The sequence below is a fragment of the Platalea leucorodia genome (genome assembly GCF_965183815.1).
Source record: "Platalea leucorodia genome assembly, chromosome: 9".
Taxonomy (NCBI): Eukaryota; Metazoa; Chordata; class Aves; order Pelecaniformes; family Threskiornithidae; genus Platalea; species Platalea leucorodia.
The window spans coordinates 2,027,888-2,166,949 of NC_138831.1; the positions used below are offsets into that span (position 1 = coordinate 2,027,888).

The 139,062-nt window shown below is 52.0% G+C and overlaps 3 protein-coding genes across 9 annotated transcripts; 2 read left to right on the forward strand and 1 right to left on the reverse strand.

Moving 5' to 3' along the window:
- Nucleotides 1-19,967: 19,967 nt before the first annotated feature.
- On the forward strand, nt 19,968-92,614 carry FLNB (filamin B; the record flags this gene model as incomplete). 4 transcript variants are annotated; one of them, XM_082321857.1, is made up of 47 exons in its annotated part: nt 19,968-20,331; nt 43,700-43,948; nt 44,909-45,006; nt 45,899-46,046; nt 49,178-49,296; nt 50,046-50,123; nt 50,922-51,084; nt 52,369-52,566; nt 54,292-54,429; nt 55,643-55,769; nt 56,327-56,463; nt 56,823-57,016; nt 57,373-57,486; nt 58,016-58,159; nt 58,507-58,630; nt 58,883-59,043; nt 59,590-59,680; nt 59,933-60,102; nt 62,270-62,387; nt 63,099-63,361; nt 63,975-64,572; nt 64,795-64,968; nt 65,377-65,539; nt 65,926-66,086; nt 67,208-67,375; nt 67,985-68,074; nt 68,904-69,027; nt 69,278-69,434; nt 71,159-71,348; nt 73,073-73,320; nt 75,081-75,155; nt 75,878-75,980; nt 76,851-76,991; nt 78,594-78,722; nt 79,220-79,393; nt 79,555-79,713; nt 80,105-80,308; nt 80,867-81,019; nt 81,343-81,465; nt 82,051-82,317; nt 82,774-82,911; nt 83,002-83,117; nt 84,978-85,110; nt 86,135-86,311; nt 88,765-88,983; nt 89,925-90,128; nt 90,845-92,614. In XM_082321857.1, the coding sequence occupies 47 exons, from the start codon at nt 19,983-19,985 to the stop codon at nt 91,030-91,032; spliced, it is 7,959 nt and encodes a 2,652-aa protein (XP_082177983.1). In that variant the 3' UTR covers nt 91,033-92,614. The 4 variants fall into 4 exon arrangements, with proteins under 4 accessions (XP_082177983.1, XP_082177980.1, XP_082177981.1 ...); XM_082321854.1 differs by lacking the exon at nt 67,985-68,074 and having other exon boundaries at nt 19,983-20,331; XM_082321855.1 differs by lacking the exons at nt 67,985-68,074; nt 75,081-75,155 and having other exon boundaries at nt 19,983-20,331.
- Nucleotides 92,615-102,091: 9,477 nt separating this feature from the next.
- On the reverse strand, nt 102,092-109,687 carry DNASE1L3 (deoxyribonuclease 1L3). Its single transcript, XM_082321039.1, has 9 exons — nt 109,654-109,687; nt 108,122-108,461; nt 106,355-106,443; nt 105,660-105,752; nt 105,270-105,382; nt 104,642-104,754; nt 104,112-104,269; nt 103,122-103,218; nt 102,092-102,861 (listed from the first exon to the last, which is right to left on the reverse strand). Exons 2-9 carry the CDS (start codon nt 108,251-108,253, stop codon nt 102,733-102,735), a joined length of 924 nt encoding a protein of 307 aa, XP_082177165.1. The 5' UTR covers nt 108,254-108,461; nt 109,654-109,687; the 3' UTR covers nt 102,092-102,732.
- Nucleotides 109,688-115,869: 6,182 nt separating this feature from the next.
- Nucleotides 115,870-131,322, forward strand: ABHD6 (abhydrolase domain containing 6, acylglycerol lipase). Of its 4 annotated transcripts, none has more exons than XM_082322765.1 (10): nt 115,870-115,893; nt 119,469-119,538; nt 121,245-121,388; nt 124,749-124,905; nt 125,320-125,433; nt 125,667-125,799; nt 127,066-127,223; nt 128,060-128,114; nt 128,565-128,665; nt 129,431-131,322. In XM_082322765.1, exons 3-10 carry the CDS (start codon nt 121,270-121,272, stop codon nt 129,605-129,607), a joined length of 1,014 nt encoding a protein of 337 aa, XP_082178891.1. In that variant the 5' UTR covers nt 115,870-115,893; nt 119,469-119,538; nt 121,245-121,269; the 3' UTR covers nt 129,608-131,322. The 4 variants fall into 4 exon arrangements, with proteins under 4 accessions (XP_082178891.1, XP_082178890.1, XP_082178889.1 ...); XM_082322764.1 differs by lacking the exon at nt 115,870-115,893 and adding an exon at nt 119,085-119,318; XM_082322763.1 differs by lacking the exon at nt 115,870-115,893 and having other exon boundaries at nt 119,085-119,538.
- The last annotated feature ends 7,740 nt before the right edge of the window (nt 131,323-139,062 follow it).

Sequence of the window (139,062 nt, forward strand, 5' to 3'; positions counted from 1 at the left end):
GTAAGTTGTTAAGAGGAAGATGTCACCGTGGGCTTCTCTGCAGCAAACTCACCCCCAAGTCTCAGAGCACAACCCCCCACGCCGACCCCCCGCGTCCTGGTTTCGCTCAGGTGCGCGTCCTCCGCTTCGGCAGCCTGGCGCGAGGCTGCGCTCAGCGTCGCCGGCAAGGGACGAGCGTGGCGGGGCAGCCAGCCCTGCTGACCGTTCACCTTCCAGGGCGTGAAGGAGTTAAACTTTTCAGATGGAAAACGAACCGAAGATCAAACCAGCAGTCTGGTGACCTCCTGCTGCTGGGACAGCAGCAGCTCCCCAGCCCAAGCCCGGCAGTTCCAGCCATCGGCTCGGCGGGGCCGGCGCGGAGCAGCGGCCGGTAGGTGCGAGGGGCGGCGCGGCTGGGCACCGTGCGGGACCTGCCCGCGGCCCAGGCGGGACCCCCGGGGCTGGGGCTGCGGGGCGACGGCAGGGCGCGATGGTCCCCGGGATGGAGGGAGCGCCGGGAGGGTTGTCCCTGATCCGCCTTCAGAAAAGGGATCGCTGAAAGCCAGCTTGTCCTAACGCCGCCCGGGGAAGCGTGGTTTCTTGCCTGTCGCGATGCCCAGTCGTCGGCTCCTGAGGCTTCAGGAACACCCTGGGTTTGTGATTGAACTCCTTGCGTGCAGCGAGGGAGGACGTTGTGGGTTTATTTCTCCCTGATGAGGAAGGAATGATGGCCATATTCTTTAATCCTGTCCTCTGATAAGGGGCAGCTGTTTACCAATAAATGCAAAACGCACGGGATGTCGGTTTGCAGTTTCTAAACAATGAAAGATCTTCTCGGTGTAAATTGAAATTTTGGGTTTTTTCCCTCGAGCTGAAAACATTATGGTCTAATTCTAGGTAATATCAGGCATAGCCTGCTGTGCTAAGTCTGCATTGTCTCCCTGGCTCTTGGGTTTATCGACTGATAGCAAACGCTCACTGGTTCAAAGGCACTGTGTCACTGATTTGAATGTTTGTTTTGCAGTAATAAAGTGGTGTAGTCTTGCCTAAGAATTTGCATAAACATTTATCATATCATTTACATTGTAAAATGTAATCATTTTACATTACAGTAATAATTGCTCTTGTTTAGAAATCAAGGCTGAATCCAAAGTCATGATCATTTCTGGCGAAGAAACAAGGATTACACTTAGTTTAAAGAAAAACAAGTAGAACCACATCCCTATGAAATTAAAACTGAAGTAGCCTATCGTTCCCCTCGCCCCAAGAATACCCTCGACCCTTATGGTGTTACATGTTTTTCCTTAGAAAGAAACCAGAAAATACATTTCCCTAAAATCTGAGTCTCTTTTTTTTTTGAATTGGAACGATCTTGGGATGGTGTCTGAAGGAGGTTGCCAGGCAGATGGCTGCTAAGCGGCAGTTTCTGGCCAGGTGAATGGAATTGCAATCACCATGTTTCGAGTCAGAAAAGTTCAGATTGTGCTTTACTGGCCTCCCAGTTGCTACAACCCAATTCCCGCAAGGTACTTTCTGGCCAGAGATGAGGCTCTTGATTACAGAAATGCAGATCTTCTGGTAACTGTGCTTGATTTATTCTTTCACATCACGGAGAACAAGTCAGTGTTACTCTTTGGAAGCACAAACTCCTCCAAATACTAATGTGTGGGGGGAAAGAAAACAGCAATTTTTATTATTTTCTTAACAACAGCCCGCAGGCGTGTGCTTTGCAGCGAGCGCAGCCTGCGAGCCCTCCTGCCTTGGCCCCGGCACAGCCGGGGACCCCTCTGCCGACCGGCCGAAAGCCGAGCAGGGGAAGCGGTAATGCGGGCGGGGGGAAAGGGGGCTGTGGGATGCGTTAGGAGAGGAGCTCTGACAAGTCATTAGCAGAAATGCGGCAGGGAGCCCCGCTCCTGAAGGCAGCCCGGAGACAGCCTGCGGCTGCGCAGCGAGGCGGGTGGGGACGCGGGGCCGCCTCCTGGGGCCAGGCAGCGTGCGACGCAGGTGACAGCGGATGGGTCCCTGGTGTTCCGTCTCTTAGGACAGCCGGGAAGGGACGCTGGACGCTACGGCTTTCGCCACACGGCCCGTTGGCTCGGCGCCTTCCCACAAGGGTAGGGTTTGCCCTGCGGACATCCCCGTCTGGCCCGCGTTGTCCATAACCGAAGTCACAGGGGAAAACGCCTGTAGGCAGATGGTACTTCATCCAAGGGCAGCAGGACCTGCCCAGGCTGGTGGGGTTTCTTTGGCAGGGACTTGATGCTACTCCCATTCAAGTGGATAATACAACACCCATTGATGTTTTTCATTTATTTATGACTTTCTATGGACTCTCGATTACCACCACAACCGTGCCTGGAGCGTGCGAGGGCGCGGGGCGCGCGGTGCGGGAGCGCAGAGGAGTCTGCTGCATCCTGTTTTTGTAAAGGGCTTTTCCTCTTAGTAGTTGTAGTGAAAACAAACATGTGGGAGAACAATGGGATTTTTTTTTCTATTTCCCTCTACATTTTTAAATACAATAAAAAAGTCTATTAAAATGAAATAAAGCGTGTTAACGAAAAGAGGGATACCTATATGTTAGTGAGGAAAATAAGCGTAACGATGTGAACATGCGATCACAAGCACATAGGCCATTTGCCGCCTTGCTCTCAGCCTGTATGTTTGCAGTTGAAAGCCTGTGCGTTAAACACCTGGCGAAAACAGGGCCCTGGTAACGCAGAAGAACGCCTGTGCCACGGAGCTGTTATCTGTAACAAAGGAGGGTCAGCTTCACGCCCCAGCGAAACGCCCCGGCACCGGCACGCTGCGGCCGGACCTCGCAGCCTTCTGAGTCACCGTCTCGGCAGGGAGCAAAGGGGAGCCCGCAGAAAGGATTTCCTTCCTTCAGATAAACCTGCGGGAATTTGGTTTGTTTTGTCTAAAATATTTCGCAATAAGCAAATAAGAATAATCCTGGTTGCTGTAAAAATGGAAGTAATAGGAAGATATTAATTCCTTCTAGGAGTAAAACTTGAGATTGCTGTTCATAGGACAAATTACCCCCAAGGAAACAGGGACTGTGAAACCGGTGATGAGGTACAATATAACAGGGGCGACAACCACCTTAAATTGGTCCTATTTAAATTACGTGTGTTTTAGAGAAACATCTGACATTCATTTTTCCATATGGAATGGTGGGGGATCCACCATAATGGGTGGATAAGGGTACAGTTAGTTGTTCACAATGTCAAGTTGCTCTTGTTTGAAAATAAAATGTTTGCAGGGCTTTGGCAGCGGCTTTCTGTCAGTGAGGCCTTTCCCCCCCGGGGAGGGAGGACCCCTCGCCTCTGGCATTGCCCTTCCCCAGTCGGGCGCTGCGGCCCGTGGCCACGTCTGGCCTTGTGTGCTGGTTTGGGCTGGGCTAGAGTTAATTTTCTTCACACAGCTAATGTGGGGCTGTGTTTTGGAGTTGTGCTGGGAACAGCGTTGATAACGCAGGGATGTTTCAGTCCTTGCTGAGCAGCGCTTGCACAGAGTCAAGGCCTTTTCTGCCTCCCCCGCCCCAGCAGCGAGCAGGCTGGGGCACAGGGAGCTGGGAGGGGACACGGCCGGGACAGCTGCCCCCAGCTGCCCCAGGGATATTATATCCCACACCGCAGGGCGTCATGCGCAGCGTATAAAGCTGGGGGGAGGAGGAGGAAGGGGGGACGTTCGGAGGGATGGCGTTTGTCTTCCCAAGTCACCGTTACGCGTGATGGAGCCCTGCTTTCCCGGGGATGGCTGAGCACCTGCCTGCCCATGGGAAGCAGCAAACGAATTCCTTGGTTTGCTTTGCTTGTGTGTGAGGCTTTTGCTTTACCAATTAAGCTGTCTGTATCTCAACTTTCTCACTTCTACCCTTCCGATTCCCTCCCCCATCCCACCGGGGAAGCGAGCGAGCGGCTGCGTGGGGCTCAGTTGCCGGCTGGGGTTAAACCACGACGCCTTGACCTTCCCAGCAGCAGATTGGGCTCCCGAAGCCCTCTGCTACAAGGTGGGTTTCCCGTGCCGTAGCCATCCTCCTCGCTGCTCTCCCTTTTCTCGTTGCCTTTTCTGCATGGTGGCTACCACACCTGGATGCGGGCTTCCAGCAGGTTTCCAGTATGTTGACATGGGATGAGATTATTCACGCCACTAACACAGTCCGGTATTCTTCCGACAAACTTGCACTAGACCCAGAAAAATATAAGACAAACTTCTCTGTTAAAACAGATCACACCCAGGGCTCTCCAGATATTACAGACTGAGGTTTGTTTGCGTTTGGGCATCACCGGGTGATTAAATACCCGCGGCTGCGGCTGCTGCCCTGAGCGTGGCTGCGTGCGGGCACCCAGGTGGGGACGCCTCCCCGGCCCCCATCAGCGCGCGGGTGAGGAAGGCTGGGGACGGACTGGTGGGACCGGGCTTCACCCCAGCGCGTTTTGTTTCTGTTGAGATCGAAGTGCTTTGTGAAATCCATATGAATTTGAAGGGACTGTTTTAAGGGTGGGAGAAAGAAATAAGGTGCAATAATGTCAAAATATTGCAACTAACATTATTTGGGGTGTAACATTTCAGCTTTATTTTGAAACAATGTATCCTTTCAACGATTGTTTGCTTTTCTTCTGTTCTAACACATAATACAAAGTCGAAAAGAGCAGTTTTGAAGTGCCTGAAACTGAGGGGAGCAGCTTTTTCCCATCCTCCTCCTGAGAGCCGTACGCATCGGGGTTTTGGCTCAGACTCACGGTGACGCTAAATTTAAAAACTCTTTCAAAATAGGGCTCAACCTTTCTCACAGCTCTCTTCGTGAAAAGCTGAACATTGAAGCGATAATGTTCAGAACAAAGAACACTCAGTATAAACATTTAGTTTGTACTAAATAAATTGCACTGCGTCCTACAGTCACGTTATTGGTGACAGCTCACACAGCCTGCACCCTTCCCCGGTAATGCACCAGAACGCAGCAAATATACATTGTTGGGGAAAATTCCTCGTCTTCTGTCAAAAAGCCCAACTGCTGTCAGCAAACACATTGTGGGAATATGAATCTGGAAACAAACAGATCATTAGAGGGTGAGTTAAGGTTTTGTGATTTAATTCTAAACATGTTGAGTGAGGGAAGCAGAGATGTCCAATGCCAGGAAAACTCGGCACCAGAAGGGTTTTTTTTCTCTAATGAAAGCTGGTATTTTTATTGAATACAAAGTGCTTTGGGTGACAAAGATGGTTACATGTGGAAAATATGAAGTTCCGTTTGTTCTGGAGAATTATGAAGATCACTTGATTAGAAGTAATGTTGCGCCGATGCAAGTTTTACATTCTTTCCTTTGTGGAAATTATTCATCCATTTACAGAACTTTATTAACAAGGTGCAATAATTTTCCAATGTGAAAAAGGGAATGTATGCGGAGGACCGCTGCTTGCACGGAAGGTAGACACTTGGGCTTGTGCAGTTGCACCTCTGGTTGGATCACATCTGTGCTTTGCCCTGTTGCAGCTCTAGTGGGGCTGAGCAAACCCGCCGCCTTTCCCGTTCAGAGCGTGCTTGGCGGGGAGAGCCTGCGCCGGGCCGAGGCGCTGCCCAGCCCGCTCTGACTGCCGGAGCTGCTGCTTGGGCTGGGGACCGTCGGGAAGCCAGGGAGCCAGAGGAGCTCTTTGGAGGTCTCCTGAGAGGACTTGGAAATCATCTGTGGAGTCCTGAGAGGGCCCCACGGTTCCCAGCATTTTAGAGAAATGCAATCCGAGGTGTTGGGATGGTGGGAATGCCCCAGAGGGAGGGAGGGAGCCAGGCCCCGTCCCCCGGCGTGAGATGCTGCATCCCCTGGGGTGGACTGAGCGATGGCAACCAGGCTTGGGCCTCTTCTGGCCTTTCATTCTTCTGACGCATCCTAAAGGTCCCCCCCGTCTAGACACATCACTGCAGAACAGCTATCCCGATCTGCCCCGGCGCCTGCTCTGCAGGGACAGTCGCGAGGCAGGCTGTGTCCTTGTGTATTTTGGCAGATGCTAGAGCTTTGCTCTCTCAGGGAAAAACTGCTCCAGTCTCTCCCCTTCCCATAGGCAGACAGCTACTGTCTTGGCCCTATAGCTGTTCTAGTGGCAGCCTGCGCTGCTCCGTCGTGCTGAAGAGGAGAAGGTTAGGGCGAGGGAGCAGCAGGACATCTCCACCTCGAGCGCACCACCAAGCCCACACAGACCTGGAAGCCTTCAAGGGCTGCCTCTCTGCTCGGCACCCATCCCTGGAGCACTTCTTCAGGCAGCAGCAGCTCTGGATGCCTCTGCCGGGAATGGTTTCCTGCACGGTGCCAGGCTAATCAGAACCAAAAATCCCCTGAGATGGTCAACCTTGTCCACCTGCCGCTTCCCCTCCAGCACTGCCCAAGCACATCCTGGTTTTCCCCAAAATACAAGGATCTGCTTCCTGTGATGCTCCAAGGATCCCGCCTGCACCATTCACCCCGATGCAAATAGGATATGAGGATTGGGGGGAGAAAAAACATTCATTTCCCAAAGTCTTTGACAAGATAGCAAACCACTTTTCCTCAGGAGCAGAAAGATGCTTTTATTGGAGTAAACGCCCCTGCAAAGCTGGCTCGCAGCCCCCCAAGCTGCTGTGGCCAGGGGAGACCCGCGATGGAGCTCAAACCTGGAGGTGGCTTCAGCTGCCCCTGCTGCTCATGGCCGCTTCGCCGGGGGCTTTCCCCGTGCCGGGAGCACGTCTTCTCTTGCCCGGCCCTTCGGCTGTGCTGTCTGCGGTGCGGCCGGGCTTTCAGTTATTTAAATGCTGAATTTTATTTGCTGTTAATTTTATAGTGAGGCGGAGGCTGATCAATATTTTCTGCTATGTCCTGCCTTCTCTCACAAGGCTGGTTCAAATTGTTATTAACAAACAAAGCCCCCCCCAAAGCCCCAGCCAGCTCTGCGAGGCCAGCCCCGCGCTCAGGGTAGCGGTTGCGTGGGATACATGGGACGCACCGATGCTCGTCGCAGGGTGAAGGAGCAGCTGTTTGCCGCCCTTCTTTTCCGCCTCGGAGAGAGCGCCGATGCAGGAGCGGGCTGCGAGACACGGGAGCATCGCCCGGAGCTGTCGGGCTGCAGCGAGGAGATACCAGATGTCGGTGTCAGACAATCTGCCTGTCGGGATCGGAGGCTGCGTTCAGAAGTGGTAATGGCCGGGATAATGTGTTGTTTATTGCAAACAGGCTTCTGCAGTGGCCTCGAAGGTTTGGATGTCCGACCACCCTGCTACACGCATCAAAATGCCTTTTAAGAGTTTCGGCCCCCACTTCAGCCTCCAAAGCCAAACGGGGATGGTATCACATTCGTTTTTCATTTCTGCGTGGGCACTGTGCCTGTGCAGTTACAACACAGCTGATTCTGATTTTCATATAGTTCATTGTTTACTTATGACTTACTATAAAGTTGAGCTTGTCTTATTTACGAGCAGCCATGAAGATATGGGATTTCATCCACTGGGTGATGACTCATTCATTGGGTTGGACCCTTTAGCTCCTAATACGTGACATATTTTGGACTATTGGATGAACAGCATTTCTGCGTGAGCCCAAATTAAATGCAGTGAATGGAAATAATTAGTCATTTGTTTTTTAAATCATGTTTGTAGCTGGGTTTGTGCTGGTTCAGCTGCCGGCTCGTTCCACCGATGTGCAAGGGCAGGACGAGTGGCCGCACAGCTCCGGCAGAGCGGTGCCGAACAGCGTTTCAGGGTCAGGCGTCTAAACGTGTCAGGGGCGGCTTGGCTTTGCTTCTGTTGCACGAGGAAAAGCTTTGCAGCGCTGGAGCGTTTGATACTTTCTATGAACTTTGACAACTGCAACATTTCTTGTGCTGCTGCAAACAATTTGAGAAACTAATTTGTAAAATCACTCATAAAAATCTCATGTTCTTTCTGTAACAATAAAGCTCCTTGGCTGGAAGATGAAATACAAATCTTCAGAAAGAGCAGCTCAGCAGGAGAGTACTTGAGCTGCTCTCGTCTGGAGCGTGCTTTTACCTCCCGCGGGTGCGTCATGCCCAGTGAGTCCAGCAGGAAGGATTCACGCGCAGTCAGAAATATCACCCCCAGTAACGCTCAACTGCCTACGGAAAGTGAAAAGTTTTTTAAAAATCTTTTCCCGCAGCTCTCACGGACGGGACAGGTACATGGGAAATGTTGGAGTAACTTTGTCGCAGTGAGCGGTTGTTACGGCTTACAAGTTTTCACAGCCAGGAGCCCTGCCAGCAGGAATTTATGCCTCCTTTTCAGCGGTAACGACGCTTCCCAGAGGTTTCGGCTGGCGGATGGCTGGGAGGCAGTGGCAGGGCGTGTGGGGGACTCGCCATGACATAACCGCATTCCTGCGACATTAGGAGATATTCCCAGGCCGCGGCAGGGGCAGCACATCCCCTTCCCTGCCTCCCGCCCAGCCGCGCTGCCGCAGTTCTCCAGGCTCGGGGAGAGCGAGCGAACCCTTCGCCTGCGCCGGGTGCGGGAGATTTCCCCGCTGTGGGTTTGCGGGAATGTTCATCGTATCAAACTTCTGCCTCGTTTTGCGGGGGGCTGTCCCATGCTGGGAGCGTGAGAGCCGGCCGGTGCCCTGCGCCCGGCGGGGCGATGAGCAGCCGTAGGGGCAGGCTTGGTGCCGGCCGTGGCAGGGCCAGCCAGGGCCCTGCGGGAGCATCCCGCCGCCCCGGGCACGGCCGTGCGGCCGGCGGCGGTTGGTGGCAGCGTTGTGAAATGTTTGCGGGTGGGGATTGCCCACAGGCGTGGGGTGTGGGAGCCAGGCTGCCCGCAGGGACCCGGCCGCCCGCCCCTTCCCACCGCATGCGCCGAACGCCGGGACCCTGCCAGGCCCCTGCTCAGCCCCGCATCCTCAGGCTGGGTCCCGCGTGGGGCACCCACTCGTGGTGGCCATTGCCTCGCCGTGTCCCACCCAGCCGTGGTACACAGCAGAACTGCGGCGCACGCCTTCTTTTCTAATCCTCAGATAATTTACAGGCTCTTATCGAGCCCTGGGTTGAAGTGCCCTTCGTGGAGCCCCCTGGGGCAGTGATTGCCTTTACTGTACCCCTTCATCCTCCAAGGCCAGCAGCTAAACGGACTTTGTGCTAATTAGTGTTTCTAAGAGCGGTCAGAAGGGTCAGGATTTGCTGGGAAGGGAAACTGAACTGCAGCAGCCTCTGCTCTCCTGCCTCGAGCCTTCTAGGCTGGAGTACAAATGACGAAGCCATTTTCCAGTTGCACTTCACCAGTTTGCAACGGCTTCATCACGCCCCCCACTTTGCTACTGGAAACTTGCTGCTGTCAAGGAGCCAGGGAGAGGATTTTTGCTTTGCAGAAAGAAAATTCGCTGCTGCTGTGAGGACTACAGACAACACGGTGGGCCGGTGCCTCCCCGGGTTTGCATGGGGCTGGGCACACCACCACCGAGGCCGGCGAAGGAGCAGGAGGAAGGCTCCTGTGGGGCCAAGCCAGCCTGTCGCAGGGCAGGGCACGGCTCGTCTGTCTGTACGGGGCTCCCAGGCCCCGGGCTGCAGCTGCACCGCGGTACCCATGCCAGCCGGGCACCGGCAGCACCAGCGTGTTAACAGCCAGGTTTGTGGTTTTCTCACAGGAGCGAAGGCTCTCACTGCAGAATCTTCCCAGCTACTGCTCCCAGAGATGGAGATAACCCAGGTGTGCTGGCACGCGCCCCGCTCAGCCCGACGCTGTAAGACACAGTCATACCAGGAGCTTGCCAGCCAGCAAGGGCTGGTGCCTAAAGGACCAAAGTCCATGCAGAACGGAGGAAAAGTTTTATGTACAAAGTTAAAAAAAAAAAGAGATGTATCCAGAAGACCATTGCCGTGCGGAAAGCAGGAGAAGGGGGCTTCTCGTGCGTACGCCCGTCCCTGCTGGTGTGTTGCAAAGCCGGGTGGGGGGTTTCTGGTCCCCAGAGGAGCCGCTGCCACCTCCCTCCCCAGGCTTCAGCCTCAGAGAGGCCAAAAGCAAACAAGGGCCATGGGAGGCGCCTGGGCAGCCCCTGTGCTGTGCCCCTGCGAGCAGCCAGTGCCTCTGGGAGGGCAGCGACCATAACCCAGAGCTTTGCAAGGCTCCTGCAGCCCTGCGCCGGCACCGGTGGGGTCCCTGCTGCCAGGCCCCCACGGGGCTCCCATGTAGCACAACCGGCCCAGCCAAATTGTCTCCATCCTGCTGCAACCCGTGTTATCACCACGGCTGTAAAGATAAAACCGCTTACCTGAGGCTGCTGTATCCATGTCTCACTCTTCCCTCTCCCTTCTCTAACACCACCATTGCAGCAATGGGGCAGCCGGGACTAAGGCACGGTGACCACCTTCAAAAAAGGGTCTCAAGCCATGCCCCAGCCCTGTTCCCCTGTTACATTTTGCTTTTGCTCACTCCAATTAGCAGGACTGGGCTTGGTGGGGCTCCTTTCCCCTCTGTGTCATACCAGCCTCTCTGTTGGTGTTTTAACCCGTAGGGAAGCCACAATACGGCTTACAAAGACAAGGTTCCTCGCTGGGAGCGCTGTACCAGATGGCTGATGTGAAATGCAGTGCCAACTACTGCAGTGTGGCTGAATTGCCCTTGGAAATACACTGTTCTTTGATTGAAAAGGATCTATTTTTACTTTTTGGTCCTTTTCAATCAGACAGTGTGTGTTCGGGCTCATTCTTGATACCATCTCCTGTTTCAGGTCTCTGTCAGGCACACAAGGAGCGATCGATAGGCACCAGCTGCCCAGCTACCTCCACCAGTAACACCTTTCTGATGCCATCTTCTCCCAGCAGTGTACCTTCTATTGGTTTTTTTTTTAGCTGGTGATTTTGGAGCTGCTTCACAAAATCCAGGAATCACCATTGTGAGACAAGCAGGAACATGGGAATCACAGGTTTTGCCCTACAAGACAAGGGCAGAGCCAGAGCAGAGTGGGGGTCCCCAGAAGCGAATCTCACAGTTTTTGGGAAAACACACAGAAGACCTCCTGGGAATAGGGAAGGCACAGATTGTGCCGTGGGGATGGGTGATCTGCTCAGCTTTCTTCCTGCCCTGTTTTCTCCCGTCTGGGGGCTCCGGTGTCTCCAGACAAACCCCGCGGAGCCGTCCCGGGACACCCAGCCCCCCGGTTCCTGCTGCGGGCTGTGCCAGCACACACGGCCCAGGGCTTCCCGAGCTGCCGCCTTCCTCCCGCCCACCCCCGGGGTGGCGTCTCCCAGTATTTTCTGGGACAGCGGCAACACCCTGCCCTTTTCCCCCGGCTGGTGCTTCTTGCACCCGCGCACCCGCCTCCGCCTTTCCTCCTCGCAGGGTGTTGCTGGGCAGAGCTCAGCCGCGGGACATTGTTATGCCGCAATATATTAACAGCAGAACAGACTAACAGCTACGTGGGGGGAACGGTGGCTTAAGGCTGGTGACGGCCGGCAAGGTCCCAGTGCTTTTCTTCCACCCTTTATTATTCCTAATTCTCACCCAAATCAATGTGATGCTGCCCACAGAGGCTATTCCTTCTGTTTCTGCAACATGTTTAAAAGGTTAGCTCCCTTTCGAGCAGAGAAATGCCCCCAAATACACAGCCTTGTGCATACAAGCATTTATGGAGGAAGTTAAATTCTCTAATTGCTTGGCTGGATCGAGACCAGGCTGCCAGCGCCGCACCGGGCTGAGCAGCAGAACAATGCACAGCCCTTGCGTCCTAATGCGCCAGCCGAGGCTTATCAACCCATGTAGGGGCTAACAAAGCAGCTTTCAAAATGAGTCAGTAGATTTAAGGCTTCTTATGCAAGATTTCTGTCTGGGAATATTTTTGTGAGAAATGTTTAAAAGAAAAAAAAGGAGCATGACTTCAGCCTTTTGCAGAAAGCAAATCCACTTAAAGTGGTTTTTTTTTTTGGTTGATTATTCACCAGCATGAGGACAGCGCAGCAGGGACGGTAGATAGGAGCGCGGCGCAGCATCGTGCCTTTCTTCTGAAATAGCCGGGACGTGCGTGTTTTCGCTCACTCCGTGCACTGGCATTCCCATCCGCGCGGCTGCCGCATCCCGGGGCGCGCGCCAGGATTGCCGAACGACCTCCCCCTTTGGCTGCACGTAGGTCACCAGTTTTGTTTATGTCACACAGAAGGGCTTTGGTTTGTTTAAAAAATATACACTGTTCCCCTGGAAAGCGTTCCTTCCTCTGCTTCATCCAGCTGTCCCAAGGAGGAGCTTGGCCGCTCCTCTACAGGCGAATGCAACTATTCATCTGTACCCCAGGTTAAAACAACTCCTGAGGAGTAACCGGGGAACACCTGGAGTTTCGTGCAGTCCACGAGCTCTGGCAGCCGTGAGATGTTTTATTCTGATTTTACACCGTTACTCCTGCGAACTCCAACTGCGAAAAGCACAAGAAAAGAAGCCCAAAGCCTGAGAAAAATGGGCGTACCATCTGAGGAAGAGAGCCCCGGTCACTCTGAATGCAAACACAAGCAGTAGGTAAAGCTGGAAGTAAGTGGATGCACAGAAAACGTCTAACGAGGACGGTGCCAGCGGTATCTGATAGGGGCAGGAAGCTGTGATTAGCTGCACACTGGAGCATTGTGTGGTTTTGTATAGGCTCTGGCTTCCCAGGTCATGAAATCAGATCCTGAGTTATTTTAAAAATGAGTTGCTATTTCAATTTTTCAACTTCGTGTTTGATATGTCAAGTCACATTTATTTGGGTAAGCTATGCTTCGCTCGGACACCCACAGCCCAGCCACTGCTGCATTCCTGGAGCTCGGTGGGTGTTCTGGCTGAGGGCAGGCGCTGCCGGGGGGGTGTTGGCGCTGCCGGGGGGGTGTTTGCGCTGCCAGACATCGTCCTCGGGTACCAACACCACTGTTATGTGGATTTTGCAAAGAGAGAGATGCCTATCCATGGCTGTGAGTATACATTTTTTCACTTAAAACCATCTTCACAAATTAGAAGTAAAGTTAAACACCCCGCGGCAGTTTATCAATCAGAAAAACAGATGAACCTAGAAAAACAGATGAACTTTGCAGCATTTCCATAGGAACAAGCTGTGAGGGTATTTTGGACAAAGAAACAAGGTAAATTCCTGCATGAGACACACTCCCTGTCCTTGCTCTTCCAGTACGTGCTCAATGGATTCCAGTTTGGTTGTCTCCCCTGATTTCAGCTGCCACAGGATAGGAAAAAGCACGGGCAGCCTTGCTCTTGGGCCGCCTACAGCCCGTGTCAAAACCAGAGCTTTGCAGTCCAGCTGCGAGTCTCCCTGGGTCCAAAGCAAGAGCAGCACTGTAAGCTCTGGCAAAGCACTGCGGTTGCCAGATGGATGGCTGCTTTTGGCACCAGTTTCAGCTTCTGGATACGTATACAATGCAGCAAGACGTATATATACATATATAATGCAGCAAGACCTCTATGTACAGAAGAAAAATCATATTCTTCCAGACACAGAGATGAAAAAAATGCCCCAGACACAACTGCTACTACAAGCAACTGTTGCCTAAACAGACTCTCGAATGATAAATTTCAGTACAAATTCCAGAACGAGCCTTATATTTTTCAGCATATTTCTAGAGATTTCTCTGCCTAAAGACACCCCTCTGTGCGATTTGGACTGAACTGCTGCTGCATGCTCTCGTATTGCTGTCTTCCCTGGATAACAGCAGTAGGAGGAAAAAAAAGATGGAAAATCTCAGAACAAGTTGTATCAAATGTCCTAGCCAATACGTATCATGCAGAACTCCTTTGCCTTCCATAGAGCTGCTGAATAAGGAAAATGCAACCCATGACGCAATCCATTGAATTCATGCTTTGACTTGAATGACTTGTCTCGGTTTTGCTTCGCTTGGTAGCGATCACGGTAACAAAAGGAGAGGCTGACTACTTCATCAATCAAGAAGAAACACTTCTACTGCCTTTTAAAACTCAGTAAATAGCGTACCAGGAGAAGAAAATGCGCGGTGTGTTTGGAAACCTTTGACGTGGGAGGCCGGGTGCTGCTCCCGGGGCCCTGGCTGTGATTGCTGAGCCATGATCGGTGCCGCCGGCTGCACGGCAATGCCATTTATGGTCACTTAGTCAGGAAATCCCATCGAGTTACGGTGTCTGTGGCTTCTGAGAAACCAAACCTTTAGCTACTTTGAGCCTCAGCTTCTCTGCCTTTAATGTTGCTGGCTGAGTGCTGGATAGTGGACGGGTCTCCCCGTGGCGCTGCGAGGATTAGCATCTGCACCGTGTTTTGAATGTGCTATAATTTATTTTATGGCATTTGTTGCACACGGCTTTTGTTGCAGTGCACAATGCTGTCCTGTGTTTGGATAAGGCTATTACGTGCCAAAAACTCATAAATATTTAAAATCTCCTGATAAATTTCTAAAGCTGGGTGCTATAGCCCATGGCCCAGTTATTCCTTTTCCAAGCCATTGCCCTGACAACTCCCAAGCCTCGACGGCCCCAGGGTACAAACGCTCAGCGTGCTGCGGCTTTGACAGAAACCTTTGGAAAGGATGGAGGCATCTTGCTGGCTTTTCACCATGCGTTTCTGCTGAGATGTGATGCATCTTCAAAGTCGTTTGTGTGGGGTTAGCTGTAGTGTAGGAAAAAACGTCAGGGCGCCTCGTGGATTAGCAGCACCACTGAAATCTTTACAAGGTGATGTTTCTAGTTGCACAGATCCTCAGAGAGGCGATAACTGAACTACGATCTGCCGGTGGCAGAGAAAAGCCCTTCCACCTGTGAAGACTCAGCCCTGAATGCTCAGCCACGTCTGATTCCTGCTCTAAGCAAACTGCAGATGTTGGGTTAACATTTGATATTAATTCCGATTCTTGTCCTCTTACGATCAAAGCAAGCCGTTGCGGAATAATGCATCAAGCAGCGAACACGTACAGTGTCCCAAATGGCCGGGATCTCTCATAAATAGCCCATGATTTGGAGGAATCCAAGAAGATATCATCACATGAGACCGTGATAAAGTGATTACCCCGCAGCAGACCTCAGGCTTCATTAGTCACCCCATCATGCGCTGCCTGTCCACTGATGTCAGCGAGGGCCCGTGCCGCCGCTCCCCACACCCTTCTGCTTTTGCAAGCCAGGCTTAAACAGACCTTTCCCGAGTGAAACAGCCGGGGGCCGGAGCTGCTACTTCCCCCCACTATTAGGATGCTCCAAAAACCTAATGGCGAGGGTCCACTGCGGAGTCCCGCGGTACGCTTCCAGGGCCCCGAAAGATGTGGTAAATAATCTGTGCCGAGATTAGATTTCCATTAAGGATTATCACAGATTCCGGCAAGAGCAGCGGCAGACCTGTAAAGGCCAGCCAATCTTTATTTACCTTTACAGTTTAAACTATGCTCCTAATCTTTTTATTCCTGCCTACAAAGCAACTCCCTGTAAATTCACAGAGCCTAACGCCGTGTTCTGGTTTGAGAGACATTCTTCAATGTCTTTTTGCTAAAAATAGAGAAACCAAATGCCATTACAATTCATTCCATTTGTCAAGGCTGCATTTTCAAACACAAAATATTCTGAGCAGTTCAATGATAAAACAGTAAGTACGTGGCAGTGGAAGACCACCGCCGCTCAGTAAACAGGGTCTTTTTAAGTCCAGCCTTGCAGTGAATTATCATAAAGAGGGGAGGAAGAGTATTTTTAAAACAGTGGAAAAAATTCAATGCTGTGTTTTTGCAACTGCTTAAAGAGAACCAAAAAAGCAATGACAGTATTCTTCCTTCCTTATGTCTGCATCCAGTGAGCAAAGGAAGAGCCAGGATGGAAAGATCCTCATCATACAGGACAAATCAAAAGAAAAAAGTATCTGCCCCAGAGCACAGTGTTGAACTCTCCCTCCCTCTCTGCATATACACATATGTCCACACAAGCATCTACCCATATAAATATACACATAAGGTATTTCTGCAAGGCATACATGAGTTCATTTGTAATAATATACAGTTCCAGGACGGTATTCCAGCAAGTACAGCTTCGTGGGTTAGCTTGTTTTCACTTCTCTGCCTCCTGATGAAACTTGAAACACATGTTCACTTGTGTTAAAGTATCTTCCAACTTCATTTCAAAGGAAATCCAGTTTTTCAGGCCAAACATGGCCCAAGAAGAATCCGATCACGGAGCAGCACAGGGGGACTCCCTCATCGGCAGAGGAGGACAAGGCACCGATGCCAGAGGAGCTGCCCGGCGCAGCGGTCACTGCCACAGCTGGGTGCGACGCCTGTGGCCAGGCAGCTCCCAGACACGGGGCCTCTCCTGATCTCAAACACCCGTGCAGGCGATGGGGTGCACGCAGGGGCTCCCCCTCTCCACTGCCCGTCAACCAGAAACATTGCTCAGGCCACGGCTGGGAGGGTCATCTGTGAATGGGAAGGAAGGAAGGAAGGAAGGAAACAAGATCTGTTCCTCAGAGCAGAAATTATTTTGCTTTTTTCATTCTCTTCCCATAAAGCAGTCTTTGTTTCCCAATAATTGTGAAAGCAATGCGGATGCAAAAGGCCGAATTCTGTTCAAAAGCCCTGTGCTGTGCAGGGGAGGGCAGCTGCGACGCGGGCTGCTGCATCCAGACCACCAGCATCCCTCCGACCCCGCACGGTCCCAAGCAACAGCCCCAGCTGTGCCGCTGCCTGAGGCTGACGGGGTGAGCTGGGCTTACAGCTCCGCGCCAGCGCTTTGCTGAGCACTCCACATCTGTTTTCGTGCCTCAGTGCTTCTGGTGTGTTGGATGGATGGATGGAGGGATGGACGGACGGATGGACGGACGGATGGATGGACAGATGGATGAAGTGGTGCGAGACCACTCAGAGAAACCACTGTCCTTATGTGTGCAGAGCATGTCGTTGCACAGTACGTCGGTGGGATGAAAATTTTCTCTGCTGGGTCTATGGAAAAAATGACCTTTATTGAAAATTTTAGCTAAACATTTAAGTTAAAAGTTAAGGTCCTGATACTGATTTTGCCTTTTTCCTGTTTAATTTTTATTCACTTCGTTACAGAAAAAAATGGCTGAAGCTTCAACTTTCAGTGTGGCACAAAACAATATTAAGAGAGTGTGCATTACTGGGTGCGGGAGTGGAAAGGAACTGAAATTAAAATGTTATAAGCAATCAGCTAATCCGGATGTGGAAGGATTGCTAAGGAGTCCCAACCCAGGCCAAAGTCAATAAGCAATTAGCATCTATTAAAAGATGAGGTATAGGATGATGGGGGAAAAGCCCTTGAAAAAAAGGCTCAGCTCCGTGTTTCCAGGCTGCCTTCCCCGGGGCCGGGCCAGCCTGTGCCGGTGGCAGAGGGCTGCTCGCGGGGGCACAGCCTGCCCCGGCCGGGGCACCGCTGCGGCCTGTCGCCAGTTCTGCCCTGTAAATAAAATCCCTCAGCTAAAGTCAGTTTTTATTTGAATCCTTGCTGCTTGGCTCAATAATTTGAGGAAAGGGCAGTGGCTGCCGTGCCGTGAGATACACCTCACCGTTGCAGTATAGCAAATCCGATCTCTGATTTCTTTGACAGTTTTAAAACAGGAGGCAACGCTGCTTGGGGAGCAATGGAAGTTTAGGCATAACTCCCGCTTTACCTCACCTTCATCTTTGCTTCTTTCTTATTTTCTTGTGAACAAATTTATCTAATATAACTTAGACAGTCTGGGGGAAGGAGCTGTTAGGTCACTGGAGAGAAACCACAGTGCCACGGTTTAGTAAAGGCATTGGAATAAAACCTTTGAAAGAAAATAATTGGAAATCTGTATTCTAATTTTAGTGGCGCTACGGTCATTTAATTAAAATAGACTTTATTGATTGTGTTTTAATGGATTTTTTTTCTCTGACAGACTCCCGCACCTTTCGGTGTGACAGACTTGGTGTAAATCGACACGCACGCATACACTTCGCTTGAGGCTGGTGGAGCAGCTCCTGGCGGCAAAGCCAAGACCGTCCGTGTGCGCGGGATCGGCCCCGAGGGGAGAGCGAGGCGGTGGGCGCCGGCGGCACCTCGCTGCAGCTTCCTCTGAGCCGGTAAGTGTCGTGAGCCCTCTCGGCAACCCGCACAGGGTCAGCGTGTAGCAACTGCAGCTGGGGTAGCTCTGTTGACTCTGCTGTCATCAAATGAGTCAGCGGCAAGTCACAGTCTTGTATGTCGGCGGGGAGTGGCATGCCAGGAAATCAGTCACAAAAGCGGGAAAAAAGCAAGAGAGAAACCCTCGAGAATTCAAGCCTTACTTGATTGCTTTTTGAAGTCTCTATTTTCTTTAAATGGTTGATAAAACCGTGTATCAGTACGGAGGGTGCTATCCCTTAGCAGCGCGCTGCAGCATGCGTGAGCACAATCTGCTGACCGGGGCTGTACTTTGCACAGCGCTCCCGATGGCTGCAGTATTTTACGAACGTGCAGAACCGAATCCCTCCCGGCCCGGAGCTGTCGGGCTCTGCCAGCCTGTGCCGCACGCCCGCGCCGCACAGGCCTCACCGCTGGGTCGCCCACCCACGGCTGCATTTACCTCCAGCCGCTCCCTGGCTGGCGGCTTTGCCTTTGCTGTGTGCGGGGTGCTGTGCCGCACGAGGGGTGCCTTTACGGTGTGAGGGGTGCCTTTGCGGTGTGAGGGGTGCTGTGCGGTGTGAGGGGTGCTGTGCGGTGTGAGGGGTGCCTTTACGGTGTGAGGGGTGCCTTTGCGGTGTGAGGGGTGCTGTGCCGTGTGAGGGGTGCCTTTGCGGTGTGAGGGGTGCTGTGCGGTGTGAGGGGTGCTGTGCGGTGTGAGGGGTGCCTTTACGGTGTGAGGGGTGCCTTTGCGGTGTGAGGGGTGCTGTGCGGTGTGAGGGGTGCCGTGCCGTGTGAGGGGTGCTGTGCCGTGTGAGGGGTGCCTTTGCGGTGTGAGGGGTGCCGTGCCGTGTGAGGGGTGCCGTGCCGTGTGAGGGGTGCTGTGCCGCGTGAGGGGTGCTGTGCCGTGTGAGGGGTGCCTTTGCGGTGTGAGGGGTGCTGTGCCGTGTGAGGGGTGCTGTGCCGTGTGAGGGGTGCCTTTGCGGTGTGAGGGGTGCCTTTGCGGTGTGAGGGGTGCCGTGCCGTGTGAGGGGTGCTGTGCCGTGTGAGGGGTGCTGTGCCGTGTGAGGGGTGCCTTTGCAGTGTGAGGGGTGCTGTGCGGTGTGAGGGGTGCCGTGCCGTGTGAGGGGTGCCGTGCCGTGTGAGGGGTGCTGTGCCGTGTGAGGGGCGCCTTTGCGGTGTGAGGGGTGCTGTGCCGTGTGAGGGGTGCCTTTGCGGTGTGAGGGGTGCCTTTGCGGTGTGAGGGGTGCTGTGCCGTGTGAGGGGTGCTGTGCCGTGTGAGGGGCGCCTTTGCGGTGTGAGGGGTGCTGTGCCGTGTGAGGGGGGCCGTGCTGCCGGTTGTACTGGGGGTTTCGGCTGTGGTGCGCGGGGCCCTGCAGGCCCGGCCGTGGCCTAGCGCCAGGTGAGCGGCGCCCCCGCCCGCGCAGCGCTGCCACGGGGGCTGCGCCCCGGCGCACGCAGCGGGGCCCCGCCGCCGCCGCCCCCGCCGCCCCGCTGCTGCCCGGGCATCGCGCCCCCGGCCGCGCCCCGGCGCCCGCGGAGCCGCACTCCCCTGCCCGCAGCGGTGCCGCGGGGGGCCGCTCCCCGGCCCCGCCCCGCCCGGCGCCACGGCCAGGTGAGGGTCGGCCCGGCGGGGGCCCCGTCCCGGCCGGGGGAAGGAAGGAGGGCCGGGCCCTCCCAGCAGCGGCGGGGCCGGTCCGGCGGGGCGCGGGAGGCTGATGCAGCCGAGGGCGTGCCGCTCCCGGCGGATAAAGGCCGGGCGGCGGCGCGGGGGCCGCGCAGAGTCTGGGAGCGGAGGAGCGGCGCGGAGCGGGCGGGCCGGCTGAGGCAGCGGCGGGAGCAGGAGCGGGCCCAGGCGCAGGAGCGGGGCCGCCGCTGAGCGCCGCGCTCCCTCCCCGCAGGCGGGCGGGCGCGGCCGGGCGGGGCGCGGGCGGAGCGGATCGCGGAGGAGGCGGCGGCGGAGGAGGCGGAGCGGGGCCGCGCCATGAGCACGCAGGCGCGGGGCCAGGGCGGGCGCAGAGCGACCGATCCGGACGGCGAGATGCCGGCTACCGAGAAGGACCTGGCGGAGGACGCGCCCTGGAAGCGGATCCAGCAGAACACCTTCACCCGCTGGTGCAACGAGCACCTGCGCTGCGTCAACAAGCGGATCGGCAACCTGCAGCACGACCTGAGCGATGGGCTGCGCCTCATCGCCCTCCTGGAGGTGCTCAGCCAGAAGCGCATGTACCGCAAGTACCACCAGCGGCCCACCTTCCGCCAGATGCAGCTGGAGAACGTCTCGGTGGCCCTCGAGTTCCTGGAGCGGGAGAGCATCAAGCTGGTCTCCATCGGTGAGTGCATCCCCAGCGGGTGGGGTTTTTTTTTGTTTTTTCCTCATTTTACTCTGCGTTTTCTCCTGCGCCGGGGCTTTGCCTTGCGAGCGGGCGGCCGCGGGGTGCTGCCGGCCGGGCTCCCCGGGGCTGCGGGGGCAGAAGCGGAGGGGGTGCCGCTCTCTCTTTCTTTAAAGAGCAAGCTTCGGGGGTGCAGCCTAGTGCTGGTCTACAGCCGCGTGTGCGGTGGGTGCCGTGGGGCTGTCCCACAGCCCTGCTGTCGGGGCTGGCAAAGCTCTCCTATCCTCCCGAGCTTCTCTCTTAGTCACTTTTTCACAGGTGAGGCTTTGCTTTCAGGTCTTTTCCTGAAGAGACCCGGTGCCAGAGCGTGTTCCCTCCCTGTGCCCCTAGTTTCCCCAGGCGCTGACCCCTCCAACAGCCCCGGCAGGAGATGCAGCTGGGATGATGCTTGCCCTTGCCTGTGTCTGGCCGGGGGTTCCTGGGCTCTGGCAGGGTGCTGGAGCCTGGCTCTTGTGGGGCCGGTGAGCTGTGCAGAGATAGGTGCTACTATAGCTGCTACAGGAGAGTGAAGAGACTTTTCTTGCTTGCCAGAGCCAGTAGATGATGCCAGTGTTCGGGTTAGCGTGGATGCTTGCCTATGCGCAGTTGCAGCTTTTGAGCAGGGTTGCACTTTCTCCCTAATCTTTCTGCTGTGGTAGGTCATGGCTAGAAAATGTACAAGGGCCTGTGCTAACGCCAGGAGGTGGGTGGTTTGAGCCGATGCCCTACCTGGCACTGGGTTGGACTGTCCGTGCTGTACTGGAGGGTGCAATTGGTAGATAACTGGTGGTCTGCTCAGGAGGGTAAAGCTGTTGGCATGCATGTCAGATTGCAGATGATCCCTCAGGAATGCACGTGGTGACCGTTTTGGGAATAGCTCAGGTGTGGCTGCAACACAGTCTGTAAAGCAATAATTTGAATGCCTGAGAGATCTCTGGGAAGGAATGCGAATGCCTTTTCTAGCTCTTTGCCAGATAACTCTAATTACTGCCTCCTGATGACTCTGGCCTCAATGAATTGCACAGCTGAGTTTGGGTGAGTGCAGCTCTGCTCAGTTGTCTAAAACTCTTGGCCAAGGTGAAAGCTGTTTCCCTTCAGAGGCTTTAGCTGCAATAGCAAGAAAATAAAAACTTTGCTGGTCTGGGAGAGACCAGTTCCTCTCTGGAAACCTGTGGCTGGGTGGAGTAGGTGGGTACCCTGTTGTTCCTTTCTACTAATGTGTAAAAGCAGCTTTGGACAGATGGGGACTGTTGTGTCCCGAATGGCTGATTATCCTCCTAGGGCAAAGCAGCTAACCTACTTGCAGCTGGGAATGGAGCTGCTGCTAATTATTTACTTGGAGATGCATTCCCTTTGCACACAGTGGGGTTCGAGTTGCAGCTGCTGACTCCTGGGCTGAGCTTGCTTTTGCTAACATCAGAGCTCACCTTTCTGCTTCAGCCACTGGAATAGCTCCTTACCAGCCCCAACACTAATGCCAGGCCAGCGCTCCCCTCCTATTGTATTGTTTGCCCTAGCAAAATGTTGCTGCTCCAGCTGCCTTCCTATTTGTCTGTGGGACTTCCCAAGGGCTGCGGGGTTGGGAGATCAAGGTTAGTCCGGTCAGGCCTGGCTTCCAGCGGCTTCCTTCCTAGAAACGCTGCTGCAGCAGCATGGCTCCCTTACAGGATTAGACTGAGCTGCAGGGTGGCCATAATCATTTAAGACATGTCTAACTGTTTTGTAGCTTACTTGCATGGTGTTGGCTATTAAAAAAAACCTCAAAACACTGAAAAAACTTGTAGTTGAAGCTTTGGGAGAGTGGAGCGGCTATGGCTGCTAGTGCCTTTGCCATATCCCAGCCTCTGCATGAAGGGGTATACAGCTCCATGTGTGCTGTGCCACCAGAGCTGGAGCCAAGTGGTAGCACAGGAGCCCTACTGTACAGTGCTGGATAAACCGAGCCGCTCCTGAAAAAACATCCTGAACTTGCTTTCCAAAAAAGACGTTCAAAGCAAGCCTTGCGGTCCTCTACTTGGTTGAAGGGGCTGAAGCCCACAGCACCTCTCCTGCAGGCGCAGCGGCAGCTGGGATCCCTACCTATCCCTACTGTGTTTCTCCCTGCGGGTTCTGAAGAACTTGGGGCTTTCTTTTTGTTTCAAGTTTTTAGTCTCTTCTTTTGTGTCGCTGAACAAAACCGGGGCCATTACAGGGCCTGGAGCTATGTACCAGTAAAGGCTTTTAGGTGGAGAACTTCCATGACCAGGTTGGTCTTTAGGGCCTGGGGTGTTTAGGGCCAGCTCTGAGCCAAATCAGCTGGGAAAACCTGACAGCTGTGGCTGCTGGATTTCTGGCTTTAATAATGCCATCAGACCTCTGCGAAGTGGATGCAGTGCCTGTTCCAGTTATTATTTAACTTCCAGGAATGTTTTGGAAGCCATGTATTATGGCTCAGCTACTGCTGCTATACTACAACCACACTTTAAAACTTTTTCAGTAGTAAGCTTTTGGCATTCAAATTTTGTTCATTTAAAATAAGTCTGCCTATACAGAGAGAAATCAGTTAAATGTGTAGTGTTTGACCACAACCCTTTCTGGATGTACAGTTAGGAGTCCAACATCTCCTGCTGCCGTTACCCCTTGTTTAGTCTCTGCTCAGTCTTTTGGTAGCTTCAGGATGCTTTTCTTCTAGGCGTGAAGTGCCTTCGCTTCAGTGCAGATTTGACTGCATGTGTGGTCTATTGAAAAAATAGCCATAAAGCATATAGGTGCTTTGTGCCATCCAGCAAAGATGGGATTGAAAGCTCTGAAGAAGCTGCTGTGAGGGCAGGTAACTTCACGGAGTCTTCTGCTCAACATGAGGTAGCTGCTGTGCTACTCAAGTGTTAAGTCTAGCTTTTTTTTTGTCTGCTAGACTGAGATAATTGCAGATTCCTGGGTGCTGAGTGGCATGCGGCGTGACAGGCGCTGGGGAGTAGGACGGCAGGAATGCAGAGCACAAGGGCTTTGCTCTTGGCCGAAGGAGCTGATCGAGTCCGCAGATTACTTTGTACGGGAGCCACATCATGCCTTGATAAAAGCTGTAGCAAGTGGCAGAGAAGGGGAGGTTGAAGCTAATTTGGCACTGAGCGTGTCCTTAGAAACCCTGATACCAGGCAATAGGGGTCAACTGATTTAGCTTAGAAACAGAGGAGTTCAGTGTCTGAAGCCTGGCAGGCGATTTCAAGCTGTGACCTGCCAAGTTGCACCCGAGCTTGCAGCCAGCAGGTCCTAGGTGCGTGCTCCGGTGCTGTTCGGTGCCTCTTGGCGGTGTCCTCATGGCCAATGCTCGCCCAGTAGCCCTGTGTCACTGGCAGAGGCAGGATGGGTGCCGAGCGGCTGGCTGGCTTGTTTGGTAAAACTGCAGTCTTAGACTGCCACGGTCAGATTGATCAAACTGAAACGTGTGGTTTCTCTTTGCCGGGTCACGCTTTCACCAGATAAGTGAGCTGATCTGGCTTGCTTTGCAACTGCAGGATGCCAAGTGGCGATGCAAGTAAATGGATGGGCTGGGGCTGCATGGCACCTCTGCTGCCATGGCACTGGGAGCCGGTGCCAGCCTCAGCTACAGTTGTGTGGTGGGTTTTCAGGTTTGTCTTTGTGGTGGTCCTGAGTCCCACTGCAGTGCCTGGAGGGAGCTGAGCCATGCCAGGGGAGGATGGGGTTATAATCGTGGTCTGTTGGTACTTGCCCCGTGAAGTCTTTGGTGGTCTTGGCATGTCCCAACTGCAGGAGTACTTCTGGAAGGGCTACCTCTTTCTGACTGAGTCTAACCTGTCTGTCAGGTGGGGTTTTGGTTAATGACCGAGTACTTGATGCATGTGCTGCGCTCTAGAGCACAGACCTCCAGCATGAGCTAAAGGTGAAAGTACCTTGACCTGTGAGTCTGAGTACCCCATGGAAATCTCACTTTAGGAAAACAGTTGAAAACCAGCTTTCTTCCCTAGGCTGAAGGTGACAAAGCCAATCTTAAATTTCTAGAGGAAAACTCATCTCTTCTAAAACTTGGTAAATGTGTTGTCCTGTAATGCCTAGAGCTGATTGCTTGAAAACTGAAAAAAGTGTTTTAAGCCTGTATACACTTAGGGTCTCTCTCTGTCTCACTCCAGGTGCTATTAACACATTATAAGGAGGTAGTCAAAATACACTTGCATTTTGTCTGCCACTTACCTGTGACTCCCCTGGAGGCTCTTTTCTGGAAAATATCCAGTGTGTCTTGGAAGCAGGTTTCTGCTTCTTGGAAATGTGACACTTAATCCTTCCCCTCAAAAACTATTTTTGATAGACTGGCAGTGGGCCTCACCGCTGGAGACTGGAGGAGGCTTTGGTTTCTGAGGGTGGTTGGTCTCCTCAGGACCTTCTGTTTCAATAGTTGGATTGCTGGTCTAAAAAAAAAAACCATGGCTTAGCATGAGCTATTTGCTCCAAGTTACAGGAAACTTTAAGGTAGCTTACACAGACTGTTCTTGCATTCTTTTACATATGAGCGGAAACTTGTAAAGTGATCAAACTTCAGTAAAATTACTTGGGACCAGTTAGACTAATGTGCTAAACAGCTTTTTCACTTAAGGCACTGAATGCTATGCCAGCTATTCAAGAAGGACTGAAGTCTTAACTGCTCCATATTCTAATGCCATGTTCCGTATGACTTACATGGTGACTTTTAAATCTAAATGGGTCAGGATAACACTTTTCCTAGCCTACAGCTGTAATCTAAGAACGTGGTTAGCCTTGTGTGTGGCCACGCTTCTGCATTGCCAGTATTGTTCGGTGTCTGCTCCCAGCGATGGGAAGTAAAACAATGATCTCGGAATCCCCCAAGCTGCAGAGGAATTCTGTTTTCTCTCTGCCCCTCAGAAACAGACTTTGATGTGCAGCTAGTTTGGGACCTGAACAAGGGCCTGCCAAGTTTAGACCACTAATACGTGCTAAGCAAGCACACCAGAGCGAAACAGTGCATTGCAGATGATGCTGGTGTGAACAGACCGCTGCGGTACTGCAACACTCGGCAGGTCTCTGCCACCAGCATCAGGTGGCCCTGCCTGTGGACCTGTCTTCCGTTACTGCCTGGCATGGTACGCAGCTCACGGATACGGCACCTGACCTGTAAGTCATTACAGTATTGAAGATGCAAAGCTCAGTGACCCAGGGTTTGGCTCTGTTAGCGCTTGGTACTGGTGTGCCTGAAGAGCCCGTCCCAGCGGCTGTTCCTTCCAAAGCATCAAGCCTGACTTTGGCTCTTGGTGAGGTAGCTGGGCTTTCTGTAGAGGAACCTGTGGGTTCTGGTGAGATTTTCTCGCTTTTTGTGTGTGCGCGCTCTGATGGTACTGTGGGTCCTGTTCCAGAGCACCCACCCATGGGGAGGGGGAGTCACCTCTGTGCAGGTGCACCAGGGCAGTGATGGGCATGCATGGTAGGTGGAAGTACATGAGGATGCATTGCTGCAGTCTGCTTGGACTTGGCAAGAAAAGCAGAATCAGATGTTCCAAGTGTGTCCATGCTGGAGGAAGGAAATGCCGTGTAGCTGAGTGTTAACTGTTGGGGGAAGAATCCAAAACAAAATGTATGTAGAAAAGGCTAAGGGAAGGCACTGCCCATCCTTGTAAGCAGATCTGAGCAGTCATTGCTACAGCCTTCACCGTATGGCACTGCTCACAAGGCTGAGTTTGCTGCAGGCTGAATTTATGCTAACGGTGGGGGGGAACAGATATGTGCCCTCACGTTGCCCTTGGAGAAAAGAGAGTAGCAGTTTTCATGAAAATACTATGTCTGTGAAGCCTGTGCTAGCTGCTCCTGTATCTTTTCTTGATTTCTCTGGTAGTGTGTGGGTGGTAGAGGTGGATACTCACCCACCCTTCTTGCAACCGCTGCCTGGGTGGGGTGAGCGGAGCTACCCTTGCTCTTCCTGGGAACTTGACCTCGGGTGCAGAGTTGAGTCAGCCGAGATCTGAGGTTATCTCTTCAATGGGCTAAGCGAGCTCTGCCTGTTGATTTGGATTAATGCAATGAAGCTTGAGTGAGGTTTTTTCCTAGGTCTTGCTGCTGGGGACTTGGTGCAGATTTTCTCTCCCCACAAGGCAAAAGTTTCTGTAGCTAGTGCTCCTGCCTGTTTGTGTCCCTCCTGAGGAAGGACCAGTGCTCTGTAATCTAACATGGAAAACACTTTCTTCTAGGTCCTCATTAGAAGGTAAATCCTAGTTCCTGTACTCAAAAGCCTTGCAGCAAGTGTATGTTGTATCATAACCAGATGGTTCTCTGGGCTCTGACATGGCCTCTAACCTGCCTGTGAGCCTCCCTCAGCTTTCTGTCCCTCCTGCAACTAACCTTGAGCTTTGGCGGTGTCTACGTAATACCTGGTACGTCATAGTGAGGACTGGATCTGCTGTGGTGGGCTTTGGGTTCAGCTAATGGATTGCAATTCCTTGTGTAAACACTATTCTGCTGTAGGCAGTTGAAGTCTAACATCCGTAGCGAGATGTATGCAGTGTCTAGTTCCTACTGGGGTAGTACATGGCAACTGTAATATAACCACTGCAAGAATAAACTGCATTTTTTTTTGTGTAAGTGAAAACAAGCTAGGCCACTTCAAACAGCCACCAAACGAAGCTTTGCCCAAGTCCCCGGGGAAGCAAGGGTTGCCTTGCACGTCCTCCCTTGAGCTGAGTAACACAGCAGACACTGCCCTGGAGCTGCCTGGGGGTGGGCAGAGGATGGAGGAGCTGAATCCTGCCTCCCCTGGTGTGATGGGTTGGGGTTGTTTAGACCTCCTGCTGATCCTGCCCTTGGAAGAGAGCAGCAGTGGCTCTTTAATAAATAATAAATGGTCTGAGAAGAGCGGCCACACATACAGCTGCACCGTCTGGTTGCTAATGGGATATTTCCTCTGAGTCAGATAGGTGATGGTCCTCTGCTGTTCCTTACAACTTGCAGAAGTAGACAGCTAATCTAATGGGAAGGAACCCATAAATACTGAAGGCAGTCTCTAAAGCATAAATTCAGCTGATATTTCAGAGTTCTTTTCTTGGGTCACTGAAATATAGCAAGTTTTACTGATCAGGCTGGTAAGTTGGTGGTGGCAGAGCTTTGAACATCCAGGCTGGGATCTTTCTTGCAAAGGGACAAGCTGTTTTCATCTACCAGCAGCAGCAGGTTGCATGAACTCTCCTGCCAATGTTACCCAGTAATAGCACAAAAATGGCTGTGGAGTGCAATGACATCATGGGCTGTGGCTCCTTCTCCCTTGCTTCAGGGCACGCTGTAAATCATGACGCATTTCTTTGTCAGAGCGTTTCATTACTCCTGCATGAGCTGGCCAGGCTGTGTGGCAGCACAGCTCCCGAAAGCTGGGTCCTCTGAGGGTGAGGTGGGCACAGACAGACAGATTGCCACACTGACACCCAGCCTGCTTGCTGTGAGGGGAAAAAATTGGGCAATGGCTGTCGCAACAGCATGTCCCGGGCATCTCCCAGGCGCATGCTAGCAGGCAGTGCATTGCTGCAGACGGGGCTCGCATGGCGTGGATGCTGTGTTGAGCAACCAGCCAGAGGCTGTGAGCAACCCTCTGCTCTCTCCGTGCTCCTGGGGAGGCTCTTGCTGTCTTCTGCAAGCCTGGGTGGGGTGCGAGTGTCTGCAAGGCTGGCCACAGGCCCTCTGCGCTGCCGCTGTGCTGCGGAGCCGTAACTGAAAGCTGTGGAGCCACCCTTCCTGCTAGCCCACAGCTGGTGCGTTTCCACCCGCTTTTTGTGCTGAAATCTGGGGGAACTTCAAACTGTCTGCCTGTGAGATGAGCTCTGGGCTGAGCTAGGAAATGCTGCTCTGAAATGCCAACTCCTGTGCCTTGCATAGGTGCTGCGAGCACGCCCGGACCTGGGGGCTGCTCCAGCCTGACCTGGGGGTGGGATGCTGGCGGCCAGCTCTCCTCCATGGCTCGCAGCCCACGGCGACGTCGGGCTACCCTGCGCGCTTGCAGCTGCCTACTGGTTTTGATTAGTCTGTGGCTGCTCTTGCGAGGAGACAATGTATGTGTCTGTGTTTCTGAGCCTATATTAAAGGGCACTGTCGTGGTTGGTGGGCCTAAAAGGAGCCGTAGGTGGCCAGTGGTGAGCGGTGTTACATAAACAACCTTTGGCAGCCTCCTCTGCAGCCCTGCAGCAGAAGGCACCGTGCACGGAGCTGCTCTGAGCAAACACCCATGATATGTGCATTTGAAGGTTATTCAAACACAGAAGAGGAAATACTGTTCCCCTTGGCTAGATAGTAATGTGCTCTATCTATGCTTCCTTTAATTGGTATAATTAACTGTTTTACATTCCCTTTTCTCACAACAATTTGCAGCAGTAGGTGCAGCAGTTTTAGTGGACTTCCCATAGGCAAATACTGGCAAGCCAGGTCTCGGAGCTAGTTTCGGTTTCAAGGCTAAAACACTGATGAGCACATCTCGGAGGTGACCTTTATCTTTGTGCAGATCCTCCCTTTGTTGTAAGGTGAGTGGTAGCAGCAGGTCCCTCTGGGCTTGGACCCCAGGAGCAAAGAGCCCAAGCTGGGGGGTATGTCCAGGGTTCTACATCTGTCTCTGATGCATCTCCCTGGCTGGGAACTGGCAGTATAACAGATATATCTTGTATCTGTCATGGTGTGAGATACAAATCTTGGATTAGTCTGATTGCTTTTGATCCTCACTACAGAATGGGGAACGCTGGCTTGCTAAACAGAGTTGGTGTCTAACTGTCGTCTTGATGGTGCAAGATACCAAGGGTTACTTCACCTTCATAGCTAGACAGGGAATTTCTGTAGGGTTTCCTTCTCTCTGCAAGACTCTGAGTAATTCTGCTGGTCGGTCTCCCAAACAATCCAAAGCCCGGGCACCTTTGAGCCTTCTCCAACGCCTGGATGCTCCTGCAGAGCTGCTGTTGGCTGGTGTCACTGCTAGTCGCGGTGGCTCTCTGAGCAGTTGTCACTTGCTCAGACGTGGCTTGTTATCAAATTCCTCTGTGGGGGAAGAGTTGGTGTCTGAGCAGACTTAACATACTGACTGTGGGAAGACTTAGGATGCTAATTGTCTTGTTTCAGCTTTGATCCGGCTGTTGATTAACAGTGTGGCTGCATGCAAATATCTGATAGCTTATGTAACTGCTTGAACAAGATCAATGATCTAATTAAAAGTCAAACAGAAACAGCTTTAGTTGTCTCTGAGGATTATTTATTTTGGTAACTCTTAGGCTTGTGGTAAAAATGCAGCTATGAAGAAATAGAAAAACTAGGCTGGCGACTGCTAGGGAAATTTGTGGTGACTCTTGAAAGGGCAGTGACTTCCAGTGCCACAGCCCGAGCTCAGCAGTGCCGGACACTGCGGCTGTCGGATGTCAGGACAAAGACATGGGGGCTTTTAGACTGCGACCACAGGACCCTCTATAGTGGTGCCATCTTCATGCTTGCTTAATGCTTTGTGGTTATGTGGCCCCATGGTATCTAGTGCTGGCTGAAGTGAGTTTGACGCTCTTAGCAGAGGATGCCGCGTGTGTGCTGGACAACTGAACAGCTACATCAAATATGGGTGGCCAAAGGGAGGAGGGTGACTTCTACCACAACCCACTGCAGCTGCTATCAGAGGAGACCTGGCTGGCAGAGGTTGGCTGCATGGTGATAAGCCAGCTCCTGTACTTCCCTGACCTAACCTGAGTAGTGAGCAAGGGTGAGGAATGCCAGCTCAATCAAGCCTCCAAAGGCCGAGCGAGACGTCTACTTCAGGGGCCACAAAATCAGGCTACTGAGGAGTGCCTGCAGATCCCCGTGGCCCTGAGCTGCAGCGTGCCCCGGGGCTCCCCAGAGCTGTGCAGAAGCAGGTACGGCTCAGGTAGCCACTTACATTTTTTTGCATCCAAAAAAGTTGGAAAGGCCTGCGGTAGTCTTCCAGTAGTTCAGGTTCTCCCCCAGAATGTCAGAGGGAAGAAGCACTAGTCGTATTCAGCACGCTGCCACTCCGGATGATTAGTTGCTGCTAAGTGAGCATTACTGGGCACGCTAATGACTTGCAGACGTCTGCAGTTATAGAGACAGGAGCATGTGAGACTCCTGGACAAGGGTATTGCAAAGACCTTGTCCCAGAGAATTAACCACATTGCCGCTGGGATCATCGCTTGAGTGTATCCCAATATACCGCTTTCTGGGAGAAACCTGTTTGGAGTTACTCTGTGAGGGTCAGCTCATGGAGGTGGTTTGCTCTCCCTGAAAGCACCAGGAGCAGCAGCAGGGTCCGGTGAGGGGCTGCTAGTTCAGGCCCTGGAAACCACAGAGATGTCTGGGGTTTCCCGGGTGGAAAGCTCTGCCAAACAACCCTGACTCAACCAGGGAAGCCCCCTGAAGTTAGTGGCATAAAACCCTACTTCAACAAATCTACTTCAAATTTTACTGTGGTTTTATGGCCTAGCTCAGAGTTCAGTGTTTAAAGAAATACCTCTTCTGATATAGATAAATAACTGAAGAAAACTATGTACCTTTAACAGGTTTTTAATTGCAGGGAGGAAAAATGAACTGCTTCACATGAAGTGCTGCAACTATTGGTTGAAAACACTGCCTAAGGCAGAGGAAGCTTAAATATTTTAATTAACTAGCTTTATTACTTAAACATAGGCTTTAACAAGCTGCAGAATGTTTCTTACTCTACCTGTAAGAAAAGTAGCTCAGGCTGCTGAAGCGATATGTGAACAGCAAGAGTATTCAAGCTCAAATGTAGAAGCTGAAAGGAGCAGCCCAGTTTTCGTCTAGGAGTAGGACAAACACCTGCGGGGCTTCTGCTCTGTCTGGATGGAGGTAATAGCGTGTTACTAAACGTTTTTCATGGTGAAATGGAGGAATTGATAACAAACGACGTGGCCTAATGGTGTACCTAACCTGGTAGGTAACTGGGAGGGCTGAGATCAGGCAGAGCAGCATAGCTTGCAATGTTGCTGAAACTATTCCAGCTCTAGCAAAGTTGCCTGTAGAGCCAGCGCTTTGTTTTTTTGTGTTGTGTTAAAAATGTGGAATACAATAGGCTTGCAAAAGTGAACAATGTGAGACTGCAGATTAAAAATGAGATCTTGCAGCTGGTGAGGATTTGGGTAATTGCCTGCACCCTGCTCAGTCAGCATGTGTGTGGTGGAGAGCTGTCCCTGAAGACTAGGGAGAGAGCTGCGAGCTTGTCAAGTTTGGAAAGACTTGTGTAAAGCCTTTCATTGGAAGATTTGTAGTCCAGCCTGTGGAGAGGAAAGGTGGTATCCCTCTGAGCCCTGGCTAGCTCGGAAGTGCTGTTAGCAGCCAGAGCCTGTTACGTCCGCGCAGCTCCTGACAGGGTTGGATTGGGCTGATAGTGTCAAATGAGCAGAGCTGCTCCTGCCTCTTGCTAGGAGCAGCCCGCAGGGGGAAGAGCAGCGGGATGGCTCCTGAGCAGAGCCTGTGCATGGCACAGGATCCATGGGGTGGGAGGGCCGCTCCGTGGGCTGGGGCCAGCCAGCCCGTGTGAGCTGGGGTCCCGCGGGCTGCTCGGAGCAATGCAAAAGTAGCACATCTGAAGCAAAGCTTTGCTGTGTGGCGAGCAAGTTTGGGCGGGAGGAGCGGGTATGTGGTCTGCACAAGTGCGTGTCACACAGCTGTGGCTAATATGTGCTCAAACTGTACCATTAATCCCATATGGTCCTCTTTAAGGTGCTCAGAGACCACCCGTGCAGACAGTGCCTCTGCAGATTCACTGCTGTGCTCCTGCTTGTGAAGGCTCCTCTCAAAAGAGGTCTGTCTGATAGTGGCTGCCACTGTTGGATGAATTACCTGGGCCTCAAGCCAAGCGTCTATTCCTCATGTTAGCAGCTTGTAGCTGAAACCGTATAAACACAGTGCTATCCTGTGTGCGACGTTAAACACACAGGGCTTAAATCTCAACCGTGCAGGGGCGAACCTTGTGCTGTGTGCAGATGGAAGCGTCTTCACCACTGGGTTGCACAAGTATACAAAAATATGTTCAAACAACTTCACTGCTTTCTCCGGAAAGAGGGGGAAGCTTCTTCCTTCAAGAAGCAGCTGCACAACACTGAATATTTTTTATTTAAGGATTGACGTTCTGGGAAGAAAGTGGCCTTCTTCTTGAACAGGGATGGTCATGGTTTCCAGTGGAGGGGAGGATAGGTGTCTGTATGTAAAAGCTCAGGAAGAATTAACATCTAGCTGGCTTACACACAAAAGCATTAAGACATCTTCATAGTGGTCACGGACAAGCAGCAGTGCCTGGCAGGACTGCAGGGATGGACGGTGGGTGCGTGTGTTTGTAGCGACTGTGCAACTGCCCTGAGCATCCTCGCTTGGTGCGCGGCTGCTTGTGCGGGTGTGCCATCCCCCTCCCGGCGGGCACTCGCATGGCAGCGCTGTGGCAGCGGCTGGAGCCCGGAGGCAGGACGGTGGCTGGTTTCAGGCATTTCACAGCATGCCGGCGGTGCTGAACGGCAGCGGCCTGGTGAGACACGTTCTGGTGGCAGTGCGTGGGTGTAGGGCTGCTTTTGGTGCTGTGTGTTTATGTTAAGAGTGTGTACTTATGTCTGAATGTCAAAATGAACTGCTGAAATGGCTCAGGTGTTGGATTTCTAAAGCAGCTGTTCTATCTGCAGTGGGGGTACAATTGCATGTTAGAGATTAATTACCTTTCCTATTGCTTCTCTGGGAAATGGTAGGACAGAGAGAGCTGACCTGCTGCTAAATTCTGGAATAACTTTGTCACTGAGCTACAGAGGGCTATAGCACATCTGTAACAGGGTATCTGTGCTTCAGTGCTTCAAAACAAATGTGCACGGAGCAGTGCTGGTAGGTGCTCAGAATCAGAGACTGTCAAAACTGAGACAAACCACAAATCTCTTGCATAGCTAAAGTAACCGGCAGGGTGTTTTCTGATGTGTCGCCAACCCTGGACCACAAAGTATGCTCCAATCCTGAGCTCTTTGGTGTTGCAGCATGGGGTGGAGATGGGTTGAGCTGTGCAGGGCTGCATGAATGGGGAGTTCCTTCAAACAGCCCTGTGCACAGTGAATCACAGTCAGTACAGCAATTCTGGTTTCAGATGGAAAAACTGAATCTTGGTGTATGTTGTGGCCAAGGATTTCCCCAAACAGTAATCACTTCTGATAATTTCTAATGTGTTGGTTTTGGCTTCAGGAACTCCATCCATTGCAGCTTTTGTGCCTGGCGTCTGCCGCACAGAAGATGTTAGACAGCCCTATCTGAATGGGCTCATTTATCTCGGCAGGACTTTACATGCTGTTTCTTATAACTATCTTGACCTACCCCCAGTGTGAGTAAACACGCTCTTCAGTAACGCAGAGGTCACTCTAGCGTCTTGAAACCTCTGGATTACTCTTTGGCCTCGCCAAGGCTTTTTTTTTTTTTTTTTGCAGCCACATCTCTTGCACCTTTTCCATCTCCAGTGCATGCTGGTGCCTGGGGGTGGACCTTCCTGTCGGTCCCCTGCGCTGGAGCTTGGTAACCTTCCTCCAGTAACGTAAGACACAGCACAGTGCTAAAGACTTGTCACCTAACGCCTCTGCCAGCCCCTGGGAGGTCTTCGCAAACTAGCCAGGTTTTTAACCTTGATGCAACCTGGAGTGACCCGGTGAGATTTAGGATTACCTTAATCCTGCAGAGATGGTTACAGCACTCGCATGCTTCAGAGACAAGCCTTGGTTTTGTTGTGTTACGCTTGCAAAATTCTGACTCTACAGCTGTTTTTATCAGTTCAGCCTTGCTGATCAAGGCTCGGCTTTCTACTTGTGTAAGCACCTGATGTGTTAGGAGGAGGTGCTCTTTTTGTTTGCATGTGTGCATGAAATAACCTCAAGTTTATCAGACTTCTAGACAAGTGTTTTGTGCTAAGCTTAGGCAATTTTGCATTTGACTAAAATTTTAATGTCTTACTTAAAGTGAAACTTGTTTCCTGTGAATTGGGTGGCGGTGTTGCTGCCTTGGGTGTAGCTGCCCGCTCTGATGGGAAGGCGAAGCCTTGCTGTGCCGTGGCAATAGATGTACGGATTCGTGGGGAGTGGAGACCTGGCACGGGATCATTCCCCTTTCACTCCCATCCCATGCCCAGAGGAGGGAGCCGTAATTTGTTGTGTCACTTGGTTTCAAAAGGTGAGCCAAGCATTTCTCAGCAGAGCATGGCAAAGGCAGGAGGATTCCTTTCTTCCCTCCTCTCTTCGTCATTTAACAGAAATCCACTTTCCGGCATGCTCACTCCCCGCTGCAGGGACTTTCCTTCACCAGTCATCCCGAATGATTAATCAGCACTCGGGCAGCTTGCGTTGCCCTGTCCCCACGGCTCCCTGGTGCTTCCCTCCTCCGGTGTTTGACCCCGGAGCTGCGGGGGCGAGTGTGGCATGGGTGCAATTCTGCAGCCCTTCCCGCAGCCCGATCCCACGCTGCCCAGCCCTTTCCAGGGCCTTTCCCAGGCAGCCTGTTACCTGTGGGGTTGATGCAACCGCTCTTCGGGGTGCTGCCTGCCATGCTGTCCTGGAGGATGGGGGGCTGCTGTGTCACCCCAAACCGGTGGGGAGCAGGAACATCCCGAGCGGACTGGGGCTCCCTTTGCACGGTGAGGCATGAAAGGGCTGCAAGCCCGTTCCTGCCCCTGCCGCCCAGCTTCCACTCATTTCTTCCCCAAAACGCAGAGCTTTGCAATTGAGGGCGCTGAACCCCAGCCACTGTACCCAGCAGAGGCAAGCGGGAGCTGCGGTGTCCCGGCAGCTCCCGGGGCCGGCACCGGAGGGGCGGTGGGATGAGCTCAGCAGCGGGGAATGCGCTTTGCTGGGTGCGAGGGGGGCCGCGCTCACAGGGCCCATTGTCGGGGCGGTTTTGGCAATGATGTCATGGACGGCGGCGTGCCGCGGCAGGCCCCGCGCGCTCGGGAGGGCGGCCAGAGCCCGCTCCTCCACCGGCAGTACGCGGGCAGGGGAGCCGCCGGTGGGGCGCGGGGGCTTACAAGAGTGGGGAGCGTTACGGGGCCTCCCGCCGCTCGGCCCTGCCGGTTAACAAGCCGAGCCGGGGCCTCGGGGTCAGAGGGCGGCGGTGGCGGGATGGCGGGCTGCCCTGCGGAGCTGGCGCGGGGCTCGCTTGCTGCGAACAAAGCAGCACTCATGGAAACTTGCTGCTGTACAAAGGCTGAACATTCAGACGCCTTCCCTCCCCCTGCGAAAAGGATCTCAAATAATTAGCGCAGCGTTGCTGTGCGCAGCTCGGCTGGGTAGCTGCACCGCGGTCCTGCAGCTGCGAGAGGGGACTCGCTTGGCAGCGAGCAACCGAGTCTGAAATAGCCGGTGTGAACGGCAGCTCTTACGCTTCTGTGTTGCGTCCTTGCTCGCCGCTAGTCCCGTCCCAGCAGCGTGCAGGCGGCGTGGAGCCCTCCTGGTGCTCGTGGTGGAGATGCTCTCCAGGAGCACTCGCTGCAAGAGCTGGATGTGCACTAACACCCCTTGCCTGGGACTGTTCTTGGACATCAAATCAACATGTTTACCGTCTCATATCCATGACTTGATATATCGCTCTTAAGGCAACAGAAACCCTAGGTGTGTTCAGACTGAAAGTATTAAGGAATTTGATTACAAGCCACCCGCAGTTTGACTTTTTTCCCCACCCACCCTAACAATTCCTAATTTTGAAATTCTTGACTTCTCCTCCTTCCAGCCCCCTTGGGTGTTTTCAGTTTCTCTTGGACAAGCTGGGTTCGTTGCTGTTGCTGTTACACTGCTGGCTTAAGCTTGCTTCATGTTATGCCTTTCTCTTCTGGATGTGAGATGTAAGTGGTCTCTGGGTGCCCATTAAGAAGTTGGGCAGAGCTATTTTAATCTGTATTTCACTTCTGTAAGCTCCACTGCTTTGATTCTTTTTATTCTTTTCTGTATTAAAAGTCTGTATGATTTTTTTTTCTTCCCAAACCTACACTGAAAGGACTGGTTTTGACCTTATTTTTACAGTTGCCTCTTCAACCTCATGAGAGACCCTTTCCAGAGGCCCAACATGCACCAGTAGACAGTACAGGGCGATGGATGCAATAGTGGCCTGAAGTTCTCTGACTGATCTGAATGGTTTCAAATCCACTTAAAGTAAAAACTATTGAAAACCTCTGAATCATAATGTTTAATCTCTCAAATCCTAAGACGAGTCTCACAAAGGAATCTTCCTTTTTTTTTAATAACCAGACACCTTGGTAAGCATATAGGAAAATGGTTTCTGTCCCATTGGAAAAAACAAACAAACAAAAAAACCCCCAAGAAACCCAACATTTTTTCCATCCTTCTGTCTGTGCCCAGACCAGCACTCTGATCTCCAGTGAAATGGCATTCCTCCTCTGAAAAACTTGCCTTGTAAAAAGCTCAGTGGATCTGCTGTGTGCGTGGTGTATCACTTAGCTTCCCGAAGACGCGCTTCCTCAGGTGACGAGCACCCCGAGGCTCCTTGGTGAAGCTGGATGCCGAGGAGCAGCTCTCCGAAGGGTGACGGCACTGTTAGAGGTGCCGTTAGAGGCTAGCAGGTCACGGCCAGGAGTCCACGGAGCCGGCCGGAGTTCGGCTGCCCCGGTGCCAGCTCTGTGCCGTAAGCACAGCCCGTGCTGTCGGTGCGGCCAGGCGCCGAGCTATGCGCTGAGCCCCGAGAAGCTGCGAGGTGGACCTGGGCTTAAGGGTCACCGGAGGAAATGGTTGCAGTATGTTCTCAAAGCACAGAGGAACCAGTGTAATTGATTTAAAGACACATTATCCCTACAAAGGATGTCACTAATGTCTTTAGCAGGCACGGTAAGCCTGTGAACACATACTGTATGCTTCAGCAAAGAATTTCCTTAGGCAGCTTGCTCAGCTCTATCTCATCTGCATACTTGTTTAGCATGGCTTTTAAAGAGCTCAGTTCAATGGGGAGTTTTCATTGTTGCAGAAGATTAAACCCTAGCAAGTGCTTAATTTTTCTGTCCCCCAATTGCTGTAGCTGTTTAACGATAGGTGAAAATAATTAGAGGTGGGGAAATGCTCAGAAACTTAAAGACACCAGGATTTAAAATTCCTACAGTTTCTACATAACTGATCCATAACCGAGATGAACTTTGTGCACTATACAAAGTTCCTTCCACGTCTGGAAATAAGGAGGAAGGACTGTTTTTGAGACCTCTCCTTTGTTTTGTATTAAGGAGCATGCATCTTGGGTTCTTCCTCCATATAATGCATAGCACACAATTTTCAATAGGGAAGGCATCAAGATTGGAGAGGGTGGCTACTTTTTAGAGAAGCTGGATGCAAAGATCAGTGCTGGTTGTAGTGGAACTTCCACGCGTGCAGATCAACAGCAAAACTTGTGAGATGGCTTTGCCCAGATTGTGAACAAGCCTTGTTGACTGCAGCCTCAGGCAAGAAACCGGTTTTAAAAAAAAAAAAAAATATTCACTACTCAAAAGTTGCTTTTTCAGTCCTTCATTTGTTTCACAAGACTTTGCACAGTCTGTATTACTAGCTCGATGGGGTAAGGAAGCTGTCTGCTCTGCTTGCTTATCTTGTTTCCACTAATTGTCCCGACAGAAAATGCCTCGCAGCGCTGCTGTAGGGCAGAGTTCAAGGAGCGCTGCCGCGGTTTGGGTAGTACTTGTGTGCTGTAATCCGAGTGCGAAGCAGACTTGCACATGAGCAAAAGACACTGGGCGCAAACTTGTTTGTAACGCTGGCTTTTCTTTGAACTGTAGAATAATTCAGTTTTGAAGAGACCTAATGAAGGTCATAGAGTTCAAGCCATGTACTCCGGGTAGAGTTTAGGGATCCCTACTGGAGCAGATAAATTTGCAACTTCCAAGTCAGCGCCAGGTTTCAGTTCTGGTGCTTGCTCCTGGGGCAGCTGCAAGCACAAATAGAGAGGACCAAGCTCCGCAGCGTTGGCGGTTTTCCACTTGGTAGGTTGGGTTGGGAAGTTTTTTGTGGCCCAAGCTGTAAAAATGACAGACGTTTGTCTTGAGATTGTCACATTGCTGGCTGAAGGCTAGGCACTTTAATGGCTTTCTTTGTGCTTTAAGGAGTGTGATATTAACAGTCCAAGTGTAACATATCGTATTAATATTTAGTATAGAGCAACAATTGTAAATCAGCTTGAGCAGTTAAAACTTGGTTCCTTTTCAAGACTGAGACTGGTGGTGTGTACTGCTGGCCTATGGAATTGCCATAATCCATTTTTTGGGCCGGTTGCCACTTAGTTAATAGGATAATAAAAGGGTAAGAATTACAATCTAGACTCAGAGGTGTGATGGGGGAAGCAAACGAGCTCTGGTTCAGTCTGTTTTCCTCTTCACCCTACCAGGCAGCCACTTAAATCCTAACAGCTGACTAAGAAGCAGGATACTCCTACATAAAACTTAATGTTGTAGGCTATATATAGGCTTTTTTTACAGGAGAGTGAGCGCTCGCTTGTTCAATGCTGGTATTGATTCTGCAGAACAGCTTCAGTCTCGCTGGCAGGCTTTCCCCAGCAGTCAGCGCGCAGGTCCTGCCGAGCTGCATCCCGACGCCAGGAGCGCGCGGCCGCAGGCTGGCTGCAGCCCGTCCCCGCAGCCGGCGTCTGCTGCGTGCAGCTGAGCGAGGGCTGCATCTTGCCTCGCAGCTGTAGCTATTCTGTCGATGCTGGATTGCCTTCGGGTGCTTTTAGAGGAGGAAAGCAAGTTAGAGTTGGGGTAACTGAAATTAAAACGCACGTTGAACGGTGTAGGTGGGAGTGGAGGTTCCTGTTTAAGCCAAACTTGAATGTTTCTGCTTCTTGCTGGTTCTGGAGCGTGTGTCTAGCCATGATAACTTGCAGACTGTCCAACAAGTGGTCATCTCACAGCATTCACAAATTTGGAGTCTGCGGCTGAGTATCAGCATGACTTGCATGTAACAGCCCAAAAACTTGAGTTCTAATGAAGAAAAAAAACCCAAACCCACAAACCCCAAACTTTCACCCTTTGGCTGTTCTAGATGGCACCTCTAAAGCTGGTTGCTTGTGTTTCCAGCTGAGCTGAAGTCCTCCTACGTACTGCTCTGGGGCAGGTGAGAGGTCCTGTGGCACTCCAGCCGTGGATTCCTGCTTTATGCCTGGGCTCCCCATAAAAACGTGTCCTTTGAAAGTACAAAGCAAACGGCTGGCAGCAGGTATCGCGCTCCGCTGCCAGTGCAGTGGCGTGACTCAGCTGTGTAGGAACTTTAATCTCCAAAGCACGCATCTCCTACTGGGTACAGTGAGCCAGTGCGCTCTGGCATGCGTGTGAGTGCATCTTGCAGATGTTAACTTAGGTATTGTAACATGAATAAAGCAAATTACGCAGATGACCACGCTTTCTCCAAAAAAGATTACATTAAAGCTGTCTACAGCGGTGCTGTAAAGAATTTGTTCAGCCCTGCTAAATTATCCTGGCGGATGAGATACGACAGCTCGCTTCCTCCGTGCTGCAGGAAGGCAGGGATCGGCGGCTGTTGCCTGCGTGGAGAGGGCTCCTTTTATCTGCGGAAGCTCGCCTGGTGCCATGGGGTAAGCACACACTGTGTTTCAGCTGAAAGCAGACAATTTTTTTCCCATCTACCTGACTCATTGAAGCTGAAAGCCAAACACTGCTGATGGTGGAGGTGCATCCTTGAGGGGCCAGGCTGTTGCACTGTGGTTCTGAAGCACTGACCACAAGAAGTGTGCATCTCCAAGTTTTAGATTTACTATGAGCTCCAGAGGAGCAATTGAGAAATATGGCTTGAAAGGCTCTGTAAAGCTGCAAAGTATAGATCATGTGAGTAATAAGTACGCCTAAAAGTAATTTTTGTAGTAGAAAAGCAGTGTTGCAAGATCGGCTGTTCACGTAATCCGTTTTCCAGCCTGGCATGGCCAGAAGAAGTGTCGTGAAGCAGACCAGGGAATGGAGGGAATCCAGTGGAAAGCCAGCCGAGCTGGGGTACGCAGCAGCGCCTGCAGTAATGATTGTTGGTGCTTAAGTGTCATTGGAAACGCATTTTTTTCACTGTTCCAAAACCTTGGCAGTATTACACAGGCAGTGTGCACGCGGAGCTGGTGGGGGATGCCTGCAAATTTGGTTGTACTGAGAGGGTTTCAGGGTTCTCTGGGCCAGCTCTGTGCTCCTTGTGCAGGACCTGTTAACGGATGCTTGTCTTCCTGGGTGCCGCTTGCGTCTTAGTGCCTGAGAGACCTCGAGGAGAATGCACTGAGTGTTTTTAGTCAGTTAATTAAAAAGGCAGCACTAAAGTGGAGGCTTTTCTGGAGAGGCTGAACGCTCGGGTGGAGCCAAGCTTTACACCAGCACTTGGAAGCCAAGCCTGCTTTGGGCTGGACTCTGGTCTCTTCTTCAACCTGCAGGGTCCTTTTATATCGTGATAGAGATGGTGAGCCTAGGCTGGCCAGGGCTGAGCTGCCAGTGGGATCCCCTGTAGCTGGGAGCAGGGTGCCTGCGGGAAGGGCGCGCGGGCAGCTCTAGCTGGGTGCTGATAAGGTCTCCTGTCCTGCCCAGGAGTTCTCCTCCCTCCCTCCTCCCCACCCCAAATGAAAGCAGACAAGCCCTCCTGCAAGCAGGCTTGGAAAAAATTACATCATGAGATCCCAATGCCTGTCAGGAAGCCGGGAGGCTGTAAGAGCTTGCTCGCTTTGCTAACTAAGTGCAATCGCGGGGATGGCACCGGCCCCGGGGAGGAAGAGCCGTCCGGTTCATGTGGTCGCCTTTTCCTGTCATCGGGGCAGCGGCCCCACGCCTGGCCTCTCTGGACGAGGCTGATGAGAGCGGATATTCGTGCTCTCGATATGAAGCTGTCTTGTGCACGGGCTCTTTTTCCCCAGGTCAAGGACCGCTGCCCAGCCGTGCCCTCGGAGATGGCGATGGGGCGCTGGTGGAAGCTCTGAGCCTGCAGCCGGTTGCTGCAGTAACCGCAGCGCATCCACATATAGACATTATTTATGTGCTGTAAATATGAAACGGGCCATTCTTTATCTCTAGTAACATGTGTGTAACAGTGTGTTCGAGTTGACTCTGTCCCGCTGCCTTTCCTCCCTGGGAATGCTGGATGGCTTTCTGAAATGAGTTTACTTGTAGCATACTAAATCATCGCTGCGTCCACTCTGGTAAAAATGCCGATGTCAGTATAAATCTGAAATTGAAGCTCGGAGGTGTTTCTGGCACAGGGACGCGGTGCGCTCCAGCCCCACGGTGTGAGCGGGTGGTCCTGCCCGGGGGGCGCGGGTCGGAGGTGCCGCGGGCACGGGGGGCGGGCGGGCAGCGGGGGCTCGCACCGACAGTCTGGTTTGTGCACGCTGCAGCCCTTCATTCCGGCTTGAGGAGCTCAGGCACTGTGGTGAGCCTGCCAGCAGGGCTTTGGATCTCTCTCATGTAAAATGCAGCTCTTCCTTCTGCTCTGAGATGACTTCTGTCAAGAAAGCTTTCCCTAATCGGTTGTAAGGGAGCATCTTCCCTCCACTGGCCAGTTTGCAGGGAGGCAGAAAATGGGTAACAGCAGGGACTGTTTAGTTCTCGCCAGGAGACACACTGCTTACCTGATGTAGACTTTTACCTTGGAACCTGTAATTAAAACCCAGTGGGGCTTAATCACCTTGTAGCTATCTATTGTATATCTCGGACTGGATGTGAAATCAGCAGTGAGTAGTCAAGTGGCAGACACTTATCATAATCCTGTAAGATTAGTCAAAACTGATGTTAAAAAAAAATTCCAATACAAATAAAATCTGAGTAGAAACCAGACGTTAACTATTCAGGAAGGCCAAACGCCATTCAAGGTCTGAAGTTACAGTATTATCTGTTCAGGACATACCGCCCTGTTGTGAAACCATGTAAATATTAACCACTTTGCCTGAGCATTGGGTTAAAGGGAACACCCTGGTGCTTACTGTTCTTGGTCACTATTCTGTATAATCACTTGCTTTGAAAGGCAGGAGAGCTTTTTGTGTTGCTAAGACGGTATTGGATTGCTGCGGTGGTCTCTCTGTAGCTGAAGAGGAGCATGTAAGGCATGCCCAGTGGATGCTGGGCATGGTGAAGCTTGGCTTGGAGGACTCTACCTGTAAACACTCTGAATTTGAACTGGAGAAGGCCATTGAAGTACTGAACACTTTTCCCTTGCTAGCTAGGACTCATTAAGGTCCCTGTACAATTATTTCGGTGGCATGAAAGTGAGTTTATACCGCTGTAGTTGTCTTTACTCCAGCATCTGCTCTGGGAGCTGGAGAGCAGACAAAAGCTTCCAGGTCACTTGTAACTTCTGTTCACTAAAAAGGGGTTTCTTTAGTAGTAATGGAGGAAAGAACCGAAAAATGCTCTGCTGTAACACATTGCTGTGAATGAGAGGATCGGTCAGGCTGAGGGCATCCCGTAACGTTGCAGAACAACCCTGGTTTGGTTGAGCTTGGACGAAACGGAGCTGTTACAAGTACAATGCAACCTGAGTAGCGACTGCAAGCTCAAAGGGAGTGCATCTGACCTGTGACTCCCTACAACCAAAGTAAATTGCAAGAATATTCACAAAACTGTAAAGGTCGCTTCATAAGGCCAAACTGATGCAGAAAAATATCCTGCCCCTTCAGACAGCTTCTTACAACAATCTAATCTTCATGCCCAGCAGCCTTAAACTCAGCTGCATGGTGTGTCTTAAAATAGAGCTGCGGTGTGCCTGCTGTGGTGATAAGCTTTTCCTAGGCTAGAGTGTGACGTGGTTTTCCCAGGGCTGGCTTTTCCTTTTCTTCTAACTCTCAATTTGTAGTGTGAAGCGATGACTTTTTGTGCAGGCAGGAGCGTGATGGTGCAAAGGATGCCTGTCAGACCTCCGCTCCCCACTTTGTCGTTTGTACCCAGGTCATGGTATATCTGGACTTCTAATTCCAAACTCTGGCTTTGCTGGACTTCATCATATTTTGCCCCTGTTGGGATGCTGGTTTTGTGAACTCTGTCGCATGCTGTTTGGCCTCTTTCATAAGATACAAATGCCATTAAAAATACCAGGTGGCAATTATCGTCCAAATGCAAAATACTAGAGATCTTAAACTGCTGATTCTCCTAAGCTTAATGTTGTAAAGCTTCAAGGGTGAGCCACACTGCCCTTGAAGAGCACTGAGCTCCCAAGACAGCTGGAGAGCACCGAGTCCTTGGACTCCTCTCTTTCCTCCCGTCTAATGCAGGGCATGAAGAACGACGTCTCTGCCTGAGCAAGGGCATGAGTGCAGGCAGAGTATTTTAAAAACATGCCTCTTTCCTCTAGGGTGGGAAGTAATCAGATATATGTCTTTTGTCTTCCAGATAGTAAAGCCATAGTTGATGGAAACTTGAAGTTGATCCTTGGCCTGATATGGACCCTTATCCTCCACTACTCCATTTCCATGCCAGTGTGGGAGGATGAAGGTGATGATGATGCAAAGAAGCAGACCCCTAAGCAGAGGCTGCTGGGCTGGATCCAGAACAAAATTCCTTACTTGCCAATCACAAACTTCAATCAAAACTGGCAGGATGGCAAAGCACTGGGGGCTCTTGTTGACAGCTGTGCTCCAGGTAAGTCCTTAGCTCTGCTGGTCAGTGTTTCCTTGCTCACTGTTCCTATGGGAGGAGGTTTTCACTGCTGAGCTGGAGGTGGGAATGAGGCTTTCAAGAAAACCCAAGTCCAAAGAGGCCAGCTGTGGGAAACAGCAAGTTGTTAATGACTTGGCTGAGAGAAATACTGGCCTAAAGCAGAGTGTGCGATTGCATTATTGGAGGCGCCACGTCTAAGCTTTGTATTGGGTGCAAGGGACAAAGGCGCAAATGCTGGCTCCTAAATGCAAGAAAGACTTGTTCCCACAGCAAGTGCCAACAACCTTTCAACTTCAGGGCGCAGCAGGAGGCTTTGTGTGTTCTCCTGAAATAGGATTGCAGAGGGAGCACAGAGCAGCCAGAAGCTGCACACTACCTGAAACTTCAGTGTTCAGCAAGCTAAGGCTGTGCTCCTTAAGGCGAGTAGCGTGATGAAGTGTGAAAAAGACACGGTTTCCTCGCCTTCTTGTAAAACAGCCTTGCTAGTGCAATTGCTGGTGTTCATCTAATGCAGTCTGGGGTGCTGTGGCAAGCAGTTGAAATTTTCTTTTCCACATTTGCTGTAGGAGAGCCAACAGAACATGAAGGATTGCTAGATGTATTCGTGATCAGAGTGGTCTCTTGCACAGCTTAAATTTAAAGCAGTGCAGTTGCGTAGCTTTTCAGTTCGCCACATATCTTTTGTCGACAGGCTAGGTGGGTGGGAGTCCCTCTGAACGGCTTTAATGTCTGTGCCATAAGGGCCCCTGGAGATGATGGCTGATGTCTCAGAAGTGTTTCAGTGAGCAGCACGTCCTCATCTTGTTTTGGTTACTGCTGCAAAGCTCTGAATGTCTTTCTGTATAGCAGCATAATACGAGTGGCTGTGGAGTTTGTACTTGGTTTCCTCAGCTGAGGAAGCTCCTTTGCAGATAGTACCTAACAACTGAAACGTCCTTGCAGGCCTGTGCCCTGACTGGGAGACCTGGGACCCGAAGAAACCCGTTGACAACGCTCGGGAAGCCATGCAGCAGGCGGACGACTGGCTGGGCGTGCCGCAGGTGAGGCTGTGCAGGCTGCCTGCGGGAAGCACAGCAGTTTGCTTTGTCCTTGCAACTAGCTTGAATTTAGATTGAGGAAAGCAGGTGAAGTTGCTTGGACACTTCCGAAAGTTACAGTTCACTCGTGTGAAATTGCCTGAGAAAGGGCAAATTGTAGCGAAACACACTATTACATTTCAGAGCTCTGGTTGTAAGATTTTGTGTAGGTGTCTCTGAAGACAGCTGGTGTTGCAGCATGCAGGGTAGGGGAAAAAGTGCCTGTGTAGTGGTCCCTGCTCTGTTATTCCATGGAGTGAGTTTGTTTTGCTGCATTGAATTCCACAGAAGAAAAACTCACTGGCTTAAGAAATCACCTGCAAAGATGACTTTCAAACAGAGAACAATGTATTTGCAAAGCAGATTGTTTTCATGCTGATAAAGTTGGACAGAATTGCTGAAGTCTCTGAAGCTGTTGTGGGAGCTTGTATTGTGGGAGCAGGAGAAGAGACTGGTCACAAGTTTCACTTCACAAGCACTGCAGTTCAGAGCTGCAGCACACAGGATTATGAATTACTAATTCTTTCAGTTTCAATTATCCCCGTGTTGCTTTTCGAGGGGAATATAGCTACCGTTGTCTTGTCTTGCTACCATTTAATTTGTCACAGTCTCCTGAGAACGCCTAATAATCAAGGCACAAAAAGCCCCCAAACCACACTGGGACCATAATGAGCTTCTTGATTTTCTTGCCATGAGATAATAAATGATGTTGTGTGTATCAAAGGGAAAATAAATGTAAGAAATCACATTAGCATACGGGAGTTTTGAAATGTACGACTGTGTTATAGCTCCGTTTCTGTGTTGACAAATGGTAACCAAGCACAGGTACAATATACTTAATTGCGCTGTCTTTCAGGTTATTACCCCTGAAGAAATTATCCACCCCGATGTGGATGAGCACTCTGTAATGACTTACCTGTCCCAGTTCCCCAAAGCCAAGCTGAAACCAGGAGCTCCTTTAAAACCCAAACTGAATCCCAAGAAAGCAAGGGCTTATGGCAGAGGTAAGGACTCGGTGAGCTTAAGCTGCACAAAGCATTTAACTCTTTAGAAAACTGGGTGGGGTTTTTTGCTTGTGTTGAACTCCAGGCCTACTGTAACTGACTTCAAAGTTTCACTTGTACGCTCTTGGTGTGGTGCCTAGTTTCAGAAATACGTGGATATAGTCCAGAAGACACTCCTAGTTCTAACATGTAAATTCCCCTAAGTCTCTGAACCTGTTCTGCAAGCTGCCAGCCTTGCAGTCCGCAGCTGGAAGAAGTAGCGTGATACGGGGCTAAACTAACCTTGGTGTGAAACTTAAGCTAGCAGTATTGCTGCTGACAGTCGTTGATCTAGCAGCGCATGCTTCTCATGATAAAGCACTCCTTTAGAGAGGAAAAACTCCTTACATCTGTGTGTCTCTCCGAGGAGCTGCTCTATAGAGGCAGTCTCCAGTTTTCCAGGCTTGATGGCAGATGTGTGTTAGGGTAGGGTGATTCTAAACAAGCTGTTTGAATTGATCAGTAGGTGTGAATACTTTGCACAAAGGTGGGTTGGTAACCCTTCAAACACTAAATAGCGCTGAGCCTTTGTTGTAAAGGCTCTATTTGCTAATTGGCAGGACTTGTCCATAGATGTTTATGCAACTGTAGATCTACATAGGCGTTCTTATTTTTAACTTACCTTTTAAATGGATAATTTCCTGTAACTTCTGATGTGGTTCTGCTCTAGATTGTATTCCAATCACAACTAAATGAATAACAGAGTTTTACCTTTAATATGCTTGGTATGTAGCAAGACATCACTTAAGCATTATGCTTTGTTCTCCATTCCATCTTCTTTTTTTTTTTTTTTTTTAAGATCTGGGGGCTGCTATTGGTCCTTCAAGATTTTTAGAATTAGTGGGTTTCAGAATTGGGTGTACAAGAGTGAAATGGAAAGAAACAAAACTTTCCTTATTTTTTTTCTGGTTTTCTTGTTTTGTTTTTTTTTTAACTTGATTTTTCCATTGAAACTTAGCTAGTGGAATGAATGGACATGGACACTGTGCACTGAAGAGCAGTCACTATAGTCAGAAGTGGGTTTAGCACTTACCCTGCTTTGGGGTTTATGTCCTTCGTTGGTGCCTTCCACAGCAAACCATGATACATAGACACATTTGTCAGACCGCAAATGGGTAGACTACCTATACGCCACTTACTGTGTAAATGACTGATCAGCCTGCCTCAGTCTGCCAAGTCTGGCTTTAGTCATGTTCCTGTTCTTTCAAAAACTGGAATTATTTTGTTGTCTACTTTCATGCACACAGTGCTCTGAAGCCATTGTAATGGAAATTATAAAGGGTGAGCAGCTCTTCTTGAAAGATTGAAGTTAATTGCTGAAACAGAGTCACTCAATTGACAATTCCGACTGCTAACGTATGTCGGAACTGAAAGGTGGCTCCGGCAGCCAGGGGCTCACTGCCGGACTGCCAGGCTCATTGGACAGATGAATACCAGGTCTTCATGCTTCCAGAAAAAGGTGGCTGTCAAGTCTGAAGTGGGTCATTCTTAGCTTTTTTTATTATTGTTTTTCCATGTAAGTTGCTCATAACCTCCCAACGTGAGCCTTAGTTGCAGTGCACCACCCTGGACACGGCGGTGGTTTGCTCTGAGGGCAGCTGTGTGTAGATCTGATGTGAAATGGGCTTGCAGAGGTGCTGTGCAGGATCCTGCAGATCATCAGTGATGCGCTATGAGTTCTCATTTAACCAGCCAAAGCAGATCTCTGATAAGAGAGTAAAACCTAGAAGATGAAATGTAGGCTAAGAAAGTGCTGTGACTAATGCTGTCCTGGCTGAAGCTGTCTCCTGCGGATAAGCAATCCTTCTCGTTGTGCTTGCAGAAGGACGGATACTTAACTCGAATGCCATATCCTAATGCTTGTGTGGTGGACTGAAGATATGCAGAGCGAATTTATAGCTGTTTAAACTAGATGATAATCTAGGGCTTAGTTTGAAAGGATGAATATGTCAATTGTTAACACCTTATCAGAATGCTCAGATTTCCTAGTAAAAACATGATCTTCCTTGCATTGCTATCAAGTTATTGTTTTCTGAAGATAAACAAGTTCAGGAATTCTGTTGTTCACAACCACTTCCTTTATAATCTATCAGCCCTTGCACTTTCCACTAATTGTGCTATGGAGCAGTAGTGCCCACGGTTTTATGAATAAGCCGAGGAGTAATTCCTTTGGACGGAAGGGTATATATGTTTGGGCTAGTCTGGAACCAGCAACTTTGGGAAGTTCTTCCACCCACTCAGTCTGACACCACCATGGCAGGTGTCGTGGCCTGGGGCTACGTGTAGGGAGATGATGAAACCCTGCTGGTAAATGCATGCTGTAGCAGGCCCTGTGCTGAGGAATAAGGAAACTCCGATTAAAAGTGAAGTGGAAGTGGCACTGAATTGCAGGATTTTCATGGTTTAAAGAGGTTCCTGCGTGCCGTTTGTACATTGTTCACTCTGTCAAAGTAGTTTGAGCAGCTTTCAAAGAATAATAAATCTGAGCAGTATCTGTATAGCTGGGTTCTGAAAACGGAGTAAAATGGGGCAGTATAGGTAAGAACTGTCTTGCTTAAATAAGTCTTTCACCCTTGGCTCTAGGGTAATGCCTTTATCAAAAGGCTTCCCAGAGTTTCTCTCCTGCCTCCCTGGTTGCCCTTCCCGCGGCGCAGCACCAGTGCAGCATTTAGCTGCGTGAAGCAGAGCAGCTCCTAAAGAGCAACTGATGCGCGTACCCTGCTCGCTGTCAGCAGCGGCTGGGCGCTCACCAGCTGGCGGGGTGACCCTCAGTACGTTGCTCAGGCAAATGGGGTAACTTGCTTGCACCTGAAACCAGCTGCCAGCTGGGTTCCTGACTCAGCCAGAGATCCTGAGATGAGTTGAGCACCAGTGGTTCAACCAATTTTTAAAAATGCTTCTGCTGTAAGAGTAGGAGTTATTGTGAGCACGATGCTCTGGGCAGCTGGTGAAGAGGTGTCATGCAGCGGCATGGGGAAGCTGGTGCTGGGGCTCGTGTGGGAGGACGGGTTGGACAGCTTGTGGGTAGCCTCCAAGCTGCCAGCTGGGTTTTGTAGCAACAGCTAATGTGCCACTCTGCATCTGTCTCACAGGGATTGAGCCTCATGGGAACATGGTGAAGCAGCCTGCCATCTTCACGGTAGACACCATCAGCGCTGGACAGGGAGACCTGATGGTCTTCGTAGAGGATCCAGAAGGAAACAGAGAGGAGGTATGTATGTTAAATATTTGGTGTGGAAAAGTAAAGCTGGTCTGAATGCTGAAGTTTTTGCAGTAACCTTTCACAAGTGAGGTCTTAACAGATAAGTAACCTAAAAAGAAGTTGCAAAATACCATCTATCAGAAGTGCAAGCCTCAAGCTTTTCCTCATAATTGCCTTACTGGATGAACTAGAAAAAAACTTCACTGTCTGCAACTAAGCAACACAACTCCAATGTCCAGTAGTTGCAGTGCTTTAGCTTGACTGGCCAAGTACATTCTGACACGCTCCTAGATAACGCACATCTCTAAATCACTGTCTGCCCTTACTCATTCTGCAAGAATGGCTAAAGCAGCTATTTAGATGCCATGAATCATTTTGAGTTAAAATGCTGGTTTTAATGTTTATAGAAACTTCTCATCCAAGTGCTCCACTTGATCATGTTACAACATTCCAGAAAAATACAGCTGTACATTGGACTTAGCGTCTCCTCAGTTTTGGCCTGCCTTAGTAGAGCAATTAACAGCAAGGGAGAGGGCTGGGGTGGGGAGAAGGTAGCTTGCTTCATCTCATGTAAAGACAAAGCCAATGGGGTTTTTTCCATATGAGAAGAGGAGGTAGCAAGTGTCCTGGCTCCCACAGCAACACGTCTCTGACATTGCTGACTCTGGAAATAGTTTGCAGTATCAAGCGCTACCCAGAAAAGTCTTAGACTGGCGTGCGTAGGCACAGCTCAACGATGGATGTGTTTTCTCTCCTAGGCGAAGATAACGCCGTCCAGTGACAAAAACAAGACCTATTCAGTTCAGTACGTGCCAAGGGTTACTGGACCTCACAAGGTAGGTTGTGTGTCAATAACCCGCGTTCTCTTGCTAAATGAGCTGCTCTGCTGGTTAATGTGAGGGTTGCGTGTTTACTGATGGTGTAATAGCCACTCTGGGCATCCTGAAGGAAAAGTAACCTGGTGTGGCTTTAATTCTCAGTCTGGGCTACTGGGCTGCCCCCTTCTCAAGAGGAAAGGGGGTTTATTTGTTGGGAGAAAGTGTGTGGGTGTTTGGGTATCAAGTTGGCACTTGGCTCCCCTCTTACGTGGGGCCACTTCTTGCAGCTCATGAAGCCACTTCTGTGGGTTGTCACAGTCGCAGAGGAAAGTACCAGGTTGTTTCTATAAGGTGTTTCTTTGCTGATGATATCATCTGCCACAGGGGTTTTACAGAGAAGGTTTCCCCACCCAGCTCTGTCCCCAGGTGCCTGCAGAAGCAGGTTTGTGATGGATGATCCCATTGCTTGGCACTTGCCTGAATGGCTGGTCGCCACAGCCAGCCTGAAAAGATAAATGCAACTTCTGCTGCCACTGCATTGCTTGATGGTGATCTGCTTATTATTGGCACCTCCAGATTCAGGCATCCCCGCTGGTGTGGCTGGCCCCGTGTGATCAGTGGCACTTTGAGGAGGGGGCCAGCAGTTATGCTGCATGGACAGGGTGAAGGTTGTGGGATGGATGGCCTCCCTCGCCCCTGAGGCATAGACTCTCTGTGCTAGGAACGCAAGCGCTTGACCCCACGCTTGCCTACATGGCGGTGATACTGAGCTCTGCCTCTGCTTGGTGGGTCGGAGCTGACGCTGTTTGTCTTTAGGTTTCAGTCCTGTTTGCTGGGCAGCACATCTCAAAGAGCCCGTTTGAAGTGAACGTTGACAAAGCCCAGGGAGATGCGAGCAAAGTAACAGCAAAGGGACCGGGACTGGAGGCGGCAGGAAACATTGCCAACAAGGCTACCTACTTTGACCTCTACACAGCAGGTAAGCAGGATGAACGAGTGCCAAAATCCTGCAGCTTCCTCAAATGTGAGGAGAACCTAAGCCTTGGAGGAATAAACAAACCGAAAAGTGGATGAGGGATTTGCAGCCCCATCAAGTTCAGAGGTGAAATAATAGCCAGGCTGCTCTGGAGGCTTCAGCTGCGTATGAAGTGTTCAAAGTGTGGAGCTGAGCTGGGGCAGGAAGGTGCTAAGCATTACCCAGAAATTTGCCATGAACTTGCAGAATGGCAGCAGGCGAGTTCCTGGCTGATTTCTTCCCCCAACTCATTTTAAACAGGGATGTGAAATGCCCACCTCTGAAGGATGAACTGCGAGTAAACTGTAAATGCCTAATGTGTTCTGTATTTAGCTTTACAGAAAGAATCTGCCATAGTGCTACTTTGAGTTCATACTTCAATGACGAACTGGTTGCAACCTCTCTTGTAATTATTAGAGGGCTACTATCTTCATTAGGGCATCTCCATCACGCAGCTTGTTGCCTGCTATTAGGCCAATGCTGTAGCCTAGAGGAATGAGTCAATAAGATGCTACAAATGCTAATTCATTTAGAACAATGTGAAGCTACTTAGGGCAGTTACTTGAAGTATTTAAACACCAAAATATGCTGAGTAGCGTATTTTAAATTGCCTTCTGCCTGAGGGTGCTTAGAAATAAAATTAAATGTGGTTATAGTGAGGGGAAGTGTTATGTTCAGCCTCTAATTGGGAGAGGGGAGTGGTCTGAATCATGTAAAGACATGTCTGGCCTCTGACAGTGTCTGGAGAACTGTGTTTGTTGCATGATGAGTTGAATAAAATGTGAGAGGAGCCGGTGTCTGAACAAAAGTGAATATGTATAGTCCGGCAGAGAAGGATCCTTGTCCAGACCAGCATGCGTGCTGTCCGAACTCTTACTCTAAACTGCTTCAAAGCTTGAGAGATTGAACTGACTGGTGAAGTTGTGGGATAGTCTGTGATAGAGGTGCTACAGGGTGGTAGCAATAGGACAAGAGGCCTCTATGTATATTCAGTACTGTAATGCTGTTGGGAAACCCTGTGGATGGAGCGGCAGAGCCCTGTCAGTTTGACTTCATGGAGATGCCACCATCCTGTCTTGCCCCCTCCCCACTTGAATGTCTGGTTGCTGTCAGAAGCAGCTGAATATTTAGGCCGTGCCTAGGAATGATGGGAGAGGATGGCTGGCTGAGCCCAGCTGGCTGTGATCCTAAACACGTGCACGTTGCTGTGGGGAAGCCAAGGCTCAGCTGGGCTGGTTTCCTTTGCAGGTGCCGGTGTGGGTGACGTGAATGTGGAAGTGGAGGATCCTCAGGGGAGAAGCCTTGCTGAAGTTGCAGTAGAAGACAAAGGCAACCAAGTCTACCGTTGCACCTACAAGCCTGTTCAAGCTGGTCCTCACATTGTCAAAGTGACTTTTGCTGGGGAGGCAATTCCCAAAACTCCTTGCACTGTTCTCGTCGGAGAGGGTATGCTTTTTAAAAATGCACCTAAATGTTGATGGCCACTTTTCACCTTCAGATGTGATCACAGAATATGCTTGAATCTTGCCTTGGACATTCTCTGTAGCTTTCAACATCTTGGACCTGTTTCAGTGGGTCACCTGGGTATTCACAGGGTAAAACAGTGCTCTCTAACAGTAATATGGCTTTTGTTGCTGGAGTTCCCTTTCTGCCTAGACTTCCAAACGTTAAACTGCCCTTTGTATTTTTTTGAAGTGTTTTATGCAGCTATGCAGTGTCTTGCTGTTTTCCACCTTTGTTCCTCAAATGACTATATTTGCTGTTTTCCTCCTTAACTGACACCTAACTTGCTTTCTGTTCCATCCTTACGTGCTCCTATGCTTTTAGATCTCTGCTCATCTCTCCTGAGCTACCCTCCATTTGTGGAATTTTGGACTTCACTGCTAATGGCTTCGTAGTTGGTAAGAGGTGTGCAGGATGCTCTGTCATGTTTGCTTTTCGTAAGCTTCTAGCCTGCAGCTTGTCCCAGCCAAAAGGGTTTTTGATTTTTTTTTTTTTGGGGGGGGATTGGGGAGGAAAGTCGCAAGCGAACTGAAGCGGTGTGTGACCCAGTCGGTGAAACTGCCTTAACCCCAAGCTGCCTGACTCAGTTGTGTAAGGGCTCTGCGAGCCCTTCCCGCTCCACGTTGGGCACGCTCCTGTATGCTCCCACCGAGTTTTCAGAGCTAGCAGATGGCATGCGATCTTTGCTTACACCACCCGGTGTAGGATGCAGAGTGATGTTGGCTGCTGCAGGGGTGAGGGTAAAACTTGTAAGCTTTTGAAATGAGTGAAAACCTAACAAGCTGCTTGGCAGACTTGTGCTCCTGCTGTAAGCACAGTGTATTTTGGGGAAATGCATGTTGGGTTTACGCTGCTGGGAAGCCGTGATTGTTTGCAAGTCTCTTCAAACCCTTCAGGTCTCTGGAGTCGAAGACCATGTGATAGCTGGGATTGTGTAACGAAAACTGTTCATAAGTGTGTGTTACTTATTTACGTAGCCGCTCTGCAGGCCTGGGGAAGCACTTGGAGTAGAGGGGTCAAGCGTAAGCTTAAGCTCAGCCATAGGTAACCTACTGCCCCTACCTATGGCTGCTTCGGTCTGCAGGCTCGACGGCTTTCCTTCTGAAAGTGTGAACTGCAACAGGCAGGGGGTTTTGACGTGGCATCTCCTAACGAAGCGCGTGCAGAACTCTGCTTTGCTGATAGCAGTTATGCCAGTCGTGCTTCTGAAAGAACAGCACCATAATGCTGTCACTGGGGCTTGTCTGCAAAGGGAAGCTACACCCCAGGCTGCAGCCTGCCTCCCAAAGCAAAAGGCATCAAGAAGATTGTGCCTAGTACTGTGAATATCTGTGTGTGATAGCCGTGTAAAAGTTTTGTATTGATAACTGGCATCAAACTGGAAAGCAACAAGGCTTCAGCATTTGCTTTAATTCTAAAAAATGCCCCATGTAGGGGATCAGTGTTGCCTGGCTGCACCCAATGCTGCTGCCCAAAAGCCATGGGACATAGACAACGGCTGGGCAGACTCCTGTCTGTCTGCCTTAATGCTATAACGTTAAAACTTGTGCTGAAAGCTAAGCTGTGGTTGCCCTGAGTCAACTTTAAACTAAAGGTTGTTCCAGGCTGGCTAGGCTACGTGTATGTGGAGAATCAAAGATGGTATTGATGCCTGAAATTCCCTTGCAGCCTGCAATCCGAACGCGTGTCGTGCCACTGGCAGAGGTCTGCAGCCCAACGGCGTCCGCATGAGGGAAACGGCTGACTTCAAGGTTGATACGAGAGCAGCAGGGAGCGGAGATCTTGGAGTGACTATAAAGGGACCGAGTAAGTGTTCGGGTGAATTTGTGCCGTGGATGTGTTTTGGATAAGGGGGGGAAGTGGAGATTGTGAAAACGAAGGGCAGTAAGGAGATGGTGGCCTGATGGAACTGATGGGATTTGTATCACCATAAAAAGCCAAATTTCAGAAGGGTTTTCTGGTACTTTGTGTCTAGTGCAAAGGTTTCGATCCGCGGGGCTGGGTAAGATTACACCTGCTTTTAAGTCTCTCCATTTTAATGCATATCGGTTAGCAAAACTGAGAAAATCCACGCGTCTGCCTGCCATGGCCTCCAACCTTTATGGGTTCGCATTGCATCTTCATCTGATCTGTGGGAGCAAGTCATGCTCCAGGGTCTCTGGCAGGGTGGAAACCCTGCTCTCGTAAAGCTAGGAATGGCTGAGAGCAGCACTCCTGGCTGCACTGGATGCTCGGGCACGTGAGCAGGGGAAGAGAGGGTTGAGGGAGCGTTTGGGCTGACAAGGAGACCTTCTCCAGAATCCATCCCCAGGTCCTTTGCTGTGTCCTGAGCTCTGGACGTGGCCCTCCGCCTGGACCGCGGCAGGCTGGGGTGATGGGAGCGCCGGCGGCCGCTGGCTCGTGCAGCGGGCTCCTGAGGCTGCCAGCAGTGGTGGCTGGGCTGCTGCTCTCGGGGAGCTGCTGTGCTTGTGCTGTACTTGCGAGCCGGTCACCTCCCCCCGCCGGAGCGGTATTAAAAGGTGCATTGTATTGCCTTCACCTCCTCCACAGGCACAGTGCTCTGACTGTGTGGCTTAATGCTCTTGGGGGGGGAAGCAACAGACGTATCGATGTAAATTTTAGTGTATTAAGCTTTTCTCCCTAAATTCTTCATCTTGAAGAAAATGAAAAGTAGGCATTCCCTGCATACTTGTGGTTGCAAAGTCTGACAAATGTTAAGCTTTTTTGGTTTAACATATGACATGCATCATACTGCAGACTAAGAAAATAAAACACAAGGGAACCTATTAAGTCTGGTAACTTAAAATACTTTCTGCTGTATTTCTTCTGGAAGTGTTTGCTGTCTTTGTCCTAGACGGCAACTAGAACTAACTTCCCTTATAACCTGACCTTTTTTTTTTCTGGTGGAAGAAATTTATTCTTGCAAGCTAAAATAAATACTAGAAAACATGAACTCGTCTGAGTAATTGAAGGCAGGATGGAAGCTGTTATGCTTAATGCCGAACTGATCTTTCAACAGAGGGCTTGGAGGAGCTGGTGAAACAAAAAGGCTTTATGGATGGTATATATGCGTTTGAATATTATCCAGCTACCCCAGGGAAGTACGTTGTCACAATTACGTGGGGTGGGCACAACATCCCAAAAAGGTGAGTTAGAAGTAGCTTTTTTGGAGTTTTTGTGCCCTTTGGTGGGTTGTGTAGTTGGTGGGCTTTTAAAGCAACGCTGACCTTTGAAGAAGCTCCGGGGGGACAAAGTTAGTGGCAAGCAGTTGCTGTGACAGTTTATCTACAGCCTGTTTTAGGGCTGCAGCGGCTTATATTGGGGAAGCTTTGAAGGGTGATTCGCATCAGTCTTGCTAAACACAAAATGATGAATACAAAAAACAGTAAAACTTGGTGGATCATGCAGCTTGGACTTCGCTGTGAGTTTTTGAAGGGTTCTGTTATTTTAGTGTTCAGGGATACAGCGAGCAGTGCAAGCCAAGTATTTGAGACGCAGGATTTGTGGTGCAAGATGTAAGCGTGTGATGGGTTGGATGACCTCTCTGCTAGAAAGACAGTCTGCTGGGCACTGTGCCACCACATGGTAGCATCTATTAATTTGGGAAATCCAATATAAAGCCTCATTAAAATGCCTGGGACAAAACACGGATGCTGTATTTGTCCTCATTTCTAATTCCATGCTTTGCTTTTTTTTCCCGTAGCCCCTTTGAAGTTCAAGTGGGTCACGAAGCAGGTCCTCAGAAAGTGCGAGCCTGGGGGCCGGGACTGCATGAGGGGATTGTGGGCAAATCGGCTGACTTTGTGGTAGAGTCCATTGGCACAGAAGTTGGCTCTCTTGGTATGTTACTTAGTTTGCATGAAATATTTATATATTGCCACGCTAGCAATGAACTCATGAGAAACTTTCCCAGCAGTAAAAAAATATGTCTGCAAGACATTTTGGTCTAAACGCAAACTTATATCAGAGTATCAAAGGTGTATCGTAGAGACAGGAATGTGTGTGATGGGGAGTGTTAATCTGTGGTTTTGTGGGATAAGATCCAGAAGGGAATGATGGATCATCTCCTGTATTGCTGAAGAAGGGTGACAGAGAGCATCAGGCATGGTTATGGCTAATAAAAAGCAGTTTGGGGAAGTGGTGTTAAATTAGCAGCCACCACAAACCTAACACGAGGAACCTACTTCTTCCTTTTTCAGGCTTTGCAATAGAAGGTCCTTCTCAGGCTAAAATTGAGTGTGACGACAAGAACGATGGCTCATGCGATGTGAAGTACTGGCCCAAAGAGCCCGGTGAATATGCCGTGCACATCATGTGCGATGACGAGGACATAAAAGACAGCCCTTACATGGCCTTCATCCGACCGGCTTCAGGAGACTTCAACCCGGATAAGGTGGTGTATAAGAGTTCACCTGTGGCATGACAAGTCTTTGATGTAACTATAGTAGAGGTGTTTTGGAAGGCTTCTGGTAACAGACTTGACTTTTAAGCTGCCTCTACTTAAAGCTCTGAATTTGCCATGCTCCAGCCAGATATTACTCAGCTTTTTCTAATAACACTGTTGTGGTTTTGATTTAATGTAATGAAAACTTGCTGAATTAATCCACATTCTCAACTTTCACACTAGCCTCTACTTGTATCCCGTGCTTCATGGGTTTTGTGGGAAGGGGAAGGTCTTTAGAAATAAGTTGCTTAGTTTTACTTCTCTTTCTGAACTGCAAGCTAAGACTCTTGGGCGTGTTTTTTTAGGTGAAGGCTTATGGCCCGGGCTTGGAGAAGACTGGCTGTATAGTGAACAATCCTGCTGAGTTCACAGTTGAAACCAAGGATGCTGGGAAAGCACCTCTGAAGATGTATGCACAGGTAAAAAGCCAAAGGCAGCTATGTGAAACTTCAGCAAAAGGGCTTTAATACTATTGAGAAAAGTGCCTTGAGTATTTGTACTCGCTTACATGCCACTTAATTCTGGGCATGTGTAATTCTTTCAAAGCTCTGTGCTTTGATCTCTGTAATGTAGTCAGGCAACAAACCTAACTCAAGACAAGGTGACTTCTCCCTGGCATATGAAATACATGGCTTTGCTTCCTTACTTGGAGTCTCCTTAGCAAAGCAAGCTGTAATTTCCTGGAGTTGTCATTTGGAAGCACCCAAAGTGTCTCTGAGCCTGTGAATTTCAGGCGAGCTTGTTAAAATATGTGTTGTAGGATGGTGTTAGGAATGAGCAAATGTTAGAGGAGGAAGACTTGCAGGAGTGTAATTTGCATGTTTCTTCAGTATTTCTGAGCTGCAGTTCTGGAAAAAAACCCCACATTTTGGAACAGTCTTGGGCTGTTCAAACTATACAAATGTTTTTAAAGTACCTGAATCTTCTGTTTGTATTACTGCTTTTTAGGATGGAGAAGGAAACCCTATTGATATCCAGATAAAGAGCAAGGCCGATGGTGTGTTTGCCTGTTCCTATGTGCCAGTTAAACCAATCAAACATACAATTTCTGTTGTCTGGGGAGGAGCCAGTGTGCCCAATAGCCCATTTAGGGTAAGTACAGAGATGGATATTACTAGTTCTAGCCAAGTAGGACATTTGTGCTCACAACTACTTGTCATTACAGCTAGGATGATAAAACCCTTCTGTCAGCTTCAAGGAGGTGTGCTCTTCTGCTCCCTTTTTTTAGGAATCTGTCCACTTGAAAAAAGCTTTCTGTTTTTACAAGCTCTCACGTTGGAGGTCTCCTATCAGTCCAGCTGCAGCCTGGGGGAGTTGGGGCAATTCACTCTTACCTTGGTTCCGTTTTCCTGTGGCCTCTGTCCAAGCAATGCTCCGACTTGACTGTGATCGCGAGTGTGAGACAGATGTGTGATTCTGACCCTTGTGAATCCCTGTAGGTCCTTATAGGTCAAGGGAGTCATCCTCAGAAAGTGAAAGTGTTTGGACCTGGCGTGGAGAGAACTGGGCTGAAAGCGAACGAGCCGACCCACTTCACTGTTGACTGCACGGACGCAGGAGAAGGTAAAGGCAGGCTGGGCTGTTGCTGTGGTGTCAGAACCACGGGCATGCAAGGCAGGGGATTATTTACGGTTTCGTGCTGGGTTTCCTCGTTTCATGGAAAAACCTTGGGAAGCAGATCATTGCAATGAATTGTGATGTGATCTGTTACATCGACGTGGTGACTTGAACAACTGCTGGAAATGGGAATGTGCTGGCTGTTGGCTAGCAATGTCTGTACCATCCAGTAGCAAAACCTCTGTTTGCTTTTCCTAGGTGATGTCAGCGTTGGAATTAAGTGTGATGCTCGTGTGGTCAGCGACGATGAAGAAGACATAGATTTCGACATCATCCACAATGCTAATGATACGTTCACAGTGAAATACGCACCACCTGCGGCTGGGCGCTACACTATTAAAGTGCTTTTCGCAGGAGAGGTTTGTAATCTTCGTTTTACAGCCTGATGTTTCTAGAGTCTATCTGCTCTTTGATCACCGAGCACGTGCCAGTTCACAGCTGGCTCCTTCCATTTCAGCTCACATGAGCTTTGTCTGGTCACTGTTTCTAAAAACACTTTTGTAGTACTTGAAGGTACGCAAATGAGAGGGGTTGGCCGGAGGCAGTGAAGTTCAAGCACGTGATGTGTTGGGCTGGCACAATGAGCGTGGTCTCAGTGATAGGGCGAAGCTGCCTTCTAAAGGATAGAAAACCTAAGTGACTCTCCAAGGAACATGGGAATAAAAATAAGTTTTCCTTTAAAAAAAAAAAAGGGACAGAGGCCTCTGCAAACTGTCCAGCTGTTAGCTTTGCCCTAGACTTTGAATGATACTACTCAGTAAGGCAGAGCAGAGTGTTTAAATGAGGTGAAATTTTACTCAAGATGGTGCTGGAGTTAAAGCAGAAGAATCTTAAAATGATTATCTGTCTAGTTTCGGCTAGTGAAGAGTGACCTGGTTATGTTTAGAGCTGTGTTTCTGTTGCAGGAAATTCCTGCCAGCCCATTCAGAGTTAAAGTGGACCCCTCGCACGATGCCAGCAAAGTGAAAGCTGAAGGACCTGGGCTGAACAAAACTGGTGAGAGCTGGGTTGAGGTGGTGTGGCTAGTGCTGGACCATGAGGGGCTGTTGCAGGGCAGGCACTGCCTGGCTGGGCTTTGCTGGGATGCAGCGATGCAGTCCTGGATACAGCAGGATGGGGAGCTGGGTGACTGGAAACGATTCCGTTCCCTTGGCATTTTGCTTGATGGGGTTTTATAGGTACCGAATGCTTCTTGGGAAGAGTTTCTGTGCGAGCTCTGCATAAATTAGAATTAACGTTTTTCTTCAGGCGTGGAAAATGGCAAGCCAACGCACTTCACTGTGTTCACCAAGGGAGCTGGAAAAGCGCCGCTGGATGTGCAGTTCAGCAGCCCGGTGCCGGGAGAGGCGGTGGCAGATCTGGATATCATTGACAACTATGACTATTCCCACACTGTTAGGTACACGCCAATACAGCAGGTAGGTCCGACTGCTGTAGGAATACAAGAGTGAATGGGTCACGTTCCTGTAGTGCCGTGACCTCCCTCCCTGGTACCCATGCACAGAGGAATGAGCAGATAACACTCACCAGGGTGTCCTGTTCCCTGGGATCCCTAAAGCTGGCAGGACAATTGGGACTGGAAAGTAGTAATACAGTTTTCTGGTGTAGTTATTGATAGCTTGTCACTGTTTTGTTTTCTGGGAACAAGTGAGATATTGAAACTGTAGCACACAGCTCGTGTTGTCATTCCACACCTTATCAGTTGAAGACGAAAGGTGGCAAACCTTCCCGGGGTCCAAAACGGAGCTGGCTGCTGCACCAGCTGCTCTGGGCTGCCGCGGTCCTGCAGAGCCAGGGCTGTGGTCCAAGGACCTGCAGTGCAAACCGGAGCAGGGACAAAAAGCACAGCGTTTGGGCGATGGTGCGGCAGCTCCCCAGTAGGAAAGTGAAGGAGTTGGTGCTGAGGAGGGAAGCTGGGCTGCAGATTAAATGTGTCAAAGTATTTGTCTGTATTTGAGGTTTGCCCTTGGGTTGGAAAAAAATTCAGTCTAACTCATTTTGGTTTACAGACAGATGCTTCCTAGCAACACCCTTAAAGAGCTGAAAGTGGAAGCTGCTAATAACTAGAAGTATTTTTCCTTATGCTGTGCTTGCGTGTTTGTAAAGGGCCATTAAATGCCAGAGTGCACGAATCTCATGTATTTCTGAAGACGTAGGTGCTATAGTGCTGAGATGAAAGTGTTTTACTGCTCTTGTTCTGCTGAACAAGCACATGAGCGACTTGATCATCTGCACCAGCTTCCTTGAATGTAGCTATGTAAAAGTGGACTGATAGGGAGGACTGCAGGATTATTTATCTGATAATGCTGGTTTAGCATTCTTGGATGCACCATAGAGCTAGCGTTTGTTTTTGGATAAAGCAGTTGCGTGATCTCAGGATGTGGCTGGCGTGCCTGTTTGGAGAAGCTTTTGCTTGTTCAGTCAGGGTTGGAATGCAGAAGGGAGCAAAGTCGTCTGAACTCCACACGTGTGTGTGTGAGCAGTACCAGATTGCTATGTTTCACGTGAAAAGCAGTGGTGAAACAAGCCAGGATGCCCGAACCAGGTTTCCCACTTGGGTCTCCCACCTGGAGGAGTACCTTGGGTCACAGGAGAGCTGTGGACTTACAGAAGATGCTCGCAGATAGCAGTGGCAGGAAAGCAATGGTTAAAAAGAGGAGGTGAAAATAGACTGCACAGTAATTAGAGTAGCCTTGTCCTTCCAGTCTGTGAGCACGTAGGTCTTTCCTGGACCCTATCTTTCTTGGGTTCGTAAGCAGTAGCTTACAAATGAGACTCTGGTCTTTTCAGAGCGGGGGGAGGAAGGACTAGGTAGTTAAATTCCTGAGGGGCCGCGTCAGCAGCAGAGGAGCCTTGGTTTAATGCTGTTTACTCAGCCTTATCTATTTCACGGTGTTGCTACAGCTACCCGTGTGTGTGTTTTCTAAAAACAACCAAGAATAATCATGGAAGCTATTCACTAGCTTGTGTGAAACATCCATGACTATTTCACTTGGGAGCCGAACTGGCCAAGAACGAAAAGTAAGCAAACAGTGAATATAGCTAAAATATGGACTGCGGTAGGAGGGAATAAAAGGAGCACACATTGTGGGCTGGAGCTTGCCATGGCTGTGCAGTATTCCAGCCAAAATACACAACAGCATTAATCTTTCTGACTTGTAGAGCTTAAAACCCTGGTATTTCAGATGCTGTAATAATACAGCCTCTTTGCAGGCTTGGCTTTTGCCTGGCCTCTCCATGCGGTGGAAGGGGATACCTGGTCTGGAGCAGTGGGACATTCATTCAGGTGTTGGGTCTGAGCTCTGGGAGGGTGGGAGCCAGCCTGAGCTGGAGGTTTTGCCAGGCAGCTTGAATATAGCCTAATTAAATGTTGGAAGGAATTTCTTTTTCTCTCTTCCTGCATGAAATAAAAACCATTTAATACTTTGAAGGACTGCAGTGGGATGAGAGCTTGAGACTGCACAAACCAGTGAGATTGGCTGTGGTCAGCTAAAATGGATTAGGTGAAGTGGTTATGTACTGTTTGGACGTTAGGGCGTCCGTATGAAGTGAGGAACTGAGCTAACTTGTAAATTCTCCAACTAGGGTCCAATGAAGGTTTTGGTAACTTACGGTGGTGATCCTATCCCTAAAAGCCCTTTCACGGTGGGCGTTGCTGCTCCGCTAGACCTAAGCAAAGTTAAAGTCAATGGACTCGAAAACAGTAAGTACCTCTGGGCTGGAAGCCCCGTAGCCTTTGAAGTGTCTCCTGAATCTGGGCGATAGCCAACATGTCCTGCTGGAACAGCAGTGGGCAAAACAATCTTCTTTTTAACTTATACAGTTGGGGATCAACCAGCTCCAACTCGATAGCTTGACCACTCTGACTTAGCTGGTCCTCTTGAGGACTGAATTTCAATTTAGGCTTTTTTTTTTTTTTTGGCAAAGATTACATAGCAATGTAGACAAAGTATGTGTTGGGGGTTAGGCCCTTGTGGTGAAGAGAGCTGGACTCTTTGCCAGGCTGGGCACCTGCTGATGAAATCTGGTTGCCTTGGGGCTAGAGGGCTGTTCGTTCAAGTATGTGTAACTGCTACAGAGCAGAATGTCATTCATACAGTCTCTTTGTTTTCTAAAAACAAAAGAACTTAGGGCTGTGAAATATTGTTGCATTCCTGAAATGAGACTCTGATACTGTCAGGCAATGTCTTACAGGCTTGTTTAGCACTGTAGCTTTGTAGCTCAAATTAACCAAATTTGAGTTATTGTTTATTTTTTTATTTGGTTTGGCAGGTTTTTTTGCATGCAGAGGGATGCAGCCTGCGCAGGGCTCTGCCAGTGCTTGCTCCCTCGGTGGTACGTGCATGAGAGATTTCTGGGAGCGCTGTCTGATGTTGAGTACTTAACATAGTAATATGGGTTTTGTCTTTTTCAGGAGTGGAAGTAGGGAAGGATCAGGAATTTGTAATTGACACCAAAGGAGCTGGTGGGCAAGGTAAACTGGATGTTAATATTTCCAGTCCTATGAGGAAAGCTGTGCCATGTCTGGTGGAACCGGTTCTGGGTAAGGAGTGCAGCACTGCAAAATACATCCCAAGGGAAGAAGGACTGTACGTGGTGGATGTGAGTTATGATGGCAACCCAATCCCAGGGAGCCCCTATACTGTGGAGGCCACGCTACCTCCAGACCCCTCCAAGGTGAGTGAGTGGTTTAGGGCTGTAACAGCAACTGATACCTGAAAACTGAACTGTGGGCTATTGCGTGCGACTTGGCTTGGGTTCGGCCAACCAGACCCAGGAACATCTTCACCCAGAGCGCTGAGTCGTTCTGGTGCAGGCTCCGGGACTCATGGAAGTCATTCCTATAACACTGTACTTGAAAAAAAACATTGAACTAATTAAAAATACTGCAAGCATTCTGCATAGTGTGGCAAATACAAGTGTTGCTCCTAATTAAATAGAAGTTGGCCTCATGAGCATCTTGACTGTATTAATCGAGATGCTTCTTTCTAAGGAAATAGATTTCAAGAAAAATGTGTGCCATCAAATATTTTAATGTTACCTTTTATATCCCATGGCTATATAAAAACAGCTAGGGTGAGAGTATGAATATCCTTGCCTCGAAACCTCTCTGGAGGAGAGAGAGCAACTTTACAATAAAACTGGGAGGAGTGGCAAAGGAGGTGTTACTTTCTGTGTATTTTTAAGAGCTTGTTAATTGCGTCCCACATACAAAGCAGTCTAAGTAGGCAGTCTGTGCTGGCAATAACATGAAAAAAGGAGTTTAGCTCAACTTCATGTTCTCTTCTAGGTAAAAGCTCATGGTCCAGGTCTTCGAGGGGGCCTTGTTGGAAAACCAGCCCAATTCACAATAGATACCAAAGGGGCAGGAACTGGAGGTTTGGGTTTGACGGTAGAAGGCCCATGTGAAGCTAAAATTGAATGCTCGGACAACGGCGATGGAACCTGCTCTGTCTCCTACCTGCCTACGAAGCCTGGAGAGTATTTTGTAAACATCCTCTTCGAAGAAGTTCACATTCCCGGTTCGCCGTTTAAGGCAGACATAGAAATGCCATTTGATGTCTCTAAAGTCATTGCCACGGGCCCGGGTCTGGAACGTGGTAAAGTAGGTGAGGCAGGGCTGCTGAATGTCGACTGCACGGAAGCGGGTCCCGGGGACCTGCGGGTGGACATGGTGTCGGATACTGGTTCCAAAGCCGAGGTCCAGATCGATGATAACAAAGACGGGACGTATGTCGTAACGTACGTGCCGCTCTCGGCTGGCGTGTACACGATCAAGATGAGATACGGAGGAGAGCAAGTGCCTAAATTCCCAGCCCGGGTCAAAGTGGAGCCAGCTGTGGACACAAGCAGAGTTAAAGTGTTTGGGCCAGGAGTGGAAGGGAAAGGTGAGAATAACTGTTGTTGTCAGAGTTTGTAGGACTTGCGGTCCTTTATCCTGCACAGAGCATTGAAAGTTGTAATAGCCTTGTGTGTTCCCATGGTGACCCTCGGGCGGGAGTGTTTCCTTATGTTCCCAAATGAGTTGTTTATCGTGCTGGTTCACAAAATGTTTTGTCATCAGAAATACATGCGGTTCTTGAAGTGACTCTTCAAAACGTATCCTGCAGGTGTCTTCCGAGAAGCTACAACTGAGTTCACTGTGGATGCTCGACCTCTAACGAAGGCTGGTGGCGACCACATCAGGACGCAGATCACGAGCCCGTCTGGCTCCCCCGCGGACTGTCTCATCCAGGACAATGCCGATGGAACGTATTCAGTAGAGTACACGCCGTTTGAAAAGGGTAACCTCGGGGTTTTTTGTTGTGGTTTCTTTTTTTTTTTTTTTTTCTTTTTCACTTGAGAGGGGAAAACCAAGAGCAAGCAGTTCTTCTGACACTTTCATTTGGCAAACTGCTGAGGTCTTCCAGTAACTTGTTGGCATCTTAGCAAGATTTTTGCCAGTAGAGGAGCTAATTCTGCAGGAAGTAGCTCTATTTTAACTTGAAGAACTGACTTTTATGGTAACTTGGCTTCAGAAGAACAGTGTGTGGATGGCATCTTGGTTATGAAACACTAGTGAAGTCTTGTGAAATGCAGGAGGAAGCTCTTACCCATGTACTGACATTTAAGTCTGTAGCATCTTGTAGAAGTGATGTTAAGTGATGAGACTATTGGGGGAATTTTGGGACCTGTTTTCTTCCTCTTAACAGGCCCGCACGCAGTCAGCATAACGTACGATGGCGTACCTGTACCAAACAGTCCCTTCAGAGTGAACGTGACAGAGGGCTGCCATCCATCACGTGTGAAGGCACAAGGACCTGGACTCGAAGAAGCTTTCACAAATCAGCCAAACGCCTTTTCGGTTGTCACCAGGTAACTGGGCCTAGTTGATCCTTAAGGAATATCTGAGGGAGGGAGGAGTGTAGTGGGCTGTGAGACGCAGGATGCTAAACACAGGACAAATATTTATAAAAAGGCTAAGCTGTGTCCTTCCCACTACTGTGTGTGCTACCTCATCGCGTACCGAGCACTCTGCTCTGCAGAGATTAGGGGTTGATGGTGGTTGAGGAGGAAATTCTAGGAAAATGTGAGTGAGGTTATGGTGAACAGCTTTGCATGCCAGAGCACGCTGAAGGCTGGACATCAGATGTCAGGTTACTGCATTTCCAGTACAGGTAAAAATGCAGCCAGAGCATGCAAAGGCTACGAAGCTGCTGTTAAAGCAGGTAATTCTAACAATGTGCATTTCTGTCTTGCAGAGGGGCAGGAATTGGTGGCCTTGGAATAACTGTTGAAGGACCTTCAGAGTCTAAAATTAGCTGTAAAGATAACAAGGATGGGAGCTGCAGTGCCGAGTATGTTCCTTATGTTCCAGGAGACTACGATGTTAACATCACGTATGGGGGAGAGCATATTCCTGGTAAGAACTCTTGCTCAGTGGCTTCCAGAAAAAGGAAGGTGTTGAGCTAAAGACTTGGTGCCTTGGCTGCATCTCACTCGTGCTGGGGGATGTTGAGGTTTCGACTTTCTGCTTTTCCTGGTAATGTAGGCATTTGTTCCTCACACCCGGCAGGGAAGTGTGGAGCGCTTTGCGCTGTGGTGTGGTAGTTCTGAGGAAGGGCTGCAGGCTCTTCTCGTTTCCGAAACAGCCTCTGTGGGGATGTGGAGGAGCCTCGTCGAGACTGCAGCACCTGCAGCGGGGAACAAAAGAGCGGGTACAGATGGGTGGGACAGGGACGCTAGCCCTTGACAAATAACTAGTATTATGCACAAGGGGTGCGTAACACATTAGGTCAGGAAAATAGCCCTTTGGGATGTGGATGCCTTCAAGACTCTGTTCTGCAGTGAGATGGTCTAACGGGTGAGCTTGTCATGGGGATTATATTAAACACTGCAAGTTTTGGTCACTGCAGAGAGCATAGTAACTGTTTCCTAAACCAGACATTTACCTGTGTATGCATTTGCACTGAATGTTAAGCTGTAGTGAAGTAGGTTTAAGGAATGTTCCAGGTACATCTGGCATCCAGCAGTTCACAATTAAAAGACGGATATTTTGCTTGATACCAAGAATTAAATGCTCCTAAATGCCAGACACATTTTGCTGCAATGTTTGAGTTCTTATGTGCTGTCATACAACATACGTTCTTTCCTAGACATTGTGAGTGAGTTGATTCTTTCCCATTGATCCCATTTTATTTGTCAACATACTGAACTTGCTAGAATATGAAGGAAACAAGTGCCTGCATGACAGTTCATTTGCACTTCTGCTTTCTTTCATGTATTTTTTTTCTGAGGTGTGAGAAGCAGATGGATCACAACTGAATTGTTGAGTAGACAGTGAAAATGCAGAAACACCATCGTTACACTTCTGGCTTTTGCAGAAGCAGAGTAGTAGTGTGGAAGCTGTGGGGTTGTCATTCCTGCCTGAGGTTGTGGGATAGTAATAAAAAAGGAAAGGAAAAGGAAAAGCAGGGAAAAGACCTTTGGTTTCCTGTAACTGTTAACTCTGTGGTGTTTAACACTTGCTGCGTTAACTTCCAGGCAGTCCTTTCAAGGTTCCTGTGAAGGATGTTGTGGATCCCAGCAAGGTGAAAATAGCAGGACCAGGTCTGGGAACAGCTGTTCGAGCCAAAATCCCACAGTCCTTCACTGTAGACACCAGCAAGGCAGGAGTAGCACCCCTCGAGGTGGTGGTGGCAGGACCCAGAGGTAAGAACCAAAGCACTCCATCCAGCTGTGCCCCCACCTCTGCGTTCCGGCGGGTGACACGGTCCTGGCCCTGCTTGCAAAGGTGGTGATACCACTTGAATGAGCATTTCCCTCTGTTCCTGTTCATCCGGCATGTGGTTCTTGACAGCTGACCTGTGTGTCATGCTGTGAAAGGAGAACTGTGTCCTAGGTAGTGCTGCTTTGGGCAGTGTCTTTCATGTCTTTTATCCTAATCTTCAGAGCTGGGAAAAGTGACGTGAGTAACCATCGCTGGTGAACAATTGTGGCTTAGATTTAGACATCAAAAAGTAAATCCAAAGTCTCACACGTGGTTGGTGACTTGGGAAACCCATGTCACTGGGTTGCAGGAGTCTCTGAAACATAGTGGAACCCCTCGGTGGCCCCCAGAGAGCAGCAAGGCCCTCAGGCGATAGCGTTAACGGTGTTGGTATTGACCTAGGAAGCTGTGTCTCGGTGGCATGGCATCTCGGCAGCGAGTGCCTTTTGGCTGCCAGTCTCACCTTGGTAGGAAGCGAGAGCTGCTTCCCCACTCGAGTGTCAGGTCACGCTGGTGCGGGTGCCCCTCAGGTAACCCTTCTTTAATTTTAGCGGATGAGACGGATTCCCAGGGATGGCGCTCCCCATTGAAAGCGATTTCGGATTTCTTTAAAGGTGATCCAAAGGGTGACACTGAGACAGGTTTGAACTCTCACCAACTACTGCAATTTTGGCTCTTGGAAATCTAATTGGCAGCAGCAAGAATCATCTGGAGGAGGGAGTGGGAACCAGCGGTGTTGCTTTTAGGCTTTGCATGGCAACTATACATTTCTCTTGAGCTTGCTTTACTGCTAATCCTTCCTGTGTTTTAAAGCCAACTTGTAATTGCAGGCTGCTTTGTGTGTTGATCTGAACTGATATGCCACGTAATCAGCTGTAGATTCAGCTTAATGCAAATCGAAATAATTGATCCTGCTTTCTTAGGACTTTGTCGGCTTGCAGGGCTCTCTTGCCGAGGCAGCGAGCCTGCCTTTCCAAGTACCTGATTGTGAAAGACTTGATGAATGCTACACACCAACTGGCTTTAGGGCTCAATTCTGTGCAGTGAATCCCAGTAGCAGTACGTAATCTTATAAATGACAGTCAGGCAATTATACCCATTACTCATTTTCCTTCTTGAAAGATCTTCAGTGTATTTTGAGCAATCGCTCTTGACCTGGACTGTACAGAAAGGCAGATTTTTTCTCTTGTATTTTCATGCTAGCTTTTGTTTACAGCAAGAAGACGGGAGCCCAGAGAGTGGTGGATAATAAATCTATCTCAAGTTAATGGCTCTTGAATACAAAATAAGGGAAACTGATCACTCATCCATGCCCACTGCCTTCTTTCAAAAAATAAAAAAACCAAGCTGAAATTCTGCTTGTTGCAAAGTGTAAATGAGCAGCGCATCTTGGAGCTTTGTGCGGCAAATGGCTGGTGAGGAACTGAGTTTTAATAGCGCAGCTGAGAAAATCGTCTGTTGCTTTTCTAGGAGTTGTGGAGCCCGTTAATGTGGTAGACAATGGAGATGGCACCCACACGGTGGTGTACACCCCTACGCAGGAGGGACCCTATATGATCTCTGTCAAATATGCTGATGAAGAGATTCCTCGCAGGTAAGGTGATGAGGATAAAATTAGATGAACTGAAGATTTAATGACCTGATCATGCTCTCCCAGCACATGAGCACCATTTAAGGGCTAGCCGTGGTCCTTCTACTTAACCAGTGCAGCTCCTTGCATGACTTCAGGGTTCAGCAGTGGCAGAGATGCCGTAGGGGAGGTGTATCCACACCTCAGTGTGTACTGCAGTAACTTATCAGCCATTGGCTTAGGAGGAGGGGGCAATAACGGGTTTCCCTTTAAGTCCCTTCAAGGTGAAGGTGCTTCCTACGTATGATGCCAGTAAAGTGACGGCGAGCGGACCAGGTCTCAGTTCCTATGGCATACCAGCCAGCCTGCCCGTGGAGTTTGCTGTTGATGCTAAGGATGCTGGGCAGGGGCTTCTGGCTGTACAGATCACTGTAAGTAACTAAAAAACCAAGCAGGAGTGGAAACACGTTGTTCTAGGTGGGCGCGAGTGGCTCCCATCGGAAGTGTCCACAGCTGTACCCTGACATACCCGGTGTCCTGAAGACTGGGCTGCTGGCTGGACCTTAAGCTCGGGTACAGGAAAGTCTTGCACTCGGCATTTGTGAAGTTCTTGAGGCTCCTTTTATGAGACTTCTGTCTTAAAGTCATCACCCATGCTATATTTGGCTCTCAGTTAACCTTACGTTCTGCAAATGCCCAAAATAAGATAAATAGCTTCTTGTAATATTATGAAAATGATGGAATTCGAAATGGAGACAGCCTTTTAGCAGTGTAGCTCAGCAAGGCCATGAGATAACATCCACACTGAGCATTACATGATGATAAATTAGCAAACAAGTTTCCCTCAAGGTTGCCAAAAGTGCGAAGCTGCTTAAGGAGATACTACAGGAGTGTTTTTATTTGGCTTTGCTATTGCTCTTCCTGAAATTTCTGGTGCCTGGACTCTGTGGCCTCAGCAGAAAGGTCTCTGGTTAGTGGGCCATAAAGCACACTTCTCAGCTCTGGTATGCCTAGGTCACGGCATGGCCGGTCGTACTTGCCCTTCTGCATTCTTGCTCTCACGCTGTCCTGCTGTCTGCTCGGGTGCAGCAAAGCAGTTGCCTTTATTCTGGCATGCAAGTGTGCTCTTAAAGGATCCAAAATGTTTATCAGAGCTCCCAGCCTGGCCGTGGCTTTGAAGATCAAGTTCCACAAGTCCTGCATGGTGGGAGTGCATAGGTGATCCTCCTCACAGCATTTGTTTGCTTCTCGTTCTGAGCTATTGAATGTAAACATTTCACAAGCCTTCCTGAAAGAAGTAAGCTCCTTCATGCTGTACCTAAAATCTCAAGTCTTTTGCAGCTTACAGTGTACCCCAGGCAGTGTTAAGTCATAAAATACAGAATGGGGTCAACATGTGGTTCTCTGAAAGCAGGCCTGGAAGACCTTCTGAAATGCTTCAGGCTTTGGAGCTGATGAGTTGCACTGAAAGCTGAAGCTGGGAGCAGCTCTGTTGGAAACATGCGCAGCGCTGATCTTGGTTGTAGATACGAAAGCTTGATGCTGGAGCTCAGATCTGTGTTGTTTATGCATCTCTTTAATTCTTGTAGTCAGTGTAGAAATGGTTATTGAAGGGACTACATAGACCTGCTGTTAACTGTAGACCTTGCATTGTGTCAGGAGCTGGATGCCTCATCCAGGAGGGCTGATGGCAGACTCCAGTAATGCTTCCCCCGACCTCAAACCTTTCGGGGAGCAGCTGGCCAAAGCCACCCAGTGCTTTGTCAGGACAGCTGCACAGTCTGGCTCCCAGTCTGTGCCTCAGGGACTTGGGAAGTGTTCTTCATTTCCAGCAGTGATATGACAAGCCTAAAACTTCTTACAATGAATATAAAGTTAATTAAAATGGCTTGCTGCATCTTCTAAACATTCTCGTATCAAACAAAGGGTAGTTAATGATAGCACTGATTGTTTTATAGCGGTCTGATACGTTTTTGCTCCTAAAATAGTCTATTCCTCGTACTAGTCCTTGAGTGAAATATATTTAACCCTCAAAAAGCTGCAGGTCTATATGTTTGCGACTATCTAAATATGGTTGTGAACAGATTTGCTGCCCTGCTAAAGGAATTTGTAACTAATTTCATAGTGCCTAAATCTTCTGTTTTGCATTCCTCAGGACCAAGAGGGCAAACCCAAGAGAGTGGACATTCATGACAACAAGGATGGCACTTACACAGTCACCTATGTCCCCGACAAAACGGGCCGCTATACGATTGGCGTGAAGTACGGTGGGGATGATATCCCGTCCTCTCCCTATCGGATCCGGGCATCTCCAGCTGGGGATGCCAGCAAGTGTTTGGCCACAGGTGAGTGCTGGCTTCTCTCTGTTGCTGTTGTTTGTACTTGGTGTAAAGCTGCCTTCTGAGCGTGGTACAGTTGATGTAATGGGTGTGGAAGACACTAGAGACGTGTGTAATCTGGCTGCTCTTACAAGAGGGGTTTTCCTCAAGATAAAGAAGCATCCACCCTGCGGGTGAGCAGGAATCTCTTGCAGTCTCTAGCAAAATCTTTCCAACTGCCTGGGTTGTTCTAAACAGCCGGATGCCACCGAAGTCCGATGCTTATTTTAGCCTAGATAAATCCTGCTGAGAACTGCACTGAGGTTGATTTAAAAATAACACATCTGCACACATTCACTGCATCATGCTGCTTGCACTGTGAGTGTTGCAAGAAGATTTCGTTCCGAGCAAGAACAGAATTAATTCTGAGGATGTAAATAGCTGGCCGTGTGCTTCTGCATTAGCAAAGCCTGTTAAGGCTGGGTGTTACTAATGGGGGTTTCTGCTGCTTTTCTGTCTGGTGAAGGTTGGCCAGGGTCTGAACAGACTTCTGGAAGGTGCACGTGGAAGGAGAGAACCTAATGATAAGATGTTATCATGTGGCAGGGAGCAGAAGTGACAGGGACTAGTTACAAGAATGCCACTGAATGTCAAATCCCATGTTTTTAAAATAAATCGATAAATTAGGCAAGACCAAATTGAACAAGGAAGCTTAATCTGTGGTTGTAGACCTGTGAGAGTGTCTGGGCATTGTGCTGACCTGCATCGTGCAGTTAGAGCATACCTGGTGCCCGTCCGGCAGCTGGCTGCTCTCAAGCCTGCTTAAACAGAAATATATTGCTGGCACAAAGGAAAGCGACAGGTATCTGCTTTGCTTGAAAATTTGTTTAAAAGAGGCCTTAATGGCTGAATCTGATACTCTTCCAAGTAAGTCAAGTCGCTAACTATTCAAAATAACTGTGATGGAGATTACTCTCAGATGCCAGCTTAAATTTCCCCTTTCCAAGAAGTGCCTCCGACTCTCTGTTGTAAAGCTGAAATACCATCGCCGTAGGAGTAGATGCTGGAATACCGTCAAGGTATTAAAACAGCAGGTTCGTTGCCACTTGAAAATGAGCCATTTACCTGGTAACAAGTGCCGGTCAAAAGCAGGAGTATTAAATATATACTGCAAATAGGACTTAATAGTTCTCATTTAAACACAGCGTACTTCAGGCTGGATCTGATTGCTACAATTTGGGCATTGTTTCATGCTTTGCTTTTTTTTTTTTTTTTTTTTTTGGTATGTGTGGCAGAACAGTGGAAAATCACTTGTGGGTAATGTAGGAGGAAACATGGCCGTGGCTGCTACTGTGCCCTTTTATAGCTGCTTACACAGGGCGGTTTATGTTAAAGCAGTGACAGCCACGTTGCTGGCCAGGGCGGAAGATAGTGCCTTTGGCTCCGCATAAAGGAGCGTGATGATAAGAGTATGGGTTAAGGCATTGCTTTCTTCAAAGCTAGCTTTCCCCTCCCCGCCCCCGTTCTCATCCAGCCTCTGATGGCAGAGGAGAAGGAAAGCTGGTGGCCAGCTCTTGCGTGCCGCTGTGCTGACCAACGCTACAAACGTCCCTTGTCCATCTGCTCCCAAAACCACGTCTGTGGGTCCCTGGGACCGGCGTTTTGGTGCCGTGCTTCCCAGGCGCCTCGCAGGCGTCCTGCCTGGGAAAACTGTCCTCCGAATGCTTTCTGTAACGAAAATTGCCTTGTAGGTCCTGGAATTGCACCCACTGTGAAGACTGGTGCGGAGGTTGGTTTTGTGGTAGACGCCAAATCAGCAGGGAAGGGAAAAGTGACGTGCACCGTTCTGACGCCAGATGGGACAGAAGCTGAAGCAGATGTTGTTGAAAACGAGGACGGGACTTACGATATCTTCTACACTGCCGCCAAACCAGGAACCTATGTGATTTATGTCCGCTTTGGTGGGGTGGACATTCCCAACAGTCCTTTCACCGTCATGGTAAGCCAGCTCTGCTCCAAAAATACCTCCCACTCGGATTCCTGCTGCCACGTTTTCTTTAGTGATAGGTTAACTCTGTGTGTAAATGTTTGTTTAGGCATTTATTAGACTAGCAGGAGCTAATGAGTCCGTGTTACTTGCATAGCTTCTTTTGAGCAGGCAATGCAGTTAAGTGAAGAGGGATAGAAGCCGTGAGAGGATGAAGACTTGGCTTCTCTGAACAAACTCATTTTTCATTTCCTGACCATGTAGTTCTTTTCCTAAATGATGTAAGGGTGGTTGTAATCAGCTTCTATGACTAATTACTTCAGCCGTTGTCAGATACAGTGCTCTGACTTGTCTGTCTCTCACTCTTATAACATTGGCCTCAAAATAAGGAACGGTCTGCTGACAGATCCCAGGGAAGCAGGCTGTTAGCTCACACTTAAAAATGATTTGCAAGTGCTAGTTAAACTGTTATAGCCAAATCCCCCTCCTTCTAATTATGCTCCTTCCAACGTGCAGTACTTCAGCATATTTAGGTTTAAAAAGCAGGCAAAACCCCTGCCTGTGTGAGGAGCAGACAGGGTGCCTCTCAGGGCTCACAGAAGCCCCTCACGTGAGGAACAGCTCTCAGTGTCGGCAAAACAAGTCTTGGTCTTGTAATCTCAGCCGAGGCGGCCTCCGGCACATCTCGGTCTGTGGAACCACAGGGCCGTACTTGTGCTGAGCCTGGCCGGAGCCCGCAGGCAAGTCCTTGGGGCCGGGCATGCCAGCTCTTCCTACCTGGCACCCTGGCAGATCGCTACCGGTGTCTCTGAAGATTTCCACGAGAAAAACAACTCCCTTGGTCGCTGCTCAAAGCTCACCGCAGGAAATGCCTCTCAAGGTCAGGCAGCCCACTCCCGGCCAGCCAAAATTCCCACTTCCTAGCTGACTGATACAGTACGTGTTTGACTTGGGTGTCTCAGCTGGGGCCAGAGAACAGTGAAACAGCAGTATTTCTGTTTTGCATTGGTTTTCTTAGTGGAGTCTTTCCATGCATAAGTTTCCAGTGGGCTATTTCGTTAGGGTGGTTTGCAGTGGTGTAAACGGGCAGGAGGAGCTGGAGCGGCTGAGCCCGGTGGAGCTGCGTGTGTGGGTGTCAGCCCCAGCCACTCTTGTTGGGTGAAGTGGGGGAGATGGGAATTTGCAAGTCATCCTCTTGGCATGCCTGGTGGGAAGGGAGGCTGCGCCGGAGGAAAACACATTCGGCGTCTTGATGACGCTCTCCCGGCTATGAATCGGAAGAATAGCTTTGAGTGGACGTGGGCTGGGTCATTCGCCCAAGTGCATGAGGCGGGAGCAGCCTTCCCACGGCGGCTGGCTCCCCTGCCTCCCAGCTCGCACAGCGTGCTGCGCAGTGCCTGTGGGCTTGTATCTTAGCTTTAAACCTCTCACTTCCCTCCCTGCGCCAGTCCCATAAAAAAGCAACTCTGAAATTCAATTCCACCAGTGTTTAGACACTGCTTTCCAGCTTCTCTCCCAAGCTCCCAACAACGGCATGTATCAGCTTTGTCCCTTTGCTGTGCCGCTGGTGGCTTCCCCCAGTGCCTGTGGATACAGGCAGTTTCCCAGCTCCCCTGGCTGGATCCAGGTCCTTGCGATGGCGAGAGGACTGGGAGGGCTGCGCGGTGGGAGGAAGGTGTTGAGGAGCTGGAAGGAGCTGTGTGTTCTGTACTGTGAAAGGTGGGATGCCTCCATGCCAGAGTAACACCTAACCTGCCTTTACCCCTGCCCAGGCTGTAGATGCAGATGATGCCACCGTGCGGTCTCAGGAGCCAGTGGGCGCCTCCCTCCCCGGATTCCGCCCTTGGGTACACAATTTTTACATTTTTCAGCTGTTTTTCCCCCCATCTGTGTTCCATTTCAGATGACAGCCTGCTTCTTGGGACTGCTTGAATTGCTCTGGTCATTGTGTTCATTCTTTCTGTTTGATCAATTGTTCTTGGGATCCAGACCTTGTTTTTTCTTTGCTGCTTGAAGGGAGTCTCCAAATAAACTCTCATTTAAACATGAAGAGGATCATTACATCTACAGCTTCTACTTCTGTAATGTCTACTGTTGGCAAAAGTAACCTGAGTGCATCACTTTTGTTTTCTCAGTAAAAGAGCAGTGTCTTGAGTCCAGAGTCGCATTGTGAAACTTGTTTCTTTTGTCCATTTTGTGTTGCAATCACTCTGCTCCATTCAAAAATCACTTTCTTTTCCAGGCCTTAAGCAACTAAATCTTTTCAGATGGAGTCACTTTGGGTCTTGTGTGTGCTACATTGTCTTCCATCCCTTTGTGTTCCATTTTTATCTCTAACTTTTTTCCAGCATGTCTTCCATTTGCACCGTGTTTGATTCGCTCCGCTCTGCGGTGTGGTGGTGTTGTGAAGGAGAGCTTGGCCCCACGCTGCTCTGGTTGAGCCCAGTCCTGTGGCTGGCTGCAATAATCACCGCACGCTCTCTTCTGCTTGTGCTCGCAGTGGAGTTGCTCAGTGCTCATTTGGGTTTACCATCCTTTTTGAAGTGACCCATCCTTTTGCTTCCTTTAGGTCACGGAAGAAGCTTATGTCCCAGTTGGAGACATGAACGGCATGGGATTCAGGCCCTTTGATATGGTTATCCCTTTTGCTGTAAGGAAAGGAGAAATAACAGGTACCTGGAGTACACATAGCCTCTCGGGGAGGTTTTGCTTTTCGTTAGCCTGTTTATCCATTTGCAGCTAACGGTCTGGGTGGTCTAGACCACAGCGTGTGGGGGAGGATTGTATCCCGCCAGCAACTTAGTTGTTTAATTTCACATGAAGCGGCACCCGCTGAGGGTGAGTAGGATACGCCCCACCAATGGTTTGAGTTAAATGAGGGGGTTCTTGGTGCTGCCGTGGTCCTCGGTGCTGGGCTGTGAGCTACTTTTTCCCCTCTGGAGCAGCTACGTGCATCCTTGATAAGCTCCGGTATTTTGTGCAGATGCTGCAAAAGGGTCTAATCCTGCATTCCTGTCACAGACCTTCTCCCACGCAGGCAGCCCCTCTTCCGCAGCTCTGGCAGCTGAGAGCATCACCCCAGTAACACCCCGGCTGCACTAAGCTCCTGCACCCGCGGGCTGTGTCCCCTCCTGCCCTCTAGCTCAGCAATCCCACCCGGAGCCCTGGTCTGTCCCTGCTGAAGGGACAGTCGATCTTTCCTTTTCAAAAGAGCCACAGGAGAGGGAGCATCTTGCGACGAGGTAGAGTGGTGCCTTTCCTGGGGCTTGCCATGGAGATTTCAGTGGCTGAAGCAAACAGCCCTGCCTCTAGAGTTTGTAAGGTCACAGGACTGTTTGCCAGATGTCTACCACTGTGTTGTATTCATGTAGTTTAAGTAGAAAACATGTCTGGTTAGGGTTCCCATTAGTCTCCTATTTGTGCCTGTGGGTAAGGAATTTAACAATTTAAAATGCTTGTTTAAAATGGCTAGACAATTCTTTGTGGGTGGGAGAGGGGAAGCAGGCAGCTTCTTCTGTGACTCCCATGGTGGCTTTTTGTAGGTGAAGTACACATGCCCTCTGGAAAGACGGACACGCCAGATATTGTGGATAACAAAGACGGCACAGTAACAGTGAGATATGCTCCTACTGAGGTCGGGCTGCATGAAATGCACATAAAATATATGGGAAAGCACATCCCAGGTGAGTCTGACAAAGCAGGCGACACAAATCTGAGTGTAGTGTCCTGCTGATGCACCTGCTCCCTGCTGGGGTTTCTATAGCTTAGCTGTATGCGCTGCAGTAAGAACTGCCTGGGACCTCTTCCCGTTCAGCAGCAGTTCATCTGCAAGCAGTTCAGGGAGCAGCTAAAGCAAAGGCGTAAGTGCCGGCACATGTGAGCTTCTATTGTGGTTTAATAGTACCAGCCAGGCTTAAAATGGATTTTGGTTTTAGGAACTAGCTTTTGTGGCATTCTATTACGAAGAAGAAACATACAATTTTCTAACTGCCATTTTTTTCAGGTTGAAATTTACTGCTGTGGTGCTCAACAAAACTAGTGGTTACAGTGTATGTTTATCCTTAAAACTGCATTGGCATAAAATCTCCAATCTGTGGGGAGGACTGAGTGGCTAAAACACTACAGTTACTCTTTCCATCTCATTGCAATAAAATAAAACACGCATGCACGCTATGCTGTAATCTTTCTTTCTTCCTGGCTGCTTCTTAACAAACAGAAACCACTACCTTTCATTCTCTTTCTCTTCTCTTCTTTTGTCCTTGCTTCACCAGCTCCCCAGCCGAAGCTCTGTCTCGCCCGGAGGCTGGGGCTGCCCCGCAGTTCTCTGGGCACGCCGGCTGCGTGGGGCTGGGGCGAAAAGGGACAGATCTGTAGAAGGATGTGTAGACAGGAGGCAAAATAGCTTCAGCGCTGCCTTGAACTGGGCTGCTGGTTCTGTTGGTGTACAGAAACACAGGATAGCTTTGGCTGAATCGGGGAGCTTGATAATGTAATGCATGGTGGCTGCTTCAGTATCTTCAGCTCTTTGTATGGATATAGCACCTCCATAAGTGCCAAACTGAGGGATGTATTGGTTCAGTAAGACCGTTACCCTGCACCTGGGCAGAAGGATGATGTGCTGTAATCTTTCCTTCTTGAAGGCTGTCATGAATCAAACTTGCTGCTGTCTCAGCTGCAAAATCTAGCTTTGGACTTACGAGCTATCGGTGCCTTTTTTGAAACCATTATTAGCTGTTGGTGACTGTACTTTTTGTTCTTGTGCACCAGCTTAGCTAATCTGAGGCTGGCAAATATGTTTTTGGATACCCTTCAAATTTGCTAGTTCAGGTTCATTGAGTCAGACAATGTGCTGTGCTAGTTCCTAATTCTGAGCTACCAAAATTCAAGATCTGCAGCTGAACTGAAAGCCTGCTTCTGAGTCATGTTCTGGTTTAATGTGCTAAAAATAAACCTGTAATGAATAAGACCCTTTACAACATCATTGCAGCTTATCTCTGGTAATTTGAGTAATACTTTTTGTCATGACTGAATGTGGAACAAATTGTGGAGAAATATCTTTTGAAGATGAAAGGGGAGGCTTACTCGATTTTTTTTTTTTTTAAGTGCATTACAGTCACAGAAAGATTCTTCAAATATCAAGTAGTGAGAATGGCGTTGAAGGACATGAGTATCAGTAAGCGTAAGAATAAGATCCCGTTGGGTTGAAGCAGCTTGATGCCTGTTTTGTTCCTGTAGTCCAGGCCACTCATCCTTAAAAGTGCTTCTTTTGGGTTTTTTCCCTTTAGAGAGCCCTCTGCAGTTCTATGTGAATTATCCAAACAGCGGCAGTGTGTCTGCTTACGGGCCTGGTCTCATTTATGGGGTTGCCAATAAACCAGCAACTTTCACCATTGTCACAGAAGACGCAGGAGAGGGTAAGGCTGTTCTTTAAACCTATCCTACCCTAAGCTAGGAACTTCTTGGAAGTGTGATGCTCATCAGTGTTAATTTGCATTCATCTGTCCAACTGTGAACCTCTGGTGCGATACAAATGATTTGTGCAAATATCAGGCGAAACGGATTTCATCAAGCTGCAACTTGCAGTAAAAACTCTTATTACTTCTTCCCGAGAGCAGTAGATGTACCCTGTGGTACAGGGTGCAAATGATTCATTCAATAAAAAATGAACTGAAGGCAGCTTAGATCTAGTGGATGATGACTGAATGTGGAATCACTGTGAGGTAAATCTAACAGACTGAATAGAGTTGTGGTCTTAGTGGATTGTCCTGAGCTCTTTTTGCTGCTGTCCTTTGAAAACACTCATCTAAACTGCATTTTGCAGTACTGAGTACTGGATCTTCCTCTTTGGACCAAGTCTTTGGACTTGGTGTGCACGAAGATTTACGGAGGTGCTATTCTCCTTGTTTCCTAGGTGGCCTGGACTTGGCTATTGAAGGACCTTCAAAAGCAGAGATCAGCTGCATTGATAACAAAGACGGGACGTGCACAGTCACGTACCTGCCTACTCTACCTGGGAACTACAGCATCCTGGTCAAGTACAACGACAAGCACATCCCAGGCAGTCCGTTCACGGCCAAGATCACAGGTATAAAGTTTAGACTTCTGGAAACACTTCATAATGAAAATGAACCTCATTAATAGGTTAGCATGGGGGAGCCTGGTTTATGGCAGGAACATGAAGTCCTCCGACTTGTTCTGCACTTAACCTTGTAATATTTTCTGACTCGTTTCTCTTTATATATTTAGATGACAACAGAAGACGGTCCCAGGTTAAGCTTGGTTCTGCTGCTGACTTTTTGTTGGACATCAATGAGACTGATCTCAGTCTCCTAACAGCCAGCATTAAAGCCCCATCAGGTCGTGATGAGCCTTGTCTTCTGAAGAGGCTACCCAATAACCACATTGGTAAGCTCTGACAGTCTTGATCTGAGAGAGTGGTATAGTAGCCTCTACTCCAGTTTGCTTTGCTATGTAAAATGACTGACTTCTCTGCTCCTTCCCAGAAGAGCGTTGTTAAACCAAGTGGTTGATACTGGTATTGGTACAGTTGGCCAAAGACAAAAGAGTATGAAGAATGACCTCTTGTGTTAGCTTGCACGTGATGTGCCAGGTTGTGATTGAAGTGCTTTTTGTCATCATGTGTGAATGGCTTTGTGGCTAATTTGAGAGCAACACTTCAACACGTGTAAAGAGAGTGCTCTTTCAGTATTTCATTTCTTGGTGCGATTAAGGCATTTAAATCAAATATAACATGCATAAAAAGTGAATAAGTTTTTCACGTTTCTCTGCTTTGTAGGCATCTCATTCATTCCACGGGAAGTAGGAGAACATCTGGTAAGCATCAAGAAAAACGGGAGCCACGTACCGAACAGCCCTGTAACAATCATGGTGGTCCAGTCTGAGATAGGAGATGCCAGACGAGCAAGAGTTTTTGGACGTGGCTTGGTAGAAGGACGAACCTTTGAAATGTGTGACTTCATTGTAGACACAAGAGACGCAGGTTAGTTCCATCGCAAAGGGACTGTGAGATGCTGAGAGATATGTGTCCTCTCTAAATGAGAGCATTGTCTCCTTCAGCGTGTGGCCACCAGGTCACAAGCCACAAAGCAGCAGGTCCAAATAGTGTATTAAGCATGCATGGACCTTATTGGCAGTTGTTAACTACAGACAACACTATTAACTTCTAAAATGCTTTGCATTGTCTTGGCTGATGTCTTCCGTTACAGCCAGCAGGGACTGTCACTGAGGAACTGATGAAGCTTCTCTTTCACCTGGGGGTGCTGGTTCTAATATTGTTGTGTACAGCAGGAAGGAAATGAGGGAGATGTTTCCTTGTTGGTTTAATGTGGAGCCTTGGCCACAGTCTTTGAAGCTAACTTTTCAACATTAACGAAATAAAAGGGATATGGTCAGAGCATTTTAGGAGCTGAATGCATGCATCCCATGTGCCCATTATGATACAAACCTACCGACTAGCTACTGCTATGGGTTTGGACTGTTTTTTGTCAAATTTATAATAGCACTGTGAGAATCTGAGGCTAACTGAGCTGTATTGTAGGTTATGGTGGGATCTCACTGGCAGTTGAAGGACCCAGCAAGGTCGATATCCAAACTGAAGACCTAGAAGACGGAACCTGCAAAGTTTCCTATTTTCCAACTGTACCTGGCGTGTACATTGTGTCCACTAAATTTGCAGATGAACATATTCCAGGTAAGCAGAAGTGCTGGACAACTTTTGGCTGGTACAACAAAAGCCTTACCTAGCTGGCCAGCGCACTGGAACTGCGGGTGGGCTGTGTGATCTGGCTTAGAGTCTCAGTCCCAAAGATTCAAGGAGGTCCTACCAGTACGCTTCACAAGCAGCAAGCATCCAAAACTGTTCTGGTTAGATGGGTGTATTTCATTTGGACCTCACTGTTCGCTGGCTCTAGAAGTTCCCCTATGGTCCACTGCAAGTCAGAGGAAGCTTTCCCCCCTCCCCTCGATGCCATGTGTCATGAGCAGAGGAGGAATGACTTGCTGTGGTACTTACAGGCAGCCCATTTACTGTGAAGATAAGTGGTGAAGGAAGAGTTAAGGAGAGCATCACGCGAACAAGACGGGCTCCCTCTGTTGCAACAGTAGGAAGCATATGTGATCTGAACCTAAAAATTCCAGGTAAGCAACGTCCTTATCCCCCCCATAACCATAACTTGCACTTGTACAGCACGGGTGTACCTGAAGCAGTGGAAACAGGAACTTCAGTGCTGTTAAGGCATCCTCATATTAAGATAGTTTAGGGAAGACCACACTACCAGTGTTTATCTTTGAATGGTTAAAAATAAGCATAACCATGATCAACATATGGAGAAATAATTACCAGGGAGGCCTTAATCTATTCTGTGTACAGCAGGCTGGAGAACGGGCTGCACAGCTCAGCCTGTCTCCAGGGTTTTAAGATCATCATGTTGGCAGTTAAGTGTTTGTACTGCTGTCTGGCAAATGTGAGTCACGTAGGCCAGTCTTAGCTGGCTGCACTTGTCCAGCCTCTTCATCTGCCTCCATAGCACCTGGGAAGCTGTACCTGGCCGGGCTTGCTGCGCAGCAGCACGCATCTAGCTGAGCGTGCAGACTGGCACCTGCGTGCCTTTTCTGTCATCTGTACTGTGTAATCACTTCAGCTCAGGTCCTGCTTCCACAAACAAAATGCCAAAATGCATTGTCACTTTCTAATCTGCATTTTTTTTATTCTCTTCTTGTTAGAAATTGATTGTGGGGCTATGACAGCTCAGGTAACTAGTCCCTCTGGAAGAAACTTTGATGCCGAAATTGTAGAAGCTGACAAAAACACCTATTGCGTCCGCTTTGTGCCACAAGAAATGGGGGTCCACACTGTGGATGTCAAATACAGAGGGCAGCCGGTGCCAGGCAGCCCCTTCCAGTTCACGGTGGGGCCGCTGGGCGAGGGAGGAGCCCATAAAGTGAGAGCTGGAGGCCCCGGGCTGGAGCGTGGAGAGACGGGTGTCCCAGGTGAGTCCTCTGCTCTCACTAGGCTCCGGTGCCCGCCATGCGCAGGTCTGCAGCGCAGCGCTTTGCTTTCTGTTGGCCTCTCCTCTGAGAGCTTGAGCAGAGCTTGGTGGTAACACCATAGGGTCGCCCCAAGCCGGGGGTGGTCAGTGGAGAGAGGTGGAGAAATAATATTGCTGCGTCGTGCGGATGGAGAAGTCTGGAAATCCACATTTTGGAAACTGACTGCTCTCAGAGGATGAGCTTGAGGTTGTAAGGTGTGTTACACAGGGCTAATAGCTAATTCAAGGCTAATAGGAGCCTCTTGGAGAAACTGCCAGGTGTTATCACCCAGGATGACGGGACGAGGTACCGTTCCTCATACACATAAGGATGGGATGCTGCATGCTCTGTTAAGGAGAAGCCGCAACCCAGCAGCAGCGAGCTTACTCTTCTGTGTGCTCTCGTGTGCTTCAACAGCCGAGTTCAGTATATGGACGCGGGAAGCTGGAGCTGGAGGACTCTCTATTGCTGTAGAAGGTCCAAGTAAAGCAGAAATCGCTTTTGAGGACCATAAAGATGGATCTTGTGGTGTATCATACATCGTTCAAGAGCCAGGTACGTACCAAGACTGAATCAGACTGAAATAACACTGAATGCTACTTTCAAAGATACTAAGCGCACCCACTGCTTCTTTTCTCCCTGCAGGCAACTATGAGGTGTCCATAAAGTTCAATGACGAGCACATTCCTGAAAGCCCCTACCTGGTTCCCGTCATCGCCCCCTCCGATGATGCTCGCAGGCTCACTGTCACTAGCCTTCAGGTGAGACATAAGGAAACATCTCCACAACTTGCCACACAGACTGATTTCGTCCTTGTTCTCCGAGACCAAAATGGTTGTCCTTTCTTCTTAGTAATAGCCTTGCCTTAGTTGGTGCTTGTTTTCAAGCTCAGCTTGCAGCCAGAGGGAGGTTTTTGGCAGCTGGCCCCTTGGTAACTTGGGCCAGTAGAGCTGGCCCAGCTCTGGCTAGCCAGAATTTGAAGGCAGAAGGCTCAACCAAGTGTATTACAGGTGGTAAAGCTTGGGAATTAAGAAGAAGGGGCTCTAGAAATAGCATTGGAGGAGCTAAAACTTGCTTTCCACCCTGTTAGCTAGGGGAGGGCCAAGAAGAATTGAAACATGAACGCGAACCACCAGTGGTCGTGCTGGTACCGAGTTACTCAGTTGGCACGTGGACTGAAGAGCTGGGCTTCCACGGGCGAGGCCGCGCAGGGCTGCGTGGTTGGGACCTTGCTGCAGCCTTGCTGGAGCATTCGCCTGGGCAGATGGAGGGGGCCTCGCCATGAGGTCAGAGCGCAGATTTGCTCTGGCTGACGTCATGAAACCACACAGTTGCAGCTCAGATGATTCACGAACAGTAGCAAATCTCGGAGTGAATCACAGCTTTGTAGTAGGTCTGGGCTCATCTGTTAACCTCACCATATTATTTTTGTGTGTGTGTGGTTATGTGCATTAAAATACAAGTAACATTAAAGGCCTTACTTAAATCTCCAGAGGCAGAAACTTGTATGTGAGACTGAGAATCTGTGTCTAAATATACTGTAGCTCAGTCCTCATCGAGTTGTGATAAGCAATTAGTACTTCAGTTGAGGCTTTTTTTTGGATATGTCCCAGCTGTGGTCCCCAGGAGTTTGCCTGGGCTGCAGAACTCCTCCACCTTGGCTGTGTAAATGAATCATGACAGCCTGATCCGATAGTATCTCTTCTAACCAGGAGTTACAAGGGCGTTAATTAGTCGCTGTGGTATTGATGTTTCTCTTGTGTTTCATTTAAAGACTCTTTGACAGGAATGCTCACTTCAGTTAAGTCCTGGAGAGGCAGATAAAGCTGAGTATTCAGTAGCGGAGCGCAGTGTGCAGCATCAGCCTCCGCTTAACCCGCATCAGGGACTTGCTTTATACATTGTGCCTCAGTTCTACTCAGTTGCATTTATTTCCCTCTTCAGGATTTAGTTGAAAACAAAATCAGGTAAAGTATGTTCAGCATAAAATATTGCTGCTGGATAGCTGCGTGGGCTGCTCTGGTTGAGGACCGTTGCAGCATGGATGCGGAGCTGCCTCGCCTTCCACTGATGGCCTGACAGCACAGCAACATCTGGTTTTGTGTTTTAAATTACTTTCTCATGTTAAGACGTCTTGTGGTGGCGTTCTAAATGCAGCCTCTTGTGGCAAATATAAACATGCATATTACTCTTTCAGACAACTGGATGATCAGAGGCTTTTCCCCTGAATGAATCTGGAATGAATGAACAGGCTGAAAACGGAGCTATAGCTTAAACATCCTTTAAATCAAGTGCCTGAATACCAGGGGCTGACCTCAGTGATAACTGGTGACTAGTCTCGTAAACCTGCCTCTGCCTGATTTGGCAGAGTTGTCTGGCTTCCAAAAACGGTCTGTTACCATGGGGAAAAAGCAGCCTAGCCCATGTGGGTGACTCCTAAGTCAGCCACCCCCTAAGAGGGGGAGAGCTTCTGATCTGAGAGTTAATGCAAGTCACAACTGTACGCCTTTTGTTGAAATCTAAAAAAAGAATTGTGCTGAAGCTGTTATTTCCCAGCCACAAATCTTGCGCTGTCTGAAATGAGAAGTTTGAATTTGATGATCTGACTGTTGCATTCTCAGGAGTCTGGATTAAAAGTTAATCAGCCGGCATCCTTTGCTATAAGGCTGAACGGGGCAAAGGGCAAGATCGATGCTAAAGTCCACAGCCCCTCCGGAGCTGTAGAAGAGTGCCACGTGTCTGAGCTGGAGCCAGGTGAGCGCAGCTTTACGTTGGGCAAAACAAACTGGGTGACCTCCAAAACACTCGCTGCCCCATAACGAGGGGGTTTAATCCCTTTGGCTCGCGAACAGCGTACCCACGGGACGAGCACCTTCCTTGGAGGATGGCTTCTTGGTGTCAAGAGTTGTTCGGTCAGGGTTACGTCCGTGCTTTTCCTAGACGGGTGATGAAATGACTGAGCCCTAACTTGTGTAAGATACAGATATTTAAGTCTTGGCTTGCCAGCAAAGGTACAGTGATATTAGTCATAAATGAAATACGATCTGGTTGTTGAATTTAGCCAGGAAAGAAGTTTATTTTTCAAAGCTATGCTTCCATCTTTGACTAATAGTTTATTTTTAACTCTCACTCACTCCTTCATACCAAATGTCAAGGAAGCTGAATATAAGCAAACACTACAGAAAGCTCAACACCTGTTGCAGTAATGAGCTTTTCTTTTTCACTTGAAGTCTGAGTGAGTTATGGCCTGTACTCTGGACAGGCAGCAGCTGTCCGGCTGGGGACGATGGGTTAACATGCAATCAAAAATGTTAAATATCAGCAAATTGCTAAATGACTTTATTAAATAAAGGTGCGGTGTCTGTGGTGTCAGAGCAGCCCGCTGGTAAGATTTGGCTTGCTCTTAACCAGCTGCTTTTCTTCTCTGCGCTGCTCCCTCGGCCGCTGACAGGTCGGGCTGTGATTAAGCTGTCATGTTTAGTGCACGTGTGAGCCAAACAACACTGAAACTCACCCTACAGGCTCGATGACAGCTGAGATCAGGTCCGAGTAGACAAGGCGAAAGTGCAACCCGTGACACCTCGTGCGATAAATACAGCATTTTCCTACTTAAATACGAGCTTAGCAGCTTGTGTAGCTGAGTTTGCTTAAGCTGGGACCAAAATGTGTCGAAGCATTACAGAAGTCTTGCTTAGGGCGCTAACCAGCCCTGCGTTGGGTTTAATTGCTGTTTTATTGTCGTCTCTGATACGTCAGAAAAGCCACTTCTCTCTTGCAGATAAGTATGCCGTTCGGTTCATCCCCCACGAGAATGGCATCCACTCAATTGACGTGAAGTTCAACGGAAGCCATGTCGTGGGCAGCCCTTTCAAAGTGCGCGTTGGCGAGCCCGGGCAGGCGGGCAATCCCGCGCTCGTCACGGCGTACGGATCCGGCCTGGAGAGCGGTACCACGGGTAACCCTTCTTTTATAGCTCTGATACAGACCTGTTTGCACTTTGGCTTTCTGAGAGACAGAAGCTGTTCCTAGGCATATTTTTACATGACTTTCCTTGCTAAGGCAGCTGAACTAATCCACATTCTCTGCTGACCTGGGCGCAGGCTAATTTTGCTTTCTCGCATGCTCCTCAAGTCTTACAACCATCGATTAGCAATTCTGCAGGCTATACTGAGTCTTAAGGAACTTAAAACCTCTGTAAACCAGCAACTGCAGCACGAGTTCACTTGACCTGGTTAGCAGCTGGGCTACGACTGCCGGTTAGCTTAGCTCCACGTCGGTGGTCCCTCGGAGCTCCGGAGATGCTCTGGCTCCCTTCCATGCGTGAACACGATGGCTGCAAAGGCCGGAGGCTTTTGTGAATGCAGATACCGAGTTGGCTGTCTAGTTGAAGGAGTCTCGTTTAACTCGCATACCCCTGTGAATTAAATGGGTACGAGGGTGTACCCAGTTACCTTTTCCGCAGTGCTTGCACGTCTAAGAAACTTCGCGTTACACGTAATATGATGTGTAAGCTCTAGTGAGTCGGGTGGATTGCTCTGTGCAGTGTGCCATACGTGCTTCAGATGCAGCGTGAAAGCTGACTGTTCTTGGAAATCTGATACCCAGTTATCTGCTGCTGAGGCCGCCCCATCTGATAGTTCTCAGCTCAAGAATGCAGGGTTTAGAGTTTCTTTTTCATTTATATGATTTATGGCCTTAGTGAGAAAGTATGAAAACATTCCAGCATATGCACTTCGATTTATTTAATTGTGTGCTTTCTTGGGCCACACACAGAGGTGAATAGCAGAGTAAAACTGATTTATTTTTTTTGCTTTTGATATGCAAGGTGATAGCTAGTTCCTGTTATCCTATCTATTGCTGTCTTTTGTGGATTCCATTTCATACCTTTTTTTCTCCCTGGAAAAAAAAAAATACTGTAGTTACTCAGTGAAAGCTTCTGCTGTTCTGGAGAAACCAAGCAGTTGGTTTTGGAAACATGTGGATATACTACGTAAAATAAAGATATTCTAGACTGTGCTGCTTTAATAGGTGGAAACAAAAGCACTCATTAATACTAGCTGCTGATGCATCAGGGACCGGGGAATTTTTCTGCATCTATAAAGGTGCTTGGGGTTGTTTTTAATCTAAATAGACTGTTTAACTTCGGCAAAGTTACTCTGTGCCCCCTTGTTGAATCCTGGCCGCTGCCAAAAGCTCAGTGCCCTGGGAGCCGCTGAGCAGCGTTTCCGAACAATGGTCCAGTGTGGAGCTTTCAGCAGCCGGTGGCTGAGCACCTGAAAGGTCCCCCCGGGAGGGGTGCGCGTCTGCAGCCTCCAGCAACGCGAGCCTTCATTTGGGGCGCAGGGGAAAAGCAGAGACTTCCGAGCAAGAAGTCTTCAGTGAGAAGCTGTGCAGCTTGCTGGCTTTGGGAATTAATTTTCCTCCGGTTGAGCAGTGCATATTGCAAGCTGACCGCCTTGCCTCCCAGGCAGGCGGTGCCAGCGCCATTTACTGCTAAAGCACTGGAAGATGGCACAGCTCTCTGCGGGAGCCGGGTTCTTCCAGCATTGCGACACAGCAGCCTCTTGTGTGGAGAGGCTGGAAACTTCTCCCTAGTTTATCACCGTGCTTGCATGCTTCAGTCACAGCTGTAGTAAACTTTCCCGCAACCGTCCTGGTTTTGATTGAGCTGGAGCACTTTATTCCGCCTCAGCAGTGTCTGATACAACAGCCTGAAGATCATAAATATATGAAGCCAGAGTTTGACAGTAAATTATTTAGGGGCCGAAAGCCTTGCTTTATTTTTTTTTTGTGTGTTGCTGGCATTGGCTTAGTATTAGCAGTAATAATTCAGCTGTCTTAACCAGATGCTGTAATTAAACAAGCTTTCGTTTCTATAAATGGCTTGGAGTGCTGTTGCTGAGCAGTTCAAACACCCATCTCCTCCAGGAGATCTCCTGCCCCTCGTCTCTCTTGGTTTCTTGTGAGCTCTTTGCTGCTGATTTACGGTCCAGGCAGTGAGACGGCTCCGAGCTTAGCCACGCAGGAGGCTGTGTCGGCGCGGGCTCCAATGCCCAGTAGAAAGGCTCTTGTTCTAAGAGTTTTCTCTCTAAGCCGGTCTTTTGATGCCGAAATGCTTCCATTTTGGTCCTAAAGGGCTCTCACGACCCCTTTTCCCGCCTGCCCCGCAGTCACGCAGCGTGAGCGGAGGAGGAGCCGGGGTGCCGTGGGGGAGGCTGCCGGGGTGCAGAGCCCCCGGTCGGGGCTGGCCCGTGCGAGGATGCTGGGGGGAGGCACGCTGTCCCTCCCTGCCTGCAGCCTTGTGCAGCCTTGTCTTGCACCGAATTACCCGTTCCTATTTAATAACAGGCTGCTTTTGTAACATCAGGTGTGAGGAAGAGTGTGTCTTACTGTGCTACATCTTTCTAGGATTGCAGTCGGAGTTTTTCATTAACACGACCAAGGCTGGTCCAGGTACCCTCTCTGTTACAATTGAAGGGCCATCAAAGGTGAAAATGGACTGCCAGGAAACTCCAGAAGGTTACAAAGTCATGTACACACCCATGGCTCCAGGAAACTATTTAATTGGAGTTAAATATGGTGGACCTAACCACATAGTGGGCAGCCCCTTCAAGGCAAAGGTTACAGGTAAAAAGCTAACCAGTATTTACTGTGTGCCTGAAGTAGTTTGTGTCATGCAGCAAATATGTCCCTCCGAGATAGTGCGGCATTCAGGTTTAGATGCCCAAAAACATGAGAGGCGAAACGTTTTTCCCATCACCTCCAAAGCCTGGGTGAGGGATCTCAGGAGAGGCTACAGGAGCATTAGTGATGGAGCTTGCCAGCTTGATGCAGTGGAGGGCTGTAAAACAGCTTCACAGGGGAATATTAAATCCTGACCTAGTGCTAGGCTGTTGCATTGGCAGTGGGGAAATACGACTTATTTACCCACCTCTCCCCGAAGCCTGGGTGCCTGTAGTGTAACTGATGCCCCTGTTGGTCTCATTTTGGCGCAGGTGTCACCTAACCAAAGGTCGGTAGCGTCTGGGAGGCTTTTAGATGATGTGAGGAAGGCTGGTTTAGGAAGCTCTTTCTCTCTTCAGTGCTGTGTTTAAGCACAGACTGGAGTTCATCTCTCCTGCTGCCCCTGAGCTAGTGAACCCTCTCCTGGTGCCCGTGGCGCGGTGATGTTCTTGGGAGCGGATGGCAGGGACTGCGCTCCCCCAGGCTGGGACATGCTCTGCTTTCAAAATGGGTTATTGCAAAATTGCACCTGCTTTTCTGCCAACTCGAGTAATTTTTGGCATTTGGTGATTGGAGCACAATTAACTCTTCTTAAGCGGCCAGCTTTGCTTAACGAATCCTGAAGTTCCTGTGGTCCTTTAACCACTCAAGGGCTCTGGGATGGGATTGTTGCCAGCGTTGCTGGAAGATGTCGGCTTAAAAACCCAAGTAGGAAATTGCTCCTCTCCAAAAATGCATTTTTGGATGCAGAATGCATGCTAGTCATTAGGAGGGTTTTGAAACCTCCTCCTAAATGCCTTTCAGATGGGGTGAATCTGAATGTCAGAAGTCTTTTCTGTTTCCAGGACAGCGACTGGTTAGCCCAGGCAGCGCCAACGAAACCTCTTCCATCCTGGTAGAGTCGGTGACAAGGTCGTCGACCGAAACTTGCTATAGCGCCATTCCCAAATCCACCTCGGATGCTAGCAAAGTGGTTTCCCGGGGAGCAGGACTCTCAAAGGCTTTTGTGGGTCAGAAAAGCTCCTTCTCCGTGGACTGCAGCAAAGCAGGTATGGGTACAGGAACCAGCTGGATGCCAGGGCGGTTTAGCTGGATGTTTTTTGCCCTAAACCAACTCGCGAAGTTAAAATTCAGAACTTGAGGTGATGATCTGGTTGTAAAGAAAAACTCTAAACGCTTACACGGTGCTCACCGAATCAGTCCTAATGTAGAGGCTGTAAAGATGCCAGTTCCTCTCCAAATGGCTTTATCTGAGCCAGGTGTACCTGAAAGAAACCACAGGGTTATGGCATGAGAACAGACGGGTTGCTGAACGTAAGCAACCCCCGTGGTGCATTGTAGCCTGTAATGCAAGGCGCTCCCGTAAGCCTTGAGCGCCGATCGTCGTCATCATCCGAGCGCTTTGCGGCGGGTGGGTTACAGGCCAGCCGTCTTCGCTGGTCTCTGCTATTAACTTGTAACGAAGTGCTTGAAAGGCAGTGCCTGCTGGCTCTCCTGAGCGGTGTTAATGTCTCCAGTGCTCTAGTTAGGTCGTGGTAGCCTGTCAGGTCTGGCAGAATGCACAAATAAACCCTTGCCTCTGTGAGGTTGAAGGCTTTTTTTAAATAAAATTCCTTCTTATGCCAAATTAGCCGAGCCATGCCTCAGACTGGCACTCTGTGGATTAAATAACAAAATCCTTGTGTTGTGGAGCTAGTATATTATGGTACACCCATGTTTGTTTGTTTACGCTTAGGAATGCTAACAGTCTGTTTTTCTGCTGTAGGTTCAAATATGTTGTTAGTTGGTGTCCACGGACCTACAATACCATGCGAAGAGGTGTCCATCAAGCATTTGGGCAGCCATCAATACAACGTAACGTATGTCGTCAAGGAAAGGGGTGACTATATTCTGGCGGTGAAATGGGGTGACGAGCACATCCCCGGGAGTCCCTTCCATGTCACTGTTCCTTAAACTCGCCGAGCGTCAATCCTTTGCGTTTGCAATTCAGATGTAGAGTTATACTGGGTGCAGTCCTGTTGCAAAATGCAGTATCTAGATACACACGGCTCACATTTCAATACAGTCAGAAGTAAACTCTGTAACTTTTGTTTTTTACAAGCATTTCACGTCTATCCTACTTACCAACCTAATGTCAATCTATTTAATGTCCTCCTCAAATTGTACTTCTGCAGTACTGTCCGGGTCACTGTTAATGTTTGGAGAATCACGTGGATAAGTAGACACTAATTTCCCTTGCGGATGTTAAAGACTTTAGATGTTAATTGAAAACTGGAATTTGTCTTTGTAATTGGGTATCTTAACTACTGATTTTATTTGACTGGAGACTTTACGTTTTAGTTATGGAATATGACTTGGGCTGTCCCCAGTTCAAATTCTTTTCTGTAAAGAAATGAGGTAAAACTGGTACTATAATAGGTGCCTTCATATACTTGATCGATTTTAATGCTTAACATTATAAAAGCTACTAAAAGTGGCTTTACCACTCAAATTTAAAATGTTTTTGAAAATGCTTTGCTAATGGTTTACATTTAGGAAAAGTTTATCTTTTATAGCAAACCAAAAGCAGACTGAAAATGACTTCTTGGAAGCTTTCGGCCTTTCTGTGTTAACGCTTTGTAAATCTAGACAGGTAGCTTTTTGGCCATGATGCTAGCGATGTGGTTTTTAATTAGCTTGGGATTCTGGTGAAATTTCTGTAACTTCACAGGTAACTCCTCACTCTCTGACTTATTTTAAGAGCGGCCCCCGGTGTGGCTAGGTTAAATAAAGCCCCTAACCTTGCCGAGCCAGGCGTAGCTCTCGCCTGCGTGACCCAAAATTCCCACAGGTGGGAGCACGGCGGTGTGTTGGGAAGATGATCAGCTGTTTCCCTGGAGGCACCGGGCCGGGCGAGCGCTGGGATGGTGCAAAGCCAGCCCGGGGATGGGACCCCGCATCTGTGGTGGGGTATGGGGTGGGGGTGTGAATCTGCCGATGACAGCAATATGAACCAACAATCCTGTGCGTGGTGCAAGTCGTTTTATTATATCTCAGTCCAAGGAGATGCCTGAAGCACGCTCCGCTCTCCTGAAATCCCCTTTGGCATTCCTGCTGAGGGTCAGGGAGTGAAAACTTCCATGATAACTTGTCTGTTTGTCCTGGATTACTCCATGCTACTTCCCGAGTGCGTATCTGAATTGCTGTCAGCTGCTGGGGCTTTAGTAAACTCTCCAAATGAGCTTTAACTCGGCGATTAGGAGAAGGTAGGATTTGTTGAAAACCTGTTGAAATGTCACTGTCTGTCGCTAGGGAGGAGTTCACGCTTGTGGTCCTGTAGTTACGTGTGGATGCACTACTCCCCAGCACAGCCATTGGGGAAATAATGGAAGGTTGGGGTTTTTTACTGTGCTTTTTTTGTGCCTTAATGTGAAATGCTCACTACATTGTAAACTAGGAAGTAAAAACAAAATAAACTGGAATAAAATGCAGGATTGTAAAATTGTATCTTATAACTTATTAAATAGAAACGTTTGCTTCATTAAAATGTGCATGTTAAAAACAACATTGGATTCTTTTCATATGTAGTCAGTAAAGTTCAAACTGAAACTCCAGCACGCAGCAGCTTCAGGCAGACCGAATAACTCCTGGCCCACGAGCCGTGCTGGTAGCCGTGAAAAACGGGGGCATAACCTCAGTGCCATTTTTTTTTTTTTTCTCTAAAACTTTTTTTTCTCCCCTAAAACAAAATGTCTGGTAGAAGTTTAAGCCATGGCATAACGGCAGCAGGCGGAGGGTGCTCAGGGCAGGACGCGGCTGTGCTGGTTTTCCCCTGTGCGGCCCCCGGGTGCTGGGGCAGGGGAGCTGGGCAGCGGCGCGTCCCCGGAGGGGCGGGCAGGGCTGCGGGGCTGGCCGCGGGGCCCGTTGGCAGAAGGTGGTTCCCGGCACCGTGCTGCACCTGGGGCCGGCGGCACCGGCGCACGGCCATGGAAACCAGCAGATGTTTTCCCAAACACGGCTGCGCTGGAAGCCCCGCTGAAACCTGAGACACAGCGGCTGCCAGGGACTCTCCTGCTCCAGGTTTATCAGATTATTTCCTTTTTATAGTTAACTGTGTTTCATTAGCTTTGTGCTATGTCAGCTTGAACCTCCTATTTAATGTTTTTAAACAAAACAAAAAAACCTGGATACAGCTGTTGGGTTGAGTAAACCTGAGAGCCTCGTGCCTGTGTAACTCCTCCTGCCCATAAACCTGCTCTTGCCTGGCCTCTTGCCTGTTACCGCTTGGCTGCTTTGGCCTGATTGCACTACTGAAATGTGAAGGTGGTGGACCCCGATTGTCACCCTGTCCGAGGTTACCTCCGGCAAACGCTGAGCTCCGCCTCAAGCGAGCGATTCTGCCCTGCCTGGGCACCGAGAGCTGCGGGGGGGCTGCAAAAATGAACTTGCTATGGGCAGCAAGCACCTGGTGGCGGTGATTAGAAGAGCTTTTGGTGCAGCTTGGCTGCATCGATCTTTGGCAATGACGTTCAGCCAACTCCACCAGCTCTGGCAGTGGAGAACCGCACAGAGCGGTGCTTTGGGGGGGGACTGTGCTCTGCTTTGGGTCTCTGGTACCTTGATGAAGGTTTCCATTTGCAGTGCCCACCTTAGGAGGCAGCTGCGGGGCTGGGGTGTCACTGTACCAGCTTACTGGTGTCCCAGTGTCTCTTGCTGGGTAGACTTGCAATGGTGTGAGATACATTTTCTCCATTATTTGCAAAGGACTGGCGTGGATTTTTGCCTCTAACTATGGAATTGGACTATGCTTTTTTTTTTCCCCCTGCCGATTTGGTTGAACTTGAGTTCTTTCTCTTTGTTTATGATCTCTCTCCTTGGTGGTGGTTTGCAGTAGGATTTGGCCACCTGGTACCTGTGTGTCCCACTGGGAACTCCTCCATCTGTTCTCAGCTGGCCCAAGCTGTCCTGCGAGCACTCGGCTAGATCTGGCAGTGCCCTTGGTAGCCAGCTGGACCCTTGCCTGCTGGTGGCCAGTGACCCAGGGCAGCCTGTAATAAGTCAGGGCACTGCCACGTAGAAAAGCCTGCTGGGGCCCAGTGCACCTCCAGGAGGCTCACCGGGCGTTTTGGTGGGTGGTGGAAGGTAAGTCCCTGCAGCACACCAACCCAGAGCCGGTAACTCTCAAGAGCATCCCATTCCCGTGTCTGGTACTGGTGGTTTTTGATGTCAGAAACACTCATTCATCTCAGTGGGCCGGGGAAGGGGTCTTTGGAGATGATGTCCTGGAGCTGGAGCTCCTCACAACCTGCACACCCAGCCTGTCCTTCACTCCACCCTGCTCAAGTCCATCCTGTAGCAGCCCCCATCCTTGTGCTGTCCTTGTTCCTGCCATGCCCCGGGGTCTCACCTGCATTTGCTGCCTGCTGGCTTTCTCCTTTGGTTTGGGGAGCTGCTGGAGTTCCCTCTTCAGACCCCTCTGGGTGGCCCTGGCCTTGCCCCCATCTGTTTCTGATGGCCATCACTGGAGCCAGCATGGCAATAAAGGCATCTCGTATGCTTGGGCATTGCTCAGAACTGAGAATTGCATTTGGTCTCGTGCAGCTCCAGTCCAGAAATGCGATCAGGAGAGCATCCGCCACTTCTCTTCTGATCGATGCCTTGGAGGCCACTGCTGGGGGGAGGCGAGGTGCTTGATGGCCCCTCCACGCGCACGGGGGGTACTCAAAGCTGCCGACAGCCGGCCCGTGCTTCCCGCACCGCTCGCAAGCGTGGATGGCGCCCCTTGTTCTGTTGTGCCTGATGGAAAAGGTGCAAGGGGTCTCGCGTTAGCTGGGGGGGGCAGCTTGTTACAGGCCTGGCTCTATCGGGTGCGCTCTGCCAGCAGCGAAGGTCCCGGTTTGCTGTGGCTGTCCTTCACGCTGGGCATGAAGCTGCCTTCCGCAGGGCTGCGGTGCCTGCCTGTGCATCGCTTTGGGGGAAAACCCCGGGCATGGGCACTGCCAGCCGCTGGCTGATCCCGGGCTGCAGCGCACCAGCTCTGAAGCTTTGCCTTTAGAAAGATGCTCAAAGGTCTCCCAGCCCTTCCCTAAACACATCCTGCGGCCTCGCCGGGGCTGCCCCAGGCGTGGGGCTGCGAGCGCAGCGGCGGGGGCCCCTCGTCGCCCCTTCTCGCTCCCCCCAAGCCCTCCGTCGCACACCCCGCTCCCGCTGGAGCCGTGGCTGCGGAAACAAGGCTTCTCTCGCGTTTTATGGCTCTGTGGTTACCAGATGGCCCTCATCCCGTAGGTGGCCGTGTACGTGCTTCATTTTAGTCTTTTGAGTGGGCTCATTGTACATGTAAGTAAAACTAAACGTACATTCATAGTGCCACGGTGTGACTTCTTTGCCCCAGCATTACCCTAGCAGCGTGGGGATTCACTTTTCAAAGTTGCTGCAGCCTTTTTGAAATAAAGTATTAGAGCACAGCTCCTTCCAAAAGCCGTAATGTGGTGCTTTGGCTCCGGACCTTGCCTCGGGCAGGGGAGAAGGTGATCCGTCCACAGCCTGGAGCAACGTCGTCTTCTCCGTCAGCATTTGCACGCCAGTAGAACAGCTCTCGTGCTATTTAGCACCCGGCGTATTCTTCTTGCAGCGTAACAAACCCTGGATGATGCTGTTGGGGATGCAGCACCGAGCGCCTGGCTGTATTACGGGGCTCAATCCCGTCCCCCGCGATGCCTGCGTTGCGGGGTGCTGGGGCGCCTGGGGACGGCAGGGCTGAGCGCGGGGCGCGCAGCAGAGCGGGGGCTGCGGTACGCCTTTGCTCTTCCCAGTAGCAGTGTGAGTAATTAGCTTTCATAAATTAAAGTTATATATATCTTTAAATCGTTTTAATAACTTAAATTGTTAAATCTAAATTATTTCGAATTTTAAATTAATCTTTGGTTTAAGTCTATAATATATGTATATCTTTAATATATTAAAGATAATTCAGTATACTTAATTTTTCCGGAGGTGCCGTGGCAGCAGGAGGCCTCCAGCCCGCGGCGGGCCGGGGGCGCGCGGAGCACCGCGGGTCTCCCTTCGCCCGCCGAGCAGCGCGGAGCTGCTCTGGCGCGCGTCGGGTGGGCCGGCAAGGCGGGCGGTGGGGCTGCTGCTTAGCCCGACTCCGCTTTCGGTCAGGTTATGCAAAGCCTGTAATTAGTTTTCCCTTTAATTGTCTGTGGAAAGCGAGATTGTGAAGTTTCCAATCCAGAACCTGCTTTTTTCTCTACTCAGTTTTAACTTCGAAATGTGTTTGGTTTAAACTGGTTTGATTTTATTTTCAATTTTTTTTTTACCTGACATTGCAATGCACTTGCAGTACAGACAGTGCACCTTTCTTACTAAAAAAAAAAAAAAAAATCACATTTAAAAGCCTGTCCAAAGCGGTTACATATAAACAGACATCACTTGGCAGAAACTGGGATGGAGTTGCATGGAACTGTTAATTCAGGGAATGGCACAATGCTTTTTTACACAGCGGCTTTTATTTGTTTGAAGAAAGATTCTTTCCAAAGCATTTTTATCACGACAAGTGGCTGTGTCGCTCTCTCCCACGGGCCAAATGAAACCAGTTGCCCAGTTTGGCCTCTGCTGGGTCAGGGGCAGCTCTGGACACGCTGGCACGTGGGGACGGGGTCTCGCAAAGCTGCCGTCAGCGTCCCCAAGCGTATATTCTGTGCTCTGGGCCAGCTGGCGCAGACAATCTTATTTTTCTTATACATTTTCCGTAGGTTATACGTCTCCTGTCCGCATCCAGAGTAGCAGAAAGGAGTGGCTGAGGTTTTGCGGCCAGCAGCGGCAGCGCGGGACGTGCCACCGGAGCACCCAGCCCCGCCGTATCGCTGCGGGCCGGGAGCAACCCTGCCTGGTACCCACACCCTTCCACATCAAACCCCCAACCCCTGTAAGCAAAGGTTTATCTTAAAAAATAGTTTTTCCCTGTGTCGCAGTAACTCGGAGACATTCCCATCCCCGTCCCGCGGCGAGGTGCCGCATCTCCACCCGAGCCGGAGAGGAAGCAGCGGGACGGGCTGGGTTTTACCTCCGCAGCCTGCGGCGCGCGGCAGGGCCCTCTCGCAGGCGGTGACCAAACCAGCCCTCGTGCGCGGGGCTGTTTCCCCAGGGCCTCCTGGGAAAACGCTTTTCAATGGCTTTTCAGAATTTCTCAGGCTCTCGGAGTTCATTTTCGTAGTTGTGAATTTACATTGCACGCTTAGAAAAAACATTGTTACTGAATCAGGCTGGATTTATAGCTCGTGTCGCTATTAATTTGACCAGAATTTAAAGCGCATTCTTTATATAACATGAACGAAAGGCTAATATATGTGATTTAAACAAAATATTTGATGGGCAAAATATGATTTAGCAGGACCTAGAGGTATGATGACAGTTCTTCCCTGTGATGAACTGCCTTTCTGCAGGACCTTGGTTCTGCAAACATTTACATCCGTGTGTAGCTGATGCCTGTGGATCCTTCAAGCCCCGTGGAGGAGCTGGCCTTGCTGGGAAGGTATTTCTTTCTGACAGTGATGTCCTGCCAGGGGATTTGGGGTGGGGGGGGTTGGGATTTTGCATCTGGCTTCACTGAAAAGGGCTGGGGTCAGGCCCCGCTCCCAAGTGAGACGCGCAGAAAGCGGTCACGTCTCCAATGCCAGCATTTGCACAGCTTTTCAGGGAAGGTTTCTGGTTCCTTTGCCGATACGGAAATTAGTTCCTATAAATCTGTCTCCGGACTAACAGAAAAGACCCTGCAAACACCGACAGCTGAGGTACTATATTTAAAATGACAGATGAAGTATTTAACGTTGTTTTTTGGACCGGCTAGAAAACCAGAGCCCATGGAGAGGGCGTTCGTAGCTTTGTGCCGGGCGACAGGGGCGGGGTGCTGTCGCTGAACCCTCGGGACGCTGGAGAGGAAGGTGGGCGACACCCGGCCGCGGGGTTGCGGGAGGAGCCCCCCACCCAGACGGCAGCTCCCCCCAGCACCCCAGAAAGGGGGTCGGCGGCGCCTGCCGCGGGTGGGCACGGCAAAGAGGGGGCGGTGGCACGGGTGCCAGAGTGGGGTCGTGTCCCAAAGCCAGGTACAGGCCACCAAAGGGCAGAAGCGGAGTCAGCGGGAGGCATCCCGAGGGGCGGGCGGGAAGGGCTGTGCTCGCTGCCGGAGCACGCAGCGGGGGTCCCGCGGGCGGGTGGGCCCGTGGCCTGCTCCTCCTGGGAGCCGCTGCCTGCAAGCGGGGCGGCCTGGGGATGGAGATGGCGGCCTGGGGATGGAGATGGTGGCCTGGGGATGGAGATGGTGGCCTGGGGATGGAGATGGCGGCCTGGGGATGGTGATGGTGGCCTGGGGATGGAGATGGCGGCCTGGGGATGGAGATGGCGGCCTGGGGATGGAGATGGCGGCCTGGGGATGGTGATGGTGGCCTGGGGATGGTGATGGTGGCCTGGGGATGGAGATGGCGGCCTGGGGATGGAGATGGCGGCCTGGGGATGGAGATGGCAGCCTGCGTCCCGGTGGGCGATGAATAAAAAGGCCCGGAGCCAAAACTCCGTGCTGCCTTGCGGCCGCAGAGCTCCGTTAGCGAGCGGGGGCGGGCGCGGCCGGCAGGGGGCGCCGAGGAGCAGCCGCGCGGCGGCGCGCGGCGCCCGGGAGCGGAGAAACAGAAAACGGCGGATTTTGTGTTTGCTTCGCTGTTGGAGCAAAGGCGGGGGAAGGCCGGCCGCCGGCCGCGCCTCCTGCTCCCCGCCTCCTCGGCTTGCTCGGCAGAGAGAACCCCCCCCCGGGGCCGCGGGAGGCTTGCAAACGGCTCCGCGGCCGCCTGGGCACGCTGCGGGCTCACGTTCAGCGGCTGCCGGCAGCACCCGGGCCTTCCCCGGGCAGCTCCCAGCCGCGCCTCCTGCAGCGGTGCCTGGGGTTGCTGTGCCCCAAGTGCAGGACCCGGCCCTGAGCCTTGTTGAACCTCGTACAGTTGGTCCGGCCCGTCGCTCCAGCCTGGCCAGGGCCCTCTGCAGAGCCTCCCTGCCCTCCCGCAGGTCAATGCTCCCACCAAACCTGGTGTCATCTGCAAACTGACTGAGGGTGCCCTCGATCCCCTCGTCCAGATCATCGATAATAGGAAAAACTCCTTCCCCCAAAGGGCTGTCAGGGCCTGGCCCAGGCTGCCCAGGGCAGGGGCTGAGTCCCCATCCCTGGGGGGATTTAAAAGCGGGGGAGATGTGGTGCTTGGGGAGATGGTTTGGTGGTGGGCTTGGCAGGGCTGGGTTAACGGTTGGACTCGATGATCTTAAGGGTCTTTTCCAACTTTAACAATTCTATGATTCTACCCCAGGGAGCCCCTGCTCCGTTCTTGGTCCTGTTCCACAGTGGCTGCTCCATCGGTGAGTGGCCAAGTCCAGCCTGGGGCACCGAGCTGCTCCCCGCGGTCCCGCCAGATGCCGAGGGAGCCGTGAAGCAGCCAGGCTTGGACCAGCTGCTGGTTTCAGCAGTCCCACGCTGGTAGGCTCTTTGATTTTTCTGCCTTTGATATTGCTATCATTGCTACCAGCGCTGCTGTGCGACAGCACGACACAGCCTTTCTCGGGGCCGCAGCTCCGTTGCTTGCTGCGCGTCTGTACGTGGCTGTACATTCGTACACGTGTACGTCTGTGTGTCCAGACACAGGATGCATACGGGACCCAGCCCAAACCCCATCAGTGGCGGCTTTGGTTCACCCATTGCCCACGTGGCAGGGAAGCAGCGGGAGCTTTGGAGGGTGTTCAGGCTTGAATTGCTCATGTTTGTGTGTATTTGCGCACAGTCAAACGTTCAGGAAAGCAAAGCAAATGTGGATGTAAACCCAGAGAGGCTGGGCTGCAGACGGGTATTGCCGTGCCAAAGGGCTTCAGAGCTGGGGACGCTTGCCCTGGTGCAGAGAGGGGACAGTCCCAGTCCTGCTGACCCCGTCCTTCCGTGCGTTTCGTTAAGCAGCACATCCCAGCATGTTCGTCTGACTGACGGTGGTTTATATATCATTTCTTGATATCATTTATTAACGTTCCCCTAGTGCCGCATGCTCAACGGCAGCGCACGCTGCGTTGGTCTGTGTTCGGGGATATACAGACCCCGAACGAACAAGCCAGGCAGGTCCCTGTGGGGCTTTGTACCAGCTCTCCTGTGCCCTCATTGCTGCCAGTACCTAAAAGGAGGTAACAGGAGGTACGCAGAGCCTTGCCCGGGGCCGAAGGGTCTCGCCCTGTGGCACAGGCAGAGAGGCGTCGGGGCGGTGGAGACCTCAGGTCTGCGGGAAGCGAGGATGCCTCCAGCATCCCGCATTGGCGAAGGGCTTCCCAAGGACCTGCACCCGAGGGATCGGGGGCTCTCAGCACGGTTTGTTCAGCTGGACCCTATCTGCTCTGTGTTCTCACTGGCCAGGGCTGCTGCGGGGGACACAGAGCTTTCAGCTTCTGAAGAGCCTCTTTGTTTCCCTCCCAGCCGTGATCTGAGAGCTGGCTTGCATGAGACAAAGTCTCTCCAGGCCATTTCGGATTCCCAGTGTAAAACTCCAGTTTGATCATAAATAAAGCTCAAGAAGCCTCATTCATCTAAAGAGACACTTTGTTCTGGCTGCAGAACACATCAAGGCTCCTGCAGGCTGGAACAACTGAAAAACCCCTTTGCAGTTGGGACGACTGGGTAATGATCCCACGGTGGGGAAAATCTAGAGAAGACATCAACTGTTAAACATTGTAGGATGTATTTACAATATTGTCTAATGAGTGTATGGAATATACACAGGAATATCTATAGAGACCAGCTGTGCTGGCTGTACGAGCTTTGGACACCTCCCAGCCCCTCTCAGACGTTATGAACCGAGCACAGATGCTGTCTGTCTGCTTTCGGCCCCACAAAAGCGCGCCCCAGCTCTCCGCCGAGGAGCACCATTCTGCATTAAGCTGTCTCTCCGCCGGCCGAACGCTCAGCCGCTCTGCAATAGAGACCGACAGCCGCTAACATCGTGCCGGCGGCCGCAGCCGCTGCAGCAGCGGCTCCCTGGCCAGGTCTCTCACCTCAGATGCTGGGTAAAGGATTAGATTCGATGTCACAAATAAGGACAAAGCCTTTTCAGTAAAACTTAGTCATATTTATGTATTTTTCACGATTGAATGTATCCATTATTGCTTTCCTGGAGTGTGATATATTCCTTTGTGCATTGCTTCTTTCTGAAAGCCGAAAGGGAGTAGGGACTTATGTAGGACTAAGATGTAAGGCTTAAATCTTAAATGATATTAAGAAATTATTTATAAACTGAAATCCAGACAGGATTTCAGCCTTCACATGGGCCATTGCTGCTGTCAGCCAAACAGTGGCATTTCTATAAAAATCCCAATGTAAATATTTGTTCTAAGTCAGGTTCTTTCTCTCCTTTTGCCTTGGCTGGAGTATAACCAAGGGCGCTTATGAAATTCTCTATCATTTCAAGAGTAATTGCTATTGAAAGCTGGGGGGTTGCTGTCTGCCCTGCATGCCTCCCCCTTGGGATAATCTCCTCTTGGTTTGGTTTCGTTCCTCAAATTCCTTCCCCCCAGACAGTGAGTTTTGCAAAGGCCAAACTGTTTTCCTCCCCTAAAAGCGTCCCTCGTTTGCTAGCCCTCCCTGCCCCGACAGCAGACAAACCGGGGCACGCTGGTGAAGGGAGGTGAATATTTGCCTCTGCTAACCCTTGGATTATTCCCACTTTTCAGATGCCATCTGTGTGAGATGGTTTGGTTTGCACTAAATACAGCCTGTGGGCTGAGCTGAGAAAACAGATCGCTGCACCACTACGTTAAATAATCGTCATTAAAGTCCCGTTCACTGGAGAACTTAAGGCTGCCATGGAGGTTTCTGGGGGGGAGATGCAGCTCGCTTCCACGCCAGGATGCTGAAATCAGATTTTAATTTAAGTTTTGCTCACGCCCTCGGTCGGCAGCACTGTCACCTGGGATCCGCAGGACTTCTCGCCCGCGGTTTGCAGGCAGGGTGACGGCAGCGGGCAGGGTGACGGCAGCGGGCAGGCACCCCCCGCGCTCTGCTCTGGCTGCTCCCCGCCTGGGTTAGTGCAGAAAAGGGGCTCTCGCTGCCCGTTCCTCTGTCTTGTCTTTCTGTCTTTCCCCAAGCCCTCGATGCTGTAAGCAGTTTCAAACCCAGACTGAGCAAATACTCTTCAGTTCAGCAACGTTTTACATCGCAAATGGCCAGGCACAGACCCGTGTCCCACCGGCCGCGGCTCTGAAGCATCCACAGGCAGGCACGATGCAGATACGTCCTTTTAATCCCTCCGCCCCTGCAGAGGAACGGCAGAGCTCCAGAGCCCGCGTGACCGCGTGGAGATCCCTGCCCTTCGGCCCTTACAGATAGGCGGATAAAAGTATTTTATCCTTGTGGTAGCTTTTTACATTTGGGATCAGTACGTACGTCTAGCGTGCTGCTTCTAGCTGATTTATTTTTGCGTACAATAAGGAAAATAACATGAGGTTTTAATTTGCCTTCTTACCCAAAATATTTGAAGTTTAACAAAATATTTGGGTTTTTTGTCTACTAAATATTGCACTTGCTGTGAGTATATTTACATTAGTCTTCTACAAGCTCTGTTGGCATCCGTGTATTTCCACGCCGGGTGAGACGACTCGGCATGCTCATGAGCTCGAGCGGCGGCTCTTTCTTGGTCTCCTCTTCTTTGTAAACTGCGATTTCAGCCAGTTGAAGAAGCCGCCTTTTTTTTCTAACTCAAACTCTACAGGGAAGTGGTCGCTCACCCCCAGCGCCTGCAAGACAACGGCACCGAGGGGCTGGGAGCCGGCCGCCCATGCTTTTTCCAAACCCTGCCCCGGGGGGTTTCACCGGGCGGCGGGGAGGTGGCTGTGGGGAGGTGGCTGTGGGGAGGTGCAGTGCGAGCATCGCATCACTTTGGGAGGATGAAACGGTTTTATGGACGAGACCGTGTTCAAAACAGCCTGGATAGCATTGGCTTTGCGTTCCCGTGTTAGCCCTTGCCCCGCTGCTGGAGAGGCCATGCTGTGCCTACCTGCTCCTCCGTCATCTGAAAGTCCTCCTGGAAATCAAAGATGTTGATGGAGTGTGGCGTGACGGCGTGGATGAGCTTCTGCCCACTGACCACGATCCTGCAAGGAGCAAGGGAACGGGGTGCTGTTATGGGGTACCCGACCAGAGGCAGCCGTGCTGCACCAAGCCAGTGGCCAGAGAGGTGGCCTTGCTGGAGTCACAGCTACGTGTGGTTTGTCCTTTCCCATGGGCTGCCTAAGAGATGCCAACACGTGCTTTCTGCTGCGTTTGGCTGATTGCTTTCCTTGGGAATGAGACACCTAAATACCTTGGTGCGTGTTGGTTAAATGACTTGTACCTAAACCCACCCCAACAGCACTGCAAAGTTCAAAGCCGTGCTTTGGATGCCAAAATCGTAGGACACCAATGACTGGAGTCTCAGTGAAGTCCCGCTTTGATCCAGAAGCTCGTTCTGCAAGAGGTTTAAGTCTTGACTTACTCTGGGCTCTAATAAGCTGTTGTATTTATTGTCCCTGCTGAGGGAGCTGCAGGCGGCAGCAGGACTCGCCACGTGCCCGGGGAAGGCGAGGCGTCCCACCTCCCGAGCAGAACTGGATTCTGCATTTGTCCGTCCAAATTACGAATGCAACAGCAAAACCCATGGTGCAAAGCGGGCACGGAGGAGGCAGCAGCGCCTTCTGCCCGGGTGCCTGCAGGGCTCTGCAGATGAGAGGAGCTGCGTAATTGCCTGTCCTGTATCTCCGCCTCGGCCACAGCAATGGCTGGTTCTTGCATGAAATCTTGCCCTTTCTGCAAAACTGCTTGCCAACAAGCCTGCAAAGTTCTTTGTGCTGTGGACCAGAAGTATTCACATCTCATTTTCCCCCGGACACTGTTTTATCTTTGAAGGCCTCATGCACATTTGCTTCATCTGACAGTCACTGGCACCTTTCCATATATTTTTTTCTCAGAAAGTCATAAACAGGGAACGGCTTGGCCGTGACCCCTTTACCTGTCATACGGGCAGCTTGTGCTTCTCTTCACCGTCGTGTCATTTCTGTCGCCGATTAGCCAGACAAATTCAGAGTCAGTCCTCAGCCGGATGTTCTTCCACTGCTTTTGGGGAACGTAGCTACATCCAGCATTGAAGTCCCCCATGAAGATGAAATTCTGGAAAGTAGGAGAGTTTTCAAAAGTAATCGTGAGGACAGCTCTTCAAAAGAAGACCGGCAAGGACTTTTAGGGTCGATAGATGCTCCCAGTAGCCCATACAGCTCAAACAGCGAGCGCTCATTGAGTGCAGTGGGACTTCTCCTTTCTGCTGGGCGCACCACCAAGGCCTGCTGATAAACAGCAGTTTTATCAGGAGAGCAAATTTACTGATTAAAATGCGGAGAACTCTATGAAAATACATCAAAGAAATACTCAAAATCTGGGGCTTGTTATCGACGGTTTTAAGGTTATCAGGCTGTGAATAGCGACTAGCGCGCCAGGTGACTTGGTACCAAAGCCGCTGTTAGTAACGTAGATGTGTCAACTAACCTCGGTTTTCCAGCGCTGTTTTACGTCTAAATACACATCATAGAGCTCATCGATCTCCCGTACTGCTGTCTCCGGCGTGGTGTGCAGAGGGATTATAGCAAACTCTTTGACAGCTTAAAAACAAGGCAAAAGAACAGGAAGAAATGTAATGGTTAAACACAGACCGGATCACAAAGAAACAGAGATTGACCTGGAAGCAAGAAGGTTTTTCTGAAGAAGAAACAGCTTCTGTTCTGGCTGTGGATCGGAGGCGTTTGCTGTGTAATTGCGCAGTGCTCCCCATCCGCTGCCCCGCCGATGCTGAGCTGCGACACGGCGAGGTGCTGCGTCAGGGCAAGGCAAACCCTGCTCCGACACCCGCGGCTCCTGGGGCCGCGCCAGCGGCACGGAGCACATCCACTAAACCACCGCCCGCGGCGGCGGCAGAGGCTTTCCCGGGGCTGCCGGCCGCGGGGCTGCGGCGTGCGCGGAGCTGCGGGCGATGCCAGAGGCAGCAGCCCCGAAGGCAAATGCTGCTCTTGTAAGGAAACGAAGCGTGGGGTCAGGATGCGGCCCCGGCACCAGCCAGCACCATCTTTCTCCATAAGACTCGCCAGTGGGAGAACAATTTGTTTCTGAAACATCTCACCGGTTTTTGGAGACCGGAACCAGACGGCAAAGGGCTCTCTGGAGAAGGCGTCCTCGTCCCCAGGCTGGGTGTCAGGGTACTGGTAGGTTTGTTTCACCGATACCAGATGTTGCCTGCAGCAGAATAAAGAGGGCAGGGGATGTCACACTCGTGGCTCGCCGGGATGTGTTGAACGCTGACTCCGTGCTCTGACCTGGACCCCAGGCCGTGCTCTGGGACGGACACAGCCGGGCTGGTGGCTGCGCCTGGGACGATCCCCAGCCAGCCCGTCCCACCCGCACAGCCTGCCCCTCTCCAGCTCCCTCGGAGCAAAGCCATCACCACCATCGCTGCGGCGTGCGTCGCGGGAGGGCAGAGTAAGGGGCCCGCTGGCGAGGGGAGCGCGCTCACCTGTAGATGAAGGCGTACTGCTCCTTGTAGCTCTTCCTTCCCAGCCGCTCGCTGACCACGCAGTCGTATTCCTCCTTCGGCCCCTTCAGCTGACTGGAAGGAAAGTGGCGGTCCTGAGTTTACTTCTGCATTCACAAGGGGCTGAGGAGGAGATAATTTTGCCTGTGCCCGAGGGTGTGGGACGTTGCCTGCCTGACCTCGGAGCCAATAAACCCTCTGGGAGCCTGTGCTCCATCGCCGGCCCTTTCACTCTGCCCCCTCCCTGCTCCTTGCAGCCTCTGTCTCTCTCTCAGCTGGGTCTGGGGTCTGGCCAGGCGCACGCTGCTCTGTCCCCGGACCGTCGGGCCAGGCAGGCAGTCCCCAACCCAAAGCAAGTCCCAACCCTGCAGAAGGGCAGCTGCCCCGCCGCAGCCTGGTGCTAGCCTGTCCCTCCCTTCTGTTTTCCTTTAAGAATTAAGCTTTAACAAGTTGAATCTAACTTGGTTATATTGATTTAAAAATACGTGTCCTGCAGTGATCTGGAGCTGGCTTTGCTCCTGGCCTTTGGCGAGGCTGCCAGAGCCTGGTCCTTCCCCGACGGCTGGGACAGAGCCCAGACCCCGAGCTTTCGCCCCGGTAAGGCGGCGCTGAGCCGAGCACGGGCTCTTACTAAGCACCTCTCCCAGTGTTTGCCTCCCTGCCCGTGGCCACCCTACCTGGTGAGCTTCTCCACCAGGAGAGGACAAACCCGGTTCTTGTTGTCCTTTATCTCCATCAGCAGCATGATGTCACAGCGAGAAATGATCTGCAAGGGGAAGGAGCAGAAGCAAGTTTGCACGCGGTGGGTTTTGAAGGATTAGGAAGAGGTCAGAAAGAAGCGGTTACTGGTGCGGAGGAAGTCCTTTGTGGAAGAAGCGGTGCCCAGCCCGGGGTCGTGGGAGGAGGGCAGCGGCCAGAGCAAAGCCCTTCTGCTTTCAGAGCTGCCTCGCACCCGCACGGGAGCTGGGAGAGGGAACTCGAGAGCAGAGCGGTTTCGTGTTTGTTAAAAAACTTCTGCGCCTGCCCTGAGGAGGAACCGTGGAGGGGAAGGGGCAGCGAGAGCCGCTGCTGCCAGCCCGCTCTCCCCCCACCTACGCTCGGTCGCGCTTTTCTCTCCTCCCTGCCCCTCGCCGCGTAGGTTCTCGTCTGCTTCGGACCGGTGCTGCGCACAAGCATCCCAACTCACTGGGTGCCCAGATGGATGTGGCAGGAGGATTTGGGGGCATGGAGGAGAGCCTGTTTGCATCTAGCATCAATCCACTGCAACGGTTTCCATCCTTTTTCTGGTGCACGTACCACTAAGGTCCTATCACTATGCCATGCCTTCCAGAAGCTATGTGTGCTGTCAGCATGTGCCTGTCCCCGTCATCCCTTGCAGACCCCTCTGAAGTAGCACATAGAGCCCAAAGCGACCCCTGGTCTGAAAACAGGGTCCCGGCAGCGGTGGGCTGCCGCACCGCAGAGGAGCCGCAGGGTGCTGGGGAGCGGGGGAGGCTGCCCCAGCCGGGCTCGGCTCCCGCGGCCGCTGCTGGGATTCCCTGCGGGAAAGCCCGGCTCACCCCACAGCCCGGCACGCTCAGGGGCTTCCTTCTGCCCCCGGTTTTGTTGCTCTTTGAACTTTGCGGGTGATATTTGTGGAAAAAAGCCCCTTTTTGCCCCCTGAAACTTGTAAGAAATTAATACAGTGACCATAATTTAGTATATAGTGACCATAGTGCTGACAGTATAGGAAGAAGGATCCAGAAACGCAGACCTCAGCAAACCCCTCTCCTCCAGCTGTTTGGAAGGGAAGGATTAAAGCCCAGCTGAAGGGCGGCGTTCCTCGCTGCCGCCGCTCGGCACGGGCAGCCATCCCGCTGCCGCCGACCACCGCATCCTCCGTTCCCGCGGCGTCTCGGAGGGGACTTGCAAAAGCCCTCAGTCCAAAACACGGTTCTTTTAAAAAGCTGAGTTATCTTCAGCTGCTGCAGAGGAAGCCTGATGGTGAGGGTCTATTTACATAAATTAGTAATCAGGCTTTTCAGTTTTGTACCACGCTCTCATATGCTACTCTCTGCTGTCCTGAGAATACGTTTAATTAGACAAGAATATTTCAAAATAATTAGCACGTAAGCAAGGTAAATAATGTATCACAAAACAAAGCTCTGTGGATTCAAAATGAAAAGTATTTTTACTGTGCACAGAGGTTTTCCTCCTTTCCTAACCCCATTTCCAAAGGAAACAGCAAATGTTGTTTCTGTTGTGTTCCCATGCAGGCTAAAATAACAGCAAACACCCTACTCAAGCACAGGCTGATTTTTACTTTAGGATCATAAAACGATTTAAATTATTAACTCTTTTTTTTTTTTACTTGAAATTCGACTATGAAAAATAAGTAAAGTGCAAGATTATGTAGAAATCCTCGGGCAGCTCGATGTCTGTCTCATCCAGGCAAACTCACGTACCTTTACCACGGCATCGACGACTTCAGGTCTGGCTATTTTTGTTTCTCCGAAAGACCTCACATTGAAGGAGCAGATTTTTAAGCTCAGAGATGGGTTGAAATTGAAGAGCGAAAGCAAGATGAAGAGCAACATCTTCAGGGACTTGGACAAAATGAGTCGCTGCGAGTGTGACTATAAATATATATGTGTGTGTGTGTGTTTGGGCATCCGTCGCTCTGCGGCCAGCTGGGAGGTCGAACGGAGCAGTCAGCTGGGTCGATCACGAACACGAACAGGAATCGCCGTTTCCTCCTTTCCCTCACTTCCATCTCCCCGCACGAAGCGTGGAGAGTTTGAACTTCTGCCTTGGGGGAAAACCAGCTTTTCTGAGCCAACCTCTCCGTCCTGGAGGAGCAACTGCTCCGCCAGACCCCAGCACCCCTCCCCACAGGGAGGCACCCGCTGTGGGATGCCTGCCATGCCTGGGCACCAGCCGGGACCGCCCCGGGCAGTGCCGGGCCAGGACCAGGCTCCCTGGGCCACCCCAGGCAAGAGGTCAAGAGCCTGCAGGACCAGGAGGTGGATGGGGCCGATGGTGAAAGGGTCTGGGAAGCAGTGGCGGGGAGAGAGGGGTTCCTGGAGGGCACTGGTGGTGGGCACGAGAAGCCCCAGTGAAAGGCAATGGTGGTGGGACACCCTGGACACGGAGGTTTTGACCGTGTCCCTGTTTTGCTCTGCTTTTGCCTTGGTCAGAAAGTCACGCCGTGAGAAAGCGATAAACCGCCCAGCGCCCCAGGCCACACGCTTTTATCTGCTTCTCCCTTTGCCCGGAGCTGTGCTGTGCCCTGCCGTGGGACAGTTAGTGCAGGATGGCCACGTTCATTTGTCCTCAGCCAGAGATGCATTTGTCAGCCCCCGATCGGGTATCATGGTGGGAGGTACAACAAGAAGTCAGGCTAAATGGCATCTTCAGCTGTCTTGGATTTTTCTCCCTGTGCTTACAGGGGGATTTCCCAACCCCTCTCCTTTTCCTGAGAACAGCCACGGAGGCTGCTTGCACCCTGCTGCCCTGCCTGCACGGCCACCCGTGCAGATCCCGATCCAGAAGCACCAGTGCATGGCTCCCGACCCCGTCTAAATCAATCCGACAGGATCAGATGGAGCTGGCACAAAGCACAGCGCATGGGGGGCTCCCAAAAATGCAGCACGACAGACCACAGCGAGACCCCAGCCTTGCTGGGGGAGGCGGCTGCGGCTCTCCAGGGTGCGTGCTGCGAGCGTGGGAACGGGCACCACAAACCCATTTTGGCTAGACGGGGATTTGGAGCAGTTGCTGCTAGCAAGGGGCATGCTGCCCTGCTGCCCTGGGGCTTGCTAATGAACACAGATATTTGGGGAGCAGGCGTGTGGTCCTCCAAAATAACAGGGGTTGTATGGTGCTTTCTCCCCGCTGGGTCTCTAATGAGCCCACCTCGGGCAGGACAGGCTCGGGGGAAACCGATAAAGAGGGAGGGAAAGCAACAGCTTTAGGGGTTGTAAATCTCCCGCCTGACCCTGCTAGAAGTGTAGCGTGAGCCAAGGGCTTGCGACGGCGGCTGCAGCCTCAGCGTCAGAGTCATCAAAACCTGGAGCTCCCCCAAAACCAGGCTCGCTTTGGCTACTCTGGCATCAAAAAGCAAACGTTTGTTGGGGTGCCTATGAGGGCTTTAACCCTGAACCGCAGGGACCCGCCTTCGGCGATGCCGTGTTTGTCCCCAGCACGGCTCGCTTATCAGTCTCCCCTTTCCCCTCCACCCCAGGCGTTATCAGCAGGACGGGCAGAGCCACCCCCGCAGGGACAGCAGCGAGGTGACCTGCAGGAGGGACGCGGGGAGCTCATACTCCTTTCTGCACCACTTTATCTCTCTGTTTACTGCACTTTCTGTGCATGTACTCTTTGCTCCTTATCAGGCCATAAAACCTGATTGACACCGGCTCGCGAACCCTGCCAGTTCAGGGCTGTCCTGGTCTTGCACAAGAGGGGTGAAGCCGCTGGTGAAACCAATGTGGGCTGGGTTTTTGCCCCTACTCGGAGTGATGCTGGGTGACGGACGCCAGCTCCAGCTGAGCAGCACCTGCGGGACGTTCCCTAATAAAGCCCCTCCTCAGCCCTCCCTGCTCTCAGGGGAGAAGAGGCAGCGATAAGGCTGCAGGCAATGCGAAGCCGCCTTGGGCAAGAGCTTAGAGCAGTGAGTAGGTGCTGCCCAGGCCCTGCCTGCTCCTCCCGGGCATCCTGCAGCACAGCTTTGCTGACAGCCCGCGCTGGGCTTCCTTCAGCCGCAGCCCTGGCCGCCTCGCGGGGCACCCGCGGCTTTGTTTTTGCTGGCAGAGGCGACTGAGAGGCTCTCCGACATTTCCTGCGCCTCTCTGGGAGGGCTGCGGGGAGAGACCGCGGGCGAGCCCACATCCCCTTCTGCTCTGGCGGAGGAAGCCCGTTCGGGGCCCGAAGGGCAGCGTGACGCACGGGGTGCTCCCGGCGGGAGCACTTGTGGGGCACGAGGTCGCCCTGGGGCTTTGCTCGGCACCTGAAAATAACACTGAGGCTTTATTTCTCCTCCCGTGGGCAAAATGTGGTGTCCGTGTGCTGGTCGGGGGTTTAGCACTGCTGGGGACGCCCCGGCCCGTCAGGGTGTCCCTGCTGCCCCGTTCGGCACCCCCATAAGCCTGTCCCCCCAAAGGGGAGCCCGCGGCTCTGGGGGAGCGCGGGCAGAGGGTGCTGCTGGGGTGCGGGGACCCGCACCGCCGGGCCGGTGCTCCCCAGGTGCCACCACAGCTCTGTTTCCCCGACGAGGGGCCCATGCGCTCCCCTTCCCATGTGCCAGGCTTTAAGGTGGTGGGTGTTTCTTCATTTTTATCATTTTTACCCAAATTGCAGCTCTGTCAACATCCGCCGCGGCAAGGGGAGGTCTGCGGGAGAAGCGGGAAGAGCCAGCCCCGAAGTCACCAACGTCACCGTAGAAGTAGGTTCCTTTGGGCTGATGAAATGACCTTTGGGCTACTGAAATGACCTTTGGGCTGATGAAATGACCTTTGGGCTCTCAGTGACATTATCACAACCATCTGGCAGCGTATTTTATCGCAGTCTCCTGGAATTTCAAGTTAATAAGTAGCAAAGCGCTCGGGCCGCTCTGGATTGCTAAAGTTCACAGCTGGGCTGCAGGTCGAATGTGGTCATTTGGGAAGTGGCTTCGGTGTCAATCTGATGGCAATAAGTGTCCTGGCGTGACCCCCTGGAAATCCAGTGCAACTGAGGGTAAAAATATGTGGTGTGCAAGATACACGGTATGTTTTGAATCAATAGGGTCTTCTTCGATACTTAATCTTTATTTATAATTCTGGAAAGTACATGTTCTACTTAATAAATTACTGTCAGGAAAATAATTCCTTTGCTGGTACAGGACTCTGATAAGGTTTTCTTTTTCAACTTAATATGTCAGTATTGTTGAAGTAGTGGTTTAAAGCGTGAAAGCCTGCCCGCTAAAGCAGTTCAAGGAAAAATGCCTCGTGTTTTCAGTTTCTTGAACAAGGCCACTTAGCTGAGACGTGGCAGAGCGCACGGTAATCTGAAATAAAGGCTGTGACGCATGGCGATTAGGCAAGGCTTTGAAGTTGCCCCTCTGCAAAGGTACTGCGGCCACCAAATAAGGAGGGGTTTGTGACAATAAGTACACCCTTATTGTTAGCAGTTAAAAATGTAATTAAAATGTGGGTAATATATGCATTGACTTTGAGCAGAGTTAAGAAAGTATTATTTAAAGCTGTTAACAGGCAAGTAGGTCTTGCTTTATAACGTTTTAAAAGTCAGGAGCATTCGTTTGTCCCAGGTTGTGCAATGCAGCTGCTGAGGAGCGATGGGGCGGCTGCCCCGAGCAGTGCCGGAGGCGTTATTTACCCCTCCCTGCGAGCTGCCCTTTGCAAACGGGGTGAGCTGGGATCTCATCCCTCTCCTGGGGGTTGAATTTTGGCAGCTCTATGTCATCAAAGTTGCCCTCTCACGGCGAGGCGTTGCTCAACAGCAGGTCCCACGGGTGGGCTGTGGGGCCACGCCGGGACGGTGGGACGCCCGCCCGCCCCGGTGCTCTCCCATGCCCACGGTTCCCTGGGGATCGCTCGCGGCACTGTGCCGCAGGGCCAACGCTGCGTGAGTGGAAATAGACGGGGACGAGTCACCCTGGGAAGATGATTCACTTTGCGAAAACGGCGTGCCGTCACTTGTTATGGTTGCAAACCATCCTGCCGTGCTCCCTGGGGATTCATCACCCAGCAGTGGAAAATAACGTGGAAGCCTTTCATCTGGTGGAGCAATGCTGCTCCTCAGCTTGGTGAGGTAGAAGCTTCAGTTCTCCGCAGCTACCCTGGCCTGAATCCGACCGGAGCTGCCACCTTCCTATGGAAAACAAGACAGTTTATGTGAAAGTCACACTGTCTCGTTTCTGGGGACATAGGACAGCTAATTCTGATTATTTTTATTTTTTTTCCTGTGGCTACTCTGATTTAGAAAGACATTGTGTTTCTAACTGGATGATAAGTCATCCTCTGCCCTGCTGACAGCATCAAAGCTGTGCTCCTGTGCCGGCGGGAGGCCTGGCTCCTGACGCTGGCATTAGGAATGAGGAATTTTCAGCCGAGGGCCAGGATAGCTGGCACTGGGCTCCGAAACACCGGCAGCCTCGGCGGGTGATGCAGGGGTGAGTCGGTCCTCGCCAGCTGCCGCAGCTGTGTAATGAGTTGCGTCTGTGGGCTGAGAGGAGAAACAAAATGCACGGGGCAGGTCAGTGCAGGTGCCGGCCTTTCATTTGAGCTGGCCACGCTACAGCCGCCCCCAAAATGGCTTTGTGGGGTCTTCAAGGAGGTGCCCAAGGAGCTGCTGGGGCTCCCTGTCAGGCCCGGGGCTCATCTGCTCCCTGCAGGGACAGGGAGCCCAGCCGTGCCCCGCGCTCCCAGAGAGCCCGAGGTCTCCGCTCTGCTGGGGTGGAGGAGCAGCCTTGGTCCCCACCCGGCAAATTCATCACGGCGCTGCCAGCCACCTCACCGGGGCCATCACCTGCTGGAGCCGCGGCCTCGTCCCGGCGATGGCCGGCTCAGGAGAGCCCTGAAATTGCCCCCTTTCCCCATCGCTGCCAAGGGAGAGTCTCCATAACTCCTCCCCATGGCTGCACCCTGCGATTGCGAGAGCGGGGTCCTTGGTTAGCTCATGCCGTGTTTCGACATAAAACCACCGCAGGTCTCTGCTTCAGCTTCTCTGTTGTAAGAGCCATCACTCGCTATGCCTATTTCCAGAGGCATTCCCACCAGGAGGCCTGGAATAACCACCCGGTGGGTAAGCCCTCCCCGGCGTGAGTCAGCGCTGCCCTGCACGTGTCCCGCGGGAGCCTCAGGCCCTGCACGAGAAAGTTGAACAAACAAATACAACTGCAAACAATGTTTAAAGGCTTGTGAAATAGTGCCCGGGACCGCTCAGGTCACCTTAGTGGAAGCTCATCTTCGCTTAGCCTAGCTTGACTGGGAAGCTCTTCAAACAAAACCTCAAAAAAGCTGCACGAAGCCATGGCTTGTCTTCACCAGGCCACCTAAAAACCTCGATTTTGGTTATAAATCTCTTCTGACAGCTCATGTTATCAAAAGCTTTTGGTTATTGTAGGAAACTCTGACCTGGAAAGCCCTTTATGCCAGTTTGCTGGGCTCTCCCAGACCAAAGGGACATCCTTTATCCACGCACGGACGCAGTGAGGATTTGACCCAATTTGCTTGCATTTACTCAGGAGCTGATCTCATTTCCAATTTAATTAAGTTTTCTCATATTTTTGGGCATATCTTAAAGGTGCATAACAAGCTGCTATGTGACCCGGGGGAATGGAAGTAAATTCGCTTATAGCAAACAGATTTGGGTGGCAGTTTTAAGAAAAATCAGAGCAGATTTTCAGTGCAGCTCTTGAGAGCAAACAGTGTCATCTGTTGGGACGAGGGGGCAGGTAACAGGCTTGTAACCTAAATGGCAGGCTTAAAAATCCTGCTTCAGGTGTAAAAGCACCAGTGGGATGCCCTGATTTCAACCTTTGTGCCCTTTCCACGGGAAAGGTGGCAGAGCTGTGTGCTGCCCGAGCACAGCACCGGCCCAGGACCCGGAGGGGGACGGGCGGCCCCAGCCCCGTGCCAGGGGCTGTGCGGTCTCTGGGTGGGGTGCAGCTGCGGTCCCCTCTGTACCTCTGTGGCACTTGTATCGCATCCCTTTACATCCCTGCCGTAACCTCTGTTGTATCCACCCTTGCAGTAACCCTGTTGCAGCCGTATCCCATTCCCTTTTTTATCCCTGTTGCATCCCCATGGCAACCCCATTGTACAACTTCTGTAGCCTCATTGCATCCTCCTCGTATCCCTGCTGTGCCTCATCTGCATACCCCCTTGCATCCCTGTTGCAGCTGCATTGCATTCCTGACTGCACCCTCTTGCACCCTGTTGTATCCCCCCCCACACTCGCGTTGCATTGCCTCTTGAACAGCTGCGTTGCAGTCACGTTGCATTGCCTCTTGCCCCCCAGCTGGAGTGACAGTGTGTCCCCTGAGCATCCCCACGCAGCTGCCTTGCGTTCCTTTTGCACCCCTGTAGTATCCCCCTTCTACCCACGTTGCAGCCTCATTGCGGCCCCCTGCCACCCTGTTGTACCCTCTTCACACTTCCTTTGCGCCTCATTGCAGCCCCCTTGCATCCCTGTTGTATCCTGGGCGTATCCCCATTGCAGCCCCCTTGCATCCCTGTTGTATCCTTGGTGTATCCGAATTGCAGCCCCCTTGCATTCCTGTGGTATCCCTGGAGCATCCCCATTGCAGCCTCCTTGCATCCCTGTTGTATCCTGGGTGTATCCGAATTGCAGCCCCCTTGCATCCCTGTTGTATCCTTGGTGTATCCGAATTGCAGCCCCCTTGCATCCCTGTTGTATCCCTGGAGCATCCCCATTGCAGCCCCCTTGCATCCCTGTTGTATCCCTGGAGCATCCCCATTGCAGCCCCCTTGCATCCCTGTTGTATCCTTGGTGTATCCGAATTGCAGCCCCCTTGCATCCCTGTTGTATCCCTGGAGCTTCCCCATTGCAGCCCCCTTGCATCCCTGTTGTATCCTGGGTGTATACGCATTGCAGCCCCCTTGCATCCCTGTTGTATCCTGGCCATATCCCCATTGCAGTCCCCTTGTATCCCTGGTGTATCCCTGGTGTATCCCCATTGCAGCCCCCTTGCATCCCTGTTGTATCCTGGGTGTATCCCCTTTGCAAGCTGTTGTATCCCCCTTGCAGCCTCTTTGCCTCTCCCACCGCCCTCCCATTGCAGCCCCCTTGCACCCCTCATTGCAGTGCCATGGATTCCACCTTGCAACCCCGCGGAACCCCCATTACGTCCCACAACCAGACCCCTGTTACATCCCCCTTGCACCCCTGCTGCAGCCCCCCTTCCACCCCTGTTGTACCCCTCCTCGTATCCTCATAGAAGCCCCATTATGTCCCCGCGTTGTACCCCCCTCCCACCCCATTGCACCCCCCTTTCCCCCCCCTTTCAGCCCCGCTGGAGCCCCTCTACCTCCCCCTTTCCCCCCCTCCCCGCACCGCGCACGGCCGCGCTTCATCCCCGCCTCCCCTGCGCGCCCCGCTGCGCCCCCGCGGAGCCGCCCCGCCACCGGCGCGGAGGGGAGGTGCGCAACGGAGCCGCCGCCTCCCAACGCTTAAACGCTGCTATTGCGGCCCAGGAACGGTTCGGATCGGCACGGTGAGAGGCGGGGAGGGGGGCCGAGGGGCTGAGGGTACCAATGCCAGGACCGGGGGGGACCGGGCGGGGGGGGACCCGGACGCCGGGACGGCGTCCGGGTCCCCCCCCGCCCGGTCCCCCCCGCCAGCATCGCTGGAGATGGGTAGTGAGAGTGAGCAGATCAAAGCCAAAATGCAAGAAATAATTTAAAATATAGATATTTTTAAGATTTAATTAATTTGCCTTAAAATCCCACCCCCCAAAATAACCAGAAAAACGGGGCACGAAGGGGAGGAGAGTGGCGTCGCATCTCGGCCGCTGCTATTTGGAGGATGCCGTCATTTTGCTGGAAGGGGTGGGGGGCTGCGTGCTGGGAGAGGGGACCTGGAGGTGATCCCCCTACTCCATCCCTCCCCACCTCTTTCCTACCCACCCCCCCCCCAACCCTGGAGAGGGCTGAGTCCGGGCGCACTCGTGACATCAGATGTGCCGTGCACCCTTCGCTGCGTGCGTGTGCGACAGGATGGGGATGGCGACGGGGTCCGGAAGGAGAACGGGCACGTTATGAATGGCTAAACCAGCAGCTGGCAGGCGGCACAGCCCGCTCCGCTCGTGCTTTCCAGCCCCCGTGTCCCCGCGCTGGCTGGCGGTGACGCTGACGGCTCGTCCCTGCCGGTTCTCGGCCCGGGGTGCAGCAGCCGGAGTCTCCGGCTCACATTTATGAGCGGTGTTGCACAGATACCGATGGGTCAGAGCTGCACGCTTTGCGACACAGCGCTGCAGAAATAACGATCTCATTTCTGCCTTCTATAAATAAATCAAGGTGAAAGGGCACGTTTCCTACTCCCAGCCCTCCGGAGGCTGGATTAAGCCTGAGAGCTGGCTAGCTGACGGACAGAGATCTCTCAAATATTAATGGATCTTAAATTATAACTTGTGACTGGCGTCTAAAAGGCCATGCTGCAAAATACACCCCCAAGGAATTGTGATATCAGTTACGTCGTCGTTTATGGTCAATATTATTTTTCTGGCTGTTGAGGATGCCAAGGGGGAGGCGGTTGCCAAGGGAAATGGCTTACTTGCATGTTTGGAGTTTTTTTCTTACACGGTTATTGCTGTGAGTCAGGATTTCTGGGGACCCCATCTCAGCTGCTGAGGCCCCTCAAAGCCCCCTGTTTCTGCAGTGGGATCTTAAAATTGGTCGATGTTTCTTCTTCTTCAGTTCTTCAACAAAAAATTAAAGGATGCCTAAATGTTCTGCTTTGCTTTCAGCTATTTGGAGTTTTTAAATCTATTGTTGGTCCCTGCTCTGGGAGGGGGAGCGGTAAGCGAAGCGCCGAGCCCAGGCAGCAGCCCTGGGTTTGCAGCCCAGTCCCAACGCACACAGCCCGGTACAACCTTCGTGCTTGAATTTTGGCACGTCTGGTCGGTGAGCACACACGCATGAGTCCTGCTTTGTGAAATCCCTCCCTGGCCTTGCACGGGGCTGCCCAGCACGTTAGCGGCCGCTCTCCCCTTCCCAGCCGAGCCCCTCCACCTTGTGAAGGCTGCTGTGGCCCCCCGACGTGCCCCCAGGGACCCCTGGCCAGCTCTTGCCCCGGCGGAGAGGCTGGCTCTGAGACCTGCTCCGCCAGAGATGTTGATCCTGATGGAGAGCCTCCAGGTCTGGGATTGCTTTTTTTTTTTTTGAGCTAAATGCAGCTTTTTGATCCCACGCGCTGGGGTGTGCTGCTGCTGCTGCTGCTGCAGCTTACGTGGAAAAAAATCAATATAAACACCTGAGTTGCACTGTTGGGTCTTGTCCAGCCTCCCTGGTGTGACCCAACGAGCTTGAAAGAGAAAAAATACCAATGCGGATTCAAACCTTGCGCACAGTCATTTATTGTCCCTTTGGCCGGTGGCCCTGGGGACTGTCATCGACACGCTGCCCTCCGCAGCACCCCGCAGGCCCCCCTGTTTGCAGGTGATGAGGCACCTGCTTGAATTTGGTGCCGGGGAAGAAGTAGGAGACAAGCAGAGATGTGGAGCCTCCCCTTAGCGTCCGTCCTTGGTCCACCCGTCCCGCTACCTGGGGTGACTTGTTGGGGGGTCCTCCCAGGCGGGATGGGGGGCCGCGGTGGTTAGTGCCCGTGGCTCGGCTGCCAGCATGGAACCGGTGCTCCTGGTCCGGCATCCCGTGCCCTGCCGGGTGCTCAGCCTGCTCGGCCTTATCGCTGCCGTCATCACACGGCATTTATCAGACTTGCCTAATTGACATTTACAAGTTAATTTATGAGGTACTTGGAGATCCATCCAAGAAGGCAGTAGCAATGCTTGGGGCCGTTGGCTGTGACTCTTGGTCACAGGGCGCCTCAAAGTGATGGATGAGCTATGGTCTGAAGCCTTACAGCTGGTACCACAGGGCTTGTTTTTATTTTTAAGCCCATGCTGTCTCTCTGGTTGGTAACAAAGGACTGTGCCAGGCTGCCGGTGCGGCAGGGAGGGCGCATGTCCCCTGGGCAAAGCACCGTCGCAGGGGGTTGGCACCGCGGGTGCTCCTGCAGGGCTTTGGGGAGCCGGTGTCCCCGCAGCGCTGCTGGGTGCAGGGGTGGCTTTATGGGGCTGGGGGTGCCGGGGGCCAGGGTGGTAGTGGCTGCCCCCCACCGTGGAGCTGGGCCTGCCGGTGTTTCCCTTCCCGCCGCCTCCATCGGGGGTAACCATGGAAATCGGTGGCGATGCTCTGCCCACGCAGAAGGAGGCTCGGCCGTGCCGCAGGGCTCCCCGCGCATCCTCCCCCCAGGCACCCACGGCCGGCGGGGGCCCCGAGCGGGGCTTGCTGGGTGCGCGTGGCTGGCATTGGGCGCCGAGGCTCACGTGGTGAGCGGCGGCTGCCATGGCCCTGCCGAAATGCTCCGGCACCGTGGGGCCTGGAGCCCCCCGGGGCACCCCCGGCCCCGCAGCCGCAGCAGGGGGGATCTCTCGGGGGTTTTCTGGCTCGAAGCAGCCCCGGGTGCTTGCGCAGGGGGGCTCCGGTGTTCCCGCTGCGCCTCCAGCTTGAATTTCCACAGCCAAAATCTGCCGGCGAGTTCAGGCCAGCGTTTTCCTGCCTCTCCAGTAATTTCCTGCGGCTGTGCTACGCTTCAGCCCGGCTCGCACAGGGAAGGCTCGGGGGGGCCCTGAGGGGGCTCGGAAAATTACATTTAAGACGAAGAGGAAGGGGATGGGAAGCAGCTTAGCTGGCTTTGTTCTAATAGCCGTAATCACCCACAGCGCAACCATGAGCCCGGTTTCGCTGGGTGCCGCACAGCCCTGCCGCGGCGGGGGCTGCTGGCATCGGCTCTCCCCGCCGCGCTGGGCTGGCTTTCGCTTCGTCTCGGATGGCAGCTTGCACTTTGTTCCTGCTTGGAACAAGTGCCCTTGTTTGGCTTTGTTGTACAAAAGACCGTATTTACATAAACAGGGGAAAGGTTGGTCAGAAAGTGAAGATGAAGCGTCCTGAAGGGAAGCCAGTGGCTTAAATACCCCAAACTCGCCATCTCGCTCAGCTACCAAGTCGGAAAGGGGGGAAAAAAAGCAGGAGTGGGATTTTAACCTTTTTTTTTTTCCTCTTCCAACAGCGTTTTCAGCTGCCGCCGCTACCCCCAGAGAGCCGGACCTGTGGCGAGAGGAGGAGGGGATCTCTGCAAAGTAAGCTGGGCTTTTTCAAGGCTTCCTCCTTGTTTTGCTTTCCGAGAGCGGCGGGGGCGAAGGCGGTGACCCCACGCCGGGGAGCGCGGGGGCTCCCACCGCCCCGCGCTTTTCCCGTGCTTTCTCCGAGCTGCAGCCTTCCCTTGTCACGGGTCGCCGATGGGGATGACGGCGATTTTCTGCGCTTAATTTCTTGCCTGTTTTAGTGACATAGCGAAAGGCAGCCGTAACGATTCTATGCTTCTAAGTGCTCTGGGGTGGGCTCCCGTGCAGCCCTGCTCTCACGTACGAGGTTTATCTGTTGCACAAAGTGTTTATTTACAAACGAGCCAAGCAGAGATCAAAGATCTTTCTACAAAATGTTAATTAAATGAATAATGGCGTGTTGTTGAGGCTTGAAGAAGGAAATGAGGTTTAGCTTTGTTAAGGAAGTGCCTGGTGGAAATATTTACAGTATTCCTCATATTTCAGTTATTCCTATTTTCCCTGGGGCAAGAGGGCAAACCTGGCTGCTGCTTCAGAGGTTCTGTAAACCGTTTTTCTTGGTTGTGTGTAATGTGGGGGTTTGACGTGATCCAGCGTGACAGCGTCGGAGGCGGGGGGGACGTGACTGCGGCGATTCGGTTCCTGCTTCATGGCATAACATGTAACGTACCGCGTACCGCCGTGAGTCGCAGGAAACAGAAATAAATCTGCCTGTCCTAGCGCAGGGAAATGCGGTGGTGATGATGGGGGGGGCGGCTGGTGGGAGAGCAGGCATTGCAAACATCTCGTTTTAGAAATGTGTGACAAAAGAGCTAGACAAAAAGGGCGAGACATAAGGTGGTTAGCAGCGGGAATTAGAGATGTGTGTGCAACAGGGTTTAATCTCTTGATGAGAAAAATATATCCCAGCTGCCGGTGGTGGGGCGAGTTCAGGGATGAGCATGGCATTGCGTGAGAGCTCGCCCTTGCACCCTGCGTCCGCCGCCTGCCGCCCCTGAGGTTTGCCTGAAGGATGGTCGGGAGCTGGGATGGGACCTGTGAGCGACAGCCAGTGCAAAATGCCCGCGGGGCAGGAGCGAGGACGTGGGGACGGGGATCAATTTGTCTCGGATAAGGGCTGGTCGCCAAAGAGCACCCTGCCAGGTTGTTTCCTTCAGTTCCCGAGCCCATTAATAGGCTCTGCTCCCTTGATTAGTTAGTGCCTGTGCGGAGCGGTAATGAGAGGCGGGCTCAAGCCATCAATTCTAGGTCAGTGGTTGTGTGCTGAGGATTTGGGATCGGGCAGGGGGAGGGGAGCCGGAGCTGGACGCCTGCCTCCGAAAAGCAGCGTGGAGCCTGCGTTAAGGCAGCCCTGCCTGCACCCATCGGGGGAGAGGCTGCCTGCACCCATGGCGCGGCTGTGCTTCCCCGTCTGCAAAGTGCCCCAAGGGCCACGTTGCACCCCATCGCCCGGACCTGGTCCGTGCCTGTTAGGAGGCTCATTGCCTGTTTGTGTGCTCTCCTGAGAGGATAACATTGCAATAATTAGATCCGTTAAGGAGGCAGAAGAAATAATAGAGTTTTAAAACTGAACGAAACGAGACTTTGCTGTGCTCCTGAGCAGCATCCTTTGCCTCTTGCAGAGCCGCTTTCCTCTCTCCCTGGCAGCAGAGATCTCATTTAGCATAAACTTGTCATCGTTTCTGGTGTTTAACCTCTGATCCTTCCCTAAATGCGGGCAGGTGAGACCGGGCGGTGAAGATCAGCATGGACCTGGATGTGCTGAACATGTTTGTCATTGCTGGCGGCACCCTGGCCATCCCCATCCTGGCCTTCGTGGCCTCCTTCCTCCTCTGGCCCTCGGCGCTCATCCGCATCTACTACTGGTGAGTTCGTTAGCCCGGCTGCTCTCATTTTAGTGCCGGGGTGGAATTACTGCTGGTCCCCAGCGGGTCCCCGCACCCTCGCACGCACCCAGCTGCACAAAGAGCTGGTGGTGCGGACGGAGGTGGGTATTCCCGCCCCCGGTGGCGATAGGAGCAGGTCGGGTGGGGCTCTCCAGGGCCATACCGGCTGTCTGTAGCTTTAAGTACCTCTAGGAGAAGAAAATAGCATTTTCTTATTGCTTTTTTGCTGCTGAGGCTTATGTCTGTCAGGGCAGCCTCAGCTGGGCTGCGGGACGTCTCCGAACCTTTCTGGGTTGTTTCCCCCAAGGACGGGACCATGGCTGGGAAAAGCATCGCCATTGCTGCCCGTCCCCCAGCGTGGCAGCCCCGGCAGCCCCGGCACCTCCCGCCTGGGCAATGCAGCCATCGGCGTGGGTGTCCTCGGCTCTGCCGCGGCTCCCCGGGCTCACACGCTCCCTCCTGACAGCCTGCTCGGGAGGCAGGGGCTTTTCTCTCGCTAGGGGTTATGGACGAGGCTTTTCTCATTCTCTCCCTCTCTTCTGGGCTGGAGATCAGAGAAGATGGAGCGATGCTTTTCCTTACCCCCTTGCGTCTTGTCCTTTCTGATTAACAGCAGGCAGGCGCTACATCCTTCAGTCCTCGGCTGTCCCTAGAAATCAGTGATAAGCACGCTGGCAGCTTTCCTGCCTGGGTTTGTTGCAGAGGAGAGCTGGAGTATGCTCCCTTCGGAAGCCGGGACAACGTCTCGTCGCCCGCGCGGGCAGCAGCGGGCAGCCGCAGGCGGCAGCAGGCAGCGCGGCAGGCTGCCCTCACGTGCTGCTGGCAGATGGTGGCTCCTGCAGTTTTGCTCACGGGGTGTTTCCAAATCAAAGTGACCTCGTATGAGAGGAGGACGTTAACGCACCCGGCACTCAGGCGCAGCAGCGTGATGAAGCCTGTTTTTCTAACGGTGCGTTTATTAGCAACCTTTTAATCAGAGCACCGGGGGGCTGACAGAGAGGAGGGAGGATGGGATGAAAACCCCAGCGACTGGATCAGCACGGGAGAGAATTTATTCCTGTTGTGCATCATGTGGGGACCTGCAAGCCCCAGCGTCGCTCGGTGTGACAGCCTCCCGCCCTGGGGACGCCAGGGCTGGTGCCTGGGGGCAGGTCCGCACAGCACCGGGTTTGTCAGCCAAAGGGGGTTCTTTTCCCTTTGGATGTACGAGCAGACGGTGGAAGCCAGGGAGGACCCTGATGGGCTCAGGCTCAGAGGAGGATCAGCGGAGAAACGCTGCCATGCCAGAGCAGAGCGAGTGTGATCGGGGCAAAGCCTTCAGAGGGACGCAGGCAGGGGTGGCGGGACAGGGCAACGGAGGCGAGAGGGGCTGATGCCGGGGAGCTTTGAGGAGCCGGGTCGAGCGGGAGGTAGAGAAGCGCCTGCCTCCTTGTCCTTCGGGGCTGCAAATTAGGGGCTGAGTGAAAACGCAGCGTGGGTGGGTCGGTCTGCGTCGGGCTGAGGGAGGGAGCGTGTGAGCGGAGATCAGCAGGGCTGTTTCCTTTTGAAGGGCGAGTGCCCCCATCTCTCTCTCTTCCAGCGGTTCTGGTAGCATTGGCATCGTGCAGGCGTGACTGGGACGCTCTGTGTTTCATGGGCACCTCGTTTCTTAGGGATAGCGGGCAAGAAGAGCGGGTCTGCCCTTCACTCTTCCTTTCCTATTTGCTTCTTTCCGAGCCCCCCGCGGCTCCAGTTTCGTGGCACTGCTCCCGGGAGGTCCCCAGGGACGCTTCTGCCTTCTCCCACCGCTCGCCGCCCCCCCTCCTCCTCCTCCTCGCTGCTGGTCCGCGTGTCCTCAGCCGGCGCGGCCAAGGGTCACGCAGGGTCCCCGTCGCCGATGGCCACGCTCCCTCCCCTGCAGCTCCCTGCCAGGCCTGACATCCAGGGCTGCCCCGCTGACCCCGGCCGCAGAGCCTGCCCGCTCTGCCGCCGGGGGTTAATCAGTTTAGCTGCCGCCGCTAAGCGCGTTAACACCTTGCGAGGGATCAGTTCAGCTTTGCACAGATTATTTTGCCTTCTGCTGAAGTGATCCTTCAGGATCAGTTGCTAAAAATGTTATCATCTTCCCCATCGGTAGTTTACACCAGTGCCTTTGAGGCGAGGACTCTTAAGACACTTATTCAGGGAGAAATTCACCTCTCCTTCTAGGACCAGCACAGAGCCGAGATGCTGCTTAAGTCCCACTAACTCCCTCCAAAAAGGGATTATGCTAAAAGAGGATTGCACTATGCATAAGCTTTGAGTGGGCAGAGAGCTAGGACAGCCCAGCAGTGTTAGTGACCTTGCTCTTGTGTCCAAATAAATTCTGATATCACGTATAAAAGTATTTGCCAGTATCTTGGCCATCAGGAGCAGCCCGGTCGTTGTCCTGACAAAGGTTACGTCTGAGCACAGGGGAGATGCAGAGGAGGCATGCCTGCTACTCCGCCTGGGCCTGCACGTACACATCATGTGTCCGAAGTGTCACAGATAGATAATCTCTGCCCAGGTCCCCTCTGGCCGGCAGTTTCACTGCATCCTCTTTGAGCAGGCTGCAAGCGTGCGTTGGCAGGAGCTGTCTGTCGTCTTGCTTTCAGAGGAATAACCCAGGTTTCCTTGGGGTTAGCCCGGCACCTTCTGGGGTGTTTGACGCTGGGTAAGGATGGTCCCCCCAGCCCTTTGCGTGTGTGTAAACACATTTTTAAAGATCGTCCAGTTGCCATATGGGAACCGGGTTTCTGTGGCGCTCCTGGTGACACAGTTGTTTGGCTGGGACCGATATCCTTGTCCGTGGGGTGATGTTGGCCCATGGCTGCAGGGCTGTGCCCAGATAAACCTGGGATAGATCCACCTTACCCGCCTGGAACAAGTGCCTCCCTTGGCCTGCCCGTCCCGCACGCTGCCTTCCATGTGTTCTGCCGTCCTCTCTTGAGCCTCTCGCCTCATACCAACATTTGCGTCTTTTCAGTTTGAGAGTGGTTATTTTGGCCCACTTCCATTGCCAAATTAGTTATTTGTGGTCTTTTTTGAAGCTTTTAACACACAGAGTGTCTCCACAAGCCATCTGCAGCGCAGCCATGAATAGCCAGCCACCGGTACTCACGTGTAAGGGATCACACGTAGGCACAGGGTCTGGTCCAGGGACCAGATGCTCAGAATCAGTCCCAGTTAGGGCCGTGACAGCACCAGTGTGAGCCCAACCTGACTGGCCCGAGCAAACAAGCGAATCTGCGGCTGAGTTTGGACCTGTCACTTGGCTTGTATTGCCGCTGGGCCCCGGTCTTGCCTTGCTCACTGGTGGTCTTTTCTCCTTGTTTCCAGGTACTGGCGCCGAGCCTTGGGTATGCAGGTTAGATATGCAAACTACGACGACTATCAGTTTTGTTATTCCTATAGAGGGAGACCTGGATACCGACCGTCCATCCTGATGCTACATGGGTTCTCAGCCCACAAAGACATGTGGCTCTCTATAGTCAAGGTGGGACTCCATTTCTATCGTGTTGCTACTTAGTGAGAGTTGATGGTCCTGGGCTTGAGGGTGGTGTGGGGACCCAACGGTTGCATGCATGGGATGTGATGATCACTGTAACATGCTAGAAATACCCTGCTTAGCTCTGTGCTCGTTGCTTGTTGGATCCCTTTCATCCCTACGACACGCAGAGCTGCAGGGGAAGAGCAGCACGCACCTGCCTCCTCCATGGGAAGCGAGTCGTGGCCGTGGTTTCTCATCATGTCATCCTCAGTACATGAGCTGACTTATTCTGGTGCACGAGTAACCAAGGGCTGCTAGCAGGAGCGCGACCCTCCTGCTCCCACCCGTGGTCACCAGTTTCCATCCTCGGGCTTTGCAGCAGTTGCCCTGCACCGTAACCGCCCCGGTTTGTTTCTGCAGTTCCTGCCGAAGAACCTGCACTTGGTGTGTGTGGACATGCCCGGGCACGAGGGCACGACCCGCTCGGCCTTGGACGATTACTCCATTAGCGGGCAAGCTAAGAGAATACACCAGGTAATGCCCCAGCATCGCCTCGCCTCTGCAGAGGGATGCAGGAACATGAGGGATGTGGGGAAATGAGGGATGTGGGGAAATGAGGGATGCTAAGCCCCGCGAGCCCTGCCTCGTGCAGCCCCGCTCCCAGGGAGCCAGAACCACCGACCTCAAGCTTTTGAGTTGAATTTCTCTAATGACCCCACGCCGTTGCTTCCTCTCCCCTAACAATGCTCCTTCTGCTCCCCTGCCAGTTCGTGGAGTGCATCAAGCTGAACAGAAGGCCCTTTCATCTGGTTGGCACTTCCATGGGGGGAAACGTTGCCGGCGTCTATGCTGCTCAGTACCCAGAAGACATTTGCAGCCTGACCCTCATCTGTCCTGCAGGTGGGCAATGCAGGGGAGGCGAGACAGGGAGAGGGCAAGCAGGAGCCGGTGCAAGAGCCCAGGGCAGCGCTGGGAGCAAAACAGGCTTTTAGGGCAAAACATTTCGAAATAATTTGTATGTACAGTCTGAAAATCTCTGGCAGGGCACGGGAGGAAATCACAGCCTTGTCCTGGCTGCTCTTCTCCAGGGCTTTGGAGTTTGCCATGTTTAGAGCTGGGACTAGGGCAAATGGGACAAGTCCTGCTCTGGAAGAAAATGTGTTTCCCCTTGGGGTGGCATCTGCTTTACGTGGCACATCCGTAGCCTCTCGGTTCTGGAGGGAGAGCGCAGGCAGCAATGGGAAAAGCCTCCCCACTCTGGCTGTTTGAGACCCCTGCTTGAGGCTTCGGGAGCTGGAGAGCTCCGTCCTCCCACGTTTGGGTGCTCCCACGTTTGGGTGCTCCAAGCGGGAAGAGCACTTCGGGGCCGGGCGCAGGTCAGCGGGGTGTCCCTGTGCCCGCGCAGCACCCCTCCATCCCCGCGGTCCCCGTGGCCGGGGGGCTCGGTGGAGCCTGAGCATGACAGGCGGCGGGAGGCACGGGGGTCTGGCAGGGCTCTGCCGGGGAGGGCTTTGCTGCATCCCGGTTGTTATAGCAGCTCCTTCCCCTCCCACACAAGGAAAGCGGCTCCCAGATAAGAAATAAGTAATGAAGCAAAGCGAACGTTTCCTAGTTACCGGGCTCTGGGGGCGGCAAGCTTCCCCTCCTCTCTGGGAGCAGCGTCGCTGACTCTCCGGGTGCTTCTGGATGCGAAACCTCGGGGGGGCTGCAGAGAGGTTTGGGGTTAAGCTGCCGGGGGATTTTTCCCCACAGGGGTGCATGCGGTTGGGGCTTCTGAAATTTTCTGTCTGGCCCTTTTCTGTGGCAGGCTGGGCACGGGCATTAGTATTTGCATCTGCTGTCCACATAAAAATAAACACTATGGGTTTTGCCAGAGGATTCATGCCTGTCTGCAAGGAGTGCACCTCGTGGTGCGTCAGCCGGCGGGGCTCGCTGGTGTCGAGCCCTGGGGCAGGAGGAGGCTGGGGTATCTCTGGGTGCATATTAAGGTTGCTGTATGTACAGATTTTATTCTCCCCCTCTATTTTAATTTTTTTTTTTTAATGATTGAGCTAGCGGGAGGCCAGAGGCAGGGATGATGGAGGTCAACACAGCGATGCTCTGTCGCTGGGGCTGTTGAGGTCTCATCCAGGTTTCAGCTTGTGCCCCCCTTCTCGTTCGACCCAGGCCTGCCATGTACCACCGACAGCAAGTTCATTAAGCAGCTCCGGGAGCTGGAAGAGTCCGAAAGCATCGACAGGATCCCTTTAATTCCCTCGACTCCCGAGGAGATGGCGGATATGCTAAAGCTTTGCTCCTATGTTCGCTTCAAGGTGCCGCAGCAGGTGAGGAGCCCGGGCTGGCTGCGGTGGCCGGGAAAGGGGCTCTCGGGGCCGGGGGCAGGTTTGCTTCTCCCCGAGCCTGCGTGGCAGCAACCGAGGCGACGCCAGGAGCGGAGCCGGTGCTGCCATCCCCCATCACCCAGGTGGGACCTCCCCGGCCCCGCTCCCAGCACCTTTCCAGCCCTTTCCCTTCAAACCCACTTTTCCCAGCTCCCTCCAGCAGGCCCACTGAAATTCCTCCTCCCGTGAGGTCTTTGGCAGCGGGCTGGGACGTCAGAGTGTTTTTTAGTAAATATGGCTGGCAGGAAGCACTAAATGACTAAGGCGGCTGCTGTCCAGCCTGGAGGGGGGTTGTTTGTTGCTTTTTTAAGCAAAAGTGATGGCATTGTTAATCACCTCACTGTCAGGCGAGAGGAACTTGGCGAGGGGCTCGCCATTAAGCTGGTTTTCCTTAGGAAGTCTGGGATGAGTAGATTGGAGAGTAAGAAAAAAATGTAAGGTAACGCCAAGACCTTTTTTTTTTTGTTGGCAAAAGAATAAAAGAAGGACGAAAAGCACAGTCACGGCTGAGGCGGCCTGCTGGCCCTGGATAGCTGGCCTGGGGGAGAAATTTGGGTTCGCATTATAAAAGACAAAAATACTCGTTGCTGACGTACAGGTTACTTAAGCGTGGTCGCGACAGCCAGAGGTGCTTAGGAAGGAGCTCGCGCCGGGGCCGGCGGCGCGGGGCACGTCGGGGCGGTGGGGGCACGCTGCCGGCCAGCTGCCGCGCACGGGGCGCGCTCGGCCCCGGGCAGGGCGCGGGTCCCCCCAGCAGCTCTCCTCTGCTCTCCCCGCAGATCCTCCAGGGCCTCGTTGACGTTCGCATCCCACACAATGATTTTTACCGGAAACGTAAGTGCGCGGCGGCAGCCCCTCTGGCCGGGCTTTCCCGCCGGACCCCCAGACCCCGTGTCCCCTGCACGCCACCTGGCCCCGGCACCCCCTGCTGCCTTGCTGAGGGTGGGAGGGGGCAATGCGATTCAACAGATTTGGGGATGCACCTCGGTGGCTGGTAGCAACCCCCTGCCGCCCCCATGGGCGATGGGGTGGCTGCTTCACCCTCCCCCCCCCAGCTGGGTTAATTAGCACTAATACCATGGGGGAGACGGGCTTGGAGGAGGATCTCTCCGTAGTGGGGCTTGGTGGCAGTGCAAGGACAGCCCGGCAGGGCTCTCCCGTCACCCCTGCCCGGGGTTTCCCACCGAGGGGATGCTGGCAGGGCTGGCCCGCAGGGACCCCCGCGAGGAGGGAGGGCAAAGCATCCCTCTCGCATAGGGCTGACTCTCCTCTTGCCCCCACTAGTGTTTTTAGAAATTGCGGGTGAAAAGTCCAGGCACTCTCTCCACGAGAACATGAGCAAGATCAAAGCGCCGACGCAGGTCATCTGGGGAAAGCAGGACCAGGTACACGGCCCCCTCCGCCTCCCCCGTGGGACCCTGCCTCCGTCTCCGCCCGCGTCCACCCGCGGGGGCACGGCACGGGCTGTGCTGCCGAGCTGCGCGCTGCACCGCAGCGAGCTGGCACTCGCGCGTCCCCGTCCCCGGTGGGTTTGGACACGGGGGCTCGGTGGGGCGGTGGGTGGAAAGCTGCCAGGCAGCATGGGGCCGGAGGGAGGAGAGGGCAGAGCCGGGGCTGGGGAGGGCGCGGGGGGAGCCGGTGCCAGCGCCGCGGCAGGCGTGGGCTGGGAAGAGGAATAAAGTGCCAGCAAAAAGAGTTGTCCTGGCAACTGGGGAGAAATGTGCTGTCCGTGGGCAGGCGACGACGCAGAGGCATGGGGCTTCGTCTCTTGTTCCCTGTTTCTGTGTAGGGATGGTTACGGAGGGAGGAGGCGGGGGGGTGGGGAAGGAGGCGAACTGCAGGCGTGCAACGGGCTGTGCAAATGCAAAGGTGCAAGCCTTCCCTTGCAATGACCCCTTTGCACTGAGCTGGCGGCTAAAAAGCATCCAAGAGAGTTCCCTGCTGCATACTGAGACCGGCACCACGCAGCCTCCCTGCCCTGTCCCCGGGCGTGGGTACCGCGGGACGGAGCTGCCATCCCAAGGACCGTGTCCGCATCCCTGCTCAGCATCTCACTTGGACTTGCAAAGGCAGCTCCAACAGGGTTTCTACGGTGGGCAGCAAAACCTAGCTCTGCCTGGGGAGTGACTATTTTTTCCTCTGCCACCCAGGTCCTGGATGTTTCTGGCGCCAGTGTTTTAGCGAGCGCTATCCCGGACTGCCACACGTACATCCTGGAGAACTGCGGGCACTCGGTGGTGGTGGAGCGGCCCCGCAAGACGGCCAACCTCATCCTGGAGTTCCTGGCGCTGCTGCACAACATGGACAACAACAAGAAGCAGGCGTGAGCATGGCGGGGAGCCGAGCATCCATGCCAGGTCTTTTAAATTGTAAAGTACTGCAGCTTTGATAAGTTCTCAGGGATCTTGTATGAATTGGGGTGAATGTGCCAAAGTCCCTGAGGAAGGCCGAATCACTGATACCTAAACCTATAGCACCGCCGGCACAGCGACCTACGGGTCATTGAGCAACCTCCATAGATACAGGAACAGAAGCAGAATCTCTCCCTTTTCTACTTAGAGATAAAGTAGGAACGAGCCGAAATCACCAGGCACTAGCTATGCCGTGTGCTGAAGCTCCTTACACAGCCGCCCATCTTACCCGAGCTACTGGCGCGTAGTTGTTAATGACATTTACCTAAACTATGTAAGAAACGTAGGAAGGAGGAAGCGTCCTGGACTTACAATATTTCTACTACTTAGAGTCTGTCGCGTTGCATGCTGCCGTGCTGTAAGAGAACCCCAGTGCTCCAGGCGTCTGCTCGAGTGCTCTTTGTGTAGCTCCTTAACTCGTGATTTATGCACAAAACAAGAGAATACTTCATGCGTGGAAGTCGAATGACTGTATGTGCGAAAATGTTTACACTTTGAGTGGGTTTTTTGAAATCCCTGAACGGCTCCTGCGTATATGTAATGCCTTAACGTTGCCCAGGGTACGGCGCCCGCGCGCAGCCCGCCTCGCCCAGGGGATGGTTCCCCCGAGGGTGAAGATAGCAAGTGAAAACTCGGGGTGCAGCCAGCAGCTTCGCCACCGTTGTGCGAACCGGAGGGATGGAAACGGCCCGGAGCGATTCGGTCCCCGAGCCCGAGTCAGCAATAAGCCCGTGGGCAGGGTGCGAGTCAGCAAACTCGGGCAAACTCTTGTCTCAGCTCTTCTATCATGTCGTGCTGCTGAACTCCTTGATGTAAATAACAGTTTTCTTAATGAATTCCGTGAATTCTGCGAACGGCGACATCAGTGAAACCAGGCGTGAGAGGTGGGAGTGGGCTGTGTATGCGAATGGGGGGGTGCGGGCTCCCGAGCTCGCTGGGCGGCGAGGAGGGGGACAGCTCGCCTGCGAGGCTCCGGGTGGTGGGGTGGAAACGTACGGTGTGCTTGTGCGTCCTCTCGACGGTTTATAGCTCCTGACCGAGTGGAATTACAGATAGAGACGGGCAATGCAGACAAGCTACGCTTTGCAGCCTGCGAGGTGGTGTACGGGGACGGATCCTGCACCTCCCCGGGCGCGGTCCCTCGCCGCCTGTCCCAGGGGGAGAGCGCTGGTCCTGGTCTCGGCGGGACCCGCGGCTGCTGGGGTCGAGGCGGCGCGTGGTCCTCTCGAAGGCAAAGCAGGAGGCGGCCGTCACCCCTCGGTCACCCCCAGCCCTCCTCGGGGGCTGGCACCGGGTGCTGCCGGAGACCCCCGCAGACCGGGTACGCGCGCTTGCGGGGCCGACAGCCATCTTCTTGCCGTCTTTCCGAGGTACCCCAGTCTGTACATATATGTGAAACTCCCCATTGGCTTCTCTGCTCTTTTTAAGAGAAGAAACATTGTTCTTTTAGAAAACTAGAAATTTGCTGTTAATGGCTTGGTTATTGTTTCTACTACAGGAGTTGATAAAAAAAAAATTGCTGATAGTTTTATGTGGTAAAAGCCAGAAGAAGTTTTTGGGTGTCTATACGGTTTCTCATATGCCACAGATTGCTGTATGCAAAGGATTTATATGGCTATTAAAATCTAGTGATTTAAGGAGTCTGCCATGCAATGATTATTTTTTCCACTGGGGATGAAGGGGGCTGTGGTGTGGGATGGCACAGGGGACTTGCTCTGCTGCTTCTTTCCTCCCCGCGTTTCTGGGAGATGCAGGTTTTGCCTCGAGGAACACTTAGTAATGTCAAGAGAGATGGCGAAGACCGGGAAGGCTCAAGTCTCATCTCTTCAAAGACAACAGATTTGCTTTTTTTTTCTTTTTATTAAGCAAAGATGGCCCTAAACACTCAATAAGCAAAATAAAACCTCAAGGGGCAGGGGAGTTATGTTTTAAGCACAAAGATTCCTCTTAAAAATCTTGAAAGTGTGTTAAATACCAATTTCAGCTGCAATTACAAGTCTTACTGAATTCATACAGTGTGCCGGGATGATCTTAAAGGTCTTTTCCAACCTAAGCAATTCTATGATTCCGTAATATCCAGGCAAAAGTACTTGCAAAAGTAAAGCCCCGGGAGCTGCGGGGACGGCTGGGAGCACCCTCCCGGCCCCTCGCCCCCCTGCGCGGCACCTGGCCGCGCCGTACTGCACAGGTCGAGGCGACGGCGGCTGCAGGAGCCTGGTAATGACGGCAGCGCAGGGGGGTCTCGCCTCTGGGCAGGGGCTGGGGCGGCTCAGGGCGGCCGCATCACGCCTCGCAGCCTCTCGCGGTTCGGTAATAAAAATCCCAGGTCTATCTGGGAGGCGAGGTCTGGGTGCTGGCCCTGCTTGCCCTGGCTGCTGGCCCTGCTCGCCCTGGCTGCGCGGTCGAGGGCGGCTGCCGCTCGCTCCGGCTGTGCCCGTGCCCAAGCCGGCCCCGTGGCAGCAGCTGAGCCCACTGAGGAGAGGCAGGGAGGGAGGCTGCCTGCACCTGCAAGCACACCTGAAAGCCCACCCGATAACGTGGTCACTATTCCCACTAGCCCTCATTTCCAGCTGGAAGCCAGAAAAGCCCCACACCTCAGCCCTATAGCCCTGGCTGTAGGGCAAGGGCTGCTCCCACGTTTTCAGCGGCGGCCCCCCTGGCGCTGACCCCCGTGAGCCCCAGCCACCCCCTAGGTAAGGCTGCGTCCCCAGGCTGTGCGTGGGGCTCGGGAAGGGGCAGAGGGTCCTGCTGTTCCCGGTGGGTTTGTCTGTCCTGTGAGCAAGGCTGGGGAAACCAGTGGATCCCAGTCACAGTGAGCCTGGGGACTGGGAACCTGCCCATAGCCTGGGCACCCTGGTGTGGCAGGAGGGAGTTTGCCTTTTGCTTTGTTGCCTGGTGTTTTGGTGTTGCTTTCCTTGTAATTATGTGAATAAAGCAGGTCCGTGCTGGGGCTGGGCTGGGAGGCACGGCACAGGGCAGCAGGGGCTCGTACAAAAGCCAAGGAGTCAGCCCTTGATCGTTATGGGGTTTGCTAAGCCTGATTCACTGTGTCCTGAAAGGAGGCTGCAAAACACAGCAGGGCTGGCTGGTTCATAACCCTAACAATGCCTCTGAGCAAGCTGCTCTGCTGCTGAGCACCCGGGTCCGTGGTGGTGCCCGGCGCCCCGCTCCCGGGGTGTCAGTGGGAGCAGGAGGGACAGAGCTCGTGGCAGTGGCTCCCCGGCACTTGCTGCGTGCCCCGCTGCTGCTGAAGGGGAAAACGCAGTGCCCCTGCAACGTGGGCAGCCAGGGAAACCTGGGCTGGGTCCTGCTCCGCGCAGCTGCAGCCAGATTTTGTCTGCAGCGGGGAAGCATCTTTCTCCCTTTTTTCCAGCAAAGGAGAATAACAGGCTTGTGGGGGGGTTTCCCCAGGGCAGCCCTGCGCAGAGCATCCTCTGACAGGCGGAGCGATGCTCAGGGCGTCTGGCACCCTGGTTTGGGTGTGGGTGTCCCCCACCCCAGCAGCCTGCACCCAGTCCCCTGATTCAATGTGCTTCCCCATCCTCTCGGACACAAACCGTGTTTTTCCCACGGGAGCCTCGGTGGGAGCACCCTGGGGCACGGTCCCTGTCGCCCACCGTGGGAGGGGGCACCGCAGCCTCCCCACCCGTGTCCCTGCACGCCTGCGGCGCAGGCACGCGTTCCCCGTGGCGTGGCGAGGGTCCCCTGCCTGGACCATCCAGCTCAGCCTTATGGCCAGTGCGAGGAAAACCTATAGGATCTGGTGGGGAGGTGGTGGTTTTTCCTTCTGGGAGGCCCCTTTAGGAACACCAGCCTCTTGGGGGCGGCTTGGGATTATTCATGGAGCACTCGCTGGCTTCTCCGTGCCATTCCCTGCCCGACAGCGCTGCCTGCTGCCCCTGCCCGCAGCACGCCACGGCGGGCCAGCCTTGATTTGCCTGCTCTTGCACGAAAACCTTTGTCTTCGGCCATCTCAACAGCGGCGCTGCCTTATTTTTATTTATTTATTTTTTAACGCCCAGCGTACAGCTGTGAACAGGCTGCTCTGACAAGGGCTTTGGCTGTCGCCTGAAGCCGGGTGTCCGGCAGAGATGGTGGCATCGCGCCGCTCTCCGACCCCCGCTCTTCTCCAGAACCCCCTATTTCGCTCTGGAGAGCAGGACCCACACACGGCCTTGCTGTGCTGCTCTGTTGATTTTATTTGGGTTTTCTTGCGTTCTGGGAAAAGCTGGATGGGAGCATTGGGTGAGGTGGCAGGTTTGCGGTGAGGCACGGGGATTTGTGCTTCTCCCCCGGGTCTGCAGGGCATTCCCTTGGCCGGGCTCTGGACTGCCTTGCTGTAGGCAACCTGCGTTCCTGGGGTGGGCAACACAAAGTCCTTGCAAGGCACAGGCACACGCAGCTGCAGGGGAGGCTTCACGCAGGTTTGCCTTGGCCTTTGCCTTTGCCACCCAAGCATCGGGGAAGCCCAGGAGAGCTCAGGCACCAGGTCAGAGTCTGTGCCTGTGCCCTGAAGCAGCCGTTTCATGGGATAGTAGTAAGGTAGGGCTGGGAGAAACCTTCAGAAACCTTGAAACCATCCAGGCCATCCCTAGATTGGCTCCTGCGTCAGCCCCGAGTGACCCCACTGGTCTTGGACATCCCACCACAGCTCCCCGGGAGCTGCCGGGCTCACAGGGCGTCCTAATGAGTAGCCTGACTCTCTGCTGAAATTTAAGCTTATGACTTCTCCTGTCTCCATCGGATGCTGGGAGCGTGTTCATAACTCCCTGCAGCACCCTCTTGCGTGTTCACAGACTTGCTGTATCCAGAATAAAATCCTGCAGGCTCTGCCAGCTGCTCCTCCTGTACTGGGAGAGGTAATGCAGGCAGCTGGGCACAAACTCCGGGCTTGGGTTTTGCTGGCTTCAAACATTGGGTGTCTTGCTTCACAAGCATGTGTTAAGAGCAAATATCCTAGTCGGCTTGGGTTTAAAATAAATAAATAGTAACAACAACAACCCCCCCGAATGATGTTGCGCAGGCTGTGATTTACCCTTTCCTGCAGCCTTGCTCTCCAGCCTGCCTGTGCACAACTCATCATTCGTACCTAAGAGCAGAATCCTGCATTGATCTTTCCAGAATCACACCCTCCTTTCCTTCCCCCTTTTTTGTCTATTTGCCAAATTCATCAGTCTCCCACCCCAGATCTCTGGTGTACCCCTTGGGGTGGTCTCAGCTGTGTATTCGTGAAGCACCCTGTCCCCATCCTCCAGCTCGGTTAGTGAGCTGCTGACGGAGCTGTGGAAAACAGCATATCTCCTTCCACTGCCACGGGGATCCACCGGTAATGAGTGAGAACAATTTTGCCACGTGTTTTGCAGCCCCCTTGGAGGTTGGGTTAATCTCAAATGTCCTTATTCTTTCACTGGAAATGACGCTATCTCGCTTGCCAAAAAAACAACTGAAAAAATACAGTCCCTACCGCCCTCTCTTTGCCCCGGGGGCTTGTTATCCTATTGCAAAAGAAAATTGATTTGGAGTAACATGAATAATTCTCGTTATCTACCACCCTGCTGGTTTCTAGGTGCTTTGCATCCGCTTTCCCAAGCTGTTCTGGGACACGATGGGGTGTTTGATGCCTGGAACAGGTCTGATGCCTGGAACAGCCACTTGCCTTAGGGGAAATAACCTGTGGTGGTGTCCGGGAGGTTGGGAAATATTTGGAGTCCTGGCTTTGACCCCGTAGGCAGAAGAGAGGTCACTGGCCTGTTTGGAGAACCAAGTGAAGGTTGGCCTTTGGAGGACAAGTGGGGCTGCTTGGGGCCATGGGTGTCGAGGACGGGGACCCCACGGGCGCTCAGCGCCCGTGGGGTCCCCGTCCTCGACACCCATGGCATCCCCACTTTTGACACCCCAGGTCCCCAGTACTTGTGGCGAGGTGGCACCAGGTGGCAGCAAGTGACCAGCATGGGGAGATGCTGCAGCACCCTGGGGGGAGCAGAGGGGGAGCCCTGATGCTGCACCCCCCCACTCCAGCCTGCACCCAGCACAGCCCAGCATCCCACTGGGGTCCTGCTCCTTGCTTGGGGCTGGTGCCCGGGCAGGGTCCGGCCGCTCACTCCCCGTGAGCTGGGTGCACCGTGCGTTCCCAACCCATGTGTCACCCATCCAGGGGCAAAGCCCAGCATTCTTGTCTCGCATTCAGAGCTGAGTACTCTTGGGGTCAAATTCTCTCCTTCTATAAGATGTCCAGACTTTGAAGTTTAAGGGCAAGTCACCCCTGAAAGGGGTTAAATCATTAACTTGTTTTGCAAGAGCCTTGATTTGGCCTGCTGCGACTGAAAGCAAACCCCTCCATGTTCCTGGGGATGCTGTCACCAGCTGACGAAGAGTGTTTCTGAGCTCTGGCTCAGAGAGGGGATGATGTGAGGGACGCAAAAGGAGAAAACTGGGGGCTGCACCACTGCCAGGAGCAGTGTTGGTGCATGCACCACGTTCCCCGGCGGGGCTGGAGGAGTTCAGGGCGATGCCTGCAGGATCGAGCCCCTGTACCCCTGGAGAAGCGACGTCAGGCCTCCCGTCCCGCGCAGCTCGGGAGAGCCCGTGCAGCAGCACCCTCTCCCCTCCGTGTCTCTATGCAGCGCCCGCTCCCCTGCCAGCGTACCCCAGCCATGCAGCCAGAGCGCTGCGGCCGGGAGGGCTCCTGCAAATCCTCCTGCAGTGCTTGGGAGCTACCGACCTGGATTCGGTTAGTGGGAGACACCTGGCCGTGGGCTACCTGGAAATATTATCTGTCTCACTGCCTGACTTTGAGTTTAGCTACGTGTGAAGCCCGAGCAGGCGGCTCTGGGTGGAGGCTAGCGCGGCGCCGGCACAGAGCAAATGGGATCAACAGCCTCTTCCTGTTGTGCAACCGCCGCGCAGCCCACGTAGAGAATTTTTGGGAGATTTGTCAGGGCTTTTGTTTCCAGATAATATTTATTTGCTTGTTTCGGGTCTCGCTTTCACAAGCGAGGGATTTAAATAGCGCAGGCTGAGAGGGGGCATGAACCTTGGCTAGTCTTCCCTGAAGTGCCGTGGCCCGCCCCGGGGGTCCCCGTGCCCACCGCACCATGTCCCCCAGCAGCCCTTGCCCACCCAGCCCCGGCTTCCCCCGAGCGCGGCACTCCGGTCCCGCTGGCGCTGGAGCTGGGATTCTGGCACAGATGTTATTTACGGTTTCGCCCGGGCGCCCACACGTGTTCCTGCCCTTACGTAATAGTTCAGCCCGGGGTACGAGCCCGCTCATCCACCCCCTGCCCACGCTGGGGGCCCTGGGCGTCGGGTGCCGACACCCCCAGCCCAGACCTTGTGCTGGGGGCAAGGGATGGCTGAGCGCATCCCACTGGTGTGCGGGGCCCCCGGTGAGCTCTGCCCGCGGGGCTTCGGGCTCCTGGCTGGGCAGGGCTGAGATGTGAGCTCCTCTCTGCTCCGACAACTGGCTCTTTGCCACCTCCCCGCTCCCCAGTTCCAGCTTGGTCCTCTCCTGGTTGATCCTGGGGCACAGCTGGGGCCAGGAGCAAGGCGCAGAGCTGCGTACTCTAACCGGCGTCTTCTAGCAAGACCCACGGTTATTTGATCGCAGGCGTTTTGGCTGTGCGTTCCCCTGACCTTGCTGCGTTTCTGCTTGCGGTTCCCGGAGCGGGCCCGGGGGCGCAGGGCAGCCGGGCTGCAGGCCGTGCGTGCCCGGGCACTTGTGCGGACGGGAGAGCTGGCTGCCCTGGGCATCGCGCTGCCCGGCGCCGAGCTGCCCGTGATCCATGGTGGGGAAAGGCAGGGAAAAGTTGCCAAAACCAGGGCGGGGGCCAGAGCACGAGGTGTGCGGCTGACAGATGCTCTCCGTGGTTCAGGGGGTGTCATAGCACAGGCAGCATTTAGGAAAACAACTACTGGAGAGACACTAACGCTGCCGGGAGCCCGGTGCCACCGGCGTCCCGGCTGCTGTGGGATGAAGCGCGGCCGCTCGTGGTGCTGTTGGCACGTGTGCCATCCCCAGGGCGGGGTGCTGTCGGCAGCAGGGCACAGGGCAGCCCTCTCCCCATCTCCGTGTGCTGGGCACTCAGAGCTGGTGGCAGAGATGCCAGCTGCCGAGAGCAGCCTGCGCACGGCTGGCAGCAGGGTCTGCGCTACGGGGCGGGCGCTCTCCTCGGCCTCTCGCTTTTGGGTGGGTGCCGTGGGGAAGGGTTGCTCTTCTCCCACCGCCTCCAGGCGCCTCACCATGCCAAGGTCCACCAGCGAAAGGCAGTCAGCTCATGAAAGGTGTCCAGGGTTGGGGTGGGAGGCAGTGGGTCAGATGAGGCAGAGAGCAGCTGCTTGCAAAAAATCCCTCTGCTTTTTCGGGCTGTTATTTCAGCTCATCCCCACGGCCCCCAGGAGCTAGGTGACCATGCCCTCGCGCTGGCCACGCTAGAAACTGAACGCTTGTCGCTTGACTTCACCGCAGCCCCGGGGACGCTGCTCTCAGTGGGTTTGCCTTTAATTGGGTGAGCGAGGTGCCTGCCAAAAGAGCAGCTCGGGGTCGGCTCCAGCTTTCCCGGGTGCGATCCCATGCCAGGCACGGGCGGCGGGAGGCCGACATCTCACCCTGCTGACTGAGGGAGGCTGGCATGTGAAAGGCCACCGAGGGCTGGCAGGCAGCATGCCCAGGCAGCACGCTCCTGCCCGTGCTGAGCTGCGCAGGCAGGAGCACGCATTTAAAACCACGTGTGTCAGCACCAGTATTGTGGGTCGCTCTTACGGTATGGAAGGTTGTTGGCTGTGCTGGTGGGGTCAGGCGGAGTCATTCACGTTGCTCCAAGAAACCGAGGGATCCCTGGGAAAGGGGGCAAAGCCACCACAGTGGCATTGGCCAGCCCCTGGGACGGGAGCATCACCCTGCTCTGGGGAGGGCAAGCCCTTAGGGAGATGAGCGTGAGGATGCAGGTGGCACTGGGAAGCACCAGCCTCTTGTCGGTGGTACTGGGAGGGACTGGAAGAGTGGCAGAAACCTTTGTATGGTCCCAGCTGCTTTTTCCCCATTATAAAGAGTACAGAAAGCTTTCTTGATAAGAGCTGCTGTAAATCAGAAGCTGAACCACAACCGGGAGCTCTCCTGGGATGTGCCCTCGTGTCCTAGTGAGCAGGGACGGGATGTGACACTGGCAGGGATGGGATGTGACACTGGCGTTCCTCCACAGTGTGGCCATGGCCAAAGCTCGCTCCCATCATACTTGCACCTCTCCCCATGCTGGGGCCACGGCCGATGGGCCGGGGCCAGTGTCCCAGCCCCTAATGCCTGGAGGAACAAAGGTTGGTGGGAGCAGGGCCTCCCTGTTCCCCTCCCAGGCACCAGGAGCAATGAGGTTTTCCTA

Excerpts from the sequence above, each read along its gene's own strand:
- DNASE1L3 (XM_082321039.1), bottom strand. The coding sequence starts at position 108,253 with ATGTTGCTCTTCATCTTGCTTTCGCTCTTCAATTTCAACCCATCTCTG. Across the intron at positions 104,270-104,641 it reads AACAGCGCTGGAAAACCGAG|AATTTCATCTTCATGGGGGA; the intron begins GTTAGTTGACAC and ends CCTACTTTCCAG. Across the intron at positions 103,219-104,111 it reads ACAAGCTGCCCGTATGACAG|GATCGTGGTCAGTGGGCAGA; the intron begins GTAAAGGGGTCA and ends TGCTCCTTGCAG.
- ABHD6 (XM_082322765.1), top strand. The coding sequence starts at position 121,270 with ATGGACCTGGATGTGCTGAACATGTTTGTCATTGCTGGCGGCACCCTG. Across the intron at positions 121,389-124,748 it reads CTCATCCGCATCTACTACTG|GTACTGGCGCCGAGCCTTGG; the intron begins GTGAGTTCGTTA and ends CCTTGTTTCCAG. Across the intron at positions 125,800-127,065 it reads GACCCTCATCTGTCCTGCAG|GCCTGCCATGTACCACCGAC; the intron begins GTGGGCAATGCA and ends CGTTCGACCCAG.